Source organism: Salmo trutta, chromosome 6 (assembly GCF_901001165.1).
Source record: "Salmo trutta chromosome 6, fSalTru1.1, whole genome shotgun sequence".
Lineage (NCBI taxonomy): Eukaryota > Metazoa > Chordata > Actinopteri > Salmoniformes > Salmonidae > Salmo > Salmo trutta.
The window spans coordinates 39,330,094-39,474,272 of NC_042962.1; the positions used below are offsets into that span (position 1 = coordinate 39,330,094).

Sequence of the window (144,179 nt, forward strand, 5' to 3'; positions counted from 1 at the left end):
TCCTATAAGAAAAATGGTCTTACCTTTCCTGTTCTTCGTCAGAATGCACTCCCAGGTCTTCTACTTCAATAACAAATGTAGGTTTGGTCCCAAATAATCCATAGTTATGTTCCATCAGCGACGTTTTGTTTGTGCGTTCTAGACACTATCAGAATGGTAAATCACGGTCGTGCGCATGGCGCATAATGTGACAAAAAAATTCTAAATATTCCATTACCGTACTTCGAAGCATGTCAACCGCTGTTTAAAATCAATTTTTATGCCATTATTCTCGTAAAAAAGCGATAATATTCCGACCGGGAATCTGCAATTAGCTAAACAGCCGAAGGAAAATACTGCACGGGGTCGAATCGGGCACGCGCCTAATTCCATTGTCCTCTGATGGGCCACTTGGAAAAGGCGATAATGTGTTTCAGCCTGAGGCTGCCTCGTCATCGTTCAGGTTTTTCCCGGGCTCTGAGAGCCTATTGGAGCCGTAGGAATTGTCACGTTACAGCTAAGATCCTGACTCTTCAATAAACAGAAGCAAGAACAACAACACCTTGTCAGACAGGCCACTTCCTGTAAAGGAATCTCTCAGGTTTTTGCCTGCCATAGGAGTTCTGTTATACTCACAGACACCATTCAAACAGTTTTAGAAACTTTAGGGTGTTTTCTATCCATATATAATAAGTATATGCATATTCTAGTTACTGGGTAGGATTAGTAACCAGATTAAATCGGGTACGTTTTTTATCCGGCCGTGTAAATACTGCCCCCTAGCCCCAACAAGTTAAACCATAATAAAATTGTAAAATGTGTAGTTACGTTCTACCTGCGGGTCCAGCTCTAACGTTATGTGTAGGCCTATGTGAGGCGACCCCGAATCCCGAGTTACGGCTCGATAGGTCATTCGGTGCCCGAGCAACGACCTTAATTGGTGCTGAAAATCCACTTTTTCCGGATGTTGCTATGGGGTCCTTGAATGAGCTATCGGACAGAAACATTGGGGTCCGTCTATGGGCTGAGGCGGTTTCAATGCACCTAGTCTTGCGACACTGGGACATTTCTAAATGTCGTCATTTTTGTGATGTCAAAATGAATTGAAGTTATTGCAAATGTACGAGGCTGTTTCTCGGTCTGAGAACCTTCTAGAGCCACATAACTCACAATCGACTTGAGCTCTAGAACAGGTTTGTAAAGTTTCAGAGCTCTAGGTCTGACGGTTGTTTGACAGTTTGAACAAAGGTAACTATTTTAGGCTCTGTGTGTCTCTAAGCCCCACACTGTCACGCCATCCTTGCTGTGTGTGTGTGTGTGTGTGTGAGTTTTTCTTTGAAATCTGATGGGATAAATGACTTATTTACAGTTCATGAGGGTTGCCTAATCACACATATGAAGTTTTGGAAAGATGTGACTTTTTTAACCCTTCGAAACAGCCCGTGACCCCAATTTAAGGCACTTCCGGTTGGCACAGGAAGCTAAAAGTAAACACAAATCCTCATTGGGTAGGCTTTTACAGAATCCTGAGTTTTAAGTCTTTACGTTAACCTGTTAGGGTATAGGGGGCAGTATTGAGAATTTTTGAAAAAATATGTGCCCATTTTTAACTGCTTATTACACCAACTCAGAAGCTAGAATATGCATATTATTGTTCAGGTTTGGATAGAAAACACCCTAAAGTTTCAAAAACTGTTTGAATGGTGTCTGTGAGTATAACAGAACTCATTTGGCAGGCAAAACCCTGAGACAGATTCTGACAGGAAGTGGATACCTGATGTGTTGAATTGACTTTAAGCCTATACCATTGAAAAACAAAGGGAAGGAGGAATATTTTGGCACTTCCTATTGCTTCCACAAGATGTCCCCAGCCTTTACAAAGTGTTTTGAGTCTTCTACAGTGAGATCTGACTGAAGAAGAGCGTTGGAATGGCGATGGCCCATTAGACACCTGGCGTGCGATTTGATGGTGGGTACTCTCATTCCGAAACGTTTTAAAAGAGAACCCAATGGTCCGCCTTGAATTTTATTCATGTTCTGGTTAAAAAAGGCCCTAATGATTTATGCGATACAACGTTTGACATGTTTGAACGAACGAAAATATATTTTTTCCGTTCTTGAAGTGAAGTGAAGTCCGGCTGGCTTAGATCATGTGCTACAACACGGAGGTTTTTGGACATAAATGATGAGCTTTTTTGAACAAAACTACATTCGTTATGGACCTGGGATTCTTTGGAAGTGACATCTGATGAAGAGAATCAAAGGTAATGGATTATTTACATAGTATTTTCGATTTTAGATCTCTCCAACATGGCGGTTAGTCTGTATCGCAATGCGTATTTTTCTGGCGCAGTGCTCAGATTATTGCAAAGTGTGATTTCCCAGTAAGGTTCATTTTAAATCTGGCAAGTCCATTGCGTTCAAGAGATGTAAATCTATAATTCTTTGAATGACAATATAATATTTTACCAATGTTTTCTAATATTAATTCATTATTTTGTTGTCATGACTTGACTGCCGGTATTGGAGGGAAACTACTTCCTGAACATCAACGCCATAGTAAAACGCTGTTTTTAGATATAAATATGAACTTGATAGAACTAAAAATGCATGCATTGTCTAACATAATGTCCTAGGAGTGTCATCTGATGGAGATTGTAAAAGGTTAGTGCATAATTTTAGCTGATTTTATGGTTTTGGTGACGCCTGTCTTTGAATCGACAATACACTACACACAGCTATTGTCAATGTACTCTCCTAACATAACCTAACTTTATGCTTTCCCCGTAAAACCTTTTTGAAATCAGTAAACGTGGTTAGATTAAGAAGATGTTTATCTTTCAAAGGCTGTAAGTTAGTTGTATGTTTGAGAAATTTGAATTTTGACATTTATTTGGTTTCAAATTTGCCGCTCTTGAAATGCACCTGCTGTTGATAGGGTGCGCCACGGGTGGCACGCTAACGTCCCACATACCCCCAGGAAGTTAAGAACTAACTGATTTACACAGGGTTGAATGCAGTGATTTTCATAAACTGCAGGTTTGGTACATCAAAACACCTTTAGGGTGAATTTAACCACTTCCGGTTGCTCCAGGAAGCTTAGAATCAACACAGGTAGACCTCATAGTGGCCTGATGAATTGTCATCGAAGACAGGTTCATAAGGCATTCATAACGCACATAGGCTTCAGGTTGAATGTAGGGGAGCAGGCAATGTATTCCTATGGGGAGAAAAGTCATTGAAAACCGTTTGATGTAAACACCTTTGTCATGACGTTGGCCTGTGGGTAAGGTTTATGACCCCCCATAAATACCTTTCTCCCTTCCCCTCTCTCTCTCTCTGACCCTACTGAAGGACTGTTGAATAGCCTTTGTTAAATATAGAGAGTCTGGGAACATCAAACAAATGGGGAAAAGGAACCATATTTCGGTAATAGAACCAGTTGGAAATATGCATTGGAACTTAATGAGTATGGATGTCAGTTCGGTTGTCATCTGAGACATTATGACTGATGACAGGACGACATAACTAGAATGTGAAGACTTTCCCAGGTACAGTTTATCAGATTCACATGGAATTGTTGTGTAATTTAAATGTTTGATATTGAAATTGTTTGTTAGGAGATTAAATGTAATTTTAGCTTCCAAATGAGAGAATTGGGTTTTCATAAGGAAAGTGCCCTGCTTAATCAGTGGCCCGCCCCTGTGAAGAGACAGGGGTTATAAACGATGAAACACACCCTTCTCCCCTCACCACTATATAAAGACAATGACACAAATGTAACCAGGGTTCCACTACGTGAGGTCTGTAGCCTCTGCGTTAAAAGGACACACATGTCAAGTACAGAACTAAGCCAACCTCGGCGTGAGCTTTGGTTGTGAATGGTATGAACTTTGAACTTATTCACTACAGAAGTGATACTTCCGAGCCGTTGAGTTAGTTGCGGCCGCTGTAGACGTGGGCTAGCAAAGGACGGACGACGGAACCAGTCTAACACACGACGAAGATACTACAACGTATCCAATTTACCAAAAGAGACATTCTTCCGAGGACAGGAAGATCTCTGTTGGCCAACATCGCCAGCATCTACGACCAACCTACCGAAGCGCAGCTCAGAGTAAATATTTACTGCATTTTCCTTTTCCAAATGGGCGGTAATTTAGAATGCATGCGATAATGTATTTACGATAGCAAAGCTGTTGCTGTGTTCCTCAGTCTTCCGGCTCTTTCATTCAAGCCCAACCCTTTTTCTTTATGTAACAAGCCGCCATGTCGGCTCCATCCACCAGGGGGGTTTTCTGTATGACATAATTTGCATTCTGTGTATATGTAAAGCTGTGTGATTAGTTTAGGTATTTGGTAAATAAATAAATAATTAAACCCAATTTTGTATTGCTGATTCAACTTGTTAGCCAAGGTTCGTGCAGATAACCAAGAATTTACAACTTTCATTATCAGACTGAAAATAAGAGGTTTAATATTGACGGCTATCGATGTGAAATATTAGTTAAGAGTTGATTCGGAAGATAACGGCTCTATAAACACTCTTCCATGGTGTCCCGACTTTCTAGTTAATTACATTTACATGATTAGCTAATCAGGTGATATTAATTACAGAGAAAGGATTTTATAGGATAGCATGTCATATCACTTAATCCTCATAGCCAAAGACACAACACCTTCTTTTCACTGTTAAGGGTTAATGCCACACGGGCAAGGTTAGGCTTGCACAGATCGGGACGACCTCAGGAACGGTCCTGAGGTCGAATTGTGCTTCTAACCCTAACGGTTCCGCCGCTGTCCCCCAAAAGCACCTTAAATTTAGGGCCAGGCTTCATTATGGGCCTACTTTTTTCACGTTCGCTGCGCTCAGACCGAGCAAGCTATGGTCAGGCAGGGCATCTCGTTGAACTCGGCACTGTTTAGAGATTATGGTAATGCCATTGCAAGCTCTGTGTGTCTTTAACCTGTTGGGGATAGGGGGCAGTATTTGCACGGCCGGATAAAAAACGTACCCGATTTAATCTGGTTACTACTCCTGCCCAGTAACTAGAATATGCATATAATTGTTTGATTTGGATAGAAAACACCCCAAAGTTTCTAAAACTGTTTGAATGGTGTCTGTGAGTATAACAGAACTCATATGGCAGGCAAAAACCTGAGAAGATTTCATGCAGGAAGTGGCCTGTCTGACAAGGTGTTGTTGTTCTTGCATCTGTTTATTGAAGAGTCAGGATCTTAGCTGTAACGTGACACTTCCTACGGCTCCCATAGGCTCTCAGAGCCCGGGAAAAAGCTGAACGATATCGAGGCAGCCTCTGGCTGAAATACATTATCGCCTTTGCCAAGTGGCCGATCAGAGGACAAAGGCGCGTGCCCGAGTCGACCCCATGCTGTATTTTCTTTCGTCTGTTTAGCTAATTGCAGATTCCCGGTCGGAATATTATCGCTTTTTTACGAGAAAAATGGCATAAAAATGGATTTTAAACAGCGGTTGACATGCTTCGAAGTACAGTAATGAAATATTTAGAAATCTTTTGTCACGAAATGCGTCGTGCGCGTGACCCTTATTTACCATTCGGATAGATTCTTGAACGCACAAACAAAACGCCGCTGTTGGAACATAACTATGGATTATTTGGGACCAAACCAACATTTGTTATTGAAGTAGAAGTCCTGGGAGTGCATTCTGACGAAGAACAAGAAAGGTAATCAAACTTTTCTAATAGTAAATCGGAGTTTGGTGAGTACCAAACTTGCTGGGTGTCTAAATAGCTAGCCCTGTGATGCCGGGCTATGTACTCAGAATATAGCAAAATGTGCTTTCACCGAAAAGCTATTTTAAAATCGGACATATCGAGTGCATAAGGAATGCCGAAATGTGCCGAAATGTGCCCTTCATGTATGTGATGAACTTTGAGGGCATTATGGTGTTGAACGGTGCGCTGTAGTCAAGGAACAGCATCCTCACATAGGTGTTCCTTTTGTCCAGGTGGGAAAGGGCAGTGTGGAGTGCGATTGCGTCATCTGTGGATCTGTTGGGGGGGGGGGGGGGTATGCGAATTGAAGTGGATCTAGGGTTTCCAGGATGATGGTGCTGATGTAGGTGGTCCTAAAAGTATAGCTAATAGGCTCATTTTCTGACAATGTATCCCAAGGGAATTTATATACCCCTGGTAGCATTTGCTAATCATAATGTGCTGTTTATGCTTAGTAGATATATATATATATACACATACTGCTCAAAAAAATAAAGGGAACACTTAAACAACACATCCTAAATACTTTTTTCTTTACATAGTTGAATGTGCTGACAACAAAAATCACACAAAAATAATCAATGGAAATCCAATTTATTAACCCATGGAGGTCTGGATTTGGAGTCACACTCAAAATTAAAGTGGAAAACCACACTACAGGCTGATCCAACTTTGATGTAATGTCCTTAAAACAAGTCAAAATGAGGCTCAGTAGTGTGTGTGGCCTCCACATGCCTGTATGACCTCCCTACAATGCCTGGGCATGCTCCTGATGAGGTGGCGGATGGTCTCCTGAGGGATCTCCTCCCAGACCTGGACTAAAGCATCCGCCAACTACTGGACAGTCTGTGGTGCAACGTAGCGTTGGTGGATGGAGCGAGACATGATGTCCCAGATGTGCTCAATTGGATTCAGGTCTGGGGAACGGGCGGGCCAGTCCATAGCATCAATGCCTTCCTCTTGCAGGAACTGCTGACACACTCCAGCCACATGAGGTCTAGCATTGTCTTGCATTAGGAGGAACCCAAGGCCAACCGCACCAGCATATGGTCTCACAAGGGGTCTGAGGATCTCATCTGGGTACCTAATGGCAGTCAGGCTACCTCTGGCGAGCACATGGAGGGCTGTGCGGCCCCCCCAAAGAAATGCCACCCCACACCATGACTGACCCACCGCCAAACCGGTCATGCTGGAGGATGTTGCAGGCAGCAGAACGTTCTCCACGGCGTCTCCAGACTCTGTCACGTCTGTCACGTGCTCAGTGTGAACCTGCTTTCATCTGTGAAGAGCACAGGGCGCCAGTGGCGAATTTGCCAATCTTGGTGTTCTCTGGCAAATGCCAAACGTCCTGCACGGTGTTGGGCTGTAAGCACAACCCCCACCTGTGGATGTCGGGCCCTCATACCACACTCATGGACTCTGTTTCTGACCGTTTGAGCAGACACATGCACATTTGTGGCCTGCTGGAAGTCATTTTGCAGGGCTCTGGCAGTGCTTATCCTGCTCCACCTTGCACAAAGGCGGAGGTAGCGGTCCTGCTGCTGGGTTGTTGCCCTCCTATGGCCTCCTCCACGTCTCCTGATGTACTGGCCTGTCTCCTGGTAGCACCTCCATGCTCTGGACACTACGCTGACAGACACAGCAAACCTTCTTGCCACAGCTCGCATTGATGTGCCATCCTGGATGAGCTGCACTACCTGAGCCACTTGTGTGGGTTGTAGACTCCGTCTCATGCTACCACTAGAGTGAAAGCACCGCCAGCATTCAAAAGTGACCAAAACATCAGCCAGGAAGCATAGGAACTGAGAAGTGGTCTGTGGTCCCCACCTGCAGAACCACTCCTTTATTGGGGGTGTCTTGCTAATTGCCTATAATTTCCACCTGTTGTCTATTCCATTTGCACAACAGCATGTGAAATGTATTGTCAATCAGTGTTGCTTCCTCAGTGGACAGTTTGATTTCACAGAAGTGTGATTGACTTGGAGTTACATTGTGTTGTTTAAGTGTTCCCTTTATTTTTTGGAGCAGTGTATATATATATATATATATATATATATATATATAAACAGTTTAGAGGTTTAAGGGCTCTAACAGTTTAGAGGTTTAAGGGCTCAGGGTACAACAGCAGACATGGCATCTAAGACACTGATGCCAGCAACCCTCCAGTTGCCAGCCCACTCCTGACCAGATTTTTCCATTTTAGACATGGGGATTTGCATAACCTGTAGGCCAGTGGTTTTCACGCAGGGTACTAGGACCAGTGGGGGTACTTGGTCTATCCACAGGGGGTACTTGAGAAGACTCATTAGACCATAGGCTTACTGGTAAAATGTACATGAGGTTGTATTTCAGGGGGACTCCGGGCACAGAAAAATTCAGTTGGGAACCACTGCTCTAGGCTACCTGCCAACCCCAATGACCATTGTGTAATAATGTAATGTAATGTATAATACCATGTATATTATAATATAATGCCTTCTGTATGACGAGTCAACCCTAGGAGTAAGTTATCTCATCGCTAACACTAATGCGTCTGCACCACTGATTGTGAAACCAAAAGTTTTGGTTGGGAGAACAGTGCTGTGTAAAAGTGTTATTCTGGTGTCAGTTGCTGCTCTCATCTAAGGTGAAGTTATACTGCAAACATTGTGTTTGCATTCTGTCAGTGGTGTCTTGTCTGCTTTTTTTACTTTAACACCTGTTGATGCATTGACTAGTTCTGCTTCATGTCCATGAATAATTGTGTGACTGTTGATAGGCTGAAGTCTCATTTATACCTAGTTCTAACATGCATCCTTTGTCCTGATCTCATTTCACATTCTGATTGTAACCAAATTTTTTGACAAATGTAGACGATTAAAAGACGCATTCTCATCTGATTGTGATCAGATCTTCCTTACCAGATGATCTTCCAGAGGCAGTCAGGCACACATTGTGGCTGAATAACTTACAAGTGTAGACAGATCTGGCCAGTGAAATGATTTAATTAATCATTATCCTGCATACTAAAATCATTGACATGTGGTACCATTTAGCCTCGCGAGCCATCTTGATCTTGCAAGCTTATCATTTGTCTTCGCTAGCGAATCATTTATGTAAGCTAGGCCACAATATGTGTTTTAAAATAAATAAATACATATTATTTAGAAAGAATAGCTGTAAAATAATTTGCCAAGAGGGATAGACCAGGTAGTATAGTCACAATGCGGACACAGTGGACACATAAGACACACATTTTAATACCATTTGTACACACATTTAAAGAAATGTGGGAATAATAAGAATGTGGACAAGATCAGGACACATGATTTAGCTCCAGGTGATCTGAGATGCTTTCTTTTGTACTGTTTTTATGGGCATGGCCTTATTTCTATTACAGCATATTGGATGACTGTCATTCATATTCCATTCACCTAGCTCAAGGTCACATCGATAGGTTTAGGCTACTACATTGAACAAAAATACAAACACAACATGTAAAGTGTTGGACCCATTTTTCATGAGCTGAAATAAAAGATCCCAAAAATGTTTCATATGCACTAAAAGCTTATTTCTCTCTAATTCTGTGCTCAAATATGTTTACATCCCTGTTAGTGAGAATTTCTCCTTTGCCAAGGTAATCTATCCACCTGATCGGTGTGGCATATCACGAATCTGATTAAACAGCATTATCATTAGACAGGTGCACCTTGTGCTGTGGACAATAAAAGGCCACTCTAAAATGTGCAGTTGTGTCACACAACACAATGCCACAGATGTCTCAAGCTTTGAGGGAGTGTGAAATTTGAGAATTTGACAGTACATCCAAACTGCCTCACAACCGCAGACCACGTGTAACCATGGAGTATGTCTGTATTTAGTAAAGCACTTTTGTGGGAAAAACTAATTCTGATTGGCTAGAACTGACTCCTAAGTGGGTGGACCTATGCCCTCCCAGGGCCACCTATGGCTGCGTCCCTGCCCAGTAATGTGCGATCCATAGATTAGTGCCTAATTAATTTGTTTCAATTGACTGATTTCCACCTATGAACTGTAATTCAGTAAAATGTTGCATATATTTTTTTTTCAGTATTTAGTTGCAAAAGCAACTAAAACAAGAGTTTCTATTGGACAAATTCAGGTAGGTCCATCCCTGTTTCGTTCCGTTTAAGAAACATTTTGCAACAGAATTGGCAGAATGAATTCACCACTAATCACCCGCAGACACAGTTCACTTTTCATAACAGCCATACAAACAGCATCATCTCCTCTCACATTTTCCCTTCGCTTGTTGACTTCAGTGCACAACACAACAGCTGTCTGTGACCAGGCAAAAAAATCTCTCCAAACCAAACCTTCAAACCATAACCGCTACACACCGCCTACATAGTTGTCACCATATTAGCTAACGTCATTATCAATATAGCTACTAGAACAAACACGTTAGTAAACCCACAATCCAATCCATGTGTACTATCACAGAGTAGTGTACAGCAAGCAGTTTAGCAGTTACCCGGCGGGCCCCGGTGACAAAAGATTAATACAAGTTAATACAATTGGAAGCGTTGGATAGCCTTAGCCAGCTAGCTAACAAAAATATAATTCCTCAGTCAGTTTGTTGTGTAGGCTAAATTAATAACATTAGCTAGCGAAACTGAAACAATAAATACAATGAATTCTCTCTCTGCTGGTTCTCCTTAATTTTTGAAGAAATGTATTTGTTCAAAACTGTTCAACTACTGTCTTTCTCTCTCTTTGTGTCTACTCACCACAGTACTAGATTCATTCTCTGATCCTTTGATTGGAGGGACAACATGTCTGTTCATGCTGCAAGAGCTTTGATAGGTTGGAGGACGTCTTCTGGAAATCGTCATAATTAGTGTGTAAGTCTATGCAAGGGGGTGAACCATGAGCCTCCTAAGTTTTGTATTGAAGTCAATGTACCCAGAGGAGGACGGAAAATAGCCGTCTACCGTCTACAGCATGGTTCTATCCTACAGTGCTCATTAGGCTACTGTAGACCTTCATTGCAAAACAGTGTGTTTTAATCAGTTATTTGGGGACATACGAATATAAACTCAGCAATAAAAGAAACGCCACTTTTCAGGACCTTGTCTTTCAAAGATAATTCATAAAAATCCAAAACACTTCTCAGATCTTCATTGTAAAGGGTTTAAACAATGTTTCCCATGCTTGTTCAATGAACCATACACAATTAATGAACATGCAACTGTGTAACGGTCGTTAAGACACTAACAGCTTACTGTCACGCCCTGACCGTAGAGAGCCTTTTTATTTCTCTATTTGGGTAGGTCAGTGTGTGATTTGGGTGGGCATTCTAGATTACGTTTATCTAGTTTATTTTTTTCTATGTTGTGTTCTAGTTTCGTTTTTCTATGTTGGGGGTTTTGTATGATTCCCAATTAGAGGCAGCTGGTCATCGTTGTCTCTAATTGGGGATCATAATTAAGCAGTTGTTTTTCCCCCACCTATGTTTGTGGGAGATTATTTTGAGTTAGTGCATGTTGCACCGCTGTCGTCACAGTTTGTTGTTTGTTTATAGTTTATTTGGCTAAGTTTCACAATCAAATAAAAGATGTGGAACAATATTCACGCTGCGCCTTGGTCTCCTTCATACGACGAACGTGACACTTACAGACGGTAGGCAATTAAGGTCACAGTTATGAAAGAGGCCTTTCTACTGACTCTGAAAAACACCAAACAAAGATGTCCAGGGTCCCTGCTCATCTGCATGAATGTGCCTTAGGCATGCTGCAAGGAGGCATGAGGACTGCAGATGTGGCCAGGGAAATAAGTTGTAATGTCCGTACTGTGAGACGCCTAAGACTGCACCACAGGGAGACAGGATGGACAGCTGATCGTCCTCGCAGTGGCAGACCATGTGTAACAATACCTGCACAGGATCGGTACATCTGAACATCACACCTCCGGGACAGGTACAGGATGGCAACAACAGCCCGAGTTACACCAGGAACGCACAATCCCTCCATTAGTGCTCACACTGCCCGCAATAGACAGAGGCTGGACTGAGGGCTTGTAGGCCTGTTGTAAGGCAGGTCCTCACCAGACATCACCGGCAACAACATCGCCTATGAGCACAAACCCACCGTCGCTGGACCAGACAGGACTGGAAAAAAGTGCTCTTCACTGACGAGTCACGGTTTTGTCTCACCAGGGGTGAAGGTCGGAATGAGCGTAACACCGAGGCCTGTACTCTGGAGCGGGATCGATGTAGAGGTTCCGTCATTGTCTGGGCCGGTGTGTCATAGCATCGTCGGACTGAGATTGTCATTGCAGGCAATCTCAATGCTGTGCATTACAGGGAAGACATCCTCCTCCCTCATGTGGTACCCTTCCTGCAGGCTCATCCTGACATGACCCTCCAGCATGACAATGCCACCAGCCATACTGCTCATTCTGTACATGATTTCCTGCAAGACAGGAATGTCAGTGTTCTGCCATGGCCAGCAAAGAGCCAGGATCTCAATCCCATTGAGCACATCTGGGACCTGTTGGATCGGAGGGTGAGGGCCAGGGCCATTCCTCACAGAAATGTCCGGGAACTTGCAGGTCCCTTTGGTGGAAGAGTGGGGTAACATCTCACAGCAAGAACTGGCAAATCTGGTGCAGTCCTTGAGGAGATGCAGTGCAGTACTTAATGCAGCTGGTGGCCACACCAGATACTGACTAACTTTTGATTTTGACTCCCCCTTTGTTCAGGGACATATTATTCTATTCCTGTTAGTCACATGTCAGTGGAACTTGTTCAGTTTTTGTGTCAGTTGTTGAGTCTTATGTTCATACAAATATTTTCATATGTTAGGTTTACTAAAAATAAACGCAGTTGACAGTTAGGACGTTTCTATTTTTGTTGAGTTTATTTAATAAACGTTTATCTAAAAAAATGAACTTTTTTAATGATTCACTATTTCTATGAAATTCACTGAGTAGGATGGTCCTCCTCTGAGAAGCTTCCACTGTCGCTGGCCACTCCCGAACAATCCAGTGCTTCACTCACCATTCTTGAGTGCTTTTTGATGAGTGTTCGGGGTTGTTGTCCTGCTGGAAAATCTTTAACGGAGACCCAGTTTAAGGACACTGGGTTGAACAATGCACTCCGAAACACCTTGATAAGCTACTGACTTCATGTCTTGCACATGTTCAAGACCCAGAGTACTAGAGGCAGAAAAGCAACCCCACAGCGTTATCGAACCTCCACCAGGTTTGATTGTAGGGAGGGTCTTTTCTCTGAATGCTTGATCTACGACTAAATGAAGTATTCAAAGAAAATAACCCTCCTTACAATCAAACATTGGGGAGGTTTGATAATGCTTTAAGGTTGCTTTGCTGCCTCTAGTAGTGGGGGCCTTGAATGTGTACAAGGCATCATGAAATCAGCATAAATTGTGAATTATTTAAGAAAAGTGCATGGGTAGAGCTAGGCGACGTGGACAAAAATCCACATCACGATAAATTGCCTGAATTGATGCGATAATGATAAATTGAACAATACGTTTATAACATTAATGTGCTCTACAGTTTTATTTTATTATCCTTTAATTAAACTACTACTTGTAGTTTGATGGTTGTAGCCATCAATTGTCCCATTAACGATCACCCATATAAAATGTATTCCATTTCAAACTTCACATTTCTCTAGTATAGGCTTCTTATCGTAATGAACAGTATCAGCAAAATGCCTGCAATAAGTGATCCATACGGTTTATCGTCCCCGCTCTATGCATGGCTGTCAATATATTACACCGCAACTGCTGCCATGCTGTGCTGCCAATGCCAATACTGTATTCTAACCACATCCCCTCTCCAGTCTCTATCACCATACACCCTGAGCCTGAGGTATGAGTCCTGTGTATTAGAGTAGAACACAATGACGCTCTCTTAAGGGCAGACTATTAACTTCAGGGTATTGCAAGGGACAATGATGCTCAACCCTGGTATACAGTGTTGGTTCCCAGAAGATTTGGTTTCAAAGATTTTCTCCACGGGTACTGTTTGAAAATCAATGACAAATCCAAACATGCTGTTAGTATGCGTGTGTGTAAATATGTATGTGTGAGCGTGAGTGTGTTTGCGTATGTGCGTTCATCCGTATGAGCTTTCGTTCTGTGTGTATGTGAGCGTATATTTGTCTGTGCGTCAGTCGATTTGTGAAATAAATAATTATTCATAGCACATAGCAACAGAACTCTGTATTTAGTTCAGTTAGTTCTCAGAGAGAACTGTGGGGCAAACTCTAGAATTCTGCATGCAAGAGGAATACACATTATTTTAGGTATTTAAAATCCCTCTTCTCCTAATGTCTAACTGCTATACAGCAGTGGCAAGCTCTAACAAGATAATAGGAGTATTACCCAGATAATCTCATAACCTTTCTGCCATACTGTATTTCAAATCAAATGTTATGTCACATGGTTCACAAACAACAGGTAAAACACTAACAGTGAAATGCTTACACATGGGTTATTTTCCAAAATGCAGAGTTAAAGATAAAAGACAATACAAATGTGAAATATTGACACAAGGAATAGATGCACAGTGATTAACAAATACATGACAGTATTCCTTACATCAACAGCATTTCTGCTGGGTGGTTCAGAAAAGTACATGTTGAATGTGTTTTTCCACTCTGGGAACACAGCTTTCTGTGGCTGCTTAACTAATCTACTCAATCCCCAATTTTTTTTTACTGCATTTGTTGTATCAATATTGTGTTACAATGCAGTTTAACACATTTGTGTTTCAACAACCCAAACAAAGATGGTAAAGGTTGTAATGGTTTTGACTTGAGGTTATCGTTTATAGGGGTGCCAGGTAGGTTGTGCCTACCAGAGAAAATATTGGTTTCTCCTTTTGGTTTGGGAGGGAATGAGTCCCATCTGGTCCGTGTTAGGGTTTGACCAACTATTTGTGTGCATATCCTATATAATATAACAATCTGTTTGCATAACCTATATAATATAACACAGATGCTATAATGATACGTTTATTAACTATAAGATAATTGAATATGTTATAGCTATATGTTAGAGAAAGTGGCTCGTGATGGTGGGTCATGTGGACAGAATGCCGATGCTTTAAAACAGGGTTTTGCAAGAGCTTTTCTGTTGAATAATAGCAATAACAGGATATGGGTGAAAGGTATATGCAGGGGGTGTAAGGGTTTTAGAGAACTGTGCATTTTGCAGTCACAAGATGAGACATCCGCCAGAGACAACAGCTACGCCAGGAAACAGGAGTGCGTCTAGAGGTTGGGACCAACCTGCACGCCAACGATAGGCTGGAATAAGTCTAAACCATATTCTAGCCTCTACTATGACAGGCCCTCAGGGAGAGGGAACTAAGTCTGTCCAGTATTTAAGGAAGAACTTGTGATGTCATACCAGTTCTCTGTCTGCCCTGCGGGGTTTACAGGGAGCCCGTATATACGAACCACACATTTACCATTCAAGTGTTTGCATTAATTAAAGTACAAAGAAATCATAAGTTACTATGTGCTGACTATTTTGTCCTGATACCAGATTCGAATTGACGCAACTTAACATCCGTCAAGTCTACACCAATACAAAGGACTCATGTAAAAGTCAGGATGGAAATACACTTTTCATAAACCCTTAAAACATTGGAAAGAACTTACAAAACAACTGTATTCTTTTGCGTGGGTTGTATTGCCAACATAAATGATCTCACACACACACACACACACACACACACACACACACACACACACACACACACACACACACACACACACACACACACACACACACACACACACACACACACACACACACACACACACACACACACACACAACAATTAATGAGCTTTAAAGAGCTCTGGTTCCTCCAGGAATGTCCTGTACCTCGGGCCTAAAAAGAGTCCAGCCCGGTAAACAAGTTCAGGGAACTCAAGTGACCTTAGCGTAAGCCCAGTATCAATCATACAATCAAAATAACAAATATTTTACCACACAACTATAAAGCATATCAAATCTTAATACGTCCTCACAACTAACTACCTAAATCATCACGGTATACATCACACCAAAACAAATTAAATACCGTATACAAAAAGGTTGTAGTCAGTCGGTCAGTCAGACAAGCCAATCCGCCGACAGATCTCCAGCGGAGAAAGGCCACGAAGAACAACGGAGAGGTGTAGTCCACGGACAAAAAGAGTTGTATCGGATCCTGGGTAAACTTGCTATTAGGCTACACAAAACACACTTTTAAAGGCAACAAAACAAACGGAAGAGAGCCGCTTCAGAACTGAGGGTTGACCACATCCTCATTCACGTCTCCATCACAACCCCACTTTTGCGCAGCTAATGCTGCTATTTAATTGGGAATTAAAGGAGAAGCGACCTACTGGAAGGAGAAGCACTATTTAATTGGGAATTAAAGGGAAAGCGCCCTATTGGAAGGAGAAGTACTGAGACGGTTCAGAAACATTCAGGGCCGTCACAAGGTGTTATGACTCATAAAGGTGTAGTGATGTGCGGTGAAGTGGGCACTATCTATTATCAAAGCCAGATTTACTCACAAATAAACCCTGATGCAGCCCAAGTTCACCATACAACATATTGCTCCAACAACCAGAGTGACATATACTTCTCTACACACATCATGTATTTGGACAGTGAGCCAACATTCTTAACTTGGCTCTATACTCCAGCATTTTGAGATCAAATGTTTCATATGAGGTGACAGTACCTTTTATTTGAGGGTACACTTTTAGAAGCAAAGGAGCCTGGAAGAACCTTTTGGGGTTAAAAAAATTGCCACACAGGGAGAACCATTCCAGTTCTGAAAAGGGCCTTTGAGGAACCCCTGTGTAAAGATTCAAACTAGAAGCTTTTTGAAGATAAGAGGCATGGCTTATTGGAGGGGTGGCTTTCAGATATTTATTTTTGTCCACCCGTTGAGTAAATGTAATTTCTGTTCATCATGTTAAGTTTGTACACGTACACTATTACATTTATTAAATATAGTAATTATAGTAATACAGTGGTAACTATTCCAACTTCAGGATTTGCTCTTGAGGAACTCATACACCTCTGTTAGCCTCATTGAAGCTACAAAACGGTCAATGTTCAACCTTAACATGTGATGGTAATACAACAGAACACATGAACAGATGAACAGGAATGACATTTACTCCCACGGGTGGCCCAAAAATATATATCTGAAAGCCACATCCCTATTAAGCAACACTTACAGTCCAGGGTTGCTCTAGGAACCCTTTGCTACATTGAAACATGAAAGGTTCCTCCAAAAACCTCGGAACTAACCAAAGGTGCAAATTTGAACCATTGACTAGCAATTGAAGAACTCCAGGGGTTACTTGAGGATCTCCAGGGTTCCTCAGTCACCACTAATTCTAAGAGTGTATTTTCATACACTCTTACCATTTAGAAATGAAAGCACTTTATGTATATAGCGCCCCCAGTTGAAGTCATAAGTATTTGGACAGACTCACTTACTGTGACTCACTTACACACACATGAAAAAAAAACACAAATAAAAAAATAAAAATGTGGATATAGCGTTTTGGAATAAAACTCTTCACATTCTCCTAACCTGCTGCATTATTTCAAAGTCACATATGTGTTACACGTTTGTAATGAACATTACCATCCAACAGTGATCCGCTAATTTCAAAAGAAAAATGCATTTAGGCCTACCTTGTCTACCCTTGTGGAAAATTGTTTGAGGTGCATAATATCCATATTCTTAGCTGGCTAGGTGAATAGAAAGGTAAGTTATTGGAGCACCAAATTTTGTAGACACCAGTGGTGGTCGGTGCCATTTAATATGGGAAGGACGATTATTATTTATTAGCATGGCCTTCTTTCTATTACAGTGTACTGGATGACTGTCATTCATATTCCATTTACCCAGCTCAATGTAACATGGATATGTTTAGGCTACATACTACATGATACTTACATTTTCCCTATACCCATCATGAGGTTGCTACAACCTAGCCTATGAATGAAAGTTTACAACGCAGGTACACAGGTTGAGCGAAATTTTAGTAATCACGGTGACAGACATTGACACATTCAATACCGCCTTGCACAATCTTGCCTGCATCTAGCTGATCCAGTGTGTAGGTAGTCATTAGTCCAACAGTTGCAAAAAATAATTTTTGTTGGACAAATTCAGTTATGTTTATCCCCATTTAGTTCCATTTGCTTACGTTTAAGAATACATTTTCAACAGAATAGTCAGAGTGAATACACCCCTGATCAGACGCAAACTCATTTCACTTTCATACCAGCCAGATCATTAAGCGCATCTATACGCTTTCCTCCTCTCACCTTTTCCCGTCACTTGTGGACTTCCGTGCACATCTGCTGTCTGTGACGAAGCCAAACCTTCATATCATAACCACTACACATAGCTAATATGGTGACAACGATGTAGGCTAAGGTCAAGTCAACAACATAGCTACTAGAACTAACGCATTAGTAAACCAGCTACAATCATGCAGAACAGTGTACAGTTAGTAAGCAGTTTAGCAGTTACACCGGTGGGTGCCAGTGGCAATAAATTAATACAACCAAAAGCTTACCCCAACTTGGAAGAGTTCCAGTGTTGGATAGCCATAGCCAGTTAGTTAACATACAGTAGCATCCCTCTCTTTTTGAGCCGGATGTTTGAGTAGGATAAACTAGCTAGCAAGCTGCATTTAAAAAAAAATACTAAATAGCTAGCTCTCTCTCTCTTGCTTCTCCTTAAATTTTGAAGAAATGAATTTGTTCAAAACTGTTCAACTATTATCTTTCTCTCTCTTTGAGTCAAATACTCACCACATTTTATGCACTGCAGTGCTAGCTAAGCTGTAGCTTATGCTCTCAGTACTAGATTAATGCTCTGATCCTTTGATTGGGTGGACAACATGTCAGTTCATGCTCCAAGAGCTCTGATAGGTTGGAGGACGTCCTCCGGGAGTGGTCATAAATATTGTGTGAGTCTATGGAAGGGGGTGAGAACCACGAGCCTGCTAGCTTTTGTATTGCAGTCAATGTACCCTGAGGAGGACGGAAACGAGCTGTCCTCCGGCTACACCATGGTGCTACCCTACAGAGTGCTGTTGAGGCTAATGTAGACCTTCATTGCAAAACAGTGTGTTTTAATCAATTATTTGGTGACATTAATATATTTAGTATAGTTTTATTTAAAAAGGATAACTTTTGTCACTACTTTTATTTGTATGAAATTTACTGAGGAGTATGGTCCTCCCCCTTTTCCTCTAAGGAGCCTCCACTGGTAGACATGCCTAAATTCTCCAAGGCGCTGTATGCCTCTCCCACAACATTATTAAGCCTGTACGTATGCACAAAATATGGATTCCGCTCAATGAAATTAATAAAGGTAGTGCCTGTAGGGTATGCAGTAAAGCCCCATGCCTCACCTGTTCATTAACAGTGACTGGAGCCAGGAATTCGTGCGCCACCAATTTGAATGGATTTCAATCATGGGAAAGTTGGCACAGGTCGATGATGCATACCCTGGCGACTTTCTGAGCTTTTGATGCGGTATTAGCAATTTCCATAAAAACCACTAGAATCATTGACGGAAAAATATGTTGGGTTACAGAAGCACTTTCTAAATATTAACATTTAAACACTTTTGAAGGTGTGAAATTCACTCTGTTGAGAGTTGATGCATATATACACCTGAAAAGAGTTAAAATTAACCCTACAGTGCGTTAGTTTAACACATCCAATTTTGCTGTGTGTTGACCAAAAGGCAGACAAATTGATATTCTGTCACTTTGTCAAAGAGAGTTCTCAGCTCGACATGACACTGTTGTGTTTTGTTCTAATAAGCTTGAGGGACTTGACAAAACAATTTCCCAAAGTGTCTTTTGATTAAATAATGAAGTCAAAATTACAATATCTGCAATCACTATAACTGTAACCTCAGGAAGTTTAGTTTTTCTTGGTAAATTGATTGTGAATATAATAGTCATATTATATTATAGTCATATTTGAATGTTGTGTGGGATTGCTGTGCATTTTTTCCGCCACAACAATAAGGCTGGGTGCAATAAAGAAAACATGGTAACACTTTACTAAGGGCTTGCGAGTTGTGCAGCAGTCTAAGGCACTGCATCTCAGTGCTAGAGGCATCACTACAGACCCTGTTTTGATGCCGGGCTGTATCACAACCAGCCGTGATCAGGAGTCCAAAAGGGTGGGTGCACAATTGGCCCAGCATCGTCTGGGTTAGGAGAGTGCCGTGTTAGGCCGTCATTGTAAAATAAGAATTTGTTCATAACTGATTTGCCTAGTTAAATAAAGGTTAAATAAAATAAATAAAATAGGGGGGTATGCATAATGACTCGTCAGGCCATCCGCCTGTAAGCTGAAGCTGAAGCGCAGCTGGGTGATACAAAACACACAATCAAGTCTACATGAAAATTGTTAAAAAGCAACAAATTTGAAGTTTTAGAATGGCCTGGTCAAAGTTCAGACATAATCCGAATTTAAATGTGACAGGACTTGCAATGAGAATTTCTTGCATGAAAACCCACAACTATTGCTGAGTTACAGCAGTTCTGCATGGAGGAGTGGGCCAAAATTCCTCCACAGCAACGTGAGAGACTGACCAACAACTACAGTGGCTTGCAAAAGTATTCACCCCCTTGACATTTTTCCTATTTTGTTGCCTTACAACCTGGAATTAAAATAGATTTTTTGGGGGGTTGTATCATTTGATTTACACATGCCTACCACTTTGAAGACACAAAATATTTTTTTTTGTAAAACAAACAAGAAATAAGACAAAAAAACTGAAAACTTGAGCATGCATAACTATTCACCCCCCCAAAGTCAATACTTTGTAGAGACAACTTTTGCAGCAATTACAGCTGGAAGTCTCCTGGGGTATGTCTCTATATGCTTGGCACATCTAGCCACTGGGATTTTTGCCCATTATTCAAGGCAAATCTGCTCCAGCTCCTTCAAGTTTGATGGGTTCCGCTGGTGTACAGCAATCTTTAAGTCATACCACAGATTCTCAATTGGATTGAGTTCTGGGCTTTGACTAGGTCATTCCAAGACATTTAAATGTTTCCACTTAAACCACTGAAGTGTTGCTTCAGCAGTATGCTTAGGGTCATTGACCTTCTGGAAGGTGATCCTCCGTCTTTCGTCTGAAAAAGGTTCCCTCAAGAAGTGCCATCCATCATTCCTTCAATTCTGACCAGTTTCCCAGTCCCTGCTGATGAAAAACATCCCCACAGCATGATGCTGCCACTATGTGCTTCACTGTGGGGACTGTGTTCTCGGGTGATGAGAGGTGTTGGGTTTGCGCCAGACATAGCGTTTTTCATGGCCAAAAAGCTAAATTTTAGTCTCATCTGACCAGAGTACCTTCTTCCATATGTTTGGGAGTCTCCCACATGCCTTTTGGTGTACACCAAACATGTTTGCTTATTTTTTTTCATTAAGCAATGGCTTTTTTTCTTGCCACTCTTACGTAAAGCCCAGCTCTGTGGAGTGTACGGCTTAAAGTGTTCAAATGGACAGATACTCTAATCTTCACTGTGAAGCGTTGCAGCTCCTTCAGGGTTATCTTTGGTCTCTTTGTGGCCTCTTTGATTAATGCCCTCTTTTCCTGGTCTGTAAGTTTTGGTGGGCGGCCCACTCTTGGCAGGTTTGTTGTGGTGCCATATTCTTTCAATTTTTTAATAATGGATTTAACGGTGCTCCTTGGGATGTTCAAAGTTTCTGATATTTGTTTATAACCCAACCCAGATCTGTACTTCTCCACAACTTTGTCCCTGACCTGTTTGGAGAGCTCCTTGGACTTCATGTCAATTACATGAAATCCAAATAAAAATCAATTTAAATTACAGGTTGCAACAAAATAGGAAAATGCCAAGGGGGATGAATACTTTTGCAAGGCACTGTACAGGAAGCATTTGGTTGGAGTCATTGCAGCTAAAGGTGGCACAACCAGTTATTGAGTGTAAGGGGGAAATTACTTTTTCACACAGGGTCATTGGGTGTTGCATAACTTTGGCTATGAAATAAATTAAATAAGTATGTAATTGTTGTGTTATTTGTTCAGCCAGGTTCCCCTTATCTAATACTAGGTTGTTGTTGATCTGATAACATTCAGTATAAAAAAATCTGCAAAAGTAGAGAAAATTAGAAAAAGGGACAAATACCTTTTCAAGGCACTATATTTGAATACATGTATTGTGTAATCAAACTACACAAATCCTAAGTTTCAGGCAAACATGCTCAAGGGTGTGGGGAGGTGTGCCCCTTTGCGATTCATAACATAATCTTCTACAGCCTACATTTATATAATGAAATATGGACTTTTAGTTGTTTGCATCAAAATTTGACTTGAATGTTGGCTGTATGGCATACAGAGCCTTCAGAAAGCTCCCCGTTTGATTCTGTGGAACCTCCGTCCCACACGGGTTCACCAGGAACACTTTCTCCAGGATGACACACACAGGCACACGGGCAAGGCCAGGTCCACCACAAAGTTAGGGGGCAGGTAGAAACGGTAGGCCTCCACCTCGTGGGCTCACTTCCAACCAAACAGTAGAGCATGGAATATAGTGATGAGCAGAGCAATGTAGCCCAGAGATGATTGAGAGAGAGAGAGAGAAACACATGTACAGTGCCTTCAGAAAGTATTCATACCCCTGCACATACAATTATCTGTAACGTCCATCAGTCAAGCAGTTAATTTCAAACACAGATTCAACCACAAAGACCAGAGAGGTTTTCCAATGCTTCGCAAAGAAGGGCACATACTGGTAGATTGGTTAAAAAAAGCAGACATATCCCTTATTCAATTAATTTCACTTCGGATGGTGTATAAATAAATCCAGTCAACACAAAGATACAGACGTCCTTCCTAACTCAGTTTCTGGAGAGGAAGGAAACTGCTCAGGGATTTCACCCTGAGGCCAATGGTGACTTTAAAACAGTTACAGAGTTTAATGGCTGTGATAGGAGAAAACTAAGGGTCAATCAACAACATTGCAGTTACTCCACAATACTAACCTAATTGACAGACTGAAAAGAAGGAAGCCTGTAGAGAATAAAAATATTCCAAAACACTTATCCTGTTTGCAACAAGGCAATAAAGTAATACAGCAAACAATTTGGCAAAGCGATTCACTTTTTGTCCTAAATACAAAGTGTACAGTATGTTTGGGGCAAATCCAATATGACACATTACTGAGAACAACTCTATTTTCAAGCATAGTGGTGGCTGCATCATGTTATGGGTATCCTTGTAATCGTTATGGACTGGGGAGTTTTTCAGGATAAAAAATAAACGGAATGGAGCCAAACACAGGAAAAATACTAGTTTGTCTTTTGTTGTGACTTAGATGAAGATCAGATCACATTTTATGACCTTTATGCAGAAATCCAGGTAACTCCAAAGGGTTCACATACTTTTTCTTGCCACTGTATGAAATCATGTAGTAACCAAAAAAGTGTTAAACAAATCAAAATATGTTTATATTTTAGACTCATAAAAGTAGTCACCCTTTACCTTGACGATAGCTATGCACACTCTTTGCATTCTCTCAACCAGCTTCATCTCGAATGTTTATCCAACAGTCTTGAAGGAGTACCCACATATGTTGAGCACTTGTTTGCTGCTTGCTTTTCCTTCACTCTGTGCTCCAACTCATCCCAAACCCCCTCAATTCGGTTGAGGTCGGGTGATTGTGGAGGCCAGGTCATCTGTTGCAGCACTACATCACTCTCCTTGTTGGTCAAATAGCCCTTACACAGCCTGGAGGTGTGTTGGGTCAATGTCCTGTTGAAAAACAAATGATAGTCCCACTAAGCGCAAACCAGATCGTATAGCGTATCACTGCAGAATGCTGTGGTAGCCATGTTGGTTAAGTGTGCCTTGAATTCTAAATAAATAATTGACAGTGTCACAAGCAAAGCACCCTCACACCTTCACACCTCCTTCTACATGCTTCACGGTGGGAACCACAAATGCAGAGATCATCCGTTCACCAGTCTGCGTCTCACAAAGACACGATGGTTGGGAACCAAAAATCTCAAATTTGAACAAAGAACAGATTTCCACCAGTCTAATGTCAATTGCTCGTGTTTCTTGGCCTAAGCAAGTCTCTTCTTATTATTGGTGTCCTTTAGTAGTGGTTTCTTTGCAGCAATTTGACCATGAAGGCCTGATTCACACAGTCTGCTCTGAACAGTTGATGTTGAGATGTGTCTGTTACTTGAACTCTGTGAAACATTTATTTGGACTGCAATTTCTGAGGCTGGTAAATTTAATGAATTTATCCTCTGCAGCAGAAGTAACTATGGGTCTTCCTTTCCTGTGGTGGTCCTCATGAGAAGCAGTTTCATGATAGCGCTTGATGATTTTTGAGACTGCACTTGAAGAAACTTTCAAAGTTTTTGAAATGTTCCGTATTGACTGACCATGTTTCAAAGTAATGATGGACTGTTGTTTCTCTTTGCTTATTTGAGCTTATCAGGTTTGAAGGTAAGACCCAGATGCAAACTGTGTCAAAGTAGCAATGTTTATTACAGCAACAGGGTAGGCAAACAACAGGTCAAGGCAGGCAGCGGTCGATAACCAGAGTAGTGGGGGAAAGGTACAGGACAGCAGGCAGGCCCAGGCAGGGATCGATAATCCAGACGTGAGGCAAAGGTACAGGATGGCAGGCAGGCTCAGGAAGAGTGGTCAGGCAGGCGGCCTCAGAGACAGGACAGGCAAGGTTCAAAACCAGGAGGGGAAGAAAAAGGGAGACCGGGGAAAAGCAGGAGCTGAGACAAAAATGCTGATTAACTTGACAAACAAGATGAACTGGCAACAGACAAACAGAGAACACAGGTATAAATAAACAGGGGATAATGGGGAAGAAGGACGACACCTGGAGGGGGGTGGAGAATCACAAAGACAGGTGAAACAGATCAGGGTGTGACAGAGCTGTTCTTGCCATAATATGGACTTGGTCTTTTACCAAATATGGCTATCTTCTATATCAAAAGCATTAAGAAGGACGCATTAAGAAGGAAAGAAATTCCACAAATTAACTTTTAAGAAGGCACACCTGTTAAAATTAAATGCATTCCAGGTGACTACCTGTGAGGCTGTCTGAGAGAATGCCAAGAGTGTGCAAAGCTGTCATCAAGGCAAAGGGTGGATACTTTGAAGAATCTGAAATATAAAATATTTTGGATTTGTTTAATACTTTTTTGGTTACGACATGATTCCATATGTGTTATTTCGTAGTTTTGATGTCTTCACTACTATTCTACAATGTAGAAAACAGTAAAAAAAAAAAGAAGAAAAACCCTTGAATGAGTAGGTGTGTCCAAAACTTTTGACTGGTACACATGGGAAACTTCAGCGTGAAGAAGTTACAGTTCTTGACACACTCAAACTGGTGAGCCTGGCACTTCCTTGTTTAACCTGTCTCATCCCTTCATGTACACTGATTGAATTGGATTTAACAAGTGACATCAATAAGGGATCATAGCTTTCACCTGGATTCACCTGGTCAGTCTGTGTCATGGAAAGAGTCTTAATGCTTTGTATACTCAGTGCATATAACACACACAACACAACATGTGGTTGTAAAGGTGTGTTTAAACTCAAACTCTCTCATGCAGGCAACACACTGTGTTGATAAAGCAGTTTGATCAATGAAGAACACACACAGAATGCACACACAGTGTATATGGCTAATAATACATAATAAAGGCCTTATAAGCTACTTATACATACTTATAAACTACAATTTACTAGTTAATACGTGTACCTTAATATAAAGTGTTACTAAAAAAATGGATAACTTAAAATTAAAATAATGGAAAATGTAAATTTGTATATAACAGTTATTTTGCTGATAATATCTGCCTACCCTGCCCAAACTTCACTGTAAAGGTGTTGTGCATACCCCCCTATAGTAAATTGTTACCATGTTTTCTTGATTGCACCCAGGCTCATTGTGGTGGTGGAAGAAATTCACAGCAATTCAACATTCAAATGGAGACAGAGCGATTTCACTCCACCGTCAACCCTAGGGGTTTTGCTATACAGTATTTTACTATTATATTCAAGATAAAGCATAACTAAACATCATAAAGCTTCAAGTTATAGTGATTGTTAAATCAATAGACACTTTGGGAAATTGTTTTTTCAAGGCTTTCCAGGTTTTTAGAACAAAACACAACATTATCATGTCGACCTGAGAACTCTTTACCTCATTGGCAAAGTGACACATTATCAATTTGTCTGCCTGTTGGTCAATACACAGCAAACTCGGAGGTGTTAAACTAACTCGCTTTAGTGTTAATGTTAACACTTTTGCAGTGTGTGTATGCATCCACTCTCAACAGAGTGAATTTCAGGGTTTAAACGTTAACATTTAGACAGTGTTTCTGTAACCTTATACAGAGTAGAATATTGAACACTGGCTGTGTGAAATTCACAATACACTGGAGGGAAATATAATTAAATGGTGTGTGGGGTAAAGCCTAATTTGCATATTTCCCAGTGAGAATGTTTTGGGGGTGAATTGTAGATTTATCACCCATGACCGTATTTGTTAGTGACACAGACATGGTTATTGAATTATTTCATTTTAAAGGCCTATGGCTTTCATCAAGTGAGTTCCTAGGTAAATGTTATCATTAAAATGAAACTATGACAATAAACGTTAATGTCACGGCTGTCGTAAGGAGAAGCGGACCAAAGTGCAGCGTGTGTGTCGTTCCACATTTTATTTACACTGTGAAACTATGCGATACATAAACTTAAACTACAGAACAAAACAACAAACGGTGACGCAGAGTTGAAACATACACTACTCAAAAAACATCTCCCACCAACCCAGGTGTAAAAAACCATACTTAAGTATGATCTCCAATTAGAGACAACGAGGACCAGCTGCCTCTAATTGGAGATCATCCCAAACAAAAACCCCAACATAGAAATACAAAACTAGAACCTGAACATAGAAATAGAAAACATAGAAAAAAACCTGTCACGCTCTGACCTACTCTACCCTAGAAAATAACATCTTTCTATGGTCAGGACATGACAGTACCCCCCCAAAGGTGCGGACTCCGACCGCACCTAAACAAAACAACAACAAACCCCCCCAAAAAAAGGAAGTGTAGGGTAGGGTGGGTAACTACTGTCTATGGCGGCTCTGGTGCAGTACACATAACCTTCCCATCCCGCGGATCCTCCAACAGAGGAGGCGGCTCCGGTTCAGGTCGTAACCCCCGCTCTGCCCGCTGATCCCTCTACTTCTGTGCCACCGGACGGTGGATCGTCGTCGGAGGAACCGGACTGTCGATCATCCCCTGAGGTTCTGGCCTGCAGGCCGCCGCCGGAGACTCCGGCCTGTAGGCCGCCGCCGGAAACTCCGGGCTGCAGGCCGCCGCCGGAGACTCCGGGCTGGGGAACGTCGCCGGAGGTTCCGGGCTGGGTTACGTCGCCGGGGGTTCCGGACTGTAGGCCGTCTCAGGAGGTTCCGGACTGTAGGCCGTCTCAGGAGGTTACGGACTGTAGGCCGTCTCAGGAGGTTCCGGACTGGGAACTGTCGCCGGAAGCTCCGGACTGGGAACTGTCGCCGGAAGCTCCAGACTGAGAACTGTCGCCGGAAGCTCCGGACTGGGAACTGTCGCCGGAAGCTCCGGACTGGGAACTGTCGCCGGAAGCTCCGGACTGGGAACTGTCGCCGGAAGCTCTGGCACAGGTGGCGCCAGACTAGTAATACGCACCTCAGGGCGAGTGCGGGGAGCAGGACCAGGACCAGGACACCCCGGACTGGGCAGTCACCCTGGAGGCCTGATGCGTGGGGCTGGCACAGGTGGTGCCAGACTGGTAACACGCACCTCAGGGCAAGTGCGAGGAGCAGGCACAGGGTGTACCAGGCTGAATAGACTCACTGGAGACCGGGTACGTGGGGCAGGCACAGGATATGCTGGGCCGTGGAGGCGCACTGGAGATCTCGAGCGTAGGGCTGGCACAACCCGCCCTGGCTGGATGCTCAACCTAGCTTGACAAATGCGGGGCGCGGGCACAGATCGCATCGGCCTGTGAATGCGCCCTGGCAACACAGTGCGCATCACCACATAACACGGTGCTTGCTTCATCACTCCCATGGTAAGCACGGGGATTTGGCTCAGGTCTCCAACCTGACTCTGCCAATCTCCCCGTGTGCCCCCCCCCAAAAAAAAAATATTTTCGGGGCTGCCTCTCGCACTTGCCTCGTGGCTGGTATAGTGCCTCGTAATATCACCGCTCCGCTTTAGCTGCCTCAATTTCCTCTTTCGGACGGCGATACTCCCCAGCCTGACTCCAGGGTCCTTTCCCATCCAGAATTTCCTCCCAAGTCCATTCCTGTTTTTCCTGGGCACACTGCTTGGTCCTTTGGTGGTGGGAGATTCTGTCACGGTTGTCGAAGGAGAAGCGGACCAAAGTGCAGCGTGTGTGTCGTTCCACATTTTTATTTACACTGTGAAACTATGCGATACATAACCATCAACTAAAGAACAAAACAACAAACCGTGACGTAGAGTTGAAGCACACACTACCCCAAAAAAAAACATCTCCCACCAACAAAGGTGGAAAAAAACCCTACTTAAGTATGATCTCCAATTAGAGACAACGAGGACCAGCTGCCTCTAATTGGAGATCATCCCAAACAAAAACCCAACATAGAAATACAAAACTGGAACCTGAACATAGAAATAGAAAACATAGAGAAAGAAAAACCTGTCACGCCCTGACCTACTCTACCCTAGGAAATAACATCTTTCTATGGTCAGGGCGTGACAGTTAACTTATATCATAAGGTCTTACTACGATGGCCTAGTTTTTTCCTAACTCAGTGGTGTTAGGAGACTCCAGGATTACAGGCCACATCAGACGTGCAAGTCACATTATGCTGACTTGCAAAGTGATGTGTAATTCCTTTTGGAATCCAGACTGAGTTAAGATATCCAATAGTTTGCATTTTTATTCACTAGCAACCTGCATTCAGAATGACTGTCAGGACAATGGAAATTGATAGAGGATACTACCTAAACCATTTAAACTTGAACAACCATTTCAGTAACAGGTGCAATAAATCTAACAAACTGATTGGATTAGTTTATGAAAAACGTTATGTTATTTATCTTTGTGTAGCATCAACCCATGTATTAAAAATAATCCCAAAAAATCTACTTGCAGTACAGCACACTGGGAAATATTATAATAATGGACACTTTACTCTCCACAGTGTAAAACAATAACTTTGGTTATTAACAAGGTTATTTTGGAACTGACAGCGTTTTAACTACTTTGCAGATATGAAACAAACAGACAATTATAATATCTGTAAAAATATATCAACTTTTAAGATGTTTTAAAAATAGGTTCTATTTGACAAAAAATTCCATGACGTACATTAAAGCATTGTTGGCAGAATAGATGGATGCAGTTCAATGCAAGACTCATAATTCACCAATACATTTCTTGGTAGTCCCAAAAATATTGCTGTCAGATTGTAGGCCATCATTGTAAATAAGAATTTGTTCTTAACTGACTTGCCTAGTTAAATACAGGTTACACACATTATAAACCACAGATGGCCTGGTACATTGTTTCCTGCTTCCACCCATTTTTTAATGCACCTTTTCAGTTTCAATGACTCAACATTTTTTACAAAAACGAACGACTGTAATATGATAATATTCTTGAACTTGGCTCGTAGGGTGTTGCATCGGTGGGGGATGTGCAGTTCACCTAACACCAGGACCAGGACCAGGACTAACCAGCAAGCTGATGACGTTTATTAGCTAGATAGTGTTGGCTGGTTGAAGATCTGGGAATTTTTGGTATGATTTCTAAAGTCTGCTCTAATGTCTGCTCTATTCATCACTGGCACATTCAAGAGCGAGACGCCCACTCTCCTTTAGAAGAATCTAAACAAAAACAAATGTTCGCTGGCAGTTAATGATTTTGATAATATGTGTGGAGAAACTCCAAAGTTGCGTGTTGTGTGTTTATATATACCTGTAATTTTTTATCACTTGCACAAAGTCTTGCAACATCAAGCTTGATCCACTGTATCTCCATGTAATTATGGAGAATTGCAACAGATGAAACACTGGCTGGCTCAGGGAGGGAGGGAGGGGACAGCATCAAACTTTTCACTAAACAAACCATTACATCCCATTCAGAGTCCTGATCTCATTCAGCTTCACTGCTTCACTTTATTCTGATTCAATTTCAGAATTGGATGGTGATTGTATAACACAAACGCTATACAATATTCTTAGAAGCTTTTTTCAAATATAATTCCCATTAATCAGTCAAGAGCATCCAGACTGGTTGCATCACTTAGGAGCAACCTAATGTCACACATACAAATCATAAAAATTCAGACAGAAAATATTTACACAAGAAGCAACCTAATATCACACAGTGGGGGGTATGGGGGGCTGTGTGGGGACTTGAATGGTGAGCCCAGGGGAAACGGGGATGTACACATTCTCGCCAGCCCCGGTGGGGTACTGCAGGGAGAGCAGAGCTGAGAAAGTATAGAGGGGCAGGCCTAAGCATTCTGCCATGTGAAGCTGCCCTGGGTGGACTTGTATGGTTGGAGGAGAAGGGTGTGTGTGTAAGAAGGCTCTGTGGATGATGTGGGTGGAGAGGACATCTGAGATGGCAGTGGTGACCGGGTGGAGCTGGGCTATCTGGCCAAGAGGGAACCGATTTATCTGGCCAAGAGGGAACTTCTGATTTATTAACAAATACTCTACAATACACAATTTTGCCCTTCGAACAACATGTATATACTCCGCCATTTTTAGACGGGACAAACATCATGATCCAGAAATGTGTCAAATGTTTCCATTTAAATACACTTGCTAGTTATAGTTAACATTGAAACAGTACATAGTTTGAAAGGCAGGTCAACATATATTTGGAATTTAGAATTCCCAAATCAAAGCTTTTTTGGTTTAATTCTGTCTGACTTCTTACCTATAAAGTTTTAAAATGATCTATGACATAATTAAACCAAAAAAGCTTTGATTTGGGAATTCTAAATTCCAACAGAACAAAGTGTATAAATCAATATAAAATATTTCAATGCCCTTGGACACGGGAAAAATGGGTCACCTTTTTTTTTAACACAAACATTTTAAAACTTTAAAGGTAAGAAGTCAGACAGAATTAAACCAAAAAAGTTTTGATTTGGGAATTCTAAATTTTAAAACTTTACAGGTAAGAAGTCAGACAGAATTAAACCAAAAAAGCTTTGATTTGGGAATTCTAAATTCCAAGAGAACAAAGTGTATAAATCAATATCAAATATCAAATATTAACACAAACATTTTAAAACTTTACAGGTAAGAAGTCAGACAGAATTAAACCAAAAAGCTTTGATTTGGGAATTCTAAATTCCAACAGAACAAAGTGTATAAATCAATATAAAATATTTCAATGCCCTTGGACACGGGAAAAATGGGTCACCTTTTTTTTAACACAAACATTTTAAAACTTTACAGGTAAGAAGTCAGACAGAATTAAACCAAAAAAGCTTTGATTTGGGAATTCTAAATTCCAACAGAACAAAGTGTATAAATCAATATCAAATATTTCAATGCCCTTGGACACGGGAAAAATGGGTCACCTTTTTTTTAACACAAATGCTACCTGATTCAAAGTATGGAATGAGCTTGTGTAGTGGTAGATGGACATATATATATATATATATATATATATATATATATATATATATATACTGCTCAAAAAAATAAAGGGAACACTTAAACAACACAATGTTACTCCAAGTCAATCACACTTCTGTGAAATCAAACTGTCCACTTAGGAAGCAACACTGATTGACAATAAATTTCACATGCTGTTGTGCAAATGGAATAGACAACAGGTGGAAATTATAGGCAATAAGCAAGACACCCCCAATAAAGGAGTGGTTCTGCAGGTGGAGACCATAGACCACTTCTCAGTTCCTATGCTTCCTGGCTGATGTTTTGGTCACTTTTGAATGCTGGCGGTGCTTTCACTCTAGTGGTAGCATGAGACGGAGTCTACAACCCACACAAGTGGCTCAGGTAGTGCAGCTCATCCAGGATGGCACATCAATGCGAGCTGTGGCAAGAAGGCTTGCTGTGTCTGTCAGCATAGTGTCCAGAGCATGGAGGCGCTACCAGGAGACAGGCCAGTACATCAGGAGATGTGGAGGAGGCCGTAGGAGGGCAACAACCCAGCAGCAGGACCGCTACCTCCGCCTTTGTGCAAGGAAGAGCAGGAGGAGCACTGCCAGAGCCCTGCAAAATGACCTCCAGCAGGCCACAAATGTGCATGTGTCTGCTCAAACGGTCAGAAACATACTCCATGAGGGTGGTATGAGGGCTCGACGTCCACAGGTGGGGCTTGCGCTTACAGCCCAACACCGTGCAGGACGTTTGGCATTTGCCAGAGAACACCAAGATTGGCAAATTCGCCACTGGCGCCCTGTGCTCTTCACAGATGAAAGCAGGTTCACACTGAGCACGTGACAGACGTAACAGAGTCTGGAGATGCCGTGGAGAACATTCTGCTGCCTGCAACATCCTCCAGCATGACCGGTTTGGCGGTGGGTCAGTCATGGTGTGGGGTGGCATTTCTTTGGGAGGCCGCACAGCCCTCCATGTGCTCGCCAGAGGTAGCCTGACTGCCATTAGGTACCGAGATGAGATCCTCAGACCCCTTGTGAGACCATATGCTGGTGCGGTTGGCCCTGGGTTCCTCTTAATGCAAGACAATGCTAGACCTCATGTGGCTGGAGTGTGTCAGCAGTTCCTGCAAGAGGAAGGCATTGATGCTATGGACTGGCCCGCCCGTTCCCCAGACCTGAATCCAATTGAGCACATCTGGGACATCATGTCTCGCTCCATCCACCAACGCCACGTTGCACCACAGACTGTCCAGGAGTTGGCGGATGCTTTAGTCCAGGTCTGGGAGGAGATCCCTCAGGAGACCATCCGCCACCTCATCAGGAGCATGCCCAGGCGTTGTAGGGAGGTCATACAGGCACATGGAGGCCACACACACCACTGAGCCTAATTTTGACTTGTTTTAAGGACATTACATCAAAGTTGGATCAGCCTGTAGTGTGGTTTCCACTTTAATTTTGAGTGTGACTCCAAATCCAGACCTCCATGGGTTGATAAATTGGATTTCCATTGATTATTTTTGTGTGATTTTGTTGTCAGCACATTCAACTATGTAAAGAAAAAAGTATTTAATAAGATTATTTCTTTCATTCAGATCTAGGATGTGTTGTTTAAGTGTTCCCTTTATTTTTTTGAGCAGTGTATATACTCGTCAAAGTAGATGGACATATATGTTGGTAGAGTCTTGAGACTGCCTGACTCTGGCTTGTGGCTGAAAGGGCCACAAGCCAATGTAGCAATTGCCATTATTTCATTTTTAGCAAAAGCTCAGGTTGAGATAGCAAAAGCTCAGGTTGCCCAGACCTGCGGAGATACAATCTTCGGCAAAATCATTCGCAAGGAGATTCCTGCAAAAATATTATTTGAAGACTGGAATGACTAACAACACAGCTCTTAGCTCCCTCTGTAGATGCCTACTGGACAACTTATTTGTATAGCTTTTAAATCTTTTTAATGAATTTTAATATTAACACTTTGTTCTAGCTAGCTATTTGTGTAGGTAGCTATCAAGTAAACACAATGATATTGTGTTTAACACAACAAATCCAATAAATTCTAAATAAAATCATCATAGTCAGTTAAAAATGCAGCTACCTGTAACAATTTGGCAACCATCTTATAAAATAACATCCGTCAAAGTTTGTCAGCCATTTTTGTCCCTTTAACAATTGTTTGTTTTTAAGAATTGGGTTTTAAAATCTTTAAAATCTAAGAATTGGGTTTTAAAATCTTCGGCGTTGACATCTCACCTGACAGACAAGGTTGTGCTTGACCCCTAACCCTCTACCCTAACCCGGCATTGCCATCTCACCTGATGGACAAGGTAGGGTTTGACCCCTAACCCTTTAACCTAACCCTTTACCCTAACCCTTTACCTTAACCCAAACCCTTTACCCTGAGACTTACGGCTGGGAATGTCAATACAATCAAACTAGCAAGGGCAATGATCACAAGTCAGTCATGGCGTGGCTAATAGGCTAGCACAAATGTGTCAAACACAATGCCGGCGGGACAAATAGAACACGCAAGTGAGTCTGAATGAGTCAATAGTTGAGTCATCTACTTTATGAAAATACAGCCTGATACACTGGCGTTGGTGAATTCAACTTCAATTGCAGTGCTTTCCTGTAGCCTGTTTACAGCGTGGCGGACGGAAAGTGTACAGACACATGCCACTGTCCTAGCTAAGCAACTAAAATGTTAAAGTCTGACTTCGGTTTTTAAAGCTTGACAATGAATAACCAAAAAACAAATTTGCAAAAAAATATTCTGCAAAAGAGAAACATGTAGGCCAGGGGTGTCGGCGGGTTTTTGTTTTTTCCTTTCAATTAAGATCTAGACAACCAGGTGAGGGGAGTTCTTTACTAATTAGCGACCTTAATTCATTCATTAAGTACAAGGGTTGAGCGAAAACTCGCACTCGGCCATCCGTCGAAAGAGTTAAACGTAATGTAGGTCTATTATAGCAACATTTCAGCAGTATCCTAGGTTGGCTACTCAACTACAATACGTTTTTAGTATACCATACAGCAATGCTGCATTCAACCACAATGATGATCCATACAGTGCAAAAAAAAGGAAAAACATGTTTTAAGTTTAAATGTTACAACAAATTATGGCTGAGTACTTGTTATTTGGAGTTATTAAATACTTTTTGATTAGGGTCACAACATATTATGCACATCTGAAAGCATAGCAGCAAAGGCTGGACAAATATTATTTCTCTCTAATACGTTCAAATACTATATACAGCATCCCATTACTCATCTCATATGTATATACTGTACTCTATACCATCTACTGCATCTTGCCATCCTGATGTAATGTATCACTAGCCACCTTAATTAAACAATGCTGCTTTATATGTTTTCATACCCTACAATACTCATCTCGAATGTATATACTGTACTCCATACCATCTATTACATCTTGCCTATGCCGTTCGGCCATCACTCATTTATATATTTTTATGTACATATTCGTATTCATTCCTTTACACTTGTGTGTACAAGGTAGTTGTTGTGGAATTGGTAGATTACTTGTTAGATATTACTGCATGGTCGGAACTAGAAGCACAAGCATTTCGCTACACTTGCATTAACACCTGCTAACCATGTGTATGTGACAAATCAATTTGATTCGATTTGATTTGATTTAAAGGGCCATATTTTTCAAGTAAAACAATGGCCAGTTTGTGTCGCAGTTGCACGTTTTCTTTTTTAAACAAATAGGTTTAAATGTCTGGTCTGCGAATTTGTTGTGTTTTTTCAATATGTCCTGTGCGCTGCTTGAGTTTGACATCCCTGGGCCAGCGTATCTATTTATGAAACTAGCTATTTATTTAGGAAGCTAAAAACACGGAGTCTACCGTTAGAGAGCTAGCTAGCTGATGGGAGGATGTCATGTCATTGGAGGAGTGGTTGAGTGACCAACTTTTTTCCCTTATATCATTTTTTGTTGGCTACAGCTAGATATGCTGCAGGAGTCATTTGGTTAGATAGCAAGAAATGTGGATTGCTTTGCTAGCTAGCTAGCTATGCTGAACTTGAACGACGGTTATACGCAGTTAGCATATCTTTATTTATTTATTTTTATTTCACCTTTATTTAACCAGGTAGGCCAGTTGAGAACAAGTTATCATTTACAACTGCGTCCTGACCAAGATAAAGCAAAGCAGTGAGACAGAAACAACAACACAGAGTTACACATAAACAAACGTACAGTCAATAACACAATAGAAAAATCTATGTACTGTGTGTGCAAATGTAGAAGAGTAGGGAGGTAAGGCAATAAATAGGCCATAGAGGCGAAATAATTAAAATGTAGCTTTAACACTGGAGTGATAGATGTGCAGATGATGATGTGCAAGTAGAGATACTCGGGTGCAAAAGAGCAAGAGGATAAATAACAAAGGAAATCAGCCAAAACCTCAGAAGAATTAGGTAGAAGGGTGTGCTATTTACAGATTGGCTGTGTACAGGTACAATGATCAGGTGAGCTGCTCCGGCATCTGATGCTTCAAGTTAGAGAGGGAGATATAAGACTCCATCTTCAGTGATTTTTGCAATCCGTTCCAGTCAATGGCAGCAGAGAACTGGAAGGAAAGGCGGCCAAAGGAAGTGTTGGCTTTGGGGATTATCAATGAAATATACCTGCTGGAGCATGTGCTACGGGTGGGTGTTGGCGGGGCTTTACCTAGAAAAGACTTAAAGACGACCTGGAGCCAGTGGGTTTGGCAACAAATATGTAGTGACGGCCAGCCAACGAGAGCATACAGGTCGCAGTGGTGGGTATATTGGGCTTTGGTGACAAAATGGATGGCACTGTGATAGACTGCATCCAATTTGCTGAGTAGAGCATTGGAGGCTATTTTGTAAATGACATCGCCGAAGTCAAGGATCAGTAGGATAGTCAGTTTTACGAAGATATGTTTGGCAGCATGAGTGAAGGAGGCTTTGTTGCGAAATAGGAAGGCGATTCTAGATTTAATTTTGGATTGGGCATGCTTAATGTGAGTCTGGAAGGAGAGTTTACAGTCTAACCAGACACCTAGGTATTTGTAGTTGTCCACATATTCTAAGTCAGAACCTTACAGAGTAGTGCCATGATGTTGGCCTGTGGGTAAGGTTTATGACCCCCCATAAATACCTTTCTCCCTTCCCTCTCTCTCTTGACTCTACAGAAGGACTCTTGAAGAGCCTTTGTTAAACATATAGAGTCTGGGAACATCAAAAGGTGGGGGAAAGGAACCATATTTCGGTAATCCAACCAGTTGAGAATATGCATTGGTACTTAATGAATATGATGTCAGTTTGGTTGTCGTCTGAGACATTATGACTGATGACAGGACGATTCTAGTTATCATATTCACATGGAATTGTTGTGCAATTTAAATGTTTAAATATCAAACTATTTGTGAAAAGATGAAATGTAATTTTAGCTTCCAAATGAAAGAATTGGATTTTCAGGTTAAAGCCCTGCTCTATCAGTGGCCCGCCCATGTGAACAGACATGGGTTGTAAAACTATGAAACACACCCTTCTCTCCCTCCACTATATAAGCCCTTTACAAAAATATTACTTTCTGTTCCGATGACATTAGGGCAATAGTCCTATGTTGAAAGTGTTCAGATAATAAGCTGTTCCGGGTACATTAGGGCGAGAGCCCTATGTCAGAAGGACAAAGACCACCTACAGAACTAAGCCAACCTCAGCAAGAACCTAACAAAATTAGCATCGAATTTCAATGTGTCGGTGACGACCTCCATGCCAAAAGGATGAAATTCGACTATACCAGTCAGAATATAGCATGAGCTAAAAGTATGGCAACTTGGTATGAACCTTGAACTCTTATTCACTCCAGAAGTGATACCTCCTATCCATTGAGTTGTCAGCGGCCGCTGTAAACGTGGGCAAGGAAAGGACGGACAAAGGAACTGTTCTAACAAACAACACGATACTACCAAGTAGCCATTTTACCACCAGAGACACTCTTCATAAGGACAAGGAAGATCTCTGTTGGGCAACACGGCCAGCATCTACAACAAACTTACCGAAGCGCAGCTCAGAGTAAATATTTATTGCATTCTCCTTTTTTCAAATGGGCGGTTATTTAGAATGCAAAAGATACTGTATTTACGATAGCATAGCTTCTCCCTTTGTTCCTCAGTCTTCCCGCTCTTTCAATCAAACCCAACCCCCTCTCTTTGTGTAACCAACCGTCATACAGGTTCCATCTTCCAGGGACGTTTTCTTGTAGGACATAATTTGGAATCTTTGTATGATCCATTCTGTGTTTATGTAATTATGTTTGATTATTTAGGTATTTAGTAAATAAATAATTAAACCAAAGTTTGTATTGCTGATTCAACTTGTTAGCCAGTGTTCGTGAAGATAACCAAGAATTTACCATTTTTAGATGAGACTGAAATAAGGTGACATTTAATATTGACTGCTATTGATGTAAAATATTACTAGGTCTTTAAGAGTTTATTTGGAAGATAACAGCTCTATAAACATTATTTTGTGGAGCCCGGACTTTCTAGTTAATTATCGACCTCATTAGCTTAATCAGGTAATATTAATTACAGAGAAATGATTGTATAGAATAGCATGTCATATCACTTAATCACATAGCCAAAGACACGACAGTGGTAATGCTAGTCGTGCAGGCCGGTGCGGGCAACAATCGGTTGAAGAACATGCATTTAGTTTTACTAGCATTTAAAAGCAGTTGGAGGTCACGGAAGGAGTGTTGTATGGCATTGAAGCTCGTTTGGATGTTTGCTAACACAGTGTCCAAAGAAGGGCCAGATGTATACAGAGTGGTGTCGTCTGCATCGAGGTGGATGAGAGAATCATTGATCATTAGCGACATCATTGATACAGTTGAAGTCGGAAGTTTACATACACCTTAGCCAAATACATTTAAACTCAGTTTTTCACAATTCCTGACATTTAATTCAAGTAAAAATTCCCTGTCTTAGATCAGTAAAGTTCACCACTTTATTTTAAGAATGTGAAATGTCAGAATAATAGCAGAGAATTAATTATTTCAGATTTGATTTCTTTCATCACATTCCCAGTGGGTCAGAAGTTTACATTGCCTTTAAATTGTTTAACTTGAGTCAAACATTTCGGGTAGCCTTCCACAAGCTTCCCACAATTAGTGTGGTGACTTTTGGCCCATTCCTCCTGACAGAACTGGTGAAACTGAGTCAGGTTTGTAGGCCTCCTTGCTCGCACACGCTTTTTCAGTTCTGCTCACAAATGTTCTATGGGATTGAGGCCAGGGCTTTGTGATGGCCACAAATGTTCTATTTTGCCACAACTTTGGAAGTATGCTTGGGGTCATTGTCCATTTGGAAGACCCATTTGCGACCAAGCTTTAACTTCCTGACTGATATCTTGAGATGTTCAATATTTCCACATAATTTTCCTACCTCATGATGCCATCTATTTTGTGAAGTGCACCAGTCCCTCCTGCAGGAAAGCACCCCCACAACATGATGCTGCCACCCCCGTGCTTCACGGTTGGGATGGTGTTCTTCGGCTTGCAAGCCTCCCCCTTTTTCCTCCAAACATAAAGATGGTTATTATGGCCATACAGTTATATTTTTGTTTCATCAGAACAGAGGACATTTCTCCAAAAAGTACGATCTTTGTCCTCATGTGCAGTTGCAAACCTTAGTCTGGCTTTTCTATGGCGGTTTTGGAGCAGTGGCTTCTTCCTTGCTGAGCGGCCTTTCAGATTATGTCAATATTGGACTCATTTGACTGTGGATATAGATACTTTTGTACCCGTTTCCTCCAGCATCTTCACAAGGTCCTTTGCTGTTGTTCTGGGATTGATTTGCACTTTTCGCACCAAAGTACGTTCATCTCTAGGAGACAGAATGCGTCTCCATCCTGAGTGGCATGATAGCTGCTTGGTCCCATGGTGTTTATACTTGCGTGGTATTGTTTGTACAGATGAACATGGTACCTTCAGGCGTTTGGAAATTGCTCCCAAGGATGAACCAGACTTGTGGAGGTTTACAATATTCTTCTGAGGTTTTGGCTGATTTCCTTTGATTTTCCCATGATGTCAAGCAAAGAGGCACTGAGTTTGAAGGTAGGCCTTGAAATACATCCACAGGTACACCTCCAATTGACTCAAATGATATCAGTTAGCCTATCAGAAGCTTCTAAAGCCATGACATCATTTTCTGGAATTTTCCAAGCTGTTTAAAGGCACAGTCAACTTAGTGTATGTAGATGTCTGACCCACTGGAATTGTGATACAGTGAATTACAAGTGAAATAATCTGTCTGTAAACAATTGTTGGAAAAATGACTTGTGTCATGCACAAAGTAGATGTCCTAACCAACTTGCCAAAACTCTAGTTTGTTAACAAGAAGTTTGTGGATTGGTTGAGAAACGAGTTTAAATGACTCCAATCTAAGTGTATGTAAACTTCCGACTTCAACTCTATATATAGAGAAGAGAGTCAGCCCGAGAATTTAACCATGTGGCACCCCCATAGAGATTGCCACAGGCCCAGACCACAAGCCCTCCGATTTGACACACTGAACTCTATCTGAGAAGTAGTTGGTGAACCAGGCGAGGCAGTCATTTCAGAAACAAAGTCTATTGAGTCTGCCGATAAGAATGCGGTGATTGACAGAGTCGAAAGGCTTGGTCAGGTCGATAAAGATGGCTGCACAGTACGGTCTTTATCGATGGCGGTTATGATATTTTTTAGGACCTTGAGCATGGCTGAGGTGCACCCATGACCAGCTCGGAAACCAGATTGCATTGTGGAGAAGATAGGGTGGGATTCAAAATGGTCAGTGATCTGTTTGTTAACTTGGCTTTTGAAGATTTTAGAAAAGTAGGGCATGATGGATATAGGTCTGTAACAGTTTGGGTCTAGAGTGTCTCCCCCTTTGAAGAGTGGGTTGACCGAGGCAGCTTTCCAATTTTTGGAAAGATCTCAGACGATCCGAGAGAGGGAGGTTGAACAGGCTAGTAATAGGGGTTGCAACAATTTCGGCTGATAATTTCAGAAAGACAGTCTAGGGATCCCCAGACTGTCTAGGAATCCAGATTTTGCAGCTCTTTCAGAACATCAGCTGTCTGGATTTGGGTGAAGGAGAAGCGGGGGGGGGGCATGGACAAGTTACTGCAGGGGGTGCTGAGCTGTTGGCCGGGGTAGGGGTAGCCAGGTGGAAAGCATGGCCAGCCATAGAAAAATGCTTATTGAAAGTATTGATTATCATACATTTATCGGTGGTGACAGTGTTTCCTAGCTTCATAGCAGTGGGCAGCTGGGAGGAGGTGCTCTTATTCTCCATGGACTTTACAGTGTCCCAAAACTTTTTGGAATTAGTGCTACAGGATGCAAATTTCTGTTTCAAAAAGCAAGCCTTAGCTCTCCTAACTGACTGAGTGTATTGGTTCCTGACTTCCGTCCTGAAAAGTTGCATATCGCAGGGGCTATTTGATGATAATGCAGAACGCCACAGGATGTTTTTGTGCTGGTCAAGGGCAGTCAAGTCTGGGGTGAACCAAGGGCTATATCTGTTCTTAGTTATACATTTTTTGAATAGGGCGTGCTTATTTAAGATAGCGAGAAAAGCACTTTTAAAGAGCAACCAGGCATCCTCTGCTGACGGGATTAGTTCAGTATCCTTCCAGGATACCCGGGCCAAGTCGATTAGAAAGGCCTGCTCGTTGAAGTGTTTTAGGGAGCGTTTGACAGTGATGAGGGGTGGTCGTTTGACCGCGGAACCATTACGCACGCAGGCAATGAGGCAGTGATCGCTGAGATCCTGGAAGACACCAGAGGTGTATTTAGAGGGCAAGTTTGTCAGGATGATATCTCAGAGGGTGCCCATGGTTACAGATTTAGGGTTGTACCTGGTAGGTTCCTTAGTAATTTGTGTGAGATTGAGGGCATCTAGCTTAGATTGTTGGACGGCCGGGCTGTTAAGCATATCCCAGTTTAGGTCAACTGATAGTACGAACTCTGAAGATACAGATGGGGGACAATCAATTCACACATGGTGTCCAGGGCACCGCTGGGGGCTGAAGGGGGTCTATAACAAGCAGCAACAGTGAGAGACTTGTTTCTGGAAAGGTGGATTTTTTAAAGTAGAAGCTCGAATTGTTTAGGCACAGACCTGGATAGTATGACAGAACTCTGCTGACAATCTCTGCAGTAGATTGCAACTCCACCCCCTTTGGAAGTTCTATCTTGTCGGAAGATGTTATAGTTAGGGATGGAAATTTCAGGATTTTTGGTGGCCTTCCTAAGCCATGATTCAGACACGGCTAGGACATCAGGGTTGGCGGAGTGTGCTAAAGCAGTGAATAAAATAAACTTAGGGAGGAGGCTTCTAATGTTAACCTGTCTGGGCTAGGGGGCAGTATTGAGAATTTTGGAAAAAATATGTTCCCATTTTTAACTGCCTCCTACACCAACTCAGAAGCTAGAATATGCATATTATTGTTCAGGTTTGGATAGAAAACACTCTGAATTTTCTAAAACTGTTTGAATGGTGTCTGTGAGTATAACAGAACTCTTATGGCAGGCAAAAACCTGACAAGGTTTCAAGCAGGAAGTACCCTGTCTGACAAGGAGTCGTGCGTCTTGCATCTTTTTATTGAAAAGTAAGGATCTTAGCTGTAACGTGACAATTCCCAGGGCTCCAATAGGCTCTCAGAACCCGCGAAAAACCTGAAGGTTTACGAGGGAGCCTCAGGCTGAAACACATTATCACCTTTTGTAAGTGGCTGCTCCGAGGACCTTTGAATGAGGCGCGTGCATGAGTCGCTTCTGAGGAGAAATTTTATTCGGCTGTTTAGGCTCAATGCATACTCCCGGTCGGAATATTATCACTAATCTACGAGTTAAATGGCATAAAAATTGGTTTTAAACAGCGGTTGACATGCTTCGAAGTACGGTAATGGAATATTTAGACATTTTTGACACGCCAATGCGCCATGCGCGGGACCGTGAAGAAGCATTCTAGAACTCACGAACAAAACGTCGCTGTTTGGATATAACGATGGATTATTTGGGACCAAACCAACATTTGTTATTGAAGTAGAAGTCCTGGCAGTGTATTCTGATGAAGAACAAGCAAGGTAAGAACATTTTTCTTATAGGAAATGTGATTTTGGTGGAGGCTGACCTGGGTGGGTATCTAAATAGCTAGCCCTGTAATGCCGGGCTATGTACTTAGATTATTGCAAAATGTGCTTCATCCGAAAAGCTATTTTAAAATCGGACATATCGAGTGCATAGAGGAGTAATGTATCTATAATTCTTAAAATAATTGTTATGCTTTTTGTGAATGTTTATCGTGAGTAATTTAGCAAACTGTTAGTAAATTCAACGGAAGTTTGCGGGGGTTATGCTTTTTCTGAACGTCACATGCTAATGCAAAAAGCTGTTTTTTGATATAAATATGAACTTGATTGAACAGACATGCATGTATTGTATAACACAATGTCCTAGGTGTGTCATCTGATGAAGATCATCAAAGGTTAGTGCTGCATTTAGCTGTGGTTTGGGTTTATGTGACATGATATGCTAGCTTGAAAAATGGCTGTCTGATTTTTTCTGGCTGGGCACTCTGCTGACATAATCTAATGTTTTGCTTTCGTTGTAAAGCCTTTTTGAAATCGGACAGTGGGGTTAGATTAACGAGATTCTTGTCTTTAAATAGCTGTAAAATAGTCATATGTTTGAGAAATTGAAGTAATAGTATTTCTAACGATTCAAAAATCGCGCCACTGGAATTTCAGTAGCTGTTACGTAGGTGGGACGAAATCGTCCCACATACCCCAGAGAGGTTAACTTACATTCAATTCACATTTCCACAAACTTCAAAGTGTTTCCTTTCAATATATGCATATCCTTGCTTCAGGGCCTGAGGTATAGGCAGTTTGATTAGGGTATGTCATTTAGGCGAAAATTTAAAAAAGGGGGCTATCCCTAAGAAGCTTTAGGATCTGCATCTCGTCAACGGGACAGTTGTAAATCATTCAGCGCGTTATGTCAAGATTGTAGTTTTTAGAATAACAACAAATGGTCGGTACATAGATGTAACGGGCATCATATAGAGGAGACCAAGGCGCAGCGTGTTGAGTGCTCATCGTTATTTTTCATGAAAACGAACACTAGACAAAATAAACAAAATGACAGCCAACAGTTCCGTCAGGTTATACTAACAAAACAGAAAACAACTACCCACGAAAACAAAGGGAAAAACAGGCTGCCTAAGTATGTCTTCCAATCAGTGACAACGATAGACAACTGCCTCCGATTGGAAACCATACCCGGCCAAAACATAGAAAAACAAAACATAGAATGCCCACCCACCTATCACACTCTGACCTAACTAAACAGAGAAAACACAGCTCTCCTAGGTCAGAGCGTGACAGTACCCCCCCAAAGGTACGGACTCCCAGCCACAAACCTGAACCTATAGGGGAGGGTCTGGGTGGGCATCCATAATTGGCGGCGGCTCTGGTTCAGGGCGTAGCACCCCCACCGCCTGCTGATCTCCCCGCTTCTGTGTGTTCAGAGGAACCAGACCATGGATCATCGCCGGAGGCTTTGGAACGCCAACCGCCACTGAAGACTCTGGGCTGAAGGCCGCCGCTGAAGACTCTGGGCTGAAGGCCGCCGCTGAAGACTCCGGGCTGCGGACCGCCGTCGAAGACTCCGGGCTGCGGACCGTCGCCGAAGGCTCCGGGCTGCGGACCGTCGCCGGAGGCTCCGGGGTGCGGACCGTCGCCGGAGGCTCCGGACTGGGGAGCGTCGCCGGAGGTTCCAGACTGGGGAGCGTCGCCGGAGGCTCCGGACTGGGGAGCGTCGCCGGAGGCTCCGGACTGAGGAGCGTTGTTGTAGGTTCCGGACTAGGGACCGTTGCTGCAGACTCCATGCCATGGATCATCAATACAGGTTCCGTGCCATGGATCATCACTGGAGGCTTCGTGCCATGGATCATCTCTACAGGCTCCGGGCCATGGATTATCCCTACAGTCTTCTTGCCATGGATTATCCCTACATGCTCCGAACCATGGATAATCCCTACAGGCTCCGGGCCATGGATTACCACTGGAGGCTTTACTCGTGGAGCTGGAACAGGTCTCACCGGACTGGAGAGACCCACTAAGGACCGGGTGCTCAGAGCAGGCACTGGGCTATGGAGGCGCACTGGAGAGAGAGTGCGAGGAGCAGGCACAGGACGTAATGGGCTATGGAGGTACACTGGAGGGAGAGTGCGAGGAGCAGGTAAGCACAGGGGAGTTGGCTCAGGTCTTAAACCCGCCTTAGCCAATCTACCCGTGTACCCCCCCCAAAAACAGTTTAGGCGCTGCCTCTCGGGCTTCTGTTGCTTTCTTGCCCATTCCTCCCAGTATCGCCGTTCCGCCCTCGCTGCCTCTATCTTCACCTGCGGGCGGCGATACTCCCCCGGCCTTGTCCAAGGTCCTGCCCCATCCAGGATCTCTTCCCAGGTCCAGTCCTCTGATCCACACTGCTTGGTCCAATCTTGGTGGGTAGTTCTGTAACGGGCGTCATATAGAGGAGATCAAGGTGCAGCGTGTTGAGTGCTCATCGTTATTTTTTTATGAAAACGAACACTAGACAAAATAAACAAAATGACAGCCAACAGTTCCATCAGGTTATACAAACTAAACAGAAAGCAACGACCCACGAAAACAAAGGGAAAAACAGGCTGTCTAAGTATGGCTTCCAATCAGAGACAACGATAGACAGCTGCCTCTGATTGGAAACCATACCCGGCCAAAACATAGAAAAACAAAACATAGAATGCACACCCACCTATCACACCCTGACCTAACTAAACAGAGAAAACACAGCTCTCCTAGGTCAGAGCGTGACAATAGAATTTTCTTATATCGTCTGAAAGCTTAAATTCTTGTTAATATAACACCACTGTCCAATTTACAGTAGCTATTACTGCGAAAAAATGCCATGCTATTGTTTGAGGAGAGCTCCTAACAACAAACCAGTTTTTTCAACGCGAAAGGTTGAATAAATTCACCTCTGAAGGTGAAATGTGTACTTACATTCTGAATTCTTGCTCTGATTTCTGCCTGTAAATACACAGTCTAGTTCAAAGTGAATGATGGCAGGCCCATGTGGCAAATAGCTTATTTGCATATAGGCCTACTGTAGATCTGGTTGGCTATGGCATATGGCATATGGCATATGGCATAGACTCCGGTCCTGGACAGGACATATATTATTATTTATTTTATTTACTGCAATATCTATTAATTGTCCAGGAGCACAGCCACTTTCCCACTCTACATTGCTATAGAATTTCCGTCATTCCCAAACATTCTATGAATTTATGGAAACATGAAAATTATCACATCTAAGAGCTCGCTTGTCCCCAAAATAAAAAACATGTCATATTTTACCTGGTGATGTATATGAACAGATTTTAACAAGAAGACATGTTGCTAAAATGCTGTCAGTTCCACTTTAATTTCTGAATCCACGCTATAAATGTAACACTGAAAAATTGACACTGGCCAATTTGCTGTGTAGGTCTCCCTCAGGACAATAGCTCCTTTGAAAAAAAATGGTGTAGCTACAGTGATATATTGATGTTATCGCAGGGTTATCTATTTTTCATGAGTTCTTTGAAATGTGTACGCACACCAGCTTTTGTGGCCTCTGTGGGGATTTGTCTTACTTGCAAGCAGTATAGGGCATTTATTTTATTACACAACAAAGAAACACGTTTTGGTCTATTTCAAAAGATAGATACAAAAAAAATTATGGAATTTTAGAATTCTGTAAAAAATACAATTTTAGTTCTGGAGGCTTTTTAGCTGTGACACGATTAGTGTATTGATAAGTCGACTGTCATTAGTTGTGTGCCACAGTATGCCACCATAGCTTTGTGGCTGACTCAACCCCCATCTGTCCAAAAGACAGACGTCATACATCTGTGGTTATGAAGATAGAGCCTGTGAAGACTATGGTAGCCAGCCACCCACACACTCTCTCAGAACACTCACATACACATGTAAGAATGCACCCACAAAAGACGAACGCAAGCAAACATAGACTCTTAGAATTAGGGGTGACTCGAAGAACCCTGGAGATCCTCAAGGAACCCCTGGAGTTCCTCAAGGAACCATTGCTATTCAATGGTTCATATTTGCACCAGTGGTTAGTTGAGGGGTTCTTGGAGGAACCTTTAATGGATCAATGAACATTTTAATTTGCAGTGTACAGTGTGCTGCCATCCTGTTAGAAGGTAACAGATAATTTTATTACAATGGTTAAGATGGATTTTCATTGTGTTCCATGGTGTTATTTGCCCCCTAGTGGAGCTTTCTGGTACTTAGACTATACGCAAACAGGAAGTAGAGAATTCGTTCTGCACGCATAGAAGCAGCTAAAAACAACGCTATGGTGCAGGTCTTTCAGTGTAGCTATTTCTTGTCACCCTTCAGCCTCGGAAAATATTTGTTCGTAAGTTCGATTCAAGCATTTAGCTAGTGATGGTAATCTTCTTATTGATAGAGTTGCTTACATATCAATGTTGGTCGGTTGTATTTACTCACACAAATTGCAATGCTTTTCATGTATGCCGTCAGCTGTATTACTTTGCTCGTGCGTCATGCAAACAAATTGTAAAACATACAATACTGAAGTTTTGTTACTGTTTCTAGTGTAATATGCTTTGTTATTCTACAGAGATGGTTGTACATTATTAGAGTAATGAAAGGAGTTAGCCAATTACCATATGAGTAACAATTAGCTACATGGTTTGACGTCATGCCAGATGCATGGTACCCTTGGCACGTGTTTTGTATTTTCATACAACTTCAACTTGAAGTGTATAATGTACAGCTACAGTATGTCGATTTGAATTGAATACTAAAGTATATTCTTTTCTGTATTTTACAGTTTCACAACATAAACATTTTCAATATACTGTATTTGTTCAAGAAAAGTCACGCCTTGGGAGTTTTATTGAAGACTTGGTTGTTAGCTATCTGTCTAGTTTTGCATGGGAACACAATTCAAGGGCAGAATACACACTTAAAATGATGAACAGGAATGACATTTATGCTAACGTGTGACAAAAGTAACTATCTGAAAGCCATGCCTTCAATAAGCCACACCTCCAATCTGATAGGGTACAATATATTATTAAAAAGGTTAAAAAAAGTTCCCCATCACAAAAAGTTTCTGGTTTGAACCTTTACATAGGGGTTCTTTGAATACCCTTTTCAGAGGGGTTCCTAGAGGAACCTTATTCAATTGGAGAGGTTCCGATTGTGTGGTAACCCAAAAGGTTCTTCCAGGCACAAAAAGAGTTCTTTGGCTGTCCCCATAGAGGAACCTTGTTTGGGTCCAGGTAGGACCCTTTATGATTCCAGGTAGAAACTTTTTGGGTTCTCCAAGGTTCTACATTGAAGCCAAAAGGGTTTACCTGGAACCAAAAAGGGTTCTTCAAAGGGTTCTTTTTTTTTACAGACCCACACGCAAGCAGGAGCGCACACACACACACACACACACACACACACACACACACACACACACACACACACACACACACACACACACACACACACACACACACACACACACACACCTTTCATCAATGCCACTCATGCTGTCCACTACCCCCTAGTAGGCTAGTAATGGAGCCCCCTTGTTTCCAGCCTGTGAGATGGAAAGGGTCCTCAGATAGAGGCTGATTACCTGAGAGGTGAAGAGACGAGGGGTGGCGGCCAGCACTCTAAAACACCCAGAACTGTTCTTATCAGACACATTGTACATCATAATCAGCCAGAGGGAGTTACTGCATGGAGAATGTGGAGGGGAAAAAGTGTGTGTGTGTGTGTGTCATTCAAATGAGGGGTTACCAAGGAGAATTCATGCCTTTTAATCAACCACGAATCCAAACATAACTTAATCTTCAAGCTAAATTAAAGGTTTTGCAAAATGCAAAACGCATCATACTGTGACACTTTCTGTATTTTGAAAGTTCTATATGTTGAAAACTTGATTTCTTTCATGCAAAACATGTGGAACTGTGGACTAATGAAACAAATACCAGTGGTATTTTCTTTTTTCGAACACAAAATTGAATTAGACTCACATTTTTGGAATCAGAAATGCAAAGCCTCAGTCTTGAGGGTTAACAGGTGTATTATAGTAAACCTACAGTCGGCAGACACGTTGCCTAGGAACCGTTGTCTCTCATCAAGGTTGATTCATGGTGACATTATGGTGAGAACTAAGGAGATAGACTTGCTTCATTTCACTGCCATGCTAGTGTAGCATCTGAGGACATTAGGACGTTCATTGACTCAGACCTGTAAATCCTTCAATAATCAGGATTTTCCTGACTCAGTGATTTGAGTCATTTAAAGTCCTTTAATAACAAAGAAAATGTGTTCCTTGAAGAAATTTGCCTGGAAAAGAACACTTTGTGAGGATGTTTATGTCATGTTCTGTTTGGCCTTCCTTTGGCTGAATGAAGATTTTCCACATTTTCCAAAACCAATAGAAGTGCATTTGAACAGTGAACTTGGCATCTGTTGTCAGCTGAAAAATCCATTGCATACGGTAATGGGTATCAGGGTTGGGGTCAAATTCTGTAAATTCAGATAGTAAATTGAAATTCAATTGAATGGAAAATAGCCCATCGTTTTCAGTGAAGATTTTTCAAAATTCATGAAAAATGTATGCATTGCAATACCTTCCTCCTCAGCTCCTCGAGCGTACTTTACGTTTTGATAATTTCACAAAAAGAGATGGAAAGTTTGTCTCCAGGCTGATTGCTTAAGTGTTTATCTTTAGAACAGACATCCAGAGCAAAACAAACATGCAGTCACGTTGTCAGAACAGCTTGCAAACTTTGTTCTGGATTTTCTATATGTGCCTGTACCTATACACTGCACCCGCTGATTTGGCCTAGTTTTTTTACTTGCTCCTCAAGAAATGCTGGCGGGCCATGACAAAGGCCAAATGTGAGTTGGCTTGGGGGTGTGGTTTGATGTGGGTGTTTCCTTGCCACAACCACTGACCTTCTGTCAGAACCTTGTCCGCAGCTCTTTTTCCCAGCTCAGTCATAACAAACAAACCTCTTTCAGGTTGAGATGTCGGAATAAGCTTTGAATAGGTCAGTAGCCTACAGAGTAATATGAGAAGAATGCAATTGCTGAATTTATATAAATATGCTAAAGTAAGTGTTTCGATAACTTAAAAATGTAGTTTGACCTATCAAATCAAAATGAAATAAAATGTTGTTGGTCACATACACATGGTTAGCAGATGTTAATGCCAGTGTAGCGAAATTCTTGTGCTTCTAGTTCTGACAGTGCAGTAATATATAACAAGTAATCTAACAATTCCCCAACAACTACCTAATACACACAAATCTAAAGGGGTGAATGAGAATATGTACATATAAGTATATGGATGAGTGATGGCCGAGTGGCATAGGCAAGGTGCAGTAGATGGTATAAAATACAGTACATACATGTGATATGAGTAATGTAAGATATGTAGACATTACTAAAGTGGCATTATTTAAAGTGGAATTGTTTATAGTTGTCACGTCCTGGCCAGTATAAGGGTTAATTGTTATTGTAGTTTGGTCAGGACGTGACAGAAGGTATTTGTTTTATGTGGTTCAGGGTGGTGTTTTTGTAGTAAGGGCATTTGATTTAGTATTCCGGGGGTTTTTGGGCACTGTTTGAGATTCATGTATTCTATGTTTAGTCTTGGTAGTCTGTTTCTATGTTGAGTTAATTGGGGTGGACTTCCAATTGAAGGCAGCTGTGTGGTGTTGCCTTTGATTGGAAGTCCTATATTAGTTGGGTGTGTTTGTCTGTGTGTTTGTGGGAGATTGTTCTGAGTTTAGCCTTGTGCCTTGCCAGACTGTTTGTTGATCGTTCGTTCTCTTTTTTGTTATTTTGGTGTTCATTTTGGAATTTATTAAAAGTCAAGATGAGCATACATATACCTGCGGCATTTTAGTCCTCCTTAACCAACGACAACCGTGACAATAGTGATTAGTGATCCATTTATTCAAGTGTCCAGTGAATGGGTCTCAATGTAGGCAGCAGCCCTGAGTTAGTGACTGCTGTTTACCAGTCTGATGTCCTTGAGATAGAGATGTTTCTAAGTCTCTCGGTCCCAGCTTTGATGCACCTGTACTGACCACGCCTTCTGGATGATATCAGTGTGAACAGTCAGTGGCTCGGGTGGTTGTTGTCCTTGATTAGCTTTTTTGCCTTCCTGTGACATCGGGTGCTGTAGGTGTCATGGAGGGCAGGTAGTTTGCCCCCGGTGATGCGTTATGCAGACCTCACTACACTCAGGAGAGCAGTGTGGTTGAGGGCGGTGCAGTTGCCGTACCAGGCTGTGATACAGCTCGAAAGGATGCTCTTGACTGTGCATCTGTAAAAGTTTGTCAGGGTTTTGGGTGACATGCCACATTTCTTCTGCCTCCTGAGGTTGAAGAGGCTCTGTTGCGCCTTCTTCACCACACTGGCTGTGTGGGTGGACCATTTCAGTTTTTCTGTGATATGTACCCCCAGGAACTTAAAACTTTCCACCTTCTCCACTGCTGTCCCTTCGATGTGGATAGGGGGGTGCTCCCTCTGCTGTTTCCTGAAGTCCATGATCATCAACTTTGTTTTGTTGATGTTGAGTGAGAGGTTATTTTCCTGACACCACCCTCCGAGTGCCCTCAACCTCCTCCCTGTAGGCTGTCTCATCATTGTTGGTAATCAAGCACACTACTGTTGTGTTGTCTGCAAACTTGATGAATAAGTTGGAGGCGTGCATGGCCACGCTGTCGTGGGTGAACAAGGAGTACAGCAGAGGGCTTAGCAAACACCCTTGTGGGTCACCAGTCTTGAGGGTCAGCGAAGTAGAGATGTTTCCTACCTTCACCACCTGGGGGCAGCCCGTCAGAAAGTTCAGGACCCAGTTGCACAGGGCGGGGCTGAGACCCAGAGCTTGGAGGGTACTGTGGTGTTGAATGCTGAGCTGTAGTCAATGAACAGCATTCTTACATAGGTACATAGGTCTTTTTGTCCAGATGGGATAGGGCAGTGTGCAGTGTGATGCCGATTGTGGCGTCTGTGGACCTGTTGGGGCGGTATGCAAACTGAAATGGGTCTAGGGTGGCCGGTAGGGTGGCGGTGATATGATCCTTGACTAGCCTGTCAAAGCTTGACTAGCCTGTCAAAGCATGATGACAGAAGTGAGTGCTACGGGCCATAGTCATTTAGTTCAGTTATCTTTGCCTTCTTGGGTACAGGAACAATGGTAGCCATCTTGATGCATGTGGGGACAACAGACTGGGATAAGGAGCGAGTAAATATGTCTGTAAACACACCAGCCAGCTGGTCCGCACATGCTCTGAGGACGCGGCTAGGGATGCCGTCTGGGCCAGCAGCTTTATGAGGGTTAACAAGTTTAAATGTTTTACTCATGTTAGCCACTGAGAAGGAGAGGGCGTCTTTGTTAGTGAGCCGTGACGGTGGCACAAACACTAGTTTGCCTGGAAGCATGACGTCGGTGTCTGTGACGTGGCTGTTTTTGTAGTCCGTGATTTCCTGTAGACCCTGCCACAAATGTCTCGTGTCTGAGCCATTGAATGGCGACTCCACCTTGTCCCTGTTCTGGCATTTCACTTGTTTGGTTGACTTGCGGAGGGAATAACTACACTGTTTATATTCAGCCATTTTTCCAGACCTCTTTCCATTGTTATATGCGGTGGATCGCGCTTTCAGTTTTGCGTGAATGCTGCCATCCATCCACAGTTTCTAGTTAGGGTAGGTTTTAATGGTTACAGTGGGTACAACATCTCCGATGCACTTTTTTATAAACACACTCACCGAGTCAGCGTATAGGTCAATGTTGTTCTCTGAGGCTGACCAGGAACATATTCCAATCCATCGGTTCATGTAGATTAAACAACCCTTTACATAATATCATAGAAGCAGTGTTCTGCTAACATAACAATGTGCACCTTTCATCTTTCATTGTCATTCCCAGCCGATACAGATACTGTGCCTCTCTGCATTTTGTCTTCTGGTAATGGGGCAACCTTGGCAAACACGTCAGAGTAGTCATGTCTTCCTGTGTGGTGTCAAATCAAATCAATTATTATTTGTCACATGCGCTGAATACAACAGGTGTAGACTTTACAGTGATATGCTTTCTTACAAGCCGTTAACCAGCAATGCAGTTAAGAAAAAGTAAAAAATAGATAATTGAAAAACTAATAGAATAAATAGTCTGGATAGCCATATGATTAGCTGTTCAAGAGTCTTATGGCTTGGGGTAGAAGCTGTTAACCTGCTATGACTAGGGGGCAGTATTTTCACGGCCGGATAAAAAACGTACCCGATTTAATCTGATTATTACTCCTGCCCAGAAACTAGAATATGCATATAATTATTAGCTTTGGATAGAAAACACTCCAAAGTTTCTAAAACTGTTTGAATGGTGTCTGTGAGTATAACAGAACTCATTTGGCAGGCCAAAACCTGAGAAGATTCCAAACAGGAAGTACCCTGTCTGACCATTTCTTGGCCTTCTTGATTATCTCTATCCAATACAGGGGATCTCTGCTGTTACGTGACACTTCCTACGGCTCCCATGGGCTCTCAGAAGGCGGCAAAAAGCTGAATGGTGGCTTTGCAAGCCCTGGCTGAAAAACATTAGCGCGTTTGGATAGTGGCCGGTCAGAGTACTATGAGACTGAGGCTCGTGCACGAGTCGACTCCATGTTTACTTTCTCTCTCTTTGAACGAAAACCACCACTCCCGGTCGGAATATTATCGCTTTTTTACGAGAAAAATGGCATAAAAATTGATTTTAAACAGCGGTTGACATGCTTCGAAGTACGGTAATGGAATATTTAGAATTTTTTTTCAAAAAGGCTTTACAACGAAAGCAAAACATTAGATTATGTCAGCAGAGTACACAGCCAGAAATAATCAGACACCCATTTTTCAAGCTAGCATGTAATGTCACAAAAACCCAGAAGACAGCTAAATGCAGCACTAACCTTTGATGATCTTCATCAGATGACACACCTAGGACATTATGTTATACAATACATGCATGTCTGTTCAATCAAGTTCATATTTATATCAAAAACCAGCTTTTTACATAAGCATGTGACGTTCAGAAAAAGCATACCCCCCGCAAACTTCTGGGGAATTTACTAACAATTTACTAAATTACTCACGATAAACATTCACAAAAAGCATAACAATTATTTTAAGAATTATAGATACAGAACTCCTCTATGCACTCGATATGTCCGATTTTAAAATAGCTTTTCGGATGAAGCACATTTTGCAATATTCTGAGTAGATAGCCCGGCATCACAGGGCTAGCTATTTAGACACCCACCAAGTTTAGCACTCACCAAAATCACATTTACTATAACAAAAATGTTCTTCGTCAGAATGCACTCCCAGGACTTCTACTTCAATAACAAATGTAGGTTTGGTCCCAAATAATCCATAGTTATGTTCCATCAGCGACGTTTTGTTCGTGCGTTCTAGACACTAGCCCAATGGTAAATAACGGTCGCACGCATGGCGCATAACGTGACAAAAGATTTCTAAATATTTCATTACCGTACTTCGAAGCATGTCAACCGCTGTTTAAAATCAATTTTTATGCCATTATTCTCGTAAAAAAGCGATAATATTCCGACCGGGAATCTGCAATTAGGTAAACAGCCGAAGGAAAATACTGCACGGGGTCGAATCGGGCACGCGCCTAATTCCATTGTCCTCTGATGGGCCACTTGGAAAAGGCGATAATGTGTTTCAGCCTGAGGCTGCCTCGTCATCGTTCAGGTTTTTCCCGGGCTCTGTGAGCCTATTGGAGCCGTAGGAAATGTCACGTTACAGCTAAGATCCTGACTCTTCAATAAACAGAAGCAAGAAGAACAAGATCTTGTCAGAGAGGGCACTTCCTTTAAGGAATCTTCTCAGGTTTTTGCCTGCCATATGAGTTCTGTTATACTCACAGACACCATTCAAACAGTTTTAGTAACTTTAGGGTGTTTTCTATCCAAAGCCAATAATTATATGCATATTCTAGTTACTGGGCTGGAGTCGTAACCAGATTAAATCGGGTACGTTTTTTATCCGGATGTGAAAATACTGCCCCCTAGCCCAAGAAGTTAAAGACAAGACTCTCGTTAATCTAACCACATTGTCCGATTTCAAAAAGGCTTTACAACGAAAGCAAAACATTAGATTATGTCAGCAGAGTACCCAGCCAGAAATAATCAGACACCCATTTTTCAAGCTAGCATATAATGTCACAAAAACCCAGAAGACAGCTAAATGCAGCACTAACCTTTGATGATCTTCATCAGATGACACACCTAGGACATTATGTTATACAATACATGCATGTTTTGTTCAATCAAGCTCATATTTATATAAAAAAACTGCTTTTTACATTAGCATGTGACGTTCAGAACTAGCATACCCCCGCAAACTTCCGGGGAATTTACTAACAATTTACTAAATTACTCACGATAAACGTTCACAAAAAGCATAACAATTATTTTAAGAATTATAGATACAGAACTCCTCTATGCACTCGATATGTCCGATTTTAAAATAGCTTTTCGGATGAAGCACATTTTGCAATATTCTAAGTACATAGCCCAGCCATCACGGGCTAGCTATTTAGACACCCGGCAAGTTTAGCCTTCACCAAAATCAGATTTACTATAAGAAAAATGGTCTTACCTTTCCTGTTCTTCGTCAGAATGCACTCCCAGGACTTCTACTTCAATAACAAATGTTGGTTTGGTCCCAAATAATCCATAGTTATGTTCCATCAGCGATGTTTTGTTTGTGTGTTCTAGACACTATCCGAAATGGTAAAGAAGTATCGTGTGCATGGCTCATTTCGTGACAAAAAAATTCTAAATATTCCATTACCGTACTTCGAAGCATGTCAACCGCTGTTTAAAATCAATTTTTATGCAATTTATCTCGTAACAAAGCGATAATATTCCGACCGGGAATCTGCGTTTCGGTAAAAAGAGGGATAAACAGAAAGGCGGGGGAGGCCAGTGCCCGCGCCTAAGCCTTTTGTCTGCTGATAGACCACTTAGCAAAAGTGCTTGTCTGTTTCAGCCAGGGCTTTGAATTACATCATTCAGGTTTTTCCCCGGGCTCTGAGAGCCCATTGGAGCCGTAGGAAGTGTCACGTAACAGCAGAGATCCTTTGTAATGAATAGAGATGGCAAAGAAGGGCAAGAAATGGTCAGACAGGGTACTTCCTGTACAGAATCTTCTCACGTTTTGGCCTGCCAAATGAGTTCTGTTATACTCACAGACACCATTCAAACAGTTTTAGAAACTTTGGAGTGTTTTCTATCCAAAGCTAATAATTATATGCATATTCTAGTTTCTGGGCAGGACTAATAATCAGATTAAATCGGGTACGTTTTTTTATCCAGCCGTGAAAATACTGCCCCCTAGCCATAAAAGGTTAACGGCCGTTGGTGAGCAGGCAAGAGGTGAGGCTGGGGGTGAGGTCTTTGTCAGAGCCCCATTGATAAGCATATCCCCTTATCAAAGTTACTGGTCTCTCTCTCTCTCTCTCTCTCTCTCTCTCTCTCTCTCTCTCTCTCTCTCTCTCTCTCTCTCTCTCTCTCTCTCTCTCTCTCTCTCTCTCTCACACACACACAGCACTGATTACATTATCAATTGTAGGTATGGGATTAGCTTGTTGGAACCAACCTGATCGCTGCGTTCAACTTTCTATTTCTCTTTAGATGTCATAAAATGTGAAGTGAAATAGAATGGTGAACACAGTGATCAGGCTGGTTACACCAGGCTAGGTTATGCCCTGGCCATTATATGCATCAGTGGCGGTCAGTGCCGTTTAAGATGAGGGAAGACAACATTTTTTTCATGAGCATGGCCTTATTTCTATTACAACATATTGGATGACTCTCATTCATATTCCAATCACCCAGTTCAATGAAACAGCGAAAGGTTTAGGCTACTACATGATACTCAAATTTTCCCTATACCCATCATGAGGTTGCTACAACCTATCCTATGAATGTAGGTGCACACAGGTTGAAAGACAAATTTGAGGTGACAGACAGTGACATTCAATACCGCCTTGCACACTCTTGCCTGCATTTAGCTGATATAGGGTGTAATCCTTAGTCCAACAGTTGCAAATGAGAGAGTTTCTTTTGAACAAATTCAGGTATGTTTATCCATGTTTTGTTGAGTTTGCTTCCATTTAAGAAACGTTTTTCAAAAGAATCGGCGGAATGAATACACCCCTCATTAACATCCATGTTGTATTCTTTCTCTTCCCCTTCGCTTGTGGACTTCAATACACAACAAATCAGCTTTATGGGACCAGGTGAAAAACCTTTCCAAGCCAAACTTCTACAAACAGCCTACATCGTTGTCACCATATTACCTAAAGTAATGTCATAGTCAGCATAGCTAATAGAACAAACCTGTTAGTAAACCCGCTACAACCATACATGGTCCTGTGTGGCTCAGTTGGTAGAGCATGGTGTTTGCAACGCCAGGGTTGTGGGTTCGATTCCCACGGGGGGACCAATACGGAGAAAAAATGTATGCATTCACTACTGTAAGTCGCTCTGGATAAGAGTGTCTGCTAAATGACTAAAATGTAAATGTGACGTTGGTGTACAGCCAGTAAGCAGTTACACTGGCGGGCCCTGGTGGTAATAAATTAGTAATAGCTTACATTGACTTGGAAGAGTTCCAGCGTTGTGTTGGAAAGTCATAGCCAGCTAGCTAACATAACGTTTGAGCAGGGTGTTTCAGTAGGCTACACTCGCCAGCTGCATTTGCTAGTTAAGGAAGTGAAACTGAAAAAAATTACAGTCTCTCTCGCTTTATTTCTCTCTTGCTTTTCCTTCATTTTGGAAGAAATGAATTTGTTCAAAACTTTTCAACTATTGTCTTTCTCCTTGAGTGAACTACTCACCACACTGCAGTGCTCGATAGCTGTAGTTTATGCTTTCAGTACTAGATTAATACTCTGATCATTTGATTGGGTGGACAACTTGTCAGTTCATGCCACAAGAGCTCTGATAGGCTGAAGGACTTCCTAATTACTGTGTAAGTCTTTGGAAGGGGGTGAGAACCATGAGCCTCCTAGGTTTGTATTGAAGTCAATGTACCCAGAGGAGGACGGAAGCTAGCTGTCCTCCAGCTACACCATGGTGCTACCCTACAGAGTGCTGTTAAGGCTACTGTACACCTTCTTTACAAAAGAATGTGTTTTAATCAGTTATTTGGTGACATGATTATATTTAGTACAGTTTTATCTAAAAATTATAACTTTTTAAATGTTTTACAATTTAAATTTTTATGAAATTCACTGAGGAGGATGGTCCTCTCCTTTCTCCTCTGAGGAGCCTCCACTGATATGCATCTAAGCAGTACAAAATAAGCAACACATGTCACATGTCAATTACATAACTAATGTTTCACAATTGGGTTAATCAAATATATCAAAGCAATGAAGTGGGTTACCTTCTGTATTTGTACAAATGGCGAACCTGTGAAAGCTGTTGCCGCTGACAGGTGAAGGTTGCTGGCCGGATACTTGCCAACATGTGGCTGACTGTTCCATTTATAAGAATGCTCATAGCAAGGCCATGTCTGCATGATGCTGGTGAGGACCACCTTGCTGGTCTTCTCTATGCTGCATGTTCAACTGCAAACTGAACATCTCTTGAACAACTGCAGCAGGCAATCTTATAAGGTGGTGTTGACTGGGAGGGCCTATGACAGGGTGAAATAATAGACAGCCAAGTGGTAAATTGCATTTTGTTCTAAAGAAAGGAAAAAGCTTTTTGCTAATGCAATTCACAACCAACATGACTCTACTAGTTGTATCTACTTGGCTGGAGAATTAGCCTACTAGTTTATCAAGCCAGGCATTTTTTTATACAACTTTTCACATAACCTGTCATTGTTGATGAAGCCGTCTGTGTCATCAGGCCTGCTAAAAAGGACTTTCTGACGGGCTGACCCCAGGTGGTGAAGGTAGCAAATATAATCTGTACTTCGCTGACCCTCAACACTGGTGACCGACAAGGGTGTGTGCTCAGCCCCCTCCTGTACTCCCTGTTCACCCACGACTGCGTGGCCATCTGGTTTTTGATATAAATATGAACTTGATTGAACAAAACATGCATGTATTGTATAACATAATGTCCTAGGTGTGTCATCTGATGAAGATCATCAAAGGTTAGTGCTGCATTTAGCTGTCTTCTGGGTTTTTGTGACATATGCTAGCTTGAAAAATGGGTGTCTGATTATTTCTGGCTGGGTACTCTGCTGACATAATCTAATGTTTTGCTTTCGTTGTAAAGCCTTTTTGAAATCGGACAGTGTGGTTAGATTAACGAGAGTCTTGTCTTTAAATAGCTGTAAAATAGTCATATGTTTGAGAAATTGAAATTATAGCATTTTTAAGGTTTTTCGTATTTTGCGCCAGGCGCTACCATTGGATATTGGCAAGGCGTTCCGCTAGCAGAACGCCTGTCCATAAGAGGTTAATCAAGTTTTCTCAAAGAGTGCAGTTTATAATGTCAGAACATCTGCTGTCTCAGCCACTGCCTGTCTCCAAGGGAGTACTCCAAGGCTCAATCTTAGGCCCCACATTCTTCTCAATTTACATCAACAACATAGTTCAGGCAGTAGGAAGCTCTCTCCACCATTTTTATGCAGATGATACACTCTTATACTCAGCTGGCCACTCCTCTGATTTTGTGTGAAACCCTCTACAACAAAGCTTTCTTAGTGTCCAACAAGCTTTCTCTGCCCTTATCCTTGTTCTGAACGGCACACATACACAATGTTTTGTACACTCAGTGTATGCAGCCTTATGCTATATTTTCCCAACAAAGGTCATGTGGTTTGGTAAGAAGAATGCCCCTCTCCCGACAGGTGTGATTACTACCTGAGTGTTTAGAGCTTGAGGTAGTCACCTCATACAAGTACTTTGGAGTATCGCTAGACAGTACACTGTCCCTCTCTCAGTGCATATCAAAGCTGCAGGCTAAAGTTAAATCTAGACTTGGTTTCCTCTATCGTAATCGCTCCTCTTCATCCAACTGCCAAACTAACCCTGATTCAGATGACCATCTTACCATTGCTAGATTACGGAGATGTAATTTATAGATTGGCAGGTAAGGGTGCTCTCGAGCGGCTAGATGTTCTTTATCATTCGGCCATCAGATTTGCCACCAATGCTCCTTATAGGACACATCACTGCACTCTATACTCCTCCGTAAACTGGTCATATCTGTATAACCGTCGCAAGACCCACTGCTTGATGCTTATTTATAAAACCTTCTTAGGCCTCACTCCCCCTATCTGAGATAGACCCCGTCCCCGCAGGAGGCCTTTTGCCTTGTAAATTAGAATGTATTCTTAACTGACTTGCCTGGTTATGTAAAGGTTAAATAAATCAAATAAAAACAAGTTAACAATTATGTTGTTGATTATGTATTAAACCACCCAGACACATCAAATATACAGTTGTCCTAATGAAATGAGCTGCAGAACAGGAAGAAAACTGCTACAATAACTGCTACAATACTACAATAATGACCTACATGACAGTGTGAAAAGAAGAATACAAACATATAGAATAAAACATGCATACGTATGCAACAAGGCACTAAAGTAATACTGAAAAAAAAAACACGGCACAGGAATACACTTTTTGACCTAAACACATCATTGACTAACTGCCATCTTATTTTCAAGCATGGTGTTGGCTTCATCATGGTATAGGTATGATTGATATTGGCAAAGACAAAAATAAATGGGATGGAGCTGAGCACAGGCAAAATCCTAGAGGAAAACCTGCTTAAGTCTGCTTTATACCAGACACTGGGAGAGGAATTCACCTTTCAGTGGAACAATAACCTACAACACAGGCCAAATCTACACTAGAGTTTGCTTATCATGAAGACAGTGAATGTCCCTGAGTGGCCAAGTTACAGTTTTGACTTAAATCTGCTTGAAAATGTATGGCAAGACTTTAAATTGCTGTCTAGTCATAATCCCCAATAACTTGAAGAATTCTGAAAATAATAAATGGGCAAATATTGCACAATCCAGGTGTGCAATGCTCTTAGACACTTAACCAAGATTACTCACAGCTGTAATCGCTGCCAAAGGTGTTTCTAACATGTATTGACTCAGGAGGGTGAATACTTATCAAATCAATATATATTTGTGTTTTATTTTTCATTAGACATTTTCTTCCACTTTGACATTACAGAGTGCTTTGAGTAGATCGTTGACAAAAAAATGTAAATTAAATAAATTTTAATCCCAGTATGTAACACAATAAAACGTGAAGAAATCAGGAGCGAACAAGCAAAGAAATGCACAAGCATTCTGTTGGTTGCCATCCTTGGTCACAACTACCTGTTGTGACCAAGGATGGCACTGCTACAGCCCCCTGTGTTCCCCAATACAGGGTCCATATTAGGAAGAAGTCCTGCTGAGAACGAGGCTGTCCTAATATGGACACTGTACCCCTCGCCCCCTTCACAAAGAGTCAGTAGGTCCCCGCAGTGCTCACTGTGGTATAGCTGATCTTGGACATGGACAAAGGACCCATAGTCCCCGTCACTGTCATCTCATCATCCCCGCCGTTCCGCCTCCCCCGGCGGCGCCGACAGCAGGGCGGACAGCTGTGGGCGAAGGTGGTGAGCAACGCCTTGCGGAAGCGTGTATTCATAAAACAATAGATAACGGGGTTGACGCACGCCGATGTGTAGCTCAATAGGTGGATAAACGAGATGGGTGCCCCCGAGAGGAGCCGGTGGGCTGAGCTGATGTGGAATGCCTTCCACGTGTTGGCCGTGTACAGGGGCATCCAGCAGAGGAAGAAGAGGATGGCAGTGACAATGAGCATGCGGATCACGTGCTTCTTGGCCAAGAGTTTAGCCTCCGAGGTATTGCTTCGAGGGTGCTCGGCGGACACTTTGGGTTTGGGAGGGGCCGGAGTAGGGGTGGTGAGGGTGGACAGCTCCATGGACGGTGGCTTCTTCGGTATCTGGATGTAGCAGCCATCATTGTCTGTGTCGTTGTTGCTGGTGGTCACGGTGGTGTTTACGCCATTCTTCAGTGCTGTGGAATGTACATGGAAGTGTGTAAGTGGGTCTGAATTGGGTGTAAGTGGGTAGGTGAGTGTAAGTGTGTAGGTTGAAGACAGAGCACATTACTAATAATAACATGACAAAAGAGTTGGTGACATAAGCCTGCATTGTGGGGAACATGCATTCACAAATAAACAGGCCTTATGAGAAAATATACTGCTCAAAAAAATAAAGGGAACACTTAAACAACACATCCTAGATCTGAATGAAAGAAATAATCTTATTAAATACTTTTTTCTTTACATAGTTGAATGTGCTGACATCAAAATCACACAAAAATAATCAATGGAAATCAAATTTATCAACCCATGGAGGTCTGGATTTGGAGTCACACTCAAAATTAAAGTGGAAAACCGCACTACAGGCTGATCCAACTTTGATGTAATGTCCTTAAAACAAGTCAAAATGAGGCTCAGTAGTGTTGTGGCCTCCACGTGCCTGTATGACCTCCCTACAATGCCTGGACATGCTCCTGATGAGGTGGCGGATGGTCTCCTGAGGGATCTCCTCCCAGACCTGGACTAAAGCATCCGTCAACTCCTGGACAGTCTGTGGTGCAACGTGGCTTTGATGGTTGGAGCGAGACATGATGTCCCAGATGTGCTCAATTGGATTCAGGTCTGGGGAACGGGCGGGCCAGTCCATAGCATCAATGCCTTCCTCTTGCAGGAACTCCTGACACACTCCAGCCACATGAGGTCTAGCATTGTCTTGCATTATGAGGAACCCAGCGCCAACCGCACCAGCATATGGTCTCACAAGGGGTCTGAGGATCTCATCTCGGTACCTAATGGCAGTCAGGCTACCTCTGGCGAGCACATGGAGGGCTGTGCGGCCCCCCAAAGAAATGCCACCTCACACCATGACTGACCCACCGCCAAACCGGTCATGCTGGAGGATGTTGCAGGCAGCAGAACGTTCTCCACGGCGTCTCCAGACTGTCACGTCTGTCACGTGCTCAGAGTGAACCTGCTTTCATCTGTGAAGAGCACAGGGCGCCAGTGGCGAATTTGCCAATCTTGCTGTTATCTTGCAAATGCCAAACGTCCTGCACGGTGTTGGGCTGTAAGCACAACCCCCACCTGTGGACGTCAGGCCCTCATACCACCCTCATGGAGTCTGTTTCTGACCGTTTGAGCAGACACATGCACATTTGTGGCCTGCTGGAGGTCATTTTGCAGGGCTCTGGCAGTGCTTCTCCTGCTCCTCCTTGCACAAAGGCGGAGGTAGCGGTCCTGCTGCTGGGTTGTTGCCCTCCTACGGCCTCCTCCACGTCTCCTGATGTACTGGCCTGTCTCCTGGTAGCGCCTCCATGCTCTGGACACTACGCTGACAGACACAGCAAACCTTCTTGCCACAGCTCGCATTGATGTGCCATCCTGGATGAGCTGCACTACCTGAGCCACTTGTGTGGGTTGTAGACTCCGTCTCATGCTACCACTAGAGTGAAAGCACCACCAGCATTCAAAAGTCACCAAAACATTAGCCAGGAAGCATAGGAACTGAGAAGTGGTCTGTGGTCCCCACCTGCAGAACCACTCCTTTATTGGGGGTGTCTTGCTAATTGCCTATAATTTCCACCTGTTGTCTATTCCATTTGCACAACAGCATGTGAAATTTATTTTCAATCAGTGTTGCTTCCTAAGTGGACCGTTTGATTTCACAGAAGTGTGATTGACTTGGAGTTACATTGTGTTGTTTAAGTGTTCCCTTTATTTTTTGAGCAGTGTAGTTACTGTATGAATGCAAAACCCTTATTCTGGCCCCAGCCTTATCATTGCCTGTTTTAAAAACCCTAATCCTAGTCCTTGCCCTCTTTGCTTCTGCCCAGCACAACCCTATTCCAAAACCCCAACCCCTAACCCAAAACCTCAACTTCCCTTATATAACTTTCTAAATGTAAGAAACAAATTAGATGTTCAATCATATCCATGACAGGAGATACATGTGGTGTAGGAGTCTCACCACTGTTCTCTCTGTTTTGGTCCAGCTCAAACTTCATCCCCCGGTACAGCTCTCTGGAGATGAGTCCATAGGCAACGATTATCACAACCCCAGGGATGAAGAACAAGATTAAAAGCAACAGCATGTACCTGAGAAAAAGGAGAGAAAGAGAGAGGGAAAGAGGGAAACATGGAGTGAAAGAAAAAGAGGAAAAATTAGAGAAAAAGGGAGTGAAAGACGCAGGGAAAGCGCCAGACAGGAAGAGAAAAAAGTGACTTTGATCATTGTGGTCATAAAATAAAATAATATTTATATGATGGTCATTAACATTTTTCCAATTATCTTCACATCAATCCGGATACTATCAACTTGGCCGTGTAACAAAAAAGTACAAATCCACTATTGTTCGTTCCACACACTTTGAGAATTAGTAGAGGAAGACTGTTTTCCTCTGAACATCCTCCATGGATGGTTCATCTCCCATCAGCCTTTGCAGCAGGTTAGGCTCTCATTCATTCATTCATTCATTCATTCATTCATTCATTCATTAATGCAACCTCTGATACTCAAAGCTTTTCATCAGTACTCTGTTTGATAGTGGGTCACACATCAGGGATTGGGGGACAAAAGGTGACAGGAAGGAAGGACATACAGAGAGGTAGTAAATAGAGGTTAGAGGTTTTGGTTCATCTTTTGTTTAGTCTTTGATCCTTATTCTTGATTGTCAGAGAAGAACATGGAAAGGGAAGAGGAACAGGTGCTACACTAATATTTCTGTTTCACATTATTTGAGGACTTTTCATGACCGGCATCATTAGTAAGCATAATTACACACGCTGATTCAATAGCCAATTTGGGGAGTAGCCTGTAATGGACTCAAATAGTCCCTGTGACTGTCAGTCTAACATCTTAGCCATTACACCAAGATGCTTGGCCTCAAAGAGGTCACCAAAAGTACTAAGGTCACAAGTTATATTTCAATAGCATCTTTTCTGAAGAATATTGTAATAATTCAAAAATGATAGGTATTATATTGTATGTGTTTGTTGATGACATCTACTGTCACCGCTGCTTTGATAATTTTTTGAAAATCAATACAAATTAAAATATAAATCCGATTAACCTCTCTAGGGTAGGTGGCACCAAATCGTCCCACCTACGTAACAGCCAGTGGAATCCTGTGGCGCGTTATTCAAATACCTTAGAAATGCTATTACTAAAATTTCTCAAACATATGACTATTTTACAGCATTTTAAAGACAAGACTCTCGTTAATCTAACCACACTGTCCGATTTCAAAAAGGCTTTACAACGAAAGCAAAACATTAGATTATGTCAGCAGAGTACCCAGCCAGAAATAATCAGACACCCATTTTTCAAGCTAGCATATAATGTCACAAAAACCCAGAAGACAGCTAAATGCAGCACTAACCTTTGATGATCTTCATCAGATGACACACCTAGGACATTATGTTATACAATACATGCATGTTTTGTTCAATCAAGTTCATATTTATATCAAAAACCAGCTATTTTACATTAGCATGTGACGTTCAGAACTAGCATACCCCCCGCAAACTTCCGGCGAATTTACTAACAATTTACTAAATTACTCACGATAAACGTTCACAAAAAGCATAACAATTATTTTAAGAATTATAGATACAGAACTCCTCTATGCACTCGATTTGTCCGATTTTAAAACCTGTTGAGGATCTTATCCCGATCTTATCCCGGTATTGGGATTCATTGTCATGTGACCATGGCGGGGAATTCAAAACTGCAAGAGTAATCATTTCAAATAATCAAATAATCAACTATTTTCCTCCATTTGAAAGATATATCTCCTAAATCTAACCACGCTGTCCGATTTTCAGAGGCATTACGGAGAATGCATAAAGTTAGGTTATGTGAGGAGAGTACATTGACAATAGCTGCGTGTAATGTTTAGCCAATTCAAAGAAGGGCATCAACAGACAGAAAACTAGCTAGAATTATGCACTTACCTTTGACAATCTGCATCAGATGACACTCATAGGACATTATGTTATACAATACATGCATTTTTAGTTCCATCAAGTTCATATTTATATCCAAAAACAGCATTTACAGTCGCGGTGAAATTCAGAATTTTTTTCGGCTCGAATGCACCCAGTGAATCCAGCATTACAAATCACGGAATTACTATTCGAAAACATTGGTAAATTATAATATTGTCATTCAAAGAATAATATATTATCATCTCGTAATTGCTACCGAATGGCCAGATCTCAAAATAACTTTACTGGGAAATCACATTTTGCATAAACTGGGTACTATGCTAACAACAATAAGCTATATGCTAAGCTAAGCTAAGCTAAACCGTTAGCATTAGCATCATCTAATATCGATAATAACATTCTAAATATCCCCTTACCTTTGATTATCTCCATCAGAAGGCGCTGCCAGAGATCCCAGGTCCAGAACAAATGTGGTTTCTTTTGACAAAGTTCATAATTTATGTCCAAATAGTTAGCGTTCAGTAGGCTCCCACAAAATGAGGTGGGCAGTGTAAAGTCACGTCGAAAAGCTAAAGAAAACCTAGTAAATAATCTATTTACGTTTGTTTAAACATGTCAAACGTTGTTTAGCATTAATCTTTTGGTCCATTTTTAACGTGAAACATCAGTAAACATCGGTAATATTTTCACACAACCTATCAAGTGTCTAGAATAAACGATAATGACAAAGACACTCTTCTCAGATTCATGCGCAGGCGCAAAAAATGAAGTGATGACGTGTCAACTTGTAAGCTTTATAATTCGGTCTGTATTCATGACAGATGCTTCCAACAACTTTCTAAAGATCGTTGACATCTAGTGGAAGCCGTAGGAGTTGCGAACTGAATCCTTTCTCACTGTGGTATCTTTAAAACAATGACACTAAATAGTACAGTCACAAAATTCTCATTTTTTTAAATCTTTTTTTCACAGGTATTTGCCTGCAATATGAGTTTTGTTATACTTACAGACACCATTCAAACTGTTTTAGAAAATTCAGAGTGTTTTCTATCCAAACCTAAACAATAATATGCATATTCTAGCTTCTGAGTTGGTGTAGGAGGCAGTTAAAAATGCGCACATATTTTTTTCCAAAATTCTCAATACTGCCCCCTAGCCCGTAGAGGTTAAAATAGCTTTTTGGTGAAAGCACATTTTGCAATATTCTAAGTAGATAGCCCGGCATCACAGGGCTAGCTATTTAGACACCCAGCAAGTTTAGCCTTCACCAAACTCCGATTTACTATTAGAAAAGTTTGATTACCTTTGGTGTTCTTCGTCAGAATGCACTCCCAGGACTTCTACTTCAATAACAAATGTTGGTTTGGTCCCAAATAATCCATAGTTATGTTCAAACAGCGGCGTTTTGTTCGTGCGTTCAAGACACTATCCGAATGGTAAATAAGGTTTACGAGCACGGCGCATTTCGTGACAAAAAATTATAAATATTCCATTACTGTACTTCGAAGCATGTCAACCGCTGTTTAAAATCAATTTTTATGCCATTTTTCTCGTAAAAAAGCGATAATATTCCGACCGGGAATCTGCGTTTAGGTAAATAGACAACAGAAAATAAAGCATGGGATCGACTCGTGCACGCGCCTAAGCCCATTATCCTCTTATCGGCCACTTGTGTTTCAGCCTGGGGCTGGAATGACATCATTCAGCTTTTTCCCGGGCTCTGAGAGCCTATGGGAGCCGTAGGAAGTGTCACGTTACAGCAAAGATCCTCAGTCTTCAATAAACAGAGACAAGAAGAACAAGATCTTGTCAGAGAGGGCACTTCCTTTAAGGAATCTTCTCAGGTTTTTGCCTGCCATATTGCCTGGTTTTTGCCTGCCATTACCTTTGCTGTTCTTCGTCAGAATGCACTCCCAGGACTTCTACTTCAATAACAAATGTTGGTTTGGTTCCAAATAATCCATAGTTGTATCCAAATAGCTGCGTTTTTTTTCGTGCGTTCAAGACACTATCCAAAGGGTAAATAAGGGTGACGCGCCCGACGCGTTTAGTGACAAAAAATTTCAAAATATTCCATTATCGTACTTCGAAGCATGTCAACCGCTGTTTAAAATCAATTTTTATGCTATTTTTCTCGTAAAAAAGCGATAATATTCCGACCGGGAGTCGTTGTTTTCGTTCAAAGAGAGAGAAAGTAAACATGTTGTCGGCTCGTGCACGCGCCTCCAGTCTCATTGTCCTCAGATCGACCATTATCCAAATTCGCTAATGTTTTTCAGCCAGGGCCTGCAAAGTCACCATTCATCGTTCTGGCGCCTTCTGAGAGCCTATGGGAGCGTTAGAAAATGTCACGTTATGCCAGAGATCCCCTGTTTTGGTTAGAGATGATCAAGAAGGCCATGAAATGGTCAGAGAGAGCGCTTCCTGTTTTGAATCTTCTCAGGTTTTTGCCTGCCAAATGAGTTCTGTTATACTCACAGACACCATTCAAACAGTTTTAGAAACTTTAGGGTGTTTTCTATCCAAAGCTAATAATTATATGCATATTCTAGTTACTGGGCAGGAGTAGTAACCAGATTAAATCGGGTACGTTTTTTATCCGTCCGTGCAAATACTGCCCCCTATCCCCAACAGGTTAAATAATAAAAAAATCTATTTAGGTAAGAGAGGAGTCCCGCGCACGACGGTACTTTTGGTGCAGCCTTCAGAACGCTCTAACAAGAAGACATAAAGGATTAACTATTTCGAACAAAAATACATTTGTTGTGGACCTGGGAAACCTGGAAGTGCCTTCTGATGAAGATAATCAAAGGTAAGAGATTATTGACAATAGTATACAAGACTAGATTTGATATGCGATTGTTCCAAGATGGCGCTGACCTGTATTGCTAGCCTATTTTTCTGAGTATCACATCCCCTTTTATCGCAAAGTGTGATTACCCAGTAAAGTTATTTTTAAATCTGGCATTGCAGGTGCTTTCAAGAGATGCTAATCTATAAATCTTAGAATGACAATATTACATTTTAAAAATGTTTTCGAATAGTAATTTAGTAAATTGTAGCGCTGTTTCACAGGACGCATTTGAGGGAAAATAGTTAGTCAACGTCACGCGCCGATGTAAAATGCTGTTTTTATATATAAATATGAACTTTATCGAACAAAAGAATGCATGTATTGATGTCCTAGGACATGATGTCCTAGGAGTGTCATCTGATGAAGATTGTCAAAGGTTAGTGCTGCATTTAGCTGTTTTTTGGTTATTTGTGATGCATGTGGTTGGTCGGAAAATGGCTATGTGGCCACTTTTACGATATACTCCTCTAACATAATCTAATGTTTTGCTTTTGCTGTAAAGCCTTTTTGAAATCGGACAACGTGGTTCGATTCAGGAGAGGTGTATCTATAAAACGATATAACATAGTCCTATATTTGAAAAAATATATATATTCAATTTTTCCGATTTTCGCTGGATGCCCGTCAAGAGGTTTTAAGCACACAGCCAAGACAATGCAGGAGTTGTTTCGGGACAAGTCTTGGAATGTCCTTGAGTGGCCCAACCAGAGCCAGGACTTGAACCCGATCGAACATCTCTGGAGAGACCAGAAAATAGCTGGGCATCAACATCACAGAGCTTGAGAGGATCTGAAGAGAAGAATGGGAGAAATTCCTTATACAGGTGTGCCAAGTTTGTAGCACCATACCCAAGAATACTCGAGGCTGTAACCGCTGCCAAAGATGCTTCAACAAAGTACAGAGTAAAGGGTCTGAATACTTACGTAAATGTGATATTTACGTTTTTATTTATACAAAAAAATATGTTTTTTGCTTTGTTATTATGGGGTATTGTGTGTAGCTTGATGAGGGGAAAAAAACAATTTAATCAATTTTAGAATAAGGCTGTAATGCAACAAAATGTGGAAAAAGTCAAGATGTCTGAATACTTTCAGAATGCACTGTATATCCCCAAAGGACTCTTAGGGTTGTAGTTGTAAAGAAAAATGAGTAAAGTCTGGAGAGGTTTTAACAGGCTGCAAACAGTGAACAACTACAATTAAAGTAGAAAGCTCTGCAGAGAGAGAGCTTATTTAGTGTAAAAATAAGAAGTATAGTCTGGACGAGAGAGCTGTATTAGGCTGGGGAGAACCCCTGGAGAATGTCAATCTTCCTTTAATTGCTCTGCTCCACAGCCTCTCTGTTTGTTTATGGGCAAATTGATGAATAGTCCTCTGTGCCCAAACTTAACAGCAACAGTTTCTACAGAAAAAGCCTTGCCTGAACTGCAGATGCAGATACTTGGGCAGTGGAGCTTTATTCTAGCTATATTACTAATCGTAGACCAGTGTTTAATAAACTGTTGGTCTTTAGAGTGGAATTACCTTCTAAAACTGCTTCGCTAGCCCTGAGTCAATGCGAACTAATCTGCCTAATAATATAATTGCTTTGCCTTAGATGTTGCTGTGGTGCTCCTAAATGTCCGGCTATGACGATTCTGTTCTGTCTTGCAGGGGGAAGGCATTACTTTTGGGCAAATTTAATATACGTGGAAATATAACGAAAACTGCATGAAATGCTTCATTGCTTCCCTGATCAGAAATGGGGGGAAAAAACTATTTATTTTGAAACAAATCTATTCAATAAAGCAATCAAACATAAAAACAGACCAAACAAATCCAAGATACTTTTTTGTACAAGGGACTGGCAATCTATGTTCCTTTGATAACTGCTTACTTTGAAAATACCACTCGAGAACTGACTTAACTAGCATCAGGAAACTCAGGGACCGGTCAGAAACCAGTTCTGACCACTGCACTAGAGGTCTCCAGTCAGAAACTCACTCACCACGTCTGTTCCACCCCAACGCTTGGCCATTCCAGGCGGCACATGTGTCCCATAGTTCGGTCGGGTTTGGGGAAGGACTTGAGGTGGCTGAACACTGGGTAGGGCACCATCATGACCAACGACAACACCCAGATGGCGGCGATGACCCGGTAGGCATGGGAATGAGTCTGCCACACCCGCGACTTCAGCGGGTTGCAGATGGCGCTGTACCTCTCGATCGCTATGGCGACCAGGCTGAAGGTGGAGATGCTGACGGAGAGTCCTATAGGAATGCAGGGAAGGGGAAGGGGTCAATAAGAGAGATTAAAATGACTGTATCAACAGTGATCAGACCTGGGTTGAAATAGTACTTGTTTTCTGTCTGGAGTGCCAGATGGACGGGGTTAAAACTTTTGAGACAATTCCATTGTCTCCATTGAGCAAGGCAAGTTCAATTAACCTGTTAGGGATAGGGGGCAGTATTTACACGGCCGGATAAAAAACGAACCCGATTTAATCTGGTTATTACTACTGCTCAGAAACTAGAATATGCATATAATTATTGTCTTTGGATAGAAAACACCCTAAAGTTTCTAAAACTGTTTGAATGGTGTCTGTGAGTATAACAGAACTCATATGGCAGGCAAAAACCTGAGAAGATTCCTTACTGGAAGTGGCCTGTCTGACAATTTCTTGGGCTTCTTGACTCTCTTTATTGAAAACTTAGGATCTTTGCTGTAACGTGACACTTCCTACGGCTCCCATAGGCTCTCAGAACCCGAAAAAAAGCTGAATGATGTCTTTGCAGCCCTGGCTGAAAAACATTAGCGCATTTGGATGGTGGTCGATCAGAGTACAATGAGACTGAGGCGCGTGCACGAGGCGACCCCATGTTTTTATTTTCTCTGTCTTTGAACTAAAACAACGACTCCCGGTCGGAATATTATCGATTTTTTACGAGAAAAATGGCATAAAAATTGATTTTAAACAGCGGTTGACATGCTTCGAAGTACGGTAATGGAGAATTTAGAAATGTTTTGTCACGAAACGCGTCGGGCGCATCACCCTTATTTACCATTCGGATAGTGTCTTGAACGCACAAACAAAACAGAGGATATTTGAACATAACTATGGATTATTTTGAACCAAACCAACATTTGTTATTGAAGTAGAAGTCCTGGGAGTGCATTCTGACGAAGAACAGCAAAGGTAATAACATTTTTCTTATAGTAAATCTGACTTTGGTGAGGGCTAAACTTGGTGGGTTTCTAAATAGCTAGCCCGTGATGGCTGGGCTATCTACTCAGAATATTGAAAAATGTGCTTTCACCGAAAAGCTATTTTAAAATCGGACATAGCGAGTGCATAGAGGAGTTCTGTATCTATAATTCTTTAAATAATTGTTATGTTTTTTGTGAACGTTTATCGTGAGTAATTTAGTAAATTCACCAGAAGTTTGCGGTGGGTATGCTAGTTCTGAACGTCACATGCTAATCTAAAAAGCTGTTTTTTGATATAAATATGAACTTGATTGAACAAAACATGCATGTATTGTATAACAAAATGTCCTAGTTTTGTCATCTGATGAAGATCATCAAAGGTTAGCGCTGCATTTAGCTGTGGTTTGGGTTTATGTGACATTATATGCTAGCTTGAAAAATGGGTGTCTGATTATTTCTGGCTGGGTACTCTGCTGACACAATCTAATGTTTTGCTTTCGTTGTAAAGCCTTTTTGAAATCGGACAGTGTGGTTAGATTAACTCTATTTCTACTTTGCACTTTCTTCTACTACAAATCTGGAATAAATGTAGTGGACCTTAATGTTTTTCCTCATAATCCTGGATTATCGGACCACCATTTTATTGCGTTTACAATTGCAACAAATAATCTGCTCAGACCCCAACCAAGGAAGATTAAAAGTCGTGCTATAAATTCTCAGACAACCCAAAGATTCCTTGATGCCCTTCCAGACTCCCTCTGCCTACCCAAGGACGTCAGAGGACAAGAATCAGTTAACCACCTAACCGAGGAACTCAATTCAACCTTGCGCAATACCCTAGATGCAGTTGCACCCCTAAAAATTAAAAACATCTGTCATAAGAAACTAGCTCCCTGGTATACAGAAAATACACGAGCTCTGAAGCAAGCTTCCAGAAAATTGGAACGGAAATGGCGCCACACTAAACTGGAAGTCTTCCGACTAGCTTGGAAAGACAGTACCGTGCAGTATCGAAGAGCCCTCACTGCTGCACGATCATCCTATTTTTCCAACTTAATTGAGGAAAATAAGAACAATCCGAAATTTCTTTTTGACACTGTCGCAAAGCTAACTAAAAAGCAGCATTCGCAAATGGAGGATGGCTTTCACTTCAGCAGTAATAAATTTATGAACTTTTTTGAGGAAAAGATCATGATCATTAGAAAGCAAATTACGGACTCCTCTTTAAATCTGGGTATTCCTCCAGGGCTTCATTGTCCAGAGTCTGCACAACTCTGCCAGGACCTTGGCTCAAGGGAGATACTAAAGTGTTTTAGTACTATATCTCTTGACACAATGATGAAAATAATCATGGCCTCCAAACCCTCAAGCTGCATACTGGACCCTATTCCAACTAAACTACTGAAAGAGCTGCTTCCTGTGCTTGGCCCTCCTATGTTGAACATAATAAACGGCTCTCTATCCACCGGATGTGTACCAAGCTCACTAAAAGTGGCAGTAATAAAGCCTCTCTTGAAAAAGCCGAATCTTGACCCAGAAATTATAAAAAACTATCGGCCTATATCGAATCTTCCATTCCTCTCAAAAATTTTAGAAAAAGTTGTTGCGCAGCAACTCACTGCCTTCCTGAAGACAAACAATGTATACGAAACGCTTCAGTCTGGTTTTAGACCCCATCATAGCACTGAGACTGCACTTGTGAAGGTGGTAAATGACCTTTTAATGACGTCAGACCGAGGCTCTGCATCTGTCCTCATGCTCCTAGATCTTAGTGCCGCTTTTGATACCATCGATCACCACATTCTTTTGGAGAGATTGGAAACCCAAATTGGTCTACATGGACAAGTTCTGGCCTGGTTTAGATCTTATCTGTCGGAAAGATATCAGTTTGTCTCTGTGAATGGTTCGTCCTCTGACAAATCAATTGTAAATTTCGGTGTTCCTCAAGGTTCCGTTCTAGGACCACTATTGTTTTCACTATATATTTTACCTCTTGGGGATGTCATTCGAAAACATAATGTTAAATTTCACTGCTATGCGGACGACACACAGCTGTACATTTCAATGAAACATGGTGAAGCCCCAAAATTGCCCTCGCTAGAAGCCTGTGTTTCAGACATAAGGAAGTGGATGGCTGCAAATTTTCTACTTTTAAACTCGGACAAAACAGAGATGCTTGTCCTAGGTCCCAAGAAACAAAGAGATCTTCTGTTGAATCTGACAATTAATCTGGATGGTTGTACAGTCGTCTCAAATAAAACTGTGAAGGACCTCGGCGTTACTCTGGACCCTGATCTCTCTTTTGAAGAACATATCAAGACTGCTTCAAGGACAGCTTTTTTCCATCTACGTAACATTGCAAAAATCAGAAACTTTCTGTCCAAAAATGACGCAGAAAAATTTATCCATGCTTTTGTTACTTCTAGGCTCGACTACTGCAATGCTCTACTTTCCGGCTACCCGGATAAAGCACTAAACAAACTTCAGTTAGTGCTAAATACGGCTGCTAGAATCCTGACTAGAACCAAAAAATTTGATCATATTACTCCAGTGCTAGCTTCCCTACACTGGCTTCCTGTTAAGGCAAGGGCTGATTTCAAGGTTTTACTGCTAACCTACAAAGCATTACATGGGCTTGCTCCTACCTATCTTTCCGATTTGGTCCTGCCGTACATACCTACACGTACGCTACGGTCACAAGACGCAGGCCTCCTAATTGTCCCTAGAATTTCTAAGCAAACGGCTGGAGGTAGGGCTTTCTCCTATAGAGCTCCATTTTTATGGAATGGTCTGCCTACCCATGTGAGAGACGCAGACTCAGTCTCAACCTTTAAGTCTTTACTGAAGACTTATCTCTTCAGTAGGTCCTATGATTAAGTATAGTCTGGCCCAGGAGTGTGAAGGTGAACGGAAAGGCTGGAGCAACGAACCGCCCTTGCTGTCTCTGCCTTGTCGGTTCCCCTCTTCCCACTGGGATTCTCTGCCTCTAACCCTTTTACAGGGGCTGAGTCACTGACTTACTGGTGTTCTTCCATGCCGTCCATGGGAGGGGTGCGTCACTTGAGTAGGTTGAGCCACTGACGTGGTCTTCCTGTCTGGGTTGGCGCCCCCCCCTTGGGTTGTGCCGTGGCGGACATCTTTGTGGGCTATACTCGGCCTTGTCTTCGGACGGTAAGTTGGTGGTTGTAGATATCCCTCTAGTGGTGTGGGGGCTGTGCTTTGGCAAAGTGGGTGGGGATATATCCTGCCTGTTTGGCCCTGTCCGGGGGTATCATCGGATGGGGCCACAGTGTCTTCTGATCCCTCCTGTCTCAGCCTCCAGTATTTATGCTGCAGTAGTTTATGTGTCGGGGGGCTAGGGTCAGTCTGTTACATCTGGAGTATTCTCTTGTCTTATCCGGTGTCCTGTGTGAATGTAAATATGCTCTCTCTAATTCTCTCTTTCTTTCTTTCTTTCTTTCTCTCGGAGGACCTGAGCCCTAGGACTACCTGGCATGATGACTCCTTGCTGTCCCCAGTCCACCTGGCCATGCTGCTGCTCCAGTTTCAACTGTTCTGCCTGCGGCTACGGAACCCTGACCTGTTCACCGGACGTGCTTGTTGCACCCTCGACAATTACTATGATTATTATTATTTGACCATGCTGGTCATTTACGAACATTTTAACATCTTGACCATGTTCTGTTATAATATCCACCCGGCACAGCCAGAAGAGGACTGGCCACCCCTCATAGCCTGGTTCCTCTCTAGGTTTCTTCCTAGGTTTTTGGCCTTTCTCAGGAGTTTTTCCTAGGGAGTTTTTCCCAGCCACCGTGCTTCTTTCACATGCATTGCTTGCTGTTTGGGGTTTTAGGCTGGGTTTCTGTACAGCACTTTCAGATTTCAGCTGATGTACGAAGGGCTATATAAATAAATTTGATTTGATTTGATTTTGATTTGAATCTACCATTCCAGTGTTTTACTTGCTATATTGTATTTACTTTGCCACCATGGACTTTTTTTGCCTTTACCTCCCTTATCTCACCTCTTTTTCTCACATTGTACATAGACTTATTTTTCTACTGTATTATTGACTGTATATTTGTTTTACTCCATGTGTAACTCTGTGTTGTTGTATGTTGTCGAATTGCTTTGCTTTATCTTGGCCAGGTCGCAATTGTAAATGAGAACTTGTTCTCAACTTGCCTACCTGGTTAAATAAAGGTGAAATAAATAAAAATAAATAAAAATACTTTTGAGGATGTAATCGCTGCCAAAGGTGCTTCAACAAAGTACTGAGTAAAGGGCCTGAATACTTATGTAAATGTGACTCAACCACCTGGATTCGGTGTTACGTAGCGAAATTAGAATTTCTGTTTTATACATCGGATAGAAGTAGATACTCAGAGCTACAAAATGGTATATCATACACTGCATTTGAGGAACAATTGGAAAGTAATTATGCTTTGATTATGCGTCGATAAATTCACTTTTGAGAAAATTGCATTTTTGTGATTTGGTGAGAGAGCTCTTCTTTGTCTACACCTAATTCAGCATCGTTCACACACTCTTAAGCTTTAGCCCCACCCATCTCGTTTAGTTCTCGTTTCATTCAGAGCGCACACGTTACACTCTGGCCAATGATTTGTTTACTTCTGGATAACATGAAAACAGCCTAACCAGCTCTGCTGGCAACAATTTAATTATACTTTTTTGCCGACGTTTACTGACACCGGCCATATTCAATGGGGGTTGTACACTTAGTCCAAGACATGTAGCTAGGTACCTAGGTAAACAATGAATCAAGCACTGTACCTTGCCAGGTCCAAAAGGCTTCTTGACAGCTTCTACCCCCGAGCTATATGACTACCCCCCCCTGCTACTCAGTTTATTACCCATGCATAGTCACATTACCTCTACCTACATGTACAATACCAGTCAAAAGTTTGGACACACCTACTCATTCAAGGGTTTTTATTTATTTTTACTATTTTCTACATTGTATAATAATAGTGAATACATCAACACTATGAAATAACACATATGGAATCAGGTTGTAACCTAAAAAATGTTAAAGAAATCTAAATCTATTTTAGATTTTAGATTCTTCAAAGTAGCCACCCTTTGCCATGACGACAGCTTTGCACACTCTTGGCATACTCTCAAGCAGCTTCAGGAGGAATGATTTTCCAACAGTCTTGAAGGAAACCCACATATGCTGAGCATTTGATGGCTGCTTTTCCTTCACTCTGAGGTCCAACTCTATTGAACTTATCCTCTGCAGCTGAGGTAACTCTGGGTCTTCCATTCCTGTGGTGGTCCTCATGAGTGCCAATTTCATCATAGCGCTTGATGGTTTTTGAGACTGCACATGAAGAAACTGTCAAAGTTGTTGAGATTTTCTGTATTGACTGACCATCATGTCTTAAAGTAATGATGGTCTGTCGTTTCTCTTTGCATATTTGAGCTGTTCTTGCCAATAATAATATGGCATAATAGGGCTTTCTTCTGTATACCACCCCAAATGTGGTGAAATTATGCTGAAATTAAATCAAGGTCAGAATAGGGTGTATCTGTACCACACCTCCGCAACACCTTCATTTATTTGATCTCCACCCCAAACAAATAACGTGTGAATAGCATGCTATTCTCATGCTTATGTTAAAGGTCAGAATACGCATAAAGAGAAATCTGCATAAAAAGGGAATACCATTCCATTTACGCACGATTAACTTGGGTCAGAATTGGCCCCAATGAGAATTATAGATAATGCAGGTTTCTTATGAGAACATTACTGACTCAATCAAATCAATAATGGGCACTATATTTATTGGCGGAGGTAGATTTATTCAATAGTCTCCATTAATTAAAACACTACCTTCAGGTACACCTTGACCATAGTGGTCAAAACCATGTCCACCAAGTTTCAATATCAGAATATGATTTGTCCAAGTCCCAATGCAAATTAATCTAACAATAGAATTGTGGAACAGATTAAGGACTAGAGTATGACTCAGGCATGACCGACGACTGCGCACCTAATCAGGGAGGAGGGGATATATTCAACTGAGCAAAACTAAGGATATAGGCAAGCGATTATTCTAATAATCCTAAAATAAAACAAAGCATGAAGTTTTAGGATACAGATAGCCACTAGTCAGATAGCCACTAGGATTACAGTTCATGGACATTTTTTGTCCGGTAACATTAAAACACCCGAACAACTCTTTCATGCAGAAAACACTATAGATAGCAGAAAAAGAAGGCTCAATAAACATAATTAAAACACCAACTTCAAGCATGCCTTGATCTTAATGATTATATCCAATTCCACTATTGTTTCAATTTTATAAATAATATATTATCCCCAAATACAGAGGTTGCCATTCCAATGCAATAGAATTGCAATGGCCTACGAATTACAAAAATAGGGAGGAGAGTACTTTCATGCAAACAGCAGCTTTTTTTTGGAGGCGGGAGATCACAGCAGCAATTTAGGAGGCTGGGCACCAGAATCTAAGCAAGTGTGTACACTTATTACTATGAAATCATTAACGGGGCACCACTTGCTCTAAGTCAGTAAGAAACTATAAGATAGTTAAACTTATAACTGCGGTTAATTAATGTATTCTTTTGAAGGCAATTATGTTCTTAAAATGACAAGGCAGTGCATTCTTCGAGACAGTAGATATTTTATGAAACAAAGAAGATTTATTTAGAAATAACCAGGGTAAAGCAATGAGTTTACAGGATGAATGAATAATGATTTTTGCTAAATTATAAACTAATATGATAGGCTCCAGAATCAGAGTCACAGGGAATGGGGATCAGAGGGTCTAAAATCAAACAAACAGTTATTCTTGATAATTTCAGAATGAAACAAGGCAGGGATATATAGGATAAATATATGCTGAATAAAAATATAAACTGAACATGCAACAATTTCAACAATTTTACTGAGTTACTGAGTTCATATGTGGAAATCAGTCAGTTTAAATAAATTCATTAGGCCCTAATCTATGGATTTCACATGACTCGGAATACAGATATGCATCTGTTAGTTACAGATACCTTAAAAAAAATTGGCCTCACATTGGGTCTCAGACTCGTTGCGGTATTTTTGTGCATTAAAATTGCCAATCGATAAAATGCAATTGTGTTCATTGTCCGTAGTTTATGCCTGCCCATGACATAACCCCACCACCACGGGGCACTCTGTTCACAATCAGCAAACCGCTTGCCCACACAACCCCATAACCATGGTCTGTGGTTGTGAGGTAAGGTGACCAGATTTCTGAAATTAAAACCGGGGACATTTCCAGTTCGGCGGTCCATATATCATCAAAATATTCAATGTTATTATCTAGGAAATAAAAAAGGGGGACAATTCCGGTTTCATGTATTTAGTCTAACAGGCACACTGATGGAGAAAACAAATATATTACAGAAACACTACAGACAAGACAGAACTGTCCGATCTGAACAGCCATTCAGTGGTGCTGGTAGTCTGGGTAGAATAAGAGCAGAAGTGAACATGAGCAAAATTGAAAAACAGACAATAGTATATGTGAGGTACTTAACAACATAATAAAAAAATAAGAAGATGATGAGATTGGTAACTGCATAATATACTTATACCAACCTAATCTGTATATTTCTCAGAAGAATGTATCTTCTTCAGGATTGCTCCGTCTTTGGCCAGCTTCTCCATGAACTCCTGGCAGGGGAGGTTGAAGTTTGTCTTCACAATAAGCATGGCCTTGATGGTAGGAACAGCGAACCTATTTCTTGCTGCTGTCCATATATCATTAATTTGGGAGAACACTCTCTCGACTGGTGCATTACTTCCAGGTAAGCACATGACAACAGATGCTAATATAGCCAGGTTAGTGTGTGGGATGTCGTTCTCTTTGAAGTGTGTAACCACTGTGCTCTATCTCTGACTAAGCGGTGTCTCAGATGTTTTCCAGTCTTCAGTCTTTAGGAACTCTTGCAGGCCAGTAACCTTGTCAAACAATGTATCCTCATTGAAGGTCACATTGGGGCATTTTTCCTGCAGTGTGGCTGCTGCCTTCTGGATCTCTTCACGCTGAGACAATGTAAATCGTTTAGATTATCTGTGTGCTTCCCCAATGCTTGCATGTAGTTCACAGCCGTAGTGAAGAATGATTGGTATGTTTTGAGAAAGCTCTCTTTAGACATTGCTCCATTTTCCTCTAGCTCTCTCAGAAGTCCTCTGACCAAAACTGGAATGAAGTTGTCATCACGTCTTGCAGTCAATTTTGCCTCAATGTTTCTCAGAATTGCAGCTGACTCCACAGCACAGCAGTCCTGGCCTTCAAGCATCTTGATCATGTCACTGAATACGTTCAGGTTTCCATGGACAAAGGCCAGCCAAAGTTCAGTCAGTGGATCTTCGAACATTGTTCGCAGGACAACAGCGCATTTGTCTTCAGAAAGAAAAAAGGATTTTAACGACACATACATTTTCAGCACTCTTTCCAGAGCAGGGAACATGGACATCCAGCAAACATTGCGGTGTCCTAAAATGTTATGGTAGTCCTGGCCAGAAAACTCACAAAAGCTCTTCAGTCTTTCTACTCTTGCGGTGAAAATATGAAAATATCTTTGTGAGCAGGTACTCAACATCAAGGGGAATCATATCCAAAGCGGTTCTGGCCATGTTATGAATGATGTGGGCAGGACAACCTAAGCCAGTCACCTCCCGCTGCAGAGCATTTTTAACTTTGATATGGACATTGACCCTCCCCAGCCTATTCAGTCCTCCAAAGTTGGTATTTGTGTTGTCGGCAGAGAATGCCACGACTTTGTTTTCCAGGTTACATTTTTGGATGACCACCAGGACCTCAGCTGCAATTTCCTCTGCTGTTTCTCCTTTCAATTCAACAAAATCAAGCAGTTTTGTTTCCACAGATGTGTTTTACCTTTATTTAACTAGTCAAGTCAGTTAAGAACACATTTTTATTTTCAATGACGGCCTAGGAACAGTGGGTTAACTGCCTTGTTCAGGGGCAGAACGACAGATTTTTACCTTGTCAGCTCAGAGATTCGATCTTGCAACCTGTCAGTTACTATTCCAACGCTCTAACCACTAGGCTACCTGCTGCCTTCACAGATGTGCTGGCATCATATATCTTACAATATCTGACTACTATTGGCAGCAGCTTTACATGTCCATAATTGGACGCATCAATGGACAGGGAAACAAATTAAATCTGGTCAACCATTCACTATGACGTCACATTTTGTCAACCTGGTCAACCTGGTTACTCACTATGGTGTCACATTTTGTCCTAGCACATGTAAACTTCGGCTCATAAAGCTTTCGTGTCAGTTGTGCTGTGCAGTCCATAGATCTGTAACTATGATTGCGTCGCATAGTGTGGTATACAAAGACACTCCCCTGCACAGCTAAATCATATTCTTCTTGGGAAGGCTCTACCTTCTTGAAGCATGTGGTGACAGAGGGCATACCAACACGACCAATCAGAGAGGCTTTATGCTTTTTCGTCTGTTGATGTTGTACCGCAGCTGTTCTTCCCCTGCTGCCAATTGAAAAAGAGGAATAACAAAGGGTGCAGTGAACCATTCTATCGTCTTGACCTGAGCGTATAAATTGGAATTCTCTCATCATGTTGTCATTAAAATGGCATTTCTGTTTCTTGGAAAGAGCCATTGTACCTCCTCTGTCTGCTCTTCTTCACTCTCCTTGTGTCACTCTTCTTACTCTCTTAACTTTTTCTTCTCCTCCAATCTTTCTCTTGATCTTTTCTTCACTCGTCTTCCTGCTCTTTCTTCCTTTCCTTTACCTTTCCACCTCACTCTTCCACACTCTCCTCGCTTCACTCTTTTTACTCCCTTAATTTTTTCCTCCTCCTTCTTCTCCAATCTGTAATAATAAATAGTACACTATTAGATAAAATACCTTGGTTAGCCTCTTATGGCTAGGGGGCAGTATTTTCACGGCTGGATAAAAAACGTACCCGATTTAATCTGATTATTAGTCCTGCCCAGAAACTAGAATATGCATATAATTATTAGCTTTGGAGGGAAAACACTCCAAAGTTTCTAAAACTGTTTGAATGGTGTCTGTGAGTATAACAGAACTCCTATGGCAGGCAAAAACCTGAGAAGGTTCTGTTCAGGAAGTACCCTGTCTGACTATTTATTTGCTTTCTTTGACATCTCTTCCAAAAACTAAGGATCTCTGCTGTTACGTGACACTTTCCACGTCTCCAATGGGCTCTCAGAGCCCGGGAAAAACAGGAATGACGTAATTCAAAGCCCTGGCTGAAACAAAGGAGAGCAAAAGCTAAGTGGTCTCTCAGTGGGGAAATGCTTACGCTCGCGACCTGCCCCGCCCCCGGCTTTCGGTTTTTCCCTCAGTTTACAGACATGCAGATTCCCGGTCGGAATATTATCGCTTTTCTACGAGATAAATTGCATAAAAATTGGTTTTAAACAGCGGTTGACATGCTTCGAAGTACGGTAATGGAATATTTAGAATTTTTTTGTCACCTTCTGCGCCATGCTCGTGACCGTGATTTACCATTGGGATAGTGTCTAGAACGCACGAACAATACGTCGTTGATGGAACATAACGATGGATTATTTGGGACCAAACCTACATTTGTAATTGAAGTAGAAGTCCTGGGAGTGCATTCTGACGAAGAACAGGAAAGGTAAGAACATTTTTCTTATAGGAAATGTGATTTTGGTGAAGGCTAAACTGGTTGGTTGTCTAAATAGCTAGCCCTGTGATGCCGGGCTATGTACTTAGAATATTGCAAAATGTGCTTCATCCGAAAAGCTATTTTAAAATCGGACATATCGAGTGCATAGAGGAGTTCTGTATCTATAATTCTTAAAATAATTGTTATGCTTTTTGTGAACGTTTATCGTGAGTAATTTTGTAAATTCACCGGAAGTGTTCTGTGGGAATGCTAGTTCTGAACGTCACATGCTAATGTAAAAAGCTGGTTTTTGATATAAATATGAACTTGATTGAACAGACATGCATGTATTGTATAACATAATGTCCTAGGTGTGTCATCTGATGAAGATCATAAAAGGTTAGTGCTGCATTTAGCTGTGGTTTTGTTTTTTGTGACATTATATGCTAGCTTGAAAAATGGGTGTCTGATTATTTCTGGCTGGGTACTCTGCTGACATAATCTAATGTTTTGCTTTCGCTGTAAAGCCTTTTTGAAATCGGACAGTGTGGTTAGATTAACGAGAGTCTTGTCTTTAAATAGCTGTAGAATAGTCATATGTTTGAAAAGTGGAAGTTTTCGGATTTTAGAGGAGTTTGTATTTCGCGCCCCGCCCATCATTGGATATTGGAGCAGACGTTCCGCTAGCGGAACATCTAGATGTAAGAGGTTTTAACAGATTCCCATTGCTTGCCTCATTTTTGTATTTTATCTCAAAAACATTGTTAAGAATAATAAATTGGCAGGCTCTGTAATCATATCTTTACCTTTCCCCTCTATCTCTTTCACTCTTCTTCCTATCCAATCTTCCTCCTCTCGTTCCTCTCCACTCTCTAACAGAAAACATTATGCTAATGTTATCCATGATGTTATCCTAATGTTATCCAATTTCTAAATAGATTTTCACATTACTTATTATAATGCCAAACCATTAAAATTGTAATCTACAGATAAATATTCTCATAATTAATTGTGCATTCATTTAATATAATCATATTATCAAAATAGCTCATCCACTGCATGTTTACATGTGAATGTTTTTTAATAACCTAGCTACTAGCTGGCTAACCTAGCGAGATAACTTAGTCGACATAGCTAATGTTAGCTAGCATAACCTATTTAAAACCTTATTAAGCAGATCATGTATCTATATAATAAATGGGGACATTATAACATCATTAGCTAGTATCTCAAACGATTGTAACTTACCTGGCTTGAAAAGACGTTTGTGGGCATGTTGTGGATTCACCTGACACTTGCTAGCTTCTGGCCGACTTTTCCACAGCAGTTTTCTCTAAAACTAGTGTGAGCAAGTAGCTAGTAGAAGGAGAAGAGTGAATGAAGCTGATATAGCGAGCAGCCCCCTCTGCTGGACAAAAGAAGCACAACGCGATTGAGACGTCAACCGGTAAACTCTGCTGCCCGGTCTTTCTTGCCACGTTAAATATTATTTCACTTTGCAGTCTGTTTTTAACGCACAGCTAAAAGCGGGGACATTTCCGGGGACAGCTCCAGCCGGGGACAGGCCACCAAAAACGGGGACTGTCCGCGGAAAACGGGGACGTCTGGTCACCCTATTATGAGGCCGGTGTCGTGCCAAATGTGACCGACCGGCTCTATTCAGTCTTATGTAGCAACATTTGAAATTGTGTTTTTTACATAGGATAAAAGTAGAGACTCAGAGCTATAAAATGGAATATCATACACTACAGTTGAGGAACAATGGGAAAGGAATTCTGCTTTGAAAGTTTGAAACTTGTAACCTTACTTTTGAGAAAATAGCCTTTGAATGTTTTGGTATGTACTAGACAGCAATTATTTTGTCTACACCCATTTAGCATTGTCCATGCCCTCTTAAGCTTTAGCCCACCCATCTCTTTAAGGTTTGATCTGAGCATTCTGTCCTAACAACAGCAGTCAAGCTAACTGGCTAACATTGGCTAGCTACTTCCAGACACAAATGAGAGAACAGCTCACTCATAATATTTTACTCACCCTAGCAGAGCTGGTTAGGCATTTTTTATGATATCCAGAGCATTGCTGGCTGCAACTGTGCTTTTGGCAACAATTGATGCTTTTTTGCCGTTTCCTGACGCCATATTCAACGGGTGTTGAGCATTCGTAAATTTGTCAGTTATTCTGTGCTCTGGCACACTCAGATGAGAGCTCTCTGAAATCGGACTACATAGCCAGAGCGAATTTACCAGCTATGTCTATCAACAGCTGTCGTGTCGCAGTGACATCATGAACATTCAATTGAAATGGATACTTGCATAGTGGAGTATTTTGTTAAGACATATAGCTAGCTAGCTAAACAATGAACCATAATCTCAACTCATGATGTTACAACCATGCATGAATCTGCAGGTAGCTAACCAACCAGGTTCAATGTTAGCTAGCTAACATTAGGCTATAACTAGCCAAGCAAATGGCTCTGAGATACGAACACTATTACTACACAGCCCATACATGTAATGTTAGCTAGGGAGCCAGCTAATGTTAGCTTGCTAGCGAACAGTACATATTAACTTGAAATGAACTTTCTGATGAAATTATAAACGTGCAATATCTGAAAATGTAGCTAGCTAGACTATCTTACCCATATACATGGCTGGACTCTTCTCCCTCTCTGTTACGGATGCCATGGTTGCCCTTAGTTTGAAGATGTAGTCTCCTTAGCTATCTTACAGTACTCTAATTCCACTGATTTCAGAACTCGGTCCTCCAGAAAGTGTAGGCAATACTTATGCAGCTCTACTACGTGATATATATAAAAAAAGAAGCTGCATTAGACAGGATTATCTACACATACTGACCAGCTCAAATAGACAGAATCGTGGCAGACCAATCCAAACTCGTCTCTCGACATGTCCAGCCCACTCATTATCTCAGTCAATCATGGCTAGTGGGAAAGTTGCTGTCTTTTCTGTGGCTAAACCAGCTAGGCTTGAAATGTAATACTTGTATTTGTATTTACAGATGGCATACAAGTTTGTTATTACGGCACATGAAAGTTCACATGTTCCAGAAGGCATTTCTGCCCAAAAATGCATTTTGATAAAAAAAGTTTACATTAAAATGGCTCTCCTGTGAAGTGGTGACGCGCGACATAAGCCTAGTTTCTTGAAACGAGTCACAAATTCTCTAAAACGACATTGCAGGTGGCTTACGGTAGAGAAATTAACATTCAATTCCATGCCATTAGCTCTGGTGGACATTCCTGCCGTCAGCATGCCAATTGCACGCTCCCTCAAAACTTTAGACATCTGTGGCATTGTGTTGTGTGACAATACTGCACATTTTAGTGGCCTTTTATTGTATCCAGCACTAGGTGCACCTATGTAATGATCATGCTCTTTCTTGATATGCCACACCTTGTCAGGTGGATGGATTATCTTGGAAAAGGAGAAATACTCACTAACATAAATTTGTATGTCCCTTTTTCAGGATCCTGTCTTTCAAAGATAATTCATAAAAATCCAAATAACTTCACAGATCTTCATTGTAAAGGGTTTAAATACTGTTTTCCATGCTTGTTCAATGAACCATTAACAATTAATGAACATGCACCTGTGAAACGGTTGTGAAGACACTAAAAGCTTACAGACGGTAGGCAATTAAGGTCACAGTTATGAAAACTACTGTACTGTGAGACACTAAAGAGGCCTTTCTACTGACTCTGAAAAACACCAAAAGAAAGATCCCCAGGGTCCCTGCTCATCTGCGTGAATGGCCTTTGGCATGCTGCAAGGAGGCATGAGGACTGCAGATGTGGCCAAGGCAATAAATTGCAATGTCCGTACTGTGAGACGCCTAAGACAGCGCTACAGGGAGACAGGATGGACAGCTGATCGTCCACGCAGTGGCAGACCACGTGCAACATCACCTGCACAGGATTGGTACATTCGAAAATCACACCTGCGGGACAGGTACAGGATTGCAACAACAACTGCCCGCGTTACACCAGGAACACACAATCCCTCCATCAGTGCTCAGACTGTCCGCAATAGGCTGAGAGAGGCTGGACTGAAGGCTCGTAGGCCTGCTGTACGGCAGGTCCTCACCAGACATCACCGGCAACAACGTCGCCTATGGGCACAAACCCATCGTCGCTGGCAAAAGTGCTCTTCACTGACGAGTCATGGTTTTGTCTCACCAGGGGTGATGGTCGGATTCGCGTTTATCGCGTTTATTTTTTCATCATCATTCCAAACATTGGCTAAGCTGGAGACAGACAGACAGTCAAAAGTAGTAGTGTTCTTTTTTCAGGAACTCTGGCTATTGGCTACGATATGGCAGACAGTATAAGATTAGCCTACATAATCAGTGATTTTTTGCTCCAATGCCATGTTAAACTGTTATTCAAAGAATAATAGATAAACATCTCCTTAATGCAACCGCTGTGACAGATTTCAAAAAAGCTTCACGGGGAAAGCAGATTTTCAATAATCTGAGTACAGTGCTCAGAAAACCAAACCAGCAATACAGATACCCGCCATTTTGGAGTCATCTAAAATCATAAATAGCATTAAAAATATTCACATTCCTTTGATGATCTTCATCAGAATGCACTCTCAGGCATCCCAGGTCCACAATAAATGTTGTTTTGTTCAATAAAGTCTATAATTTATGTCCAAATACCTCCTTGTTGTTCGCGCGTTCAGTAAGATACTCCAAATGTAGGAAGCGCGACTGCCCCGAACTGCCGGAGTGGCCAGACTGCCCCGAACTGCCGGAGTGGCCAGACTGCCCCGAACTGCCGGAGTGGCCAGACTGCCCCGAACTGCCGGAGTGGCCAGACGGCCCCGAACTGCCGGAGTGGCCAGACGGCCCCGAACTGCCGGAGTGGCCAGACGGCCCCGAACTGCCGGAGTGGCCAGACTGCCCCGAACTGCCGGAGTGGCCAGACTACCCCGAACTGCCGGAGTGGCCAGACTGCCCCGAACTGCCGGAGTGGCCAGACTGCCCCGACTGTCCCGAGCGGCCAGACTGCCCCGACTGTCCCGAGCGGCCAGACTGCCCAGACTGTCCCGAGCTGCCAGACTGCCCAGACTGTCCCGAGCTGCCAGACTGCCCAGACTGTCCCGAGCTGCCAGACTGCCCAGACTGTCCCGAGCTGCCAGACTGCCCAGACTGTCCCGAGCTGCCAGACTGCCCAGACTGTCCCGAGCTGCCAGACTGCCCCGAGCTGCCAGACTGGCCAGACTGCCCCGAACTGCCAGAGTGGCCCGACTGCCTGGAACGGCCAGAACCGGAGCCACCTCCTGATATAGGTGGGTTGGGGAGGGGGGGTGTAGCACAGTGCCGTTGTTGACGGCAGCCACCCTCCCTTCCCTCCCTTTTAGTAGAGGGTAAATTTGTTTTGTTGTTTGGGGTTGTGTTTTTTTTTTTTTTTTAAGGTGCTTCCGGGGTTAGCACCTTTAAGGGGGGGGTACTGTCACGTCCTGGCCAGTATAAGGGTTAATTGTTATTGTAGTTTGGTCAGGACGTGGCAGAGGGTATTTGTTTTATGTAGTTCAGGGTGGTGTGTTTGTTATTAAAAGGGTGTTTGATTTAGTATTTCCGGGGTTTTGGTTTATGGTCTATGTTTGTGTTTCTATGGTTGATTAATTGGGGTTGGGACTCTCAATTGAAGGCAGGTGTTTTCTCTTTGCCTTTGATTGAGAGTCCCATATATTGGGGTGTGTTTGTGTTTGTCATTTGTGGGAGATTGTTCCGTGTTTAGTGTGTGTCAACATTACAGGACTGTCAGTTTATCGTTCGTTCTCTTTTGTTATTTTGGCGTTCATTTTGGAGTGAATAAATCTCAAGATGAGCTTACTCATACCTGCTGCGTTTTGGTCCTCCTTTACCGACGACAAGTGTGACAATTATTTAATTATATATTTATTTGTAAAGCCTTTTGGTAATCGGACAACCTGGTTCGATTCAGGAGAAGTGTATCTATAAAATGGTGTAAAATAGTCCTATGTTTGCGAACTTTGAGTTATGACATTTTGTGGTTTTAAATTTGGTGCTCAGATTTTTCACTGGCTGTTGAATAGTGTGGGATGATTTCATCCCACCTCCCCTAGAGAGGTTAACTAGTGTAACCCACAGCCATATGGCATAGCCAGATCAGGGCCTAACATAAGGACAACTCAGAGTATGCTATTCTGTTCTTCTGAAATAGACTACATGTCTTTAGACTTGTCTGAAATAAATAATGGATTTTAACTATCGTGTAGCCTATATTACATGGATTTATTAGACTTTTTAAAATGTATATGTTCCAAAGGTCTGCATTTCTTTTGGCTCCCGAGTGACGCATCAGTCTAAGGCACTGCATCTCAGTGGTAGAGGCATCACTACAGACCCTGGTTCGATCCCAGGCTGTATCACAACCGGCCATGATCGGGATTCCCATAGGGCGGTGCACAATTGGCCCAGCATCATCCGGATTAGGGGAGGGTTTGGCCGGGGTAGGCCGTCATTGTAAAATAAGAATTTGTTCTTAACTGACTTGCCTAGTTAAATAAAGGTTTTAAAAAATCTGTGGCTTGTAGGCTATGGGATGCTAAATGTGTTTATGTTAATTAACAATTAGTTACCATGACACCGGCAGTTATTTGCTTGACAGTCACTGGCTGACAAAATTTCATGACCGCTACAGCCCTACTTCTGATGAATTGAATGTGTTTGAGCCAATCAATACAGCAAACATTAACTGATTACTGCTATTATTTTGTTCTGCTGCTCTTCTTATACAATGTCTGAAATAAATAAACTGTTCAAATAAGTTTGATTCAGCAAGAGATTAAGTGATGGGCCTTTAGATGAGTTAGACGGGGATCTCTCTTTCTCTCTTTCTCTCTATCAATTTCCTTCATTCCTTTATTATGATAAGATAATATGGTGGTGCTGAGAAGGGAGCAGGTGTTGCTGGTTCCTGCTCGACTTTGTTTTTTTAAATAGCTATTAATGATTACTTTGTTAGCTCAGAATGTTTGTTCAATAATTTCCTACGACCGGCAAAGACTTCTGGATCATGAATCGGAAGCTACACACATCTCTCAGCCTCCCGAATCTGCAATACTACATTCGCTCTTTTGTTCCCAACACAGTGGGCTTACCTGTTGCTGCTGACCCTAGATGACCAAAGGCAACACCAGTGAGGAAGGAGAGGAAGAACAGGATGACTCCAAGCTTGGCTGAAAAGACGGGCTACACGGCCTCATCTTCCTAGTATTTGGGTGGCTAATGTTTTGAAGTGGACCAACAACACCACCACTCTTGTCAAGAGGGCACAACAGCGTCTCTACTTTCTAAGGCAGCTGAAGAAATTTGGCATGCCACACTGGCTCCTCTCCAAATACTACCTCTATACCATTGAGAGCATACTGACCGGTTGCATCACAGCCTGGTACGGGAATTGCAGTCAAAACTGTAGGGTTGACTAGTCTCATTATTGCAATAATTAATCAATATTAAATAAAGATGATTGTTTGAAGAAATGACCATCTCTCTCAGAATTAATTTCCACGACAACAAACATTCATGCTACACAAACATCGCAACTGCTGCTGCTAGACTCTTATTATGATTGCTAAATTCTTCACAATTTAACACTTGCCCCCCTTCCCCGAAACACATGTTGGACTGTAAAATGTGCCGTCCTGTACTATACATTTTAAAAATATATTTTACGAAGCCATTTACTTTATGTTCGTATTATAATATATTTTTATTTGTTATTTTTGTTGCATTATCGGGAAGGAATCTGCAAATAAGCATTTTCTTGGACAGTGTATACCATGTTTATCCCTTACATGACAAATAAAATGTGAAATTTGAAACGTCATCTCTCTCTCTCTCTCTCTCTCATTCTCTCTCTCACGTTCTCTCTCTTTTGTTCTCTGTCTGCCCCTCTCCCCCCTCTCTCTCTCTCACACTCTCCTCTCTTTTTTCTCTCTCTGACTCAGGGAGGTATTGTGGTCCATTGGGCCCAGCCTGATGAAGGGCCAGCTCATCAGTAAGTCACACTCCTGCGGACATATGACAGTCCAACTGGCTCTGGCATGATGGGTTGTGTCCACCCTGACCTCAGCATAAATGAGCTACAGTTAACTCCCCTTTGGCTATTGTTACAACTCCAAAACAGGATGTCACTAGGAAGAGACCTCTGTTTAAAGATTATTGAATCCAGAACCTAATTATGCTCTGATATCTAGTAAGAATACTGAAAATATGTAATGCATTGCTTTCAGATCTATGTGACAGTTCCAGGCCAGTAATATCCAGCCTGTCTACAAAGCTGTCATGCACCAAATCTCATAATGCCTGGATAAGTGTTGCCCATGTCAGTAACTACACCAATATAATATTGCAATCTGATGCTTGACTGCAATGTAGATTACATGGTATTCAATCATTGGTGAATTTGCGCAGTGTGACTGCTTTGCAGACGGTCTGGAATGCAGCCACAATCTTACCCATGAAGTAGGTGACCGTTTTACACATGGCGGCTCCGAAGATGAAGTCCTCCAGCATGTTGGGGATGAGTGTGAAGGGCATGCAGAAGACAGCCATCATCAGGTCACTGACCGCCAGCGAAAGCAGGAAGGAGTTGGTGACCGTGCGCATGCGCTTGTTGACCGTCAGGACCACAATGATCAGAAGGTTGCCAAAGACGCTGAGCAGGAAGACGAGAGAGTAAAGCAGGATCTGCACCGAGTCCATCTCTGAGAGAGAGAGAGAGAGAGAGAGAGAGAGAGAGAGAGAGAGAGACAGATTACAATGATCACATATCAGTATTATATCATTTTATACGGAGCATAATCACAACACACCACAGTTGGAATATATTCTACATTGTATACATCTAGAAAATCTGCTGGTCTGCAACTGAGCAACTATGACTGCAAGGACAGAGAACTCCAAGGATGCCAGTGAAGTCAATGCTAGTCATTACACTGTCACGGACCCTGTGCTTGAAGCTGACAGCATGTGACGGGACAAGGTCACCATTGACTATCTGCTGAGCTGAGTGATTACAAAGAGTAATGTCACCCCCAAAGTCAAGGGTTAATGTCTGCAGGATGCATACTCATACTTCAAATACTTATTGTTTAACAATGACTTATAGTTTATAAAGCATACGACTGAGCTTGTTGAGAAACTAAGATTTATAGTGGCTGTTTTTCACATAAACAGATCTTGTTTCTCTCTAGTCAGCAGGAAGCAGATTTACAGTGCATTCGGAAAGTATTCAGCCCCTTTCACTTTTTCCACATTTTGTTACGTTACAGCCTTAATCTAAATTGATTAAATTAAATGTTTTTCTCATCAATCTACACACAATAACCCATAATGACAAAGCGAAAACAGTTTTTTTTTTAAATGTTTGCTAATTTATTGAAAATAAAAAAACAAATGACTTATTTACATAAGTATTCAGACCCTTTGCTATGAGACTCGAAATTCAGCTCAGGTGCATCTTGTTTCCAGTGATCATCCTTGAGATGTTTCTATAACTTTATTGGATTCCACCTGTGGTAAATTCAATTGATTGGACATGATTTGAAAAAGCACACCCCTGTCTATATATGGTCCCACAGTTGACAGTGAATGTCAGAGCAATAACCAAGCCAAGAGGTCGAAGGAATTGTTCGTAGAGCTCTGAGACAGGATTGTGTTGAGGCACAGTTCTGGGGAAGGGTACCAAAACATTTTTTGCAGCATTGAAGGTCCCCAAGAACAAAGTGGCCTCCATTATTCTTAAAAGGAAGAAGTTTGGAACCACCGAGACTAATCCTAGAGCTAGCCACCCAGGCCAAACTGAGCAATCGGGAGAGAAGGGCCTTTTTGAATTACTTCTTGAATTATTTTTTTATTTATTTAAGAGGTGGAGAATGGCCAAGAACCCGATGGTCACTCTCACAGAGCTCCAGAGTTCCTCTATGGCGATGGGAGAACCTTCCAGAAGGACAACCATCTCTGCAGCACTCCACCAATCAGGTCTTTATGTGTGGCGCAGCAGGCACTGCATCTCAGTGCAAGAGGCATCACTACAGTCCCTGGTTCGAATCCAGGCTGCATCACCCTATTGGGAGTCCCATAGGGTGGCGCAGAGTTGGCCCAGCGTCGTCCGGGTTTGGCTGGGGTAGGCTGTCATTGTAAAGAGAATTTGTTCTTAACTGACTTGCCTAGTTATATAAAGATTAAATAAAAAAAATATATACATATATATGGTAGAGTGGCCAGATGGAAGCCACTTCCGGTGAAGCATGGTGGTGGCAGAATCATGCTGTGGGGATGTTTTTCAGCATCAGGTAATGGGAGACTAGTCAGGATTGAGGGAAAGATGAACGCAGCAAAGTACAGAGAGATCCTTGATGAAAACCTGCTCCAGAGTGCTCACGACCTCAGAGTTGGGTGAAGGTTCACCTTCCAACAGGACAACGTCCCTAAGCACATAGCCAAGACAACACAGGAGTGGCTTCAGGACAAGTCTATGAATGTCCTTGAATGGCCCAGCCAGAGTCCGGGCTTGAACCCGATCTAATATCTCTGGACAGACCTGAAAATAGCTGTGCAGCGCGCTCCCCATCCAACCTGACAGAGCTTGAGAGGAACTACAGAGAAGAATAGGAGAAACTCCCCAAATACAGGTGTGCCAAGCTTGTAGCGTCATACCCAAGAAGACTTGAGGCTGTCATCGCTGCCAAAGGTGCTTCAACAAAGTACTGAGTAAAGGGTCTGAATACTTATTTAACCTCTTGACGGTCGCCTAGGATAGGGGGCGCTACAGCGATTTTTGAAAAGAATTCGTGCCCATTTTAAATGGCCTCCTACTCAAACTCAGAAGCTAGGATATGCATATAATTAATACTTGTGGATAGAAAACACCCTAAAGTTTCAAAAACTGTTTGAATGGTGTCTGTGAGTATAACAGAACTCATATGGCAGTCAAAACCCCGAGACCGATCGTAACAGGATGTGCAATTCTGAATTGCGGACTCAACTTCATCACTTTGCCTATTAATCACACCGTGAGCAATGGTTCATTGAGCACTTCCTATTGCTTCCACTAGATGTCCCCAGTCTTTAAAAGTGGTTTGAGTCTCCTACTGTGAAAACTGACTGAATGAGACGCTGTGGAAAGTGGTCACATGAGGAGGGCCATCACCATTATGACGCCGGTGCCCCTGGCTACCCTCCCCTTTCGAAACATTTTGAAAGACAATGCAATCGTCCCCCTTGAATCTTATTGCAGCTCTGGTTGAAAAAGGCCCTAAAGATTTATGTTATACAACGTTTGACATGTTTGAACGAACCTAAATTAAAAAAAATGCATTTTATTGAAAGAGGAGTCCCGCAGCCGACGGAAGTTTTGGAGCAGCCTTCAGAACGCGCTAACAAGAACAAGCTATTGGGACGTAAAGGATTAACTTTTTCGAACGAAAATACATTTGTTGTGGACCTGGGATTCCTGGAAGTGCTTTCTGATGAAGATAATCAAAGGTAAGGGATTATTGACAATAGTATACAAGAGTAGATTTGATATGCGATTGTTCCAAGATGGCGCTGACCTGTATTGCTAGCCTATTTTTCTGAGTATCACATCCCCTTTTATCGCAAAGTGTGATTACCCAGTAAAGTTATTTTTAAATCTGGCATTGCAGGTGCTTTCAAAGCTCCTCGACCATAATGCTCACAACAAATCGAAATGCCCCTCTTGTGCTTGTAAATACCAATACTGCCCCACTTTGCAATTCTATTCATAAGAAATTATTGGGGAAAAGTAGCAGGTAGCCTATACTAGAAATGGTTACAGGTTTTCTGTCCATATATCTTCAATTTTTTGAAGAATCTAAAATCTAAAATATATTTGTATTTGTTTAACACTTTTTTGGTTACTACATGATTCCATATGCATTATTTCATAGATTTGATGTCTTCACTATTATTCTACAATGTAGAAAATAGTAAGAATAAAAATAAAACCTTGAATGAATAGGTGTGTCCAAACTTTTGACTGGTACTGTATATACTTTATATAAATATATACTGATCTACAGCCAGCCAGCCTGATAGCCCGCCAACAACAACATTAGACAATTAAGTTAATTGATGAAGTATTAAAAAATGTGCTGTAACTTAACACACCGAAGAAAAAAACAACTATCTTTATAGTCTACTTTCTAACAAGATACGTTTGAATAACCTCATCATTATTCAAGTAAATTGGTGTTCGAGCGATGCAAACCCTAGAGGGGCCAAGAGCATTTTTTGCTGTCTTATTGCTGGCACTTTTAAAATGTCTGCTTATTGGGCACCATGCCAAAAATGCATAAAATTACCCATGAGCCTTGCTAAACACACTTCAGTTTTGTGGAAGAAAACCTGCCTACTCTATAAACAACTGAGCTGAATCTAGATACATTTTAAAGGTCAAATTATACAAAGTAATCTACACTTGACTGGTCCTGTGTAACGCAGTAGGTAAGAGCATGGAGCTAATAATGACATAAACACGTGTTCGATTCCTGATGGGGCCACATGTACTGAAATGCATTGTTGTACACTGCTGTAAGTTGCCTTGAATAAAAGCATCTGCTAAATGGTAGATATTATTATAAGATGTAGACTAGGCTGTACTGTCACGACTTCCGCCGAAGTCGGCCCCTCTCCTTGTTCGGTCGGCGGTCGACGTCACCGGCTTTCTAGTCACCACCGATCCATGTTTCCCTTTTCGTTTTGTTTTGTCTTGATTACACACACCTGGTTTCAATTCCCTTATTATGTTCCTTATTTAACCCTCTGGTTTACCTTTCTGTTTTGTCCGTGATTGTTCGTTGTCAGTGGTTGTTGTAGGTGTTTCTCCTCACACTGTTGTTTCCTGTTGGAGATTTTGCTTGTGTTTTTTTTGAGTAAACTAGTCTGTTTTCACTCAAACCTTTGTCCTGCGCCTGACTCCGCTACGTCTCCAAACCCAGTTCATTACATGTACTGTATATTCAAACAATAGAAACAAAACCTTATCGATTACAGTGCATTCGGAAAGTATTCAGAGCCTTGACTTGAACCCGATCTAAAATCTCCAGACAGACCTGAAAATAGCTGTGCAGCGAAGCTCCCCATTCAACCAACAGAGCTTGAGAGGAACTACAGAGAAGAATGGGAGAAACTCCCCAAATACAGGTGTGCCAAGCTTGTAGCGTCATACCCAAAAAGACTCAAGACTGCCATCGATGCCAAAGGTACTTTATATGAATACTTATGTAAATCTGGTATTATATATTTTTTTACATTTTCAAACATTTCTGAAAACCTATATTTGCTTTGTCATTATGGGGTATTGTGTGTATTTTTTCCCATCCATTTTAGAATGAGGATGTAACGTAATAAAATGTGGAAAAAGTCAAGTGGTCTGAGTACTTTCAGAATGCATTGTATATTTGTAACGTAAACAGAATGGTTATTTAATGTTCTGTATGGAACAAATCCTGACTTCCAGTGCAGTAAAAATATGATTTTTCTGTGTTTTATTTATATTTCCACACTATGAGGTTGGAATAATACTGTGAAATTGAGAAAATTATTATAATGCACTTTTAGTGTAAAAGCTTTTTGAAAAGATGAAAATGACTGCTTGTTTTCCTGGTTGGGTTTTTTGGACTGCCTGGTTAAATCAGCAAGTGGTATAAGTTAATGTACCAATAAAAAAATAGAGTTTACCCTCTTTGCCAAGAACAGCTAGTTTTCATGTTGTACATCCCCCTATTAGTCTCTTCCAATTAGGCCCCTCTCCCAGACAGTCCTAGCAACATTTTTGCTTGAGAAACTGCATTTTTGCTAAGAAACTATTCTTTTTGGGACCATTTTAATTTAACACAATCACACTAAGGTACTTACAGTTGAAGTCGGAAATGTACATACATATAGGTTTGAGTCATTAAAACTTGTTTATCAACCACTCCACAGATTTCCTGCAAAACTATAGTTTTGGCAAGTCGGTTAGGACATCTACTTTGTGCATGACACAAGTAATTTTTCGAAGAGTTGTTTACAGACAGATTATTTCACTTATAATTCACTGTATCACAATTCCAGTGGGTCAAAAGTTTATATACACTAAGTTGACTGTGCCTTTAAACAGCTTGGAAAATTCCAGAAAATGATTTCATAGCTTCTGATAGGCTAATTCACATAATTTGAGTCAATTGGAGGTGTACCTGTGGATGTATTTCAAGGCCAACCTTCAAATTCAGTGCCTCATTGATTGACATCATGGGAAAATCTAAATAAATCAGCCAAAACCTCAGAAAGATTATTGTAGACCTCCATAAGTCTAGTTCATTCTTGGGAGCAATTTCCAAATGCCTGATGGTACCACGTTCATCTGTACAAACAATAGTACGCAAGTATTAACACCATGGGACCACGCAGCCGTCATACCGCTCAGGAAGGAGGTGCATTCTGTCACCTAGAGATGAACGTACTTTGGTGCGAAAAGTGCAAATCAATCCCAGAACAACAGCAAAGGACCATGTGAAGATGCTGGAGGAAACCAGTACAAAAGTATCTATATCCAAGGTAAAACGAGTCCTATATCAACATAACCTGAAAGGCCGCTCAGCAAGGAAGAAGCCACTGCTGCAAAACCGCCATTAAAAAGCCAGACTACGGTTTGCAACTGCACATGGGGACAAAGATCGTACTTTTTGGAGAAATGTCCTCTGGTCTGATGAAACAAAAATATAACTGTTTGGCCATAATGACCATCGTTGTGTTTGGAGGAAAAAGGGGGTGGCTTGCAAGTCGAAGAACACCATCCCAACAGTGAAGCACGGGGGTGGCAGCATCATGTTGTGGGGGTGCTTTGCTGCAGGAGGGACTGGTGCACTTCACAAAATAGATGGCATCAGGAGGGAGGAAAATTATGTGGATATATTGAAGCAACATCTCAAGACATCAGTCAGGAATTTAAGCTTGGTTGCAAATGGGTCTTCCAAAAGGACAATGACCCCAAGCATACTTCCAAAGTTGTGGCAAAATGGCTTAAGGACAACAAAGTCAAGGTGTTGAAGTGGCCACCACAAAGCCCTAACCTCAATCCTATTGAAAATGTGTGGGCAGAACTGAAAAAGTGTGTGCAAGCAAGGAGGCCTACAAACCTGACTCAGTTACTCAGCTCTGTCAGGAGGAATGGGCCAAAATTCACCCAACTTATTGTGGGAAGCTTGTGGAAGGCTGCCTGAAACGTTTGACCCAAGTTAAACATTTTAAAGGCAATGCTTCCAAATACTAATTGAGTGTATGTACACTTCCGACCAACTTGGAATGTGATGAAAGAAATAAAAGCTGATATAAATCATTCTCTCTACTATTATTCTGACATTTCACATTTTTAAAATAAAGTGTTGATCCTATCTGACCTAAGACAGGGAATTACTAGGATTAAATGTTAGGAATTGTGAAAACTGATCAGTGACCTGGCAGTGTGTTGCCAGGACAACCACCTCTCCTTCTACATCAGCCAAGACAAAAGATCTGATTGTGGACTACAGGAAACGGAGCGCCCTGCACGACCCCATCCACATCGACAGGGCTGTAGTGGAGCAGGTCGAGAGCTTCAAGTTCCTCTGTGTCCACATCATTAAGGTATTATCATGGTCCACACACACCAACACAGTCGTGAAGAAGGCACGGCAATGCCACTTCCCCCTAAGAAGGCTGAAAAGATGATTCATGGACCCTCAGATCCTCAAAAAGTTATACAGCCACACCATTGAGAGCATCTTGACTGGCTGAATTACTGCTTTGGTATGGCAACTGCTTGACATCTGAGCGAATGGTACTACAGAGGGTATTGCGAATATACCTCTTTACCAGGCGGTGTCAGAGGAAGGCCCCAAAAATTGTCAGACTCCAGCCACTCATGTCATAAACTGTTCTATCTGTTGTCGAACAGCAAGCAGTACCGATGCAACCAAAAAGACCAAAAAGACCAAAAAGAACCAAAAAGACCCTGAAGAGCTTCTACCCCCCCCCAGCCATATTACTGACAGTTAGTCTGGGTAGCTATAAGTTAACTATCTGCATTGACCCTTTTTGCACTAACTATTTTGACTATTCATATTTGCTGCTTCTACAGTTTATTATCTATCTTGTTGCCTAGTCACTTTTTCCCTAACTATATGTGTCAGGCCCTAATCTAGTTCACCTGTCCTTGTGATTTGTCTCCACCTCCTCCAGGTGTATTTATCCCTGTGTTTCCTGTCTCTCTGTGCCAGTTCGTCTTGTATGTTTCCAAGTCAACCAGCATTTTTCCTGTTCTCCTGCGTTTTGCATTCTCCTTTTTCTAGTCCTCCCGGTTTTGACCCTTGCCTGTTTCTGGACCTTGTACCTGCCTGCCTTGACCACTCTGTACCTCCTGGACTCTGATCTGGTTTTGACCTTTTTGCCTGTCCACGACCATTCTCTTGCCTACCCCTTTGGATTAATAAACATTGTAAGACTCCAACCATCTGCGTCCTGTGTCTGCATTTGGGTCTCGCCTTGTGCCTTGATAGTATGAACATACAGTATCTACCTCAATTACCTCGTACCCTAGCACATTGACTCGGTACTGGTACCTTGTGTGTGTATATAGCCAAGTTATTGTTACTCAATTTGCATTTATTCCTTGTGTTATTATTTTTCTATTATTTCTCTTTTTTTCCTTTCCGCATGGTTGGGAAGGGACCATAAGTAAACCTTTAACTGTTAGTCTACACCTCTTGTTTACGAAGCATGTGAAAAATTAAATATATTTTTTATTTGAGATCGGATTTAATTATTGGGGGCTGGTATATGAAGGAGATGTGGGCTGAGAGGAGGATTTCGTCAGTTATCAGATAAGTGGTTATCTGTCCACCAAATACCCCAATCACATTAAATCTATCAGGCGAAAACCATGATGATCTATGCTCACCAGATACCTGAAACTCACTTGGTCCCAGCATTTCTAAGCAAGGGGCGTCTGTATCACTTGCTTGATACATAAAGCCCCTGATACATGGTCTTCTAGGTGTTATTATGGTGCAGTACAACGCTTCTCTCTCTCCTCGCTCTCCCTCTCTCTTGCCCCCCCCCCCATATATGGTGCCCGAGGGGGACTTGAATGAATTTTGACAGCTTCATGACACATTTTTTTTCTAAACCATGCAGAAGGACAGTGTCAGCTCCTAAAACGACTCCCTTTCAATTAAATCAATGTCATCTCCTTATCTGTGCATTAGATCAGTGGCCGGAGTCGTATGAAGTGTCTCAGAGGCTCAGCCCTCCCTTATCCATGTTAAGCTCATTCATTGTGATTGAAAATTCAAAACTGAGCCTATCTGACCCAGGTGCCTGTTTAGAGCAAAGACATGCATCTGATCCATTGTTCCCTATAGCAATCGAGTGGCTTCTTTCTATCACCAAAATGTTGTAAGATGAACATAATGCTTCTGACAACCTTTATGATATCAAAGATGGGGATGATGATCTAAAATGACAACTGTAATGATAGTGACACTGACAGCAAAAATCGATGATTGTGACGGAAGCAAGGTTATTATAGTTGTGTGTGTGTGTATATGTGTGTGTATATATATATATATATATATATATATATATATATATATAATGTGTGTGTGTATATATATATCCTCTTACATCTACACGTTCCGCTAGCGGAACGTCTGCTCCAATATCCAATGATGGGCGGGGCGCGAAATACAAACTCCTCTAAAATCCGAAAACTTCCATTTTTCAAACATATGACTATTTTACAGCTATTTAAAGACAAGACTCTCCTTTATCTAACCACACTGTCCGATTTCAAAAAGGCTTTACAGCAAAAGCAAAACATTAGATTATGTCAGCAGAGTACCCAGCCAGAAATAATCAGACACCCATTTTTCAAGCTAGCATATCATGTCACATAAACCCAAACCATAGCTAAATGCAGCACTAACCTTTTATGATCTTCATCAGATGACACACCTAGGACATTATGTTATACAATACATGCATGTCTGTTCAATCAAGTTCATATTTATATCAAAAAACAGCTTTTTACATTAGCATGTGACGTTCAGAACTAGCATTCCCACCGAACACTTCCGGTGATTTTACTAAATTACTCACGATAAACGTTCACAAAAAGCATAACAATTATTTTAAGAATTATAGATACAGAACTCCTCTATGCACTCGATATGTCCGATTTTAAAATAGCTTTTCGGATGAAGCACATTTTGCAATAATCTAAGTACATAGCCCAGCCATCACGGGCTAGCTATTTAGACACCCAACCAGTTTAGCCTTCACCAAAATCACATTTCCTATAAGAAAAATGTTCTTACCTTGCTTGTTCTTCGTCAGAATGCAGTCCCAGGACTTCTACTTCAATAACAAATGTAGGTTTGGTCCCAAATAATCCATCGTTATGTTCCATCAAGACGTTTTGTTCGTGCGTTCTAGACACTATCCCAACGCTAAATCTCGGGCCACGAGCATGACGCAGAATGTGACAAAAAAATTCTAAATATTCCATTACCGTACTTCGAAGCATGTCAACCGCTGTTTAAAACCAATTTTTATGCAATTTATCTCGTAGAAAAGCGATAATATTCCGACCGGGAATCTGCCTGTCTGTATACTGAGGGAAAAACCGAAAGCCGGGGGCGGGGCGGGTCGCGAGCGTAAGGCTTAGTCCACTGAGTGACCACTTAGCTTTTGCTCTCCTTTGTTTCAGCCAGGGCTTTGAATTACGTCATTCCTGTTTTTCCCGGGCTCTGAGACTCCATTGGAGACGTGCGAAGTGTCACGTAACAGCAGAGATCCTTAGTTTTTGGGAGAGATGTCAAACAAAGAAAATAAAAGGTCTGACAGGGTACTTCCTGAACAGAAGCATCTCAGGTTTTTGCCTGCCATAGGAGTTCTGTTATACTCAAAGACACCATTCAAACAGTTTCAGAAACTGTGGAGTGTTTTCTCTCCAAAGCTAATAATTATATGCATATTCTAGTTTCTGGGCAGGACTAATAATCAGATTAAATTGGGTACGTTTTTTTATCCAGCCGTGAAAATACTGCCCCCTAGCCATAAGAGGATATATATATATATATATATATATATGTATATATATGTGTGTATATATATATGTGTATATATATATATATGTATGTATGTATATATATGTATGTGTATATGTATGTATGTATGTATATGTATGTATATATGTATATATATATATATATGTATATATGTATGTATATATATGTATGTATGTATGTATGTATGTGTATATATATATATATGTGTATATATATATATATATATTCGTTTTATTTATATTAGTTCAACAGTTTTTATTTTAAATTTAGTTTAGTTTCAGTTAGTTTTCAGATGCATTTGACTAGTTTTATAAAAATATTAATATTTCATTTTTATATTATTTAGTTCTCTCAGCTGTTCTGGTCACATTGCTACGACGTTGTAGCAGCGTGTGAGCCGTACCCATGCACATGTGCAGATAATCTGTGTGACTGTGTGAAAGCAAAGTCTTGCATCGTGCTCATCTCAATGGCCGCGTTCGAGCGGATCACTTTTGTCAAGTTGGGGACCATCATTGATCATCGCTTTTCATAGTGTGTTGAATTCTGGGGATGAAAATTGTCAGACTTGATTAGTAATAAAAATGGATTGGATTTACAGTATATAGCGCTTTTCTAACAACTGAGGTACTCAAAGCGCTTACATAGTAAGGGGGAAACTCACTTCATCCACCACCAATGTGCAGCACCCACCTCGGTGATGTATGGCAACCATTTTTGTGCCAGAACGCTCACCACACATCAGCTATCAGGTGGAGAGGTGAGGAGTGATATATGCCATGTAGGAATGAGGGGGGTGATTAGATGCCCATGATGGAATGGGACAAGGTTGGGAATTTAGCCATGACACTGGGGTTAACACCTGTACTCTTACGATAAATGCCATGGGATTTTTAATGACCACAGAGAGTCAGGACACCCGTTTAACATCCCATCCGAAAGATGGCACCTTACGCAGGGCAATGTCCCCTTGCACCTACATGTCAACTGCATGAACTTTACAAGAATCCTGTAATCAAAGTTCATTACGTTTTGACTGCAGTGGACTGCAAGATTCTGCAGTTGCCCTTCACCAACTTCATCTTGCAGCCTTTGCCTGCATTGTGGGAGTATCTATTGTCAACAAATCATGAGGGTGTTTTTGTTAGACATTCTAAAGAAAACATTTTATAAACAATGGCAACACAGCCATGTTAATCTGAGCCTTGCTGTTGGAAAACCACATTAGTGTCCGACTTCCGGCTGTCACAGATGCACCTCCTTCGACTTCATTCCTCAACTTTCATCTACAGTTAGTTGCTTTAGCCTTACCCCTCAAACACTCCCAATATCTGTGGTGCTGCTTGTGGCAATGTCATTGCGCCGAGTCTACCTTCAAATCAGGGTTTATCAAATTAAGGGTCGCAACACCATGTGAAGTCGCCTGATCTGAAAATTGGTTCACGAGTGAAAATGTGTGCTTGGTTCATAGAACCAGGGTTACGTCAGTAACCTCTGGTTGCCACAAGATGCAGTTGTAATAGCCTAATAAACTGCATGCTTTCCCAAGTCGTTGTGGGAAGACAACACACAATATCATCACGTGACTCAAAGTTTACTTCGATATGATGGTTATTATATCAATATTTACACATAAAGGAGTTTCCACAGCCAATTTGTGCATAGTTAATTTTACAGACACAAAAAATACCACCATTTCGAATGAACAAATTATCTGTCGGCATTTATAAAATTGTACCGAAACTTCTTGTTTCCATCACAGCTGTCATGATTTTAGTTTATACGGTATACAATTACTTGCATTAAAACTGTGGATGGAAATGTGGTTAGTGATGTTCTTTTCTACACAAGATCATACAACATAATTGCATCATGATCTTTTGAACTTCCCAATACCTTCGAGATGCATTTCAGTCACTTCAAACCATACTGTATTCAGATTGAAATACTGTCAAAAATACTGTCAGACTGATATTTTACATGGCGGGGTTGCATTTTTAATAAACTGAACATAATTCATGATGGTCTTTATTTTATTTTTGTTAGTTTTGGAGTCAAAAATAATAGTTTCAGTATAGTTTTAGTTTTTCAAACAGGTTTGTTAAAAGTACACTCTTAGAAGTAAAGTTGCCTGGAAGAATATTATGTGTTGCCACACTGGCGGAACCTTTCCAGTTGAAAAAGGTTTCTTGAGGAACCCCTCTGAGAATGGTATTTGAGGAAACCCTGTGTAAAGGTTCAAACCGAAACCTTTTGTGATGGGAGGAGTTCAATGTTGAACAGTTTTAATATAAAGGTTGTGGCTTTAAGATAGTTATTTTCGGTTCCCTGTTAGCGTAAATGTAATTTCTGTTAAATGTGTACACTGCAACAACAAAAGAATCATTGAATATTTACGCAATTATAAATTCTAATATAATATTAACATTGCTGATTACATACAGTAATAAAGTGATAACTAAACCAACTTTGGGATTTGCATAGGCTTCTGAGGAACTCAGAAACGTCTTTTAGCTTCATTGACGCTACAAAACTGTCAGTGTTCAACCTTGATAACAATTTAACAGAAAAGATTTACATGAATGACGTTTACTCTAACGGGTGGCCCAAAAAGTATATATATATATATATATATATTAAAGCAACGCCCCTAATAAGCCAAGCCTCCACTCCATGGTTCTTCCAGGAACCTGTTGCTACATTGAACCGTTAAAGGTTCCTCCAAGAAACCCTCAACCAACCGAAGGTGCAAATATGAAACATTGACTACCAATTGTTCCTTGAGGAACTTCAGGGGTTCCTTGATAATCTCAAGGGTTCCTCAAGTCACACCTTATTCTAAGAGAGTAGATTCAGCTAAATTACTTTGCCATGAGCAGCACTGCAGATATTGAGATGGGCGAGATGCAAGACTTCGTTCTCACACAGCCACACACAGTATCTCCACGTATCTCCACATGTGCATGGGTTCACTTCACACCATCACAGCGTGATAGCCACAGGGCCTAAACAGCAGAGAAGTTTAGCCTCGCAGTTACATTATTTTATTTCAGTTTACTGTTTTTTCAGGATGAGTTTTTGTTTTAGTTTCAGTTTACTGTAATAACCTTGGATGGAAGGGACAGCTACTGTCAGGCCATACATTGCTCTGTCTCTGAGACAGCCAAGTCAGCTAAAATCCTTTTAGCCACGGAGTCTGCAGATGACGTCTATATTAGGTATGCCAGGTATGTCAGGGCTGTATGTGTGTGTGTGTGTGCGCGCTTGTTTGCGTACATGTGTGAATAAATGTGTATTTAATTGAATAATATAATTTGAATGTGTTGAGATCGATGTGGTGGGGTATCAATAGAAAACAGTTTGAGATTCTTCAACGTAGCTCTTGGTGCTCTCTCTACCAAATTCATGAGGTAGTCACCTGGAATGCATTTCAAATTAACAGGTGTGCCTTGTTAAAAGTTAATTTGTTGAATTTCTTTCCTTCTTAATGCATTTGAGCCAATCAGTTGTGTTGTGGCAAGGTAGGGGTGGTATACAGAAGATAAACCTATTTGGTAAAAGACCAAGTTCATATTATGGTAAAAACAGCTAAAATAAGCAAAGCGAAATGACAGTCCATCATTACTTTAAGACATGAATGTCAGTCAATGTGGACAATTCTTTCAAGTGCAGCTGCAAAAACCAGCAAGCACTATGATGAAACTGGCTCTCATGAGGACCGCCACAGGAAAGGAAGACCCAGAGTTACCTCAGCTGCAGAGGATAAGTTCAATAGAGTTACTAGCCTCAGAAATTGCAGCCCAAATAAATGTTTCACAGAGTTCAAGTAACAGACACATCTCAACATCAACTGTTCAGAGGAGACTGTGTGAATCAGGCCTTCATGGTTGAATTTCTGCAAAGAAACAACTACTATAGGAGTAGGTGAATGGCTGATCTCCACATGTTTGGTTCCCACCGTGAAGCAAGGTGGAGGAGGTGTGATGGTGTAGGGGTGATTTGCTGTTGACAATGTCTACGATTTATTTAGAATTCAAGGCACACTTAACCAGCATGGCTACCACAGCATTCTGCAGCGATACACAATCCCATCTGGTTTGCACTTAGTGGGACTATCATTTGTTTTTCAACAGGACAATGACTCATCACACCCCCAAGAAGGACAGTGATGGAGTGCTACATCAGATGACCTGGCCTCCACAATCACCCGACCTCAACCCACAATCACCCGACCTCAACCAAATTGAGATTGTTTGGGATATGTTGGACCGCAGAGTGAATGAAAAGCAGCCACCAAGTGTTCAGCATATGTGGGAACTCCTTCAAGACTGATGGAAAACCATTCCAGGGGAATCTGGTTGAGAGAATGCCAAGAGTGTGCAAAGCTGTCATCAAGGCAAAGGGTGGCCACTTTGAATACTCTCAATTATAAAATATATTTTTACTTGTTTAACACTTTTTTGGTTATTACATGATTCCATATGTGTTATTTCATAGTTTTGATGTATTCACTATCATTCTACAATGTAGAAAATAGTAAAAGTATTGGAAAACCCTTGAATGAGTAGGCGTGTCCAAGCTTTTTACTGTACTGTATATAAAACAGTTTTTTGTGCTTTAATAAAGAACCATTGCCAGGACAATGGATCGGATCCCAGCCGGTGAGCCAAAACAACAGCGCCGCAGAAGAAGGGGCAGACGGAGTGGTCTTCTGGTCAGGCTCCGTAGACGGGCACATCGCGCACCACTCCCGAGCATACTACTCACCAATGTCCAGTCTCTTGACAACAAGGTAGACGAAATCCGAGCAAGGGTAGCATTCCAGAGAGACATCCGAGACTGTAACGATCTTTTTTTTCACGGAAACATGGCTCACTCGAGACACGCTATCTGAGTCGGTACAGCCACCTGGTTTCTTCACGCATTGCGCCGACAGAAACAAGCATCTCTCTGGTAAGAAGAAGGGTGGGGGTGTATGCCTTATGATTAACGAGACGTGGTGTGATCATAACAACATACAGGAATTCAAGTCATTTTGTTCACCTGACTTAGAATTCCTCACTATCAAATGCCGACCGCATTATCTACCAAGAGAATTCTCTTCGATTATAATCACAGCCGTGTATATCCCTACATCGACGGCCCTGAAAGAACTTCATTGGACTCTATGTAAACTGGAAACCACATATCCTGAGGCTGCATTTATTGTAGCCGGGGATTTTAACAAGGCTAATCTGAAAACAAGGCTCCCCAAATTCTATCAGCATATCGGTTGTGCTACCAGGGCGGGCAAAACCCTAGACCACTGTTATTCTAACTTCCGCGACGCATATAAGGCCCTCCCCCGCCCTCCCTTTGGAAAAGCTGACCAGGACTCCATTTTGTTGCTCCCAGCCTATAGACAGAAGCTAAAACAGGAAACTCCCGCCCTCAGGTCTGTTCAACGCTGGTCCGACCAATCGGATTCCACTCTTCAAGATTGCTTCGATCACGTGGAATGGGATATGTTCCGCTTTTCTGCAAACAACAACATTGACAAATACGCTGACTCGGTGTGCGAGTTCATTGACAAGTGCATCAGTGATGTCGTACCAACAGCGTCTATTAAAACATTCCCAAACCAGAAACCATGGATTGATGGCAGCATTCACGCAAAACTGAACGCACGAACCATTGCTTTTAATCAGGGCAAAGTGACCGGAAACATGACCGAATATAAACAGTGTAGCTATTCCCTCCGCAAGGCAATCAAGCAAGCTAAGCGTCAGTACAGAGACAAAGTGGAGTCGCAAGTCAACCGCTCAGACACGAGAGGTATGTGGCAGGGTCTACAGTCAATCACGGACTACAAAAGAAAAATCAGCCCCGTTGCGGATCACGATGCCTTGCTCTCAGACAGACTAAATAAGTTTTTTTTCCGCTTTGAGGACAATACAGTGCCACTAACATGGCCTGCAACCAAAACCTGCGGGCCCTCCTTCACTGCAGCCAACGTGAGTAAAACATTCAAAACTTGTTAACCCTCGCAAGGCTGCAGGCCCAGACGGCATCCCCGGATGCGTCCTCAGAGCATGCGCAGACCAGCTGGCTGGTGTCTTTACAGACATATTCAATCAATCCTTATCCCAGTCTGCTGTCCCCACATGCTTCAAGAGGGCCACCATTGTTCCTGTTCCCAAGAAAGCTAAGGTAACTGAGCTAAATGACTACCGCCCTGTAGCTAAATGCAGCACTAACCTTTTATGATCTTCATCAGATGACACACCTAGGACATTATGTTATACAATACATGCATGTCTGTTCAATCAAGTTCATATTTATATCAAAAAACAGCTTTTTACATTAGCATGTGACGTTCAGAACTAGCATTCCCACCGAACACTTCCGGTGATTTTACTAAATTACTCACGATAAACGTTCACAAAAAGCATAACAATTATTTTAAGAATTATAGATACAGAACTCCTCTATGCACTCGATATGTCCGATTTTAAAATAGCTTTTCGGATGAAGCACATTTTGCAATAATCTAAGTACATAGCCCAGCCATCACGGGCTAGCTATTTAGACACCCAACCAGTTTAGCCTTCACCAAAATCACATTTCCTATAAGAAAAATGTTCTTACCTTGCTTGTTCTTCGTCAGAATGCAGTCCCAGGACTTCTACTTCAATAACAAATGTAGGTTTGGTCCCAAATAATCCATCGTTATGTTCCATCAAGACGTTTTGTTCGTGCGTTCTAGACACTATCCCAACGCTAAATCTCGGGCCACGAGCATGACGCAGAATGTGACAAAAAAATTCTAAATATTCCATTACCGTACTTCGAAGCATGTCAACCGCTGTTTAAAACCAATTTTTATGCAATTTATCTCGTAGAAAAGCGATAATATTCCGACCGGGAATCTGCCTGTCTGTATACTGAGGGAAAAACCGAAAGCCGGGGGCGGGGCGGGTCGCGAGCGTAAGGCTTAGTCCACTGAGTGACCACTTAGCTTTTGCTCTCCTTTGTTTCAGCCAGGGCTTTGAATTACGTCATTCCTGTTTTTCCCGGGCTCTGAGACTCCATTGGAGACGTGCGAAGTGTCACGTAACAGCAGAGATCCTTAGTTTTTGGGAGAGATGTCAAACAAAGAAAATAAAAGGTCTGACAGGGTACTTCCTGAACAGAAGCATCTCAGGTTTTTGCCTGCCATAGGAGTTCTGTTATACTCAAAGACACCATTCAAACAGTTTCAGAAACTGTGGAGTGTTTTCTCTCCAAAGCTAATAATTATATGCATATTCTAGTTTCTGGGCAGGACTAATAATCAGATTAAATTGGGTACGTTTTTTTATCCAGCCGTGAAAATACTGCCCCCTAGCCATAAGAGGATATATATATATATATATATATATATATATGTATATATATGTGTGTATATATATATGTGTATATATATATATGTATGTATGTATATATGTATGTGTATATGTATGTATGTATGTATATGTATGTATATATGTATATGTATGTATATATGTGTATATATATGTGTGTGTATGTATATGTGTGTATGTATATATATGTATGTATGTATGTATGTATGTGTATATATATATATGTGTATATATATATATGTGTGTGTATATATATATATATATATATTCGTTTTATTTATATTAGTTCAACAGTTTTTATTTTAAATTTAGTTTAGTTTCAGTTAGTTTTCAGATGCATTTGACTAGTTTTATAAAAATATTAATATTTCATTTTTATATTATTTAGTTCTCTCATCTGTTCTGGTCACATTGCTACGACGTTGTAGCAGCGTGTGAGCCGTACCCATGCACATGTGCAGATAATCTGTGTGACTGTGTGAAAGCAAAGTCTTGCATCGTGCTCATCTCAATGGCCGCGTTCGAGCGGATCACTTTTGTCAAGTTGGGGACCATCATTGATCATCGCTTTTCATAGTGTGTTGAATTCTGGGGATGAAAATTGTCAGACTTGATTAGTAATAAAAATGGATTGGATTTACAGTATATAGCGCTTTTCTAACAACTGAGGTACTCAAAGCGCTTACATAGTAAGGGGGAAACTCACTTCATCCACCACCAATGTGCAGCACCCACCTCGGTGATGTATGGCAACCATTTTTGTGCCAGAACGCTCACCACACATCAGCTATCAGGTGGAGAGGTGAGGAGTGATATATGCCATGTAGGAATGAGGGGGGTGATTAGATGCCCATGATGGAATGGGACAAGGTTGGGAATTTAGCCATGACACTGGGGTTAACACCTGTACTCTTACGATAAATGCCATGGGATTTTTAATGACCACAGAGAGTCAGGACACCCGTTTAACATCCCATCCGAAAGATGGCACCTTACGCAGGGCAATGTCCCCTTGCACCTACATGTCAACTGCATGAACTTTACAAGAATCCTGTAATCAAAGTTCATTACGTTTTGACTGCAGTGGACTGCAAGATTCTGCAGTTGCCCTTCACCAACTTCATCTTGCAGCCTTTGCCTGCATTGTGGGAGTATCTATTGTCAACAAATCATGAGGGTGTTTTTGTTAGACATTCTAAAGAAAACATTTTATAAACAATGGCAACACAGCCATGTTAATCTGAGCCTTGCTGTTGGAAAACCACATTAGTGTCCGACTTCCGGCTGTCACAGATGCACCTCCTTCGACTTCATTCCTCAACTTTCATCTACAGTTAGTTGCTTTAGCCTTACCCCTCAAACACTCCCAATATCTGTGGTGCTGCTTGTGGCAATGTCATTGCGCCGAGTCTACCTTCAAATCAGGGTTTATCAAATTAAGGGTCGCAACACCATGTGAAGTCGCCTGATCTGAAAATTGGTTCACGAGTGAAAATGTGTGCTTGGTTCATAGAACCAGGGTTACGTCAGTAACCTCTGGTTGCCACAAGATGCAGTTGTAATAGCCTAATAAACTGCATGCTTTCCCAAGTCGTTGTGGGAAGACAACACACAATATCATCACGTGACTCAAAGTTTACTTCGATATGATGGTTATTATATCAATATTTACACATAAAGGAGTTTCCACAGCCAATTTGTGCATAGTTAATTTTACAGACACAAAAAATACCACCATTTCGAATGAACAAATTATCTGTCGGCATTTATAAAATTGTACCGAAACTTCTTGTTTCCATCACAGCTGTCATGATTTTAGTTTATACGGTATACAATTACTTGCATTAAAACTGTGGATGGAAATGTGGTTAGTGATGTTCTTTTCTACACAAGATCATACAACATAATTGCATCATGATCTTTTGAACTTCCCAATACCTTCGAGATGCATTTCAGTCACTTCAAACCATACTGTATTCAGATTGAAATACTGTCAAAAATACTGTCAGACTGATATTTTACATGGCGGGGTTGCATTTTTAATAAACTGAACATAATTCATGATGGTCTTTATTTTATTTTTGTTAGTTTTGGAGTCAAAAATAATAGTTTCAGTATAGTTTTAGTATTTCAAACAGGTTTGTTAAAAGTACACTCTTAGAAGTAAAGTTGCCTGGAAGAATATTATGTGTTGCCACACTGGCGGAACCTTTCCAGTTGAAAAAGGTTTCTTGAGGAACCCCTCTGAGAATGGTATTTGAGGAAACCCTGTGTAAAGGTTCAAACCGAAACCTTTTGTGATGGGAGGAGTTCAATGTTGAACAGTTTTAATATAAAGGTTGTGGCTTTAAGATAGTTATTTTCGGTTCCCTGTTAGCGTAAATGTAATTTCTGTTAAATGTGTACACTGCAACAACAAAAGAATCATTGAATATTTACGCAATTATAAATTCTAATATAATATTAACATTGCTGATTACATACAGTAATAAAGTGATAACTAAACCAACTTTGGGATTTGCATAGGCTTCTGAGGAACTCAGAAACGTCTTTTAGCTTCATTGACGCTACAAAACTGTCAGTGTTCAACCTTGATAACAATTTAACAGAAAAGATTTACATGAATGACGTTTACTCTAACGGGTGGCCCAAAAAGTATATATATATATATATATATATATTAAAGCAACGCCCCTAATAAGCCAAGCCTCCACTCCATGGTTCTTCCAGGAACCTGTTGCTACATTGAACCGTTAACCTGTTACATCTAGGGGGCAGTAATTTCACGGCTGGATAAAAAACGTACCCGATTTAATCTGATTATTAGTCCTGCCCAGAAACTGGAATATGCATATAATTATTAGCTTTGGAGAGAAAACACTCCAAAGTTTCTGAAACTGTTTGAATGGTGTCTGTGAGTATAACAGAACTCCTATGGCAGGCAAAAACCTGAGATGCTTCTGTTCAGGAAGTACCCTGTCTGAACATTTCTTGCCCTTCTTTATTATCTCTGTCGTTTACAAAGGATCTCTGCTCTTACGTGACACTTCTCACGTCAACAATGGAGTCTCACAGCCCGGGAAAAACAGGAATGATGTCATTCAAAGCCCTGGCTGAAGCACACGAGAGCAAATGCTGAGTGGTCAGTCAATGGACTAAGCCTTAGGCGCGTGACACGCCCCGCCCCCGGCTTTTGGTTTTTTCCTCAGTTTACAGACAGGCAGATTCCCGGTCGGAATATTATCGCTTCTCTACGAGATAAATTGCATAAATATTGGTTTTAAACAGCGGTTGACATGCTTCGAAGTACGGTAATGGAATATTTCGAAATTTTTTGTCATATTTTGCGTCATGCTCGTGGCCGAGATTTAGCGTTGGGATAGTGTCTAGAACGCACGAACAAAACGTCGCTGTTTGGATATAACGATGGATTATTTGGGACCAAACCTACATTTGTTATTGAAGTAGAAGTCCTGGCAGTGTATTCTGATGAAGAACAAGCAAGGTAAGAACATTTTTCTTATAGGAAATGTGATTTTGGTGAAGGCTACACTGGGTGGGTGTCTAAATAGCTAGCCCTGTAACGCCGGGCTATGTACTTACATTATTGCAAAATGTGCTTCATCCGAAAAGCTATTTTAAAATCGGACATATCGAGTGCATAGAGGAGTTCTGTATCTATAATTCTTAAAATAATTGTTATGCTTTTTGTGAACGTTTATCGTGAGTAATTTAGTAAAATCACCGGAAGTGTTCGGTGGGAATGCTAGTTCTGAACGTCACATGCTAATGTAAAAAGCTGGTTTTTGATATAAATATGAACTTGATTGAACAGACATGCATGTATTGTATAACACAATGTCCTAGGTGTGTCATCTGATGAAGATCATCAAAGGTTAGTGCTGCATTTAGATATGGTTTGGGTTTATGTGACATGATATGCTAGCTTGAAAAATGGCTGTGTGATTATTCCTGGCTGGGTACTCTGCTGACATAATCTAATGTTTTGCTTTCGCTGTAAAGCCTTTTTGAAATCGGACAGTTTGGTTAGATAAAGGAGAGTCTTGTCTTTAAATAGCTGTAACATAGTCATATGTTTGAAAAGTGTAAGTTTTCGGATTTAGAGGAGTTTGAATTTCGCGCCCCGCCCATCATTGGATATTGGAGCAGACGTTCCGCTAGCGGAACGTGTAGATGTAAGAAGTTAAAGGTTCCTCCAAGAAACCCTCAACCAACCGAAGGTGCAAATATGAAACATTGACTACCAATTGTTCCTTGAGGAACTTCAGGGGTTCCTTGATAATCTCAAGGGTTCCTCAAGTCACACCTTATTCTAAGAGAGTAGATTCAGCTAAATTACTTTGCCATGAGCAGCACTGCAGATATTGAGATGGGCGAGATGCAAGACTTCGTTCTCACACAGCCACACACAGTATCTCCACGTATCTCCACATGTGCATGGGTTCACTTCACACCATCACAGCGTGATAGCCACAGGGCCTAAACAGCAGAGAAGTTTAGCCTCGCAGTTACATTATTTTATTTCAGTTTACTGTTTTTTCAGGATGAGTTTTTGTTTTAGTTTCAGTTTACTGTAATAACCTTGGATGGAAGGGACAGCTACTGTCAGGCCATACATTGCTCTGTCTCTGAGACAGCCAAGTCAGCTAAAATCCTTTTAGCCACGGAGTCTGCAGATGACGTCTATATTAGGTATGCCAGGTATGTCAGGGCTGTATGTGTGTGTGTGTGTGCGCGCTTGTTTGCGTACATGTGTGAATAAATGTGTATTTAATTGAATAATATAATTTGAATGTGTTGAGATCGATGTGGTGGGGTATCAATAGAAAACAGTTTGAGATTCTTCAACGTAGCTCTTGGTGCTCTCTCTACCAAATTCATGAGGTAGTCACCTGGAATGCATTTCAAATTAACAGGTGTGCCTTGTTAAAAGTTAATTTGTTGAATTTCTTTCCTTCTTAATGCATTTGAGCCAATCAGTTGTGTTGTGGCAAGGTAGGGGTGGTATACAGAAGATAAACCTATTTGGTAAAAGACCAAGTTCATATTATGGTAAAAACAGCTAAAATAAGCAAAGCGAAATGACAGTCCATCATTACTTTAAGACATGAATGTCAGTCAATGTGGACAATTCTTTCAAGTGCAGCTGCAAAAACCAGCAAGCACTATGATGAAACTGGCTCTCATGAGGACCGCCACAGGAAAGGAAGACCCAGAGTTACCTCAGCTGCAGAGGATAAGTTCAATAGAGTTACTAGCCTCAGAAATTGCAGCCCAAATAAATGTTTCACAGAGTTCAAGTAACAGACACATCTCAACATCAACTGTTCAGAGGAGACTGTGTGAATCAGGCCTTCATGGTTGAATTTCTGCAAAGAAACAACTACTATAGGAGTAGGTGAATGGCTGATCTCCACATGTTTGGTTCCCACCGTGAAGCAAGGTGGAGGAGGTGTGATGGTGTAGGGGTGATTTGCTGTTGACAATGTCTACGATTTATTTAGAATTCAAGGCACACTTAACCAGCATGGCTACCACAGCATTCTGCAGCGATACACAATCCCATCTGGTTTGCACTTAGTGGGACTATCATTTGTTTTTCAACAGGACAATGACTCATCACACCCCCAAGAAGGACAGTGATGGAGTGCTACATCAGATGACCTGGCCTCCACAATCACCCGACCTCAACCCACAATCACCCGACCTCAACCAAATTGAGATTGTTTGGGATATGTTGGACCGCAGAGTGAATGAAAAGCAGCCACCAAGTGTTCAGCATATGTGGGAACTCCTTCAAGACTGATGGAAAACCATTCCAGGGGAATCTGGTTGAGAGAATGCCAAGAGTGTGCAAAGCTGTCATCAAGGCAAAGGGTGGCCACTTTGAATACTCTCAATTATAAAATATATTTTTACTTGTTTAACACTTTTTTGGTTATTACATGATTCCATATGTGTTATTTCATAGTTTTGATGTATTCACTATCATTCTACAATGTAGAAAATAGTAAAAGTATTGGAAAACCCTTGAATGAGTAGGCGTGTCCAAGCTTTTTACTGTACTGTATATAAAACAGTTTTTTGTGCTTTAATAAAGAACCATTGCCAGGACAATGGATCGGATCCCAGCCGGTGAGCCAAAACAACAGCGCCGCAGAAGAAGGGGCAGACGGAGCGGTCTTCTGGTCAGGCTCCGTAGACGGGCACATCGCGCACCACTCCCGAGCATACTACTCACCAATGTCCAGTCTCTTGACAACAAGGTAGACGAAATCCGAGCAAGGGTAGCATTCCAGAGAGACATCCGAGACTGTAACGATCTTTTTTTTCACGGAAACATGGCTCACTCGAGACACGCTATCTGAGTCGGTACAGCCACCTGGTTTCTTCACGCATTGCGCCGACAGAAACAAGCATCTCTCTGGTAAGAAGAAGGGTGGGGGTGTATGCCTTATGATTAACGAGACGTGGTGTGATCATAACAACATACAGGAATTCAAGTCATTTTGTTCACCTGACTTAGAATTCCTCACTATCAAATGCCGACCGCATTATCTACCAAGAGAATTCTCTTCGATTATAATCACAGCCGTGTATATCCCTACATCGACGGCCCTGAAAGAACTTCATTGGACTCTATGTAAACTGGAAACCACATATCCTGAGGCTGCATTTATTGTAGCCGGGGATTTTAACAAGGCTAATCTGAAAACAAGGCTCCCCAAATTCTATCAGCATATCGGTTGTGCTACCAGGGCGGGCAAAACCCTAGACCACTGTTATTCTAACTTCCGCGACGCATATAAGGCCCTCCCCCGCCCTCCCTTTGGAAAAGCTGACCAGGACTCCATTTTGTTGCTCCCAGCCTATAGACAGAAGCTAAAACAGGAAACTCCCGCCCTCAGGTCTGTTCAACGCTGGTCCGACCAATCGGATTCCACTCTTCAAGATTGCTTCGATCACGTGGAATGGGATATGTTCCGCTTTTCTGCAAACAACAACATTGACAAATACGCTGACTCGGTGTGCGAGTTCATTGACAAGTGCATCAGTGATGTCGTACCAACAGCGTCTATTAAAACATTCCCAAACCAGAAACCATGGATTGATGGCAGCATTCACGCAAAACTGAACGCACGAACCATTGCTTTTAATCAGGGCAAAGTGACCGGAAACATGACCGAATATAAACAGTGTAGCTATTCCCTCCGCAAGGCAATCAAGCAAGCTAAGCGTCAGTACAGAGACAAAGTGGAGTCGCAAGTCAACCGCTCAGACACGAGAGGTATGTGGCAGGGTCTACAGTCAATCACGGACTACAAAAGAAAAATCAGCCCCGTTGCGGATCACGATGCCTTGCTCTCAGACAGACTAAACAAGTTTTTTTTCCGCTTTGAGGACAATACAGTGCCACTAACATGGCCTGCAACCAAAACCTGCGGGCCCTCCTTCACTGCAGCCAACGTGAGTAAAACATTCAAAACTTGTTAACCCTTTCAAGGCTGCAGGCCCAGACGGCATCCCCGGATGCGTCCTCAGAGCATGCGCAGACCAGCTGGCTGGTGTCTTTACAGACATATTCAATCAATCCTTATCCCAGTCTGCTGTCCCCACATGCTTCAAGAGGGCCACCATTGTTCCTGTTCCCAAGAAAGCTAAGGTAACTGAGCTAAATGACTACCGCCCTGTAGCACTCACTTCCGTCATCATGAAGTGCTTTGAGAGACTTGTCAAGGACCATATCACCTCCACCCTACCTGACACCCTAGACCCACTCCAATTTGCTTACCGACCCAATAGGTCCACAGACGACGCAATTGCCATCACACTGCACACTGCCCTAACCCATCTGGACAAGAGGAATACCTATGTAAGAATGCTGTTCATCGATTACAGCTCAGCATTTAGTACCCTCCAAACTCGTCATTAAGCTCGAGACCCTGGGTCTTGACCCCGCCCTGTGCAACTGGGTCCTGGACTTCCTGACGGGCCTCCCCCAGGTGGTGAGGGTAGGTAACAACATCTCCACCCTGCTGATCCTCAACACTGGGTCCCCACAAGGTTGCATTCTCAGCCCTCTTCTGTACTCCCTGTTCACCCACGACTGTGTGGCCATGCACGCATCCAACTCAATCATCAAGTTTGCAGACAACACTACAGCGGTAGGCTTGATTACCAACAACGACGAGACGGCCTACAGGGAGGAGGTGAGGGCCCTCGGAGTATGGTGTCAGGAAAATAACCTCGCACTCAATGTCAACAAAACAAAAGAGATGATCGTGGACTTCAGGAAACAGCAGAGGGAGCAGCCCCCTATCTTCATTGACGGGACAGTGGTGGAGAGGGAAGAGTTTTAAGTTCCTCGGCGTACACATCACGGACAAACTGAAATGGTCCACCCACACAGACAGCGTGGTGAAGAAAGCGCAGCAGCGCCTCTTCAACCTCAGGAGGCTGAAGAAATTCAGCTTGTCACCAAAAACACTCACAAACTTTTACAGATGCACAATCGAGAGCATCCTGTCGGGCTGTATCATCGCCTGGTACGGCAGCTGCTCCGCCCATAACCGGAAGGCTCTCCAGAGGGTAGTGAGGTCTGCACAACGCATCACCGGGTGCAAACTACCTGCCCTCCAGGACACCTACACCACCCAATGTCACAAGAAGGCCAAAAAGATCATCAAGGACAGAAACCACCCCAGCCACTGCCTGTTCACCCCGCTAACATCCAGAAGGCGAGGTCAGTACAGGTGCATCAAAGCTGGAACCGAGAGACTGAAAAACAGCTTCTATCTCAAGGCCATCAGACTGTCAAACAGCCATCACTAACATTGAGTGGATGCTGCCAACATACTGACTCAACTCAAGCCACTTTAATAATGGGAAAATTGATGTAATCAATTTATCACTTGCCACTTTATATTATTTATATTAGATAATGTTTACATAACCTACATTGTTCATCTCATATGTATATACTGTACGCCATAGCATCTACTGCATCTTGCCATCTTGATGTCATTAGATGTATCACTAGCCACTTTAAACAATGCCACTTTATATAATGTTTTCATAACCTACATTACTCATCTCATATGTATATACTGTACTCTATACCATCTACTGCATCTTGCCATCCTGATGTAATGTATCACTAGCCACCTTAAACAATGCTGCTTTATATGTTTTCATACCCTACAATACTCATCTCATATGTATATACTGTACTCCATACCATCTATTACATCTTGCCTATGCCGTTCGGCCATCACTCATTAATATATTTTTATGTACATATTCGTATTCATTCCTTTACACTTGTGTGTACAAGGTAGTTGTTGTGGAATTGGTAGATTACTTGTTAGATATTACTGCATGGTCGGAACTAGAAGCACAAGCATTTCGCTACACTTGCATTAACACCTGCTAACCACGTGTATGTGACAAATAAATTTGATTTGATGTGCACACTGAATTAGTGGATAGGGTGGCTTAGGGTTAAATGACCCCCGGGATTGAAACCTCCCACCCCCACCTGTAATTCTAACAGAAACCACTTTATGTCACCCATTTTATTTTCAACACTTTCCCTGGATGCCACTAGTCTTGTGCAACTAAACATTTCATCTGTTTTATCCAAAGTTACCCCACTTGCGCAAGTGAATAACTAGCTTTTGTGTGGCGCTGACTGGTAAAACACTTCAGGAGGGTGTCACGTGTGCTAGCAAGGCAGAGCTCCTGAGTTTGTGCCAGGTAAGCCCCAAATCGGGAGGAAGTGGTAATCTCTAAGCAAGCAGCATGATGTCGTTTACATACGCGATGTCATTTTGTTTTCCAAAATTTGATTTATTTAATTAAAATAAGATACCTAGACTTTAGCTTTTAAGAGTCAATTAACACATTCATCTTCAGGGGGCATTTTGCAATATATCTAAATCTTACCAAACGTAACTTTTTTTCTGTCAGAAAATATACATTTCCTCCAAGTTACCCTGTTGTTCAATGTGGTGTGAACAACCTGCATTTCTCACTTAACTAAATCCTATACTGCTGTGACAAATGATGCCAATTAGAGCACTCTTTTGTTCGCAACCCATCATATCATTTAATGTAGGAATTAATCTCATGTAATTAATTTAATGATAGGAAAAGGTTTCAAGAACCTCAAAAGAACTGAGATTGTTATAGAGAATCTTTAGGAATCTTCCAGTATTACCTTTTTGCCGCATGGATGGGGGTTTTGTGATGACAGATGCATTGCTACAGGTGGTATTGGTAACTTCCTTGCTCATATTTCCAGATACATTCACGGATGAGTTGCTCTGCAGGCGTGGCAGACAGTCCAGGAATGTTGAAAAAGAAGTGTCATTAGAAGTTTGTAAAGCCATGTTTTTTCTCTGTTCTTCAAACTATTAAAATCAATCAAATCAATAACGTTTCATCATCAGCTGTATCTCGATGTAATAATTATACAGTTGTGGAGTGCATCACGAAAATGCTGGTAGCAAATCTGGTTCAGAGGATTATTTCCAATTTACACTCCTGCCATTTTGACATCGAAATGTTCTGTAGGCGAGCTGTCGTATATGTCAATCCACTGACAGTCCGCAGAAAGATGCAGATCCGTGTGTAGAGTCAATGAGAGCACACTGGCATCATTGTTGCTTGGAGACTGGAGAGATTTTCTGGCATGTAGAGAGAATGCATCACTATATAAACACACGTTGGGGAGGGGTGTTTGGGATGAGGGGTCATGCAGTTACTTAACTGCAGCATAGTAGCATATACTGTAGCTTGACACTGCCTCCCAGTGGAAGATACAACACCTTAGCCTAGTGGTCACCAACCTTTTCTGAGTCAACATCACTTTCTGAGTCCAAAAGCAAGCCGAGATCTTCCATTCATATTAAAAAAAAAAACATTTCTTAAAAAACCTATTAAAAACAGTTATATAGCAATGTGGTTTGTGCAGTAGGCTATAGGCTCAATATATTTTCATGGCATATTGCCTATGCTTAAATTGCCCTGACAAATAATATTTCAAAATTGGAGGTATATGATCACCCTGTTAATAGATCATTTGTTGTATTTCTTGTGAGGCACAGCTGAGTGAGCATAATAATTAGCTTTTTAAATGTTACTGGACTGATGGTTTGCATCTGATTGTCAGTCTGAGGGGAGGGAGGGAGCAGTGGTGAGGCTGCCTCTCATCCAACTCACCGTCCCTCTGTTCTCCCTACCTCTGCCGAGAAAAGGGGACACAGTCTTCCAGCTGATGGCAAAACTCAAGTTGCACTGCATTAATTCTGCCTCATGCACCAAATCATATTGTTCCTCCTATAAACAGAGACAGGGAAATATTCTTTGATATTAAACAAGACACAAGCCGCTAATAACAACAATGGAAGCTTATCTAAGCACTTTTCTATACTCATTCACTGCAGCGCTGGTTGTAATGTGAGTGGAAGTAGGTAGAACATGCATTTTATGGCTTATACATTTACATTTTAGTCATTTAGCAGATGCTCTTATCCAGAGCGACTTACACTAGTGAATGCATACATTTAATTTCATGCATTTTTTATTTTTTTGTACTGCCCCCCCGTGGGAATCGAACCCACACCATGCTGGGGTTGCAAACACCATGCTCTACCAACTGAGCCACAGGGAACTACACTTATAAAAGTGTTGAACAAATTCTTGACAGTGCTGAATAACAACTTAAACATTAACTTACATAAACAGCAGCTTTTTGCTGTATTCAGTCTCTCTCTAGTCATGGTTTTAAAAGTTTAGAAATCTTACAGTATCGAGGCATCTTTCTAAGCAGTGCAGACATGGTGATCGGAGCTATCTGATTGGCCATCGGTAGGCCTATACAGTAGGTGCACTTGATTTGCTCTCTGGGCCTGCTGGATATGCAGAGTTCTACCTTCAGACACATGAAATGGTTCAAAATGGGAACACTTTGCCTTCCTGGCGCTATGGCTGCTGAATCAAGTGCAGCTACCGCCAAAAGTGCTAAATGAAAGAAAAAGAAAAGCAAGGCTTTATCATTCTTATCATTTTTCAATTGTTTGGTGATCGACTACAAATGTCTTGGAGATCACTGACAGACTATAGTGTGTAAGCATGCAATCCACAATCTCCTAGAAGAAAGGTAATGACTCAAACATACTTTCATCCTATCATGTTATTTTTTACATCAAGAGGATTCCTTATTTCCTGCTGCATGTAGCCAAAGAAGAAACTGCTGTACTGTTTATTGCTACTTGGCTACCTGACATACTTTTTCACTTTTTACTCTTAATAACTATTTAATAAAACTCTATTTAACAAGTCTACCAAGATCTTAGTTTTGTCCTCAGACAACGTTTTTCATTTAACATTTTCACCCCAGACGCTTTATCTGGACATACTGTCGATCTGTGGGATCTCCTCCGTCCAAAAAAAGCTAAGTGATATTATGCCTTCTCATTGCAGTTTCCGTTCTCTTAATATACAGGAGAACTATCGCCTTATGGTGAGGATAGCCGAGTTGCAAGCTTGGCTTCAGACACAATCGTTAGGCAAGGGCAATTTAAGTGTAGGAAAGGATGGTAAAGTGTCTGTGCCACCAGTAAATACAAGTAATGCTGTTAAACGCCTCCACAGTCCCCGCAGCCGGACAATTTTCTCATGGCTTCTGGAAATAAAAAACTTTAGGCATGCTTAACCGGTGTCATTCATTCAACCAATAGAAACTTTCAACCGGTTTTCCCCACTAAGCAATGAGTTGGAGTCAGAGCCTGAGCCTGAGCCTTCTCAGTTCTCTCCTCCACCCGTTACGGGTCTGAGCCTCCGAAACTTCCTAACATTAACTCTGACAAATTAAAAACCCTAGTCATTGGCAACTCCATTACCTGTAATATTACTTAAAAAGAATCATCCAGCACCAGTTAGTGAAGTATTTGAGTTAATATGTACATGTAGGTAGAGTTAAAGTGAATATGTATAGATAATAACAGAGAGTTGCAGAAGTGTAAAAGGGGGGGGACAATGAAAATGTCTGGGTAGCCATTTGATCAGATGTGTAGAGTCTTATGGCTTAGGGGTAGAAGCTGTGTAGAAGCCTCTTAGACCTAGACTTGGCGCTTCGGTACCGCTTACCTGGATTCGGTCTTATGTAGCAAAATGTTTTTACATTTCATAAAATTAGAGACTCAGAGCTACAAAATGGTATATCTTACACTGCATTTGAGGAACAATGGAAAGTAATTTTGCTTTGGAACTTGATCAACTCACTTTTGAGTTAAGAGCTCATCTTTGTCTACACCCACTCAGCATCGTTCACACCCTCTTAAGCTTTAGCCCCATCCATCTCATTTCGCTCTCGGAGCGCACACTTGACGCTCTGACCGATGATTTGTTTACCTTTGGATAACATGAAAACAGCCTAACCAGCTCTGCTGGCAACAATTTCATTACGCCTTTTTGCAGACGTTTACTGACACCGACCATATTCAATCGGTGTTGTACACACGTCACGTAACGTTAGCTAACGAGCCAGCCAGCTAACGTTAGCTAGTTAAACAACAATGAACAAAGTGCCAGCAATGCCTAACATTAGACTCTAATTAGAAAAGCAACAGCTCTGGGAAATGAATAGTAACGTCCGCTAGGTAGCCAGCCAGCTAATGTTAGCTAGCTAGCTAACAGTACACTTTAGCTTAAGACATATAGGTAGCTAGCTAAACAATGAACTTAGCTAGGTAAAGAATGTTGAAGATCACACACATCACGTAACGTTAGATAACGAGCCAGCCAGCTAACGTTCGCTAGTTCAACAACAGTGATCAAAGTGCCAACAAATTAGGCTCTAACTAGAAAAGAAAACGGCTCTGGGAAACAAATAATAACGTCAGCTAGGGAGCCAGCCAGCTAATGTTAGCTAGCTAGCTAACAGTACACTTTAGCTTGAAATGAAACCACTTTCTGTCAAAATTAGAAACATGTAATATCTGAAAATGTAGCTAGCTAACACTAGACTATCTTACCCGTATGCATCATCAGGCATGATGGACGCGTCTCCCTGTCATGAATGCCATACCATGGTTGCCCTTAGTTTGAAAATGTAATCCGGAGACAAGTGCTTTCACCATCTCTTTAGCTATCATACTCTAACTCTTCCACTGATTTCAAAACTTGATCCTCCAGAAAGTGTAGAGCAACACTTATGTAGCTCCAGTACACAATACATTTTTTTAAAAGCCACATTCGACAGGATTATTATTATTTCTTATTCTTATCTGCATTTAAAAAAAATGCTTTGTTGGTAGCTCGTAAGTAATTATTTCACTCTAAGGTCTACCTACACCTATTGTGTTCGGCGCATGTGACTAATACAATTTGATTTGATTTTATTACCAACACAGACTGACGAGCTCATATAGACAGCAGCCTTCAAAAAACGCAATTTGATTTAAAAAAAATTACATTCAAAAGGCTCTCCTGCGATGTCATGACTTGCGGCATACGCCTAGTTTCCTGAATCGGGTCACAATTCTTAGGGCCTTCCTGACACCGCCTGGAATCGAGGTCCTGGATTGCAGGAAGCTTGGCCCCAGTGATGTACTGGGCAGTGTGCACTACCCTCTGTAGTGCCTTGCGGTCGGAGGCTGAGCAGTTGCCATAAGAGGCAGTGATGCAACCTGTCAGGATGCTCTCGATGGTGCAGCTATAGAAACCCATGACAAATCTTTTCAGTCTCCTGAGGTGGAATAGGTTTTGTTGTGCCCTCTTCACGACTGTCTTGGTGTGCTTGGACCATGTTAGTTTGTTGTTGATGTGGACGCCAAGGAACTTGAAGCTCTGAACCTGCGCCTAGCTCTACTGCTCCGTCGATGAGAATGGGGCGTGCTCGGTCCTCCTTTTCCTGTAGTCCACAATCATCTCCTTTGTTTTGATCACGTTGAGGGAGAGTTTGTTGTCCTGGAACCACTGGAACCACACCGCCAGGTCTATGACCTCCTCCCAATAGGCTCGTTATTGTCGGTAATCAGGCCTACCACTGTTGTGTCATCGGCAAACTTAATGATAGTGTTGGAGTCGTGCCTGGCCGTGCAGTCATGGCTCAACAGGGAGTAAAGGAGGGGACTGAGCACGCACCTCTGAGGGGCCCCAGCATGGCAGATGTGGTGTTACCTACCCTTACCACCTGGGGTTGGCCCATCAGGAAGTCCTGGACCCAGTTGCAGAGGGAAATGTTTAGTCCCAGAGTCCTTAGCTTAGTGATGAGCTTTGAGGAAACTATGGTGTTGAAAGCTGAGCTGTAGTCCATGAATAGCATTCTCACATAGGTGTTCCTTTTGTCCATTTTTGAAAGGGCAGTGTGGAGTTCAATAGAGATTGCATTGTCTGTGGCTCTGTTGGGGCGGTATGCAAATTGAACTGGGTCTAGGGCAGGCCTGGGCAACTCCTGTCCTCGGGGGCCTGATTGGTGTCACACTTTTGGCCCAGCCCTAGCTAACACACCTGACTCTAATAATCGACTAATCATGATCTTCAGTTAGAAATGCAGTTAGTTTAAATCAACTGTGTTTGCTAGGGATGGGGGAAAAGTGTGACACCAATCAGGCCCCCGAGGCCTGGTCTAGGTTTTCTGGGATAATGGTGTTGATGTGAGCCATGACCAACCTTTCAAAGCACTTCATGGCTACAGACGTGAGTGCTATGGGTCAGTTGTCATTTAGGCAGGTTACCTTAGTGTTCTTGGGCACATGGACTATGGTGGTCTGCTTGAAACATGTTGGTATTACAGACTCAGACACGGAGAGAAGTTGAAAATGTCAGTGAAGACACTTGCCAGTTGGTCTGCACGTGTTTGGAGTACACGTCTGGTAATCCGTCTGGCTCTGCGGCCTTGTGAATGTTAACCTGTTTAAAGATCTTACTCACATCAGCTACGGAGAGCGTGATCACACAGTCGTCCAAAACAGCTGATTCTCTCATGTATGTTTCAGTGTTATTTGCTTCTAAGTCATTTAGCTCGTCTGGTTGGCTTGTGTCACTGGGCAGCTCTTGTCTGTGCTTCCCTTTGTGGTCTGTAATAGTTTGCAAGCCCTGCCACATCCAACGAGCGTCGGAGCCAGTGTAGTACAATTCGATCTTAGTCCTGTATTGATGCTTTGTCTGTTTGATGGTTCGTCGGAGGTCATAGTGGGATTTCTTATTAGCTTCTGGGTTAGATTCCCTCTACTTGAAAGCGGCAGCTCTGCCCTTTAGCTCAGTGCGTATGTTGCCTGTAATCCATGTCTTCTGGTTAGGGTATGTACTTACAGTCACTGTGGGGATGACGTCATCGATGCACTTGTTGATGAAGCCAGTGACTGATGTGATGTACTCCTCAATGCCATAGGAAGAATCCCAGAACATATTCCAGTCTGTGCTAGCAAAACAGTCCTGTAGCTTTGCATCGGCTTCATCTCACCACTTTTTTATTGACCGAGTCACTGGTTCTTCCTGTTTGAATTTTTGCTTGTAAGCCGGAATCAGAAGATTAAGAAGTGGGGTCAGATTTGCCAAATGGAGGGTGAGGGAGAGCTTTGTACACGTCTCTGTGTGTGGAGTAAAGGTGGTCTAGTTTTTTCCCTCTGGATGCACATTTAACATGCTGGTAGAAATTAGGCAAAACTCATTTAAGTTTCCTTGCATTAAAGTCCCCGGCCACTAGGAGTGCCGCCTCTGGATGAGCGTTTTCCTGTTTGTTTATGGCCATAAACAGCTCATTGAGTGTGGTCTTAGTGCCAGCATCGGTTTGTGGTGGTAACTAGACAGCTACGAAGAATATAGATGAAAACTCTATAGGTAGATAATGTGGTCTAAAGCTTATCATGAGATACTCTACCTCAGGCAAGCAAAACCTTGAGACTTCCTTAAATATCGTGCACCAGCTGTTGTTTACAAATATACATAGACCCTTGTCTTACCAGAGGCTGCTGTTCTATCCTGCCAATACAGTGTATAACCCACCAGCTGTATGTTATTCATGTCGTCGTTCAGCCACGACTCTGTGAAAATTAGGATATTACAGTTTTTATTGTCCTGTTGGTAGGATATACATACTTGTAGCTCATCCACTTTTTCCAGCGATTGTATGTTGGCCAATAGTACCGATGGCAAAGACAGATTAGCCATTCGTCGCTGGATCGTCACTAGGAACCCCGATCTCCTTCCGCAAAACCTCAGTCTCTTTCTCCTGCGAATGACGGGCATGAGGGCCTGTTCAGGTGTCTGGAGTAAATCCCTCTTGTCCTAAACATTAACCTATTACATCTAGACATTCCGGTAGCGGAACACCTGCTCCAATATCCAATGATAGGCGTGGCGCGAATTACAAATTCCTCAAAAATCCCAAAACTTCCATTTTTCAAACATATGTCTATTTTACACCATTTTAAAGACAAGACTCTCCTTTATCTAACCACACTGTCCGATTTCAAAAAGGCTTTCCAGCGAAAGCAAAACATTAGATTATGTCAGCAGAGTACGCAGCCAGAAATAATCACACACCCATTTTTCAAGCTAGCATATAATGTCACAAAAAACAAAACCACAGCTAAATGCATTACTAACCTTTGATGATCTTCATCAGATGACACGCCTAGGACATTATGTTATACAATACATGTATGTTTTGTTCAATCAAGTTCATATTTATATCAAAAAACAGCTTTTTACATTAGCATGTGACGTTCAGAACTAGCATTCCCACCGAACACTTCCGGTGAATTTACTAAATTACTCACGATAAACGTTCACAAAAAACATAACAATTATTTTAAGAATTATAGATACAGAACTCTTCTATGCACTCGCTATGTCCGATTTTAAAATAGCTTTTCGGTGAAAGCACATTTTGCAATATTCTCAGTAGATAGCCCAGCCATCACGGCTAGCTATTTAGACACCCACCAAGTTTAGCACTCACCAAAGTCAGATTTACTATAAGAAAAACTTTATTACCTTTGCTGTTCTTCATCAGAATACACTCCCAGGACTTCTACTTCAATAACAAATGTTGGTTTGGTCCCAAATAATCCATAGTTATATCCAAACAGCGGCGTTTTGTTCGTGCGTTCAAGACACTATCCGAAAGGGTAAATAAGGGTTACGCGCCCGACGTGTTTCATGACAAAAAAAATTGAAATATTCCATTACCGTACTTCGAAGCATGTCAACCACTGTTTAAAATCAATTTTATGCAATTTTTCTCGTAAAAAAGCGATAATATTCCGACCGGGAAAACGTGTTTACGTTCAGAGAGAGAGAAAGTAAAAGCATGGGATCCCCTCGTGCACGAGCCTCAGTCTGATGGCCCTCTGATCGACCACCATCCAAACGCGCTAAAGTTTTTCAGCCAGCGGCTGGAATTACATCATTCAGCTTTTTCCCGGGTTCTGAGAGCCTATGGGAGCCGTAGGAAGTGTCACGTTAAAGCAAAGATCCTACATTTTCTTTAAACAGAGCCAAGAAGCTCAAGGAATGGTTAGAGAGGGTACTTCCTGTTTGGAATCTTCTCAGGTTTTTGCCTGCCATATGAGTTCTGTTATACTCACAGACACCATTCAAACAGTTTTAGAAACTTTAGGGTGTTTTCTATCCAAAGCCAATAATCATATGCATATTCTAATTTCTGGGCAGGAGTAATAATCAGATTTAATCGGGTACGTTTTTTATCCGGCTGTGAAAATACTGCCCCCTATCCCCAACAGGTTAAACGATTAATCAGTTTAATCGCGTAATAATAATTACAGGGAGTTAATTGATAAACATGTCTTCAGTTAATGGTGCCCAAAGACACGACACTGCTCAATCACTTTTTATAGCTACTGTTTACAGGCCTCCTGGGCCATATTCAGCATCCTGGGCCGTATACAGCGTCTCTTACTGAATTCCCTGAATTCCTATTGGACCTCGTAGTCATGGCAGGTAATATCCAACTTTTTGGTGACTTCAATATTCACATGGAAAAGACCATAGACTCACTCCAAAAGGCGTTTGAAGCCATTATCAACTCAGTGGGTTTTGTCCAACCTGTCTCCTGACCTACTTATTGTCACAATCATACTCTGGATCGAGTGTTGTCCCATAGAATAAATATTGTGGATTTAAAGGTTTTTCCTCCTGGAATATCGGACCACCATCTTTAACGTCTGCAATAGAAACCAATAATCTGCTCAGACCCCAACAAGGATTGTCAAAAGCCGCACTATCCCAGACAACCCATAGATTCCTAGATTCCCTTTCAGACTTCCTCCACGTTCCCAAGGACTGAGAAATTACAAGATTATCTTATAATACTGTTATTGCATCAAATAGTTGTTTTGTGCAACAGAATAGAGTGTTCTTATAACTCTATTGTGTCTGTGTGAACTGAAAGTGGGCCTCTGGGAGATTTAGCACTGACAGTGTCACGTTCGTCATACTGAGTAGACCAAGGCGCAGTGGGAATGTGAATGCTCATCTTCTTTTATTAATGAAGAAAAACAAACAAACAAAAAAACAACGACAAGAAACAGTCCTGTGAGGCACACAGCTACACATACGGAACAACTACCCACAAAACAAAACCCATAGAAAAACACCCCTACTAAATAGGACCTTCAATTAGAGGCAACGAGGAACAGCTGCCTCCAATTGAAGGTCAACCGAACAAACTAAACAAAGAAATAGATAAACTAGACACAGACATAGAAATAGACTAACATAGAACATTGCCCAACAAACCCCGAAACACATTAAACAAACACCCACTGCCACGTCCTGACCAAACTACAATAACAAATAACCTCTTTACTGGTCAGAACGTGACAGACAGAAGATTTACGATGTCTTTGGGTGATAAAACCTAAAGAGACCGCTTTCCATAGCATGATGGAATGCACCTCTGAATACAAAAAAACTTTGTCACAAGAAATTAGCTCCCTGGTATACAGACAATACCTGAGCCCTGAAGCAAGCTTCCAGAAAATTGGAACGGAAGTGGCGTTCCACCAAATTAGAAGTCTTCCGACTAGTTTGGAAAGACAGTACCGTACAATATCGAAGAGCCCTCAATGCTGCTTTTCCAACCTGATTAAGGAGAATAAAAACAATCAAACATTTTGTTTTTAAACTGTCGCAAAGCTACTTCTTCGACAAAGAGAGAATTATCATTAGAAATAACATGATGGACTCCTTTTTGAATATTCATATTTCTCCAAAACTCGGTTGTCCTGAGTCTGCATAGACCTGCCAGGACCTAGGATCAATTTAACCCTGTACCTCTCATCACATTCACAAAAATAGTAATGGCCTCTAAACCTTCCAGCTGTGTACTGGACCCTATTCCAACAATACTACTGAAAGAGCTATTTCCTGTGCTCACTAAAATTGGCAAATAATGTATACAAAAGTGTTAGACCCCATCAAAGTACAGATATTGCACTCTTGAATGTGGTAAATTACATTTTAATGGCGTCAAACCAAGGCTCATCTGTCCTTGTGCTCTTATAGGCTGACCACACCGCTCGCTTTGCATGTGCGAGCGTTGCAAAATAAATGTAGAAATCTATGTTATTCAATTATTGCACCCACACTGCTCACGCGTGGCAACGAGCATCTGCATTGCCAAGGGCTAAAATAGAAGTAATTCCTATTTCTGACGCAGATCGCACTGCAATTCCTGCCTCTCCCATCTCCTCATTGGTTTCTAGAAGCAGGTACCCACGTGCCATCTCCTCATTGGTTATACCCACGTGGGTGAATGAAAGACGAACTGTTGCCGGTTGTCGTGGTAATACTATGAAAGTTTAGATGCCAATCACCATATAAGTTAAACGATGAAAAAGCCTGGAAGGAGGAGAGATGACTAGAAATGATTCGGTTTACCGTTTTTATGTGTGGATTAATTGTCAGAGTAGAGGACCGTGTGCATTTCAGGTAAAATAACAACCTATTGTTTATATCTCAGGACAAATTAGCTAGCAACAGCAAGCTATCTAAATAGGACAAATTAGCTAGCAAGTGCAAGCTACATTACCATAAATGTTTAATGCTTTTCGACCTGTCCCCAAATAATGTCATTGGTTCAGAGTTTGTTTTGATATTTTAACCTGCGTGTCGTGATTGCGTTTGGTGTAGGGGGACAAAATAAATGTATGCACGATGGCGCACGATGGCCTACGCGTGCAGCCGGTTTGGGTTCCGTGTTAGAACTTGGTGCCACTTTTGACACCATCGATGTCACTTTTGACACCATCTGTGGATGGTTTGTTCTCTGACAAATCAATGGTAGGTTTTTGGTGTTCCTCAAGGTTCTGTTTTAGGACCACTATTGTTTTCACTATATATTTTACCTCTTGGGGATGTCATTCGGAAACACAATTTCAACTTTCACTGCTATGCAGACAATACACAGATTTAAATGAAACATAGATGAAACATAGTGATGCCCAAAAATTGCCTACCCTGGAAGCCTATGTTTCAGACATAAGGATGTGGATGGAGGCACATTTTTTACTTTTAAACTCAGACAAAACAGAGATGATAGTTCTAGGTCGCAAGATATAATCAGACAATTGATCTGACAATTAAACTTGGTGGTTGTACAGTCGTGTAAAATAACACATGGAAGGACCTCGGTGTTACTCTGGACCCTGATCTCTCTTTAGACGAACATACAGTATCAAGAATATTTCTAGGGCAGCTTTTATCTATCTTCAATAATTATGTAGAAAATCGAATCCACTATTTCTTCACTTCTAGATTAGTCTACTACAATGCTCTACTCTCCGGCTACCCGGATCAAGCACTAAATACACTTAAATTAGTGCTAAATACGGCTGCTAGAATATTGACTAGAACCAAAAAATCTATCATATTACTCCAGTGCTAGCCTCTCTACACTGCCTTCCTGTTAAGGCCAGGGCTGATTTCAATGTTTCATTGCTAACCTATAAAGCGTTACATGGACTTTCTCCAAACTTGTTCTCTGATTTGGTTCTGCCGTACATACTGTACCTACACATACACTACAGTCAGAAGACATAGGCCTCCGTATTGTCCCTAGAATTTGTAAGCAAACAGCTGGAAGTAGGGCTTTCTCCTATTTATCTCTATTTTTATGGAATGGTCTGCCTATTCATTTGAGAGACGCAGACTCGGTCTTGACTTTTAAGTCTTTACCGAAGACTCATCTCTTCAGTGGGTCCTATGATTGAGTGTAGTCTGGCCCAGGGGTGTGAAGGTGAAAGGCAAGGTACTAGAGTGACGAAGCACCCTTGCTGTCTCTGCCTGGACGGCTCCCTTCTCTCTACTGGGATTCTCTTCCTCTGACCCTATTACTGAGGCTGAGTCACTGGCTTACTAGTGCTCTAACATGCCGTCCCTAGGAGGGGTGCGTCACATCATGCCAGGATTGTTTTGCTATACTCGACTTGAGTGGGTTGAGTAACTGACGTGATCTTCCTGTCCGGTTCTGTGCCCCCTCGGGCTTGTGCAGTGGAGGAAAACTTTGTGGGCTATTCTCAGCCTTGTCTCAGGGTAGTAAATTGGTGGTCTGTTGATATCTCTCTAGTGGTGTTGGGTCAGTGCTTTGGCAAAGTTGGTGGGATTTTAGCCTGTCTGGTTGGTCCTGTTCGGGGGTATCATCGGACAGGGCCACAGTGTCCCCAACCCTCCCTGTCAGCCTCCAGTATCTATGCTGCAATAGTCTATGTGCCGGGGGCTTGGGCCAGTCTGTACTATCTGGTGTAATTCTCCTGTCTTATCTGATGTCCTATGCTCCCTCAAATTTTTCCATCTCTCTCTCTCTCTTCTCCCGGAGGACCTGAGCCCTGTGACCATGCCTCAGGACTACCAGGCCTGATGACTCCTGGCTATCCCTTTTCCCAATCCACTTGGTCGTGCTGCTGTTCCACTTTAGACTGTTCTGCCTGCAGCCATGGAACTCTGGCCTGTTCATCAGACATTCAACCTTGCCCCGATCCTGCTGTTTTCGACTCTCTTTTCCTCTCTCTCTCCATCTCTCTCCCTCTCTCTCTTTACCGCACCTGCTGTCTCAACCTCTGAATGCTCGGTTATGAAAAGCCAGCTGACATTTACTCCTGAAGTGCTAACCTGTTTCACCCTCTACAACCACTGTGATTATTGTTTGACCCTGCTTGTCATCTATGAACGTTTTAACATCTTGAAGAACAAGCTGACCTTAATGGCCATGTACTCTTATAATCTCCACCAGAACAGCCAGAAGAGGACTGGCCAGCCCTCAGAGCCTGGTTCCTCTTTAGGTTCCTACATTTCTAGGGAGTTTTCTGCATTGCTTGCTGTTTGGGGTTTTAGGCTGTGTTTCTGTATATCCACTTTGTGACATCTGCTGATGTAAAAAGGGCTTAATAAATACATTTCATTGATTGATGGATATTTAGTGCGCTACTTTTGACCAGGGCCTATAGGGCTCTGGTCAAAAGTGGTGCACTAGTCTAGTGAATAGGGTGCCATTTGGAATGTACAGACTCTGCTGCCTGTCCTATTGTCTACTACTTTGTGTTGAGTCAGTGACCACTCAGAGAAGGCGCTAAGCATCTTGGGTAATGATGGTGAGTGACAGTAATGAAAAGGGAAAGCCATTGAATTGGACCATTTTTAGGACCAATCTGAGTGGGAGTCTGATGGAGAAGCCTTGTAAATCACAGCAGTGTGTGTGTGCCTGTGTGTGTGTAATGCATGAGCACAGGAGAGTGCACCCTTATGCTGAGAATTTACCTTCATCATTAGGTATTTCATCCATCTATCATTTGGATGAAGGGATATGTCGTCTTCTTTGATCCATTCTATCTGAGTACATATTCTCTGTTGGTGGCAAAAGCAGCCTGATGTCTGAGCAAAAGGTAATAAATCCCTCTGATGTAATTGAATAATCATGATTTCATGAATAAATAGCTACCTATTAATAGTTGATGTATGAGCACAGAATTAAAGTGTCAATCTGAGATTCAAACAACAACAAAGTGATCACCCTGGTCAAATTTCCAAATGGATTTACCAATCCCAGATTTCCCCTTCAATAGATAGAGGCTCAGAGTTTGTGTATTGGGCTATTTGCTTTTTCTCTTTCTTCCCTAGTTGGTTTCTTCCTTTGCAGGTTCTGTCTTCCCTAGTAGGTTCACATTTTGACAGATACTAAAAGTGAAAAGGGAGTAAATTTAACTTGCACATCGGTCTTGCTTTTCGCTGGTGTGTAATTGGCACCACGAAGAAATCGGAAGGGCTCTGTCTCCGTCTGTTCGTACGTTAGTAATTCCAAACTGTGAACAAGCATATCTCCTATCCCGTTTTGAGCTTGAATTGTTGTGACTAATTGGCCAAAGCTGAGGTTCTGCATCATTTGTAAGGGATGACATCTTTACTGTTGCCTAGCTATTAAATAAAGAGACTGAACGGGATCTTAAGCACTTACAAATCCGTAATATATACGAATTGCAGGATTTTATAGAATATTTTTGCGGGATGTAACATATCATATGAAATGGTTGACGTTGTACACAATTGTGCACAATTTCCGTGAACCAGTTTTGGCTCTTGAAGACTACTTTCAAAACTACTGGCTGAATGATACTAGCTCTGCTGCAACCTGTTGGGGCTAGGGGGCAGTATTGAGAATTTTGAAAAAAATATGTGCCCATTTTTAACTGCCTCCTACACAAACTCAGAAGCTAGAATATGCATATTATTGTTCAGATTTGGATAGAAAACACTCTGAATGTTCTAAAACAGTTTGAATGGTGTCTGTGAGTATAACAGAACTCCTATGGCAGGCAAAAACCTGACAAGGTTTCATGCAGGAAGTGGCCTGTCTGACAAGGAGTCGTGCGTCTTGCATCCGTTTATTGAAGAGTAAGGATCTTAGCTGTAACGTGACAATTCCTAGGGCTCCAATAGGCTCTCAGAACCCGTGAAAAACCTGAACGATGACGAGGCGGCCTCTGGCTGAAACAGATTATCGCCTTTGGTAAGTGGCCGATCAGAAGACCATTGAATGAGGCGCGTGCACGATTCGCCCCCGTGGAGAAATTTCATTCGGCTGTTTAGGCTCATTGCCGATTCCCGGTAGGAATATTATCGCTTTTCTACGAGATAAATGGCATAAAAATTGGTTTTAAACAGCGGTTGACATGCTTTGAAGTACGGTAATGGAATATTTAGAATTTTTTTGTCACGCCATGCGCCATGCTCGTGACCGTGATGTAGCATTCTGATAGTGTCTAGAACTCACGAACAAAACGTCGCTGTTTGGATATAACGATGGATTATTTGGGACCAAACCTACATTTGTTATTGAAGAAGAAATCCTGGGAGTGCATTCTGACAAAGAACAGGAAAGGTAAGAACATTTTTCTTATAGGAAATGTGATTTTGGTGAAGGCTGAACTGGGTGGGTGTCTAAATAGCTAGCCCGTGATGGCTGGGCTATGTACTTAGAATATTGCAAAATGTGCTTCATCCGAAAAGCTATTTTAAAATCGGAAATATCGAGTGCATAGAGGAGTAATGTATCTATAATTCTTAAAATAATTGTTATGCTTTTTGTGAACGTTTATCGTGAGTAATTTAGCAAACTGTTAGTAAATTCCCCGGAAGTTTGCGAGGGGTATGCTTTTTCTGAACGTCACATGCTAATGTAAAAAGCTGGTTTTTGATATAAATATGAACTTGATTGAACAGACATGCATGTATTGTATAACATAATGTCCTAGGTGTGTCATCTGATGAAGATCATAAAAGGTTAGTGCTGCATTTAGCTGTGGTTTGGGTTTTTGTGACATGATATGCTAGCTTGAAAAATGGGTGTCTGATTATTTCTGGCTGGGCACTCTCCTGACATAATCTAATGTTTTGCTTTCGTTGTAAAGCCTTTTTGAAATCGGACAGTGTGGTTAGATTAAGGAGAGTCTTGTCTTTAAATAGCTGTAAAATAGTCATATGTTTGAGAAATTTAAGTAATAGTATTTCAAACGATTCAAAAATCGCGCCACTGAATTCAGGTGGCTGTTACGTAGGTGGGACGAATTCGTCCCACATGCGCCAGAGAGGTTAATGTTGACAGTAATGCATTTATTTGATTCATCATATTTACACCATGAGACAGATGATGATAATGAGTTGGGACAGAAAGCAACAGCACAGTTAATCTTCAGGTGATCCCCTGCTGAAGTCTTCCACACAGTGTTCCGTTTCACTCTAATCTCTGAGAAACAGTCATAATCTTCTCCTAAAGACAAATATGAGTATCAAGGCGAGACCCAAATGCAGACACAGGAGGTTGATGGTTGGAGACTGGGTCCAAGATATCTTTATCACGAATCCAGCACCTCTCCTCTGGGCCATATCCCTCCCAGTCACCCAGGTACTGGAAACCCCTGCCCTGTGGTCAAACCTTCAGGAGGTTCACCGTATACGCTGGCTGGCCACCGATAACCCGGGGGAGAGATGGGCCTGGAGACAGAAGACAAAGGACAGTGAGACACAGGCTTAATCCTAGACACATGGAAGGTAGGGTGAATACGGAGGGTACAGGGTAACACAAGACGGACAGCAGTGGAACTCAGGACTCTGGAGATGGGAAAAGGACCAATGAACCGGGAAGACAGCTTGTGGGACTCTACCCAAAGGGGGAGATCCCGAGTTGAAAGCCATACCTCTGCCCAATGCGGTAGCGGGGAGCTGGGGTCCAGCGACTGTCCGCTTGTCGACGATACCCGGAGTTCGTCTTGAGAATAGCCACCATGGCTCTTCTTCTAGAGGTCGACAGCGACGGACAAACACCTGGGACCAGGCTTTGCTGACCCCCTGCTCTTGTTCAGGGAAGAGTGGAGGCTGGTACCCCATGGAGCACTCGAAAGGGGAGAGTCCCGTAGCAGAACTGGGAAGAGTGTTCCAGGTATACTCTACCCAGACCAGTTGACGGATCCAGGTAGTGGGGTTAGTTGAGACTGAGCACCTTAAGGTGGTCTCCAGGTCTTGGTTGGCTCGCTCCAACTGACCATTAGTTTGGGAATGGAATCTGGATGACAGGTTGGTCGACGACCCAATAAGGGTGCAGAATGCCTTCCAGAACTGAGACGAGAACTCCGATCAGAGACCATGTCTACCAGGAGTCCATGGATCCAGAAGACATGCTGCACAATAAGCTGGGCCGTCTCCTTGGCAGAAGGTAGTTTGGGGAGAGGGATGAAATGGGCGGCCTTGGAGAACCGGTCGACTACCGTTAGAATGACAGTGTTGCCATCAGACGGAGGGAGCCCAGTGACAAAGTCCAGAGCTATTTAAGACCAGGGATGATGAGGAACTGGTAGTGGCTGCAGGAGGCCAGAAGGAGCTTGTCGTGGAGTCCTGTTTTGAGCACACACAGTATATGCAGTGATGAAGGCAGAGAGGTCAGGGACCATTGTGGGCCACCAGAAACATTGTTGAAGGAAGGAAGGCTAGTGTACGACGGGACCCTGGATTACAGGTCAGCCTGGAGGAATGAGCCCAGTCCAGGACACGGGACCGGACTGGGTTAGGGACAAACAGCCGGTTAGCTGGGCCCCCTTCAGGTCCAGGTTGGGAGCGTTGCGGCTCGCGAACCAGGTTCTCAATACCCCAATCCACAGTGGCAGCAAGGCATGAGGTAGGAAGAATGGTTTCAGAGGTCAAGGGTGTGGCAGAGGAACTGTATAGGTGGGAGATAGCAACAGGCTTCACATTTTTAGACCCAGGATGGTAGGAAATGGTTAAGTTGAATCTGGTTAACAGGAGGGCCCACCGTACCTGCCTTGAGTTGAGGTGCTTGGCTGAACAGAGATATTCCAGGTTTTTATGGTTGGTCCAGACCAGGAATGGCTGTTCTGCTCCTTCCAGCCAGTGCCTCCACTCTTCCAACGCCATCTTCACCAGCAGGAGTTCTCACTTGCCAACATCGTAGTAGATTTCAGCAGGATTGAGATGATGGCACAGGAAGGCACAGGGATGAAGCTGCTGGTCCTGGGCAGATCGCTGGGACAGAATGTCCCCCACTCCAACATCCGAAGTATGCACTTTCACCACAAATTGACGCGAGGGGTCCTTATGGATGACGATGGGTGCTGTTGTGAACCGATGCTTCAGGTCCACAAAGGCTTTGTCGACAGCTGAAAACCATTTGAACGGTACCTTGAGGGAAGGGGAGTGCCGAGAGGGGAATCGCCAGGGTTCTGTAATCCCAAATGAAACGGAGGTAGAAGTTGGCAAACCCAGAAAATGTTGCAACTGCACCCTGGATGTTGGTTGAGGCCAATCCACCACTGCTTTCACCTTTTCAGGATCCATCTGAACATTGCCCTCAGCAAAGACATATCCCATAAAGGTGACAGAAGAGCGGTGGAACTCACACTTCTCGGCTTTCACGAACAATTAGATCTCCAGGAGTCGCTGAAGGACATGTCTGACATGGAGTACATGTTCTTGGGCAGATCAGGAAAAAAACAGGATGTCGTCCAGGTAGACGAACACAAACCAGTTGAGCATGTCACAAAGCACATCATTGACCAAAGCCTGGAAGACAGTTGGTGAGTCCAAATGGCATGACCTGGCACTCATAATGTCCACTGGCTGTGTTGAAGGCTGTCTTCCACTCATCCCCCTCACGTATCTGAACCAGGTGGTAGGCATTCCGAAGTTTCAACTTGGAAAACATGGTAGCTCATGGTAGTGATATCATCAATAAGTCCCTTGTAGTCAATGCACGGGCGCAGGGTCTTGTCCTTCTTCTCCACAAGAAAAACCCAGCGCAAGCAGGAGATGCAGAAGGACGGATGGCCCCAGTGGCCAGAGACTCCTCTGTACTCCTCCATAGCTTTGGTCTCTGGTCCGGACAGAGACTAAAACCAACCCTGAGGTGGTGTAGTGCCTGGGAGAAGGTCGATGGCACAATCATAAGGATGGTGCGTGGGAAGGGAAGTAGCATGTGTCTTAGTGAACAATTCCAAGAGGTCTTGGTATTCAGTAGGAATAGCAGTGACATCCGCAATCTTGCTAACATCCTGAGGAGGATGACTTGGGGAAGGCTGTGCTGCTTGAAGGCAGAGGGAATGGCAAAAAAGGACTCCAACCCAGGATGGAGCTTGTGGTAGTGTCAATCACAGGACTCTGTTTTTGTAGCCAGGAAAATCCCAACACAACACAACCGAAACATGGGGAGAAGCAATGAGGATGAACTGTATGGTCTCACTGTGGTTACCAGAAACCCGTAATTGAACGGGCACAGTACTATGGGTGACTTCTCCTATAGAGCGGCCGTCCAGTGCCCTAGTATCCACGGGCACAGATAGAGGCTGAGTGGGAACACCAAGCTCCGAAGCAATCGTGGCATCCATAAGACATTCACCCCCAGAGTCAATGAGCACTCGGAGAGAGTTAGATTGGTCTGCCCACAGCACAAGAACAAACAAGGGTGTGCGGGTGATGGGAATTAGGGAACTCCCAGTTTGACTCACCATAGTCCTGGTACCCACTAGAGACAAGGGTTTCCTAATAGGGCAGGTAGCTATAAAATGTCCTGCCCCTCCACAGTACAGACAACAGTTATTAAACATTCTCTGTGAGCACTCCCAAACTGAAAGCCTAGTTATTCCCAACTGCATAGGCTAAGGAGTATCCAACTCACCCATCGTAGATTCACGAGAGAGCTCGGGTGACTCCAACTCCTCTTGGAAGAGCTGCCTTCGGAAACTTCCGGATTCCATAGGTGGTGAACGCACCATATTGGATGCACGAGTGTGCCCGAGACCAGACCTCCTCTCACTCAAGCATTCCCTTAGGCGTCCATCAATTTTAATGGTTAAAGTGTTGCTCTGTGCTACCCAGTGTGGCAGGGTGGGGGTCCAACCTCCAATACCAGCCCCAAGCACCAGGCCTTCAGTGCGTCAGCCCAGTCCAGTACGTCCTGCTCCTGCTCCTTGCACTAGCCCTGTGGTGCGTGAAAATAGTCTGGCGCCTCCAAAGCCAGCCCCACGGATCAGGCCTTCAGTGCGCAGTCCCCGTCCAGAGCTTCCGACGACAGTACCCCATCCACAGCTTCCGACGACAGTACCCCGTCTAGAGCTTCCGGCAACAGTGCCCCGTCTAGAGCTTCCGGCGACAGTTCCCCGTCTAGTGCTTCCAGCGATGTCCTACAGTCCGGAGCCTGCAGAGACGGCCCACAGTCCGGAGCCTGCAGAGACGGCCCACAGTCCGGAGCCTGCAGAGATGGCCCACAGTCCAGAGCTTGCAGAGACGGCCCACAGTCCGAAACAGGCGCAGCCAGAGTCGCCCTACGGTCTGGAACTGGCGCAGCCAGAGTCGCCCTACGGTCCGGAACCGGCGCAGCCAGAGTCGCCCTACGGTCCGGAACCGGCGCAGCCAGAGTCGCCCTACGGTCCGGAACCGGCGCAGCCAGAGTCGCCCTACGGTCCGGAACCGGCGCAGCCAGAGTCGCCCTACGGTCCGGAACCGGCGCAGCCAGAGTCGCCCTACGGTCCGGAACCGGCGCAGCCAGAGTCGCCCTACGGTCCGGAACCGGCGCAGCCAGAGTCGCCCTACGGTCCGGAACCGGCGCAGCCAGAGTCGCCCTTCATCCCGAGGTCTCCAGCGACGCGCATCAGCCCGAGGTCTCCAGCGACGCGCATCAGCCCAAGGTCTCCAGCGACGCGCATCAGCCCGAGGTCTCCAGCGACACGCCGTAGCCCTGAGCCTTCAGCGGGGGGGGAAGTTAGGTTGGGGACTAAGGCCGGAGCCTGAGCAACCTCCATAGTAGGAGGATTGGGGAGGGGGGGTGTAGCACAAGTACCATCGGTGACGGTGGCCACCCTCCATCCCTTCCCTCCCTTTAGTTTGGGATTATTTTTGTTTTGGGGTTTATTTTTGTGTTTTTTTGTTTGAGGTGCATCCGGGGTCTGCACCTTTGGGGGGGGGGGGGGGGGCACTGTCACGTCCTGACCAGTGAAAGGGGTTGTTTATTATTGTAGTTTGGTCAGGGCGTGGCAGGGGGTGTTTGGTTAGTGTGTTTCGGGGTTTGTTGGGCAATGTTCTATGGTAGTCTATTTCTATGTCTGTGTCTAGTTAGTCTATTTCTATGCTTAGTTTATTGGTTTGACCTTCAATTGGAGGCAGCTGTTTCTCGTTGCCTCTAATTGAAGGTCCTATTTAATAGGGGTGTTTTGTCCATGGGGTTTGTGGGTAGTTGTTCCAAGTGTAGCTGCGTCCCTCACAGGACTATTTTTTCATCGTTGTTTTGTTTATGTGTTTGTTTTGGTTTTCTTCGTAATAATGGAAGATGAGCATACACATTCCCGCTGCATTTTGGTCCAATTTCTACGACGAACGTGACAGTACGCCCCTGGTTCTTCGTTAGCGTGATAACATTTGTTATCTGAATGCATAGCATACTTGCCCCCTCCACATGCCATAAGACGGAAGAGATCATTTGAACTAATATAGACTTTTTGTAGATGTGGTTTTAACTGAGACATTCATGTGTGTGGACATGTAAACTCATTGCTAATTGCTACTGTAATCGCTATTGTTTCAATGTTTTAGGTAACACTTTACAGTAACGTTCATTATATGTATGTATTTGAAAGTGTTAATTTCTTCATCTTAATGTTTTCTTTGGAACAAAACTTGTTTTATATATATATATATTTTTTTTGTATACAATACAAACATCCACATACAAAAAACAACATACAGAAGCACACAAACATTCACAACATTACCCCTGCCGAGACCCACCTGCTTACACCATCTCCAGCGCCTGCATTTCTCTCCATCACAGCCTCAAACTGTACAATTTTGTTTTTCTCTGTCACCCACAGACTTTCAACATTTAGATAATAAAGTATGTGATATTTCCATTGTGTTAACAATGGAGGATAAGTTGATTTCCAGTTTTTAAGTGTATGTTTTTTCAAGATGATTGTTGAAAGTATAGTCCAACCCATCGGGTATCTCATTGCACTCTCATATGCCATGTCTTGAAATATGCAAACAGACAGATTAAAAGTACATTGTAATACTTCTGACAGGCAACTTTCTAACACTGCCCATACATTTTGGACTTTATAGCATTCCCTGAAGGCATGGAATATTGAGTAATTGTTAGTTTTACTCTTAAGACATGACTCTGCCATTTTGCTTTTGAATTTGTGAATTTTGTCTCGTGTAATACATTCTATACATTAGTTTATATTGGATTAAGGGTACATTTAAGTTAAATGTAATTTGTTAGTTATGTTAAACATAAAAAATATATAATTGTCCTTGTTCTCATGATTTGCTCCAGGGTAGACATGGAGAGACTGTAATGGTGGATTTTCACATTTTGTTTAATATAAGAATTTATAATCCTATCATGTCTAAACATATCAAGTATGAAGGTAAGACCCAGATGCAGACAACGTCGAACTAACAATGGTTTAATAATCCAACAGGGGCAGGCAATAGACAGGTCAAGGCAGGCAGGGGTCAATAAACCAGAGGTGGGGCAATGGTACCGGACGGCAGGCAGGCTCAGGGTCAGGGTTGGCAGAGGTCAATAATCCAGAGGTGGGGCAAAGGTACAGGTTGGCAGGTAGGCTCAGGGTAAGGGTCAGGGGCATACAGAGTGGTCAGGCAGGCGGGCACAGAGTCAGGACAGGCAAGGGTCAAAACCAGGAGGGCGAGAAAAAGAGAGACTGGGAAAAGCAGGAGCTGAGAACAAAACAGCTGGTTGACTTGACAAACAAGACAAACTGGCAACAGACAAACAGAGAACATAGGTATAAATACACAGGGGACAATGGGGAAGAAGGGCGACACCTGGAGGAGGGTGGAGACAATCACAACGACAGGTGAAACAGATCAGTGTGTGACAAATCCTGAATGCTTATTGGTTAAAACCTCATTCCAGGTAGTGTCTATTCCGGCTAAATCTATGACGTTAAATTGCCTATTTACTCTGTTCCATCTGACAGCGCAATCCACTGTCTCATCAGCCCAGCCAGGCAACTTATCAACTTGATCTCCAATATAAAAACATGTAGACATTATCTCACATTTCTTTTAGACTAACATTTAGTTTTCAACAGCGGAGATTTGTGTGAACCTTGCTGTCTGTCTATCTTACATTTGCAACATTGTTTCAATGTTCCAATTCGATCTCCAGCTATCGCATAGTAATGAATGTGTCAAGAGTCGGGAGCTTTTATCAGCTTTTCTCAGCCAGTCGAAATCATGAATCAGCATAATTTTTATGGATATATACTAAGAAATATCAATAGAAAACAGGTAAAACGAAATGAAGTGCAGCTAGTTTTCAGTCTTTCCAGCGTCAGTTAGAAGTTAATGTGTTAGCTGTGTTGTTGGCTAGCTCCTTTGAACAACAGTGTCCTGACGAGAGAGCTCATTTTCTATGCCAGGTGAAATTGCACTTCATAAGCTTGTTTTTATGGATGTATCCAAATAAATGTCACTAGAAAATGGCTGAAACAAATGTGAATGCAGCTACTTTGTTGGTATTCTGGCTGCACTGTTTGACGTGATTGTAAGTTAGCCATAGTTGGCTAGCTAGCAAGGAAGGGACAAGAATGGTTCCAGCCAGCATGGCAATAGAACATTTAGAACGAACAACTGGGTCGCGTCCATAGATACAGAACAAAAAGACTAAACGACTGGATCGCGTCTCTGGCAAACGAACCAATAGAACGAACGACCAGCCGGCTTGGGTAGCAGCCCTAGATTTGTGTCGGGACTATATCTTGTGGATGGATGAAATAGTATGAATAAATTCATCAAAATAAAGTTTTTAATGAAAATATGTAAATCATTATTTGAAGATGTTGGTAACCCGTTGTATGAAAGTGATAATGCCCTCGAACCTGGTGTTTAGAGGATATATTGGCACGGTTTGCTGTGCCAATACAACACCTGTACCAATATATCCTCTAAACACTGGCTTTTTGGGCATTATCACTTACATAAATCATGGGCTGCGGTCCAAACACTTAAAAGACACAACCTTGTCCAATTACCCTCGCCTTATGTCCTTGGGGAAATCCCTGTCGCCATCTTGGAGGGCGGTCCAAATGATTAGCCAAGCAAGGGATGTTTGTAACGTAAGCCCATCAGCCCTCGTTTTTAGTTTGCTTTGCAAGTCTACAATTATGTTCACTCCCAGGCCTGAAACTCCCCATAATTCAATTCGCAATGATTGTACATCCGCTAAGAAAAGTCTGTGAAAACATAAATATAACATCAATGGTGCAAATAAATTATAAATTGTGCTACTAATGCACATGATGGTCAAACACGACTCTTATCTCCATCACTAACTTTAAGCACCAGCTTTCAGAGCAGCTCACAGATCACTGCACCTGTACATAGCCCATCTGTAAATAGCCCATCTAACTACCTCATCCCCATACTGTTAATTATTTTATTTATTTTGCTCCTTTGCACCCCAATATCTTTACTTGCACACTCATCTTCTGTACATCTATCACTCCAGTGTTTAATTGCTATATTGCAATTATTTCGCCACTATGGCTTATTTATTGCCTTACCTCTCATATCCTACCTCATTTGCGCACACTGTATATAGACGTTTTCTATTGTATTATTGACTGTATGTTTGTTTATTCCATGTGTAACTCTGTGCTGTTCTTTATGTGTCACGCGCTGACCTAAGAGAGCTGTTTTTTCTCTGTTTAGTTAGGTCAGGGTGTGATAGGGGGTGGGCATTCTATGTTATGTTTTCTATGTTTAGGCCGGGTATGGTTTCCAATCAGAGGCAGCTGTCTATCGTTGTCTCTGATTGGAAGCCATACTTAGGCAGCCTTTTTTCCCCTTGGTTTTCGTGGGTAGTTGTTTTCTGTTTTGTTAGTATAACCTGACATAACTGTTGGCTGTCATTTTGTTTTCTTTGTTTAAGTGTTTTCATTAAAAGTAAAGATGAGCACTAACACGCTGCGCCTTGGTCCCCTTTATACTACGCACGTTACATTATGTCGCACTGCTTTGCTTTATCTTGGCCAGGTTGCAGTTGTAAATGAGAACTTGATCTCAACTAGCCTACCTGGTTAAATATATTAACTATATATTTAGCATAAGTAGATGAACTCATAATTGACTGTAGCGCATATAAAGCAACCACAAACTACCGGTGAAATCCC

The 144,179-nt window shown here is 42.1% G+C and overlaps 1 protein-coding gene across 1 annotated transcript; it reads right to left on the reverse strand.

The window, feature by feature from the left end:
* Positions 1-61,122: 61,122 nt before the first annotated feature.
* On the reverse strand, positions 61,123-119,344 carry LOC115195121 (cholecystokinin receptor-like). Its single transcript, XM_029754934.1, has 5 exons — positions 119,171-119,344; positions 90,893-91,141; positions 70,511-70,772; positions 63,692-63,819; positions 61,123-61,697 (listed from the first exon to the last, which is right to left on the reverse strand). Exons 1-5 carry the CDS (start codon positions 119,340-119,342, stop codon positions 61,123-61,125), a joined length of 1,386 nt encoding a protein of 461 aa, XP_029610794.1. The 5' UTR covers positions 119,343-119,344.
* Positions 119,345-144,179: the final 24,835 nt, after the last annotated feature.

What these genes read in the sequence shown, in the direction of transcription:
- LOC115195121 (XM_029754934.1), bottom strand. Translation starts at nt 119,342, where the DNA reads ATGGCTTTACAAACTTCTAATGACACTTCTTTTTCAACATTCCTGGAC. An exon ending in GTTGGGGTGGAACAGACGTG is followed by an intron (nt 63,820 to 70,510) that starts GTGAGTGAGTTT and finishes CCTTTTTCTCAG; the next exon opens with GTACATGCTGTTGCTTTTAA. An exon ending in CCAAAACAGAGAGAACAGTG is followed by an intron (nt 61,698 to 63,691) that starts GTGAGACTCCTA and finishes TACATTCCACAG; the next exon opens with CACTGAAGAATGGCGTAAAC.